Raw genomic sequence first — 136,199 nt, 5'->3', positions numbered from 1 at the left:
AACAAAAAAAAACTTGTCTTACAAAAACAGGTAGCTAGCCCCGGCGGGGAAGGGGGTAGGGGTGGGGGGCTGTAGTTTACCGATATGAATTTTCAAAATATTAGTTAAAATGTTATTTTGATTACTGAGTTTCGGGCGCCTCCTTACATTTTGCATGGGCAGTCTCGTCCTGCCTCCGCGGTTCTCGGCCCTCCCTCTCCAGGAGCCAGAGGGGAGGTTACTACAAGCTTCTCCCTTGCAGCCGCAGAAGAGGAATTATTACAGAGAATTCAGGCCACCAAGGATGTCTGTCCAGACGGCCCCCTGCGACTTGCTCCACCTGCATCCGCGCGACCCCCTCACTGTCCTCCTGCGACGGGGCACACCTGGCCAGCGCGCCCCAACCTGCTCGGAGCCATCTGCCAGGAGGCACGCAGCTCCCCGCCCTCCCCACTGGGGTCTGCCCCGGCTTCCTGCAGACCCTTGGGGAGGGGCCCTCTCCTGGCTCCGGCCGCGTCCCGCCCGACGGCCAATGAGAGGGCGACATGCAAATGAGCAGGTGCAGTGGCGGCCGGCCCCCTCCGGGCTGCCGCCGCTCGGGGGCTGTTAGAGACTCGCTGGGCGGCCGCGGTGCAGACGCGCGGGCTCCGAGCTGCGAGCTCCGGTCTCCGGCCATGGCCCCCGCTCCGCCCCCCGCCGCCTCCTTCTCGCCCGCCGAGGTCCAGCGGCGCCTGGCGGCCGGCGCGTGCTGGGTCCGCTGCGGGGCCCGCCTCTACGACCTCACCAGCTTCGTGCGGCACCACCCGGGGGGCGAGCAGCTGCTGCGCGCGCGGGCCGGCCAGGATGTGACCGCCGACCTGGACGGGCCGCCGCACCGGCACTCGGCCAACGCGCGCCTCTGGCTGGAGCAGTACTACGTGGGCGAGCTGTGTGGGGACCCACAGGTACAGCCGGGCCCCGGGTCACCCCTGCACGCATGCACCCGCCCACTCCTCCCCCAACCCCCCGACCCCCGAGCAAACTCGGTTCACCTGTCCTCCAGGGAGAACGCAGGATGACAGCCTCCGCCCTCCTCTGCGCTCCCCTCTCTTCTCTCCAGGTAACAGGTCATCACCCCCCTCCCTGTCGGGCCAGTTTGCCCTCCCTCCCTGGACTGCCCCCTGACCCTCCTGCATCCGCTAATTCTCCCATCTCCTGAGTTACCCCCTCCTTCCTGCTTGTTGCGTCTGCAGCCTCTGCCGTCTGACAACTTGGATCACCGTTTCTGGCTCCAGCCCCTCACATGCTCTGACTTCCCTCGGCTTCCCTTACCAGCCTCTCCCTCCTTGCAACTGCTTCCCATTTCTGTGCAGGTGACAGCTCCAAGTACGTCTCACCTGTCCTCCCCTCCCCACCCCGTCCCTTTTTGTCCTTAACTAGTGTGAATTTGCTGGTGCAGCCCCAGCCTTGCACTAGAGCTTCCCTGGGTGGGCAGACAGGACCAGGTGGTGTCTTGCTGGCATGTGTCCTTCAGTATCTTCATCCCTTGTCCTGAACACTGGCGTGGGTGTCTGGGAGAATGAAGGGCTAAGCCAGTTTCTCCGGGAGAAGGGATCAGGCTTTGAGTGCAGGCTGTGTGCTAAGCTGGCAGGTATTTAAGCTTCCAACTGACCCTTGGGTAGGTTTGTTATCCCCATATTAGGATGTGGAAACTGAGTCTCAGAGAGGCTCTGTAATTTGTCCAATTTCAAAACACCAATTAGTGGAAAAACCAAGTGTCCCTGGCTCCAAAATCAATGCTGTCTCCATCCCGAGGGACCACAGACAGGGGAGATGGCCCCCCACATAGGCTCCAGGTAGGCCCAGTCCGGAGGCAAACTGACCCCTGGCCTTGCCCAGGCCTGGTTGGAGGATGACAGTGGGGCCATCACGCTTAGATATGAATAGATGCTGCCCTCTTCTGGCACCTGCTTTCAAGGTGGATCCAGGTGGATCTGTGGATGAAAGGATTCACCTCTCACTGCTCCAGGTGGCTCCTCATTGGGCTGTCTTGCCTAATTCTTCAATCATTTATTCTGACTTACATTCGGTTACTCATGGTCCCTTTCTTCATGGAGCTGACAAATGGAGAGGGGGGACATTGAACTACATAGTGTTGTCAGAGTATGAATCTGGGGTACCCTCCCCAGGTTGGGGGGTGTGATTCAAGGAGAGCTTTCTTGAGAAACTGACATTTACACTGAATGCTAAATGATGGATAGGATTCAGCCAGGTGAAGTGTGCTGGGAAGAACCTTCCAGACAGAGGGAACAGAATGTGTGAAGACCCTGAAGGGAAGGGCATGGTACAGTCAAGGGACATAAGTAAACTCATTGTGACCAGAGTCTGGTGCAAGGAGACAGATGTGGGGCAAAGCCAGAGATCAGCCATGCAGCCATGGTCAGGATTTGGAACTTGATTCTAAGAACAGCTGGAAGCAGGGAAGGGATTTAAGCAGGGGTGGGCATGGTCAGATTTGCATCTCTGGAAGAGAACCCTGGCTGCAGGGCAGAGAAGCAATGGAGGGAGGAAAAGTGGATGTGATGGGTCCAAACGGGAGGCTATAGCATGGTGCAGGCAGGAGGGAGCAGTGACCTGCACCAGGATGCTGGTGCCAAGGAGAGGAGAGGAATTTGAGCGATTTCACAGGTAGAATGTCTGGGCTTGTATGGCAGAGGCTCCATGCCGAAGGAGCAAAAGTTAGCCATAGTTGCAAGCAAAATTGTAAGTAAGGAGATTGGAACCAGAATTCTAGAGGCTGCCTGGCTTGTAGTGGCTCATGGGACCCATCCTACATTGTAGCTGTGTCCTATAGCCTGGACCCTTAGGGTGTGGCTTCTCCACCCTGCTCCAGCCTGGGTATCCCTCCTGGTCGGCTGTCCTAGGTGGCCGTACCTCCCTCCTCTGCTAACCGCCAAGCCCTACGGTTTGGTTTTGGTTTTGCTCTGCTTTACTTTGTTTTGCTTTGTTTTGCCTTACCCAACCCTCAGTGAGGACACACAGAGAATACAGAGACCAAATATGCTTCATACTCCGTCACCCACCAGTTACCCCAAAAGTCCCAGTGTGGCCGTGTCGCAGGCTTCCATATATCTGGGCCCCTATCCGAGGATGTGGAAAGAACAAAAAACTGACAACACCATACAAACATGTGCCCCAAACCTGACCGATGACCACACTCACCAAACACTCCAGTTGCTTACTGGCTTCTGTCTGCAGCTTTCTACTCTTCTGGGAGCATATGTAGTTGTCTTTAAATTGGGGGAGAGGGGTGGCCAGAAGCAAAATCTGGGATTGGGTATCCTTTTAGAGAGAAGCCGCCTTCTTATGGGCTGAGTGGAGACCAGTCACTTTCTGCTCTTCTCTCTAGCTAAGCCCCTCTAGTGGCCTCCGAGCTGTCCTTGTTCACTTCCCTCTGCTCCTCCTGCTGAGGTCAGCGCCTGGCTCCGGTAGTGGGAGGAGCAGGAGGCACTGATGGGCATTGAGGGGAAGTGCTCTGTTGCTTGGGGCTCATTTCCGAATGGCTCCCCTCCCAGGGGCCCTTCTGTCCTGGCTTAGTGCTTGGATGTGAGCATTCAGGAGCTGAGCTGTGAGACTTCCAGGGAGAAGGCCTGGCCCCATTTGTGTCCCCTGTCCCCCACTTTGCTGCACCCCCTCTGTATACACACACACACATTCATTCACACCATGGCACACACACAAAACAAGTCAAACTCGTTTGAGCCAACATACTGTGGGAATGACAAGATCTGCTGTGGCCGTGGCCGTGGCCATGGCTGTAGCCTTGGACGGGGAAACCAAGCTGCCCACCCTGAGTGAGTGAAACAGCGATGGCTGAGCAGGGAAGCCAGACCCTCCTCTCACCCGTGGTCCTCAGGGGCCGGTGGGGTCAAGCTCCTCACTCGAAGAGTGTTAGTGAGGCATGAAGTCAATTTATTGAGCTGTAACCAGCATTAAAAAAAAAAAAAAAGATGGTAGATGATGACTGATTAACAGTGCAAGTATAAAAAAGTTCTCTAATGAACAGAACAAATGTATAACACTATTACAAGGAATTAATATTAGGGTGATTTATGAGGGGAAATGTACCTTTTGCAAACTATGGACTATAGTAAACAGTAAGATTTTAATATTCTTTCATCCACAGTGACAAATGTGCCACACCAATGTTAGGGGTCAATAATAGAGGGGGATAGGGGTATGGAATGTTTTTGGGTTTTTTGTTTGTTTTTGTTTTGAGTAATGAAAATGTTCTAAAATTGTGGTGATGAATGCACAACTATATGATGATACCGTGAGCCATTTGGATGGATTGTCTAGTGTGTGGCTATATTTCAATAAAACTTATGAGCGAGAGAGAGGGAGAGAGAGGAAGGGGGAAGGGGGAAGGGAGAAGATGGGGTCCCGCAAGGAAGGTGCTGGCTCTGCTGCCGCCTCTACCACCACCACGGGCTCAGCCGGGAGAGGCCAGGCAAAGGCAGCTCTGGAGATGGGGCTGTGAAGCAAGTACAGATCAGTGGCCTGGTGCTATTAAAAATAGTCAAACATTATCAAGAAGAAGCACAAGGAAATGAAGTTGTCCAAGTTGTGCTTTTCGGCCTGCTTGTAGAAGATCAACTTGAAATTACTAACTGCTTTCCTTCCGGCACACAGAGGATGATGCTGACTTAGATGAGGTTCAGTATCAGGTGGAAGTGATGCAGAGCCTTTGCCATGTGGACACTGTCCTCCACGTGGGCTGGTGCCCTCCACATACCGTAGCTCCTTTGTCACCTGGGTGCTCCGGATTCTCAGTTACCAGCATGCCGTTGAAGGAGCTGTTCTCATTTATGATCCCATAGAAACTGCCCAAGGGTCTCTCTCACTGAAGGCATACAGACTGGCTCCTAAACTGATGAAAGTTTGTAAAGAGAAGGATTTTCCTCCTGGAGCATTGAAAAAGGCAAATATCACTTCTGAGCATGTTTGAAGAAGTGACACTCATAATTTAAAATTCACATCCAATCAGTGTCCTAGTGGAGAGCTTGAGAAGTCAGCCGTAGCAGCTGAACAGGAATTGCTGGGTCTCACCAGCAGCAAGCACTTGGGGAAGAATCTGCAGCTGCTCATGGGCAGAGTGGATGAACTGAGCCAGGATATGGTTAAACCATAACCCACACAGGGGGACACTACTACAAAGCGGCAGGAACATCAGTTTCAGCAGCATCACCAGCAGAACGTGCAGCGCTGGCATGGAGCAGAGCCCTTGCTCCCTGAGGAGGATCTGCCCAAGCTCCCCAAACCATCTAGCCCCCTGCTGGGAGGGACTCACTGCTCTACCAGGCCAGGTCGATGTTTACAGCCGAACACCAGGAGTTCATAGCCCCAACCTCGGCAACCTCGTCGTGGCCCAGGCTCTTCAGGAAGACAGCTGAGAGAGGGGGGTTTCCGAACAAGGAGCTAACACGTGCTCTTGAGATCCCTTGAGAGCACAGGGGATCCCTTTAATGTCAGTGCCACCTTTGGCTATAACGTTGTCTTTCTAGTCAAAAATAAAGTAAAATAAGATTAAAAAGAAAGAAGGGGAGAGAGAGGGAGGGAGGGAAGGAGGAAGGAAGGGAAGGAAGTACTTGGGTCTAAATCTGCTTCCAAGATCACAGATACTGTGCTTCCCAGACTCAGGTCATCATGTATCATTGTCACAGTTTTTACCAAATTATATTTAATTTTTATCTTTCAATAGACTCACTTTTTATTTTACCATTTGCTCACCCTAGGTGATCATACCTGCAAAATCACAGGTATGGCGGGTACTTTAAAATAAATATAAAACTATTAAAATGAGAAATGCTGATTTTTATCAGCCACCCTGCTCCCCAGCAGCAGAGCATGGCCACACTCTGGGATCCTGTGCGCAGGGCTTCATAACTTTGGTACCCTGTGGATCATCTTCTGGATTGATGAAATAGATGAAATTGTGTGTTAAAAAAAAAAGTGGGAAGGTGTGTTTTTCTGGTGAGAGAGCTACAGGATTTCATCACAAGCCTACAGGGGTACTCCCCCTCCCCAATTGTGCCACCAAGAGGATAATAATTGTCAGAGGGTGGCTCGGACTACCCCCACCTGGCACACACAGACCTGGAGAGGGCATCGCGGCAAACATCTGTCCATTCCAGCTGGAAGAAAGCCCTCTGAGAAGACCATAGGAAGGCAGGCGACCAGCCCTGGGGTAACCCCGATGTCTGATGGGAGCGTCTCTGAGCACCATGTCCCAATTCCACAGGGTGCATGTGTCTCTCTGCGTGGCTTGGACATCTCCAGATTCTGCCACATGTGGTCCTGCCAGGCTTTGGGGACTAGTCACTCAGAGCTTCAGGGCCGGAGTAATTAAATGGGGGATGGGCAATGGGGAGAAGCTCTAAGTGCAGAAAGCCTTGGGGTTCCTATCCCTCCCCAGTTTCTGGGACACCATGAGCATAGCCAATCGGGAAAGCTGGTCTGAGCTGGAACTCAGATGAAAACTGATGCTTAGGGAACTTGCCAAACTGCCCCCACTGTGAAGTGGAGTGGAGGTGAGGTCTTCTTGTCCTGCAAGAGTTTTCCCCAGTGAGGCCGCCCGGCCAGTCAGCAGTCAGAATCCCTCACTGCCTGCCAGGGACTTCCAAGCCCTGTCCCTCTGTGGTGCCGGCTGTCTTACCTGAGGGGCTACCAGGTCCCTGTAGTTTCATGACCACGCAGCACTCCCAGAGTGTTCCCTGGACTCACCCCAAAATTCAGAGAATGAAGGGGCTTCAAGACCCAGAACTGGGGGAAGGTCAGAAATTAGGGTTCTTGGGGGAAATAAAAAGGAACAAAAGGGAATCCCATAACTACATGAAACTAAAACCGTCTTTGGAAATATTCCCAGGAAATAACCCAAGCTGACCCACAGGCCGCATCCATCCATCTTTCCTTATTTTTTTTCTTATAACACACACTCATCATTGCTCATAAATGTGGTCCTCATTTATTTAGACAGATAGGTGATAAGCTCGCTGTGCTCCCTTTAGCCTGCTCCTGTCAGACTCCAGCGCCCACCGCTCCTGAGGCAGCCCTGCACCTCGCTGAGCCTGGTGATCAGTTCACACCTCCATCTTACCTGACCCGGCAGCAGCTCTTGACACAGTTGATCCATCCCTCTTCCTTGTTACCCTCTCTTCCCTTGGCTTCTGGGTACCACGCTGCTTTGGTTTTCCACCACATCAGTTTCCTATGGCTGCTGTAACACTTTACCATAAACTCAGTGAATTAAAGCCACACAAGTTATTCTCTTACAGTTTTGGAGGTGAGATGTCTAAAATGGGTTGGCAGGGAAACGTTCCTTTTCGGAGGCTCTAGAGGAAAATCCATTTCCTTGCGTTTTCCAGCTTCTAGAGACCGCCCGTCTTCCTTGGCTCGTGGCCGCCAGTGAACAATTGCATGACTCAGGCCTCTGCTTCTGTCCTCACAGCTTCTTCCCTGACCCTGATCTCCCGGCTCCCTCTTATAAAACCCTTGTGATTCTGTTGGACCCACCCAGATCATCCAGGATGGCCTCCCGCCTCAAGGTCCTCACCGCAGTCACATCTGCAAAGTCCCTCTTGCCACGTAAGGTCACATGTTCACAGGGTTTGGGGTTGGAATGTAGATATCTTTGAGGGGTCATTAGACCACCGACCACACCAGCTCTACCCCTGGGCCTCCCTTCTCAGTCACCACTGCTGGTTCTTTTCTCTTCTCACTTCACAGAAAATTGCACAAACCTTAAAGCCTGAGAAACCAGCTCAGTGATTTTTTTACGTAGGTAAACAACTCCTTTGCACCATCCAGCGCAAGATGTAGAACACTTCCAGGGGGCAGCCGTTCCCAGAGTGACCACTCTTCTGACTTCTACTGCAGGAGGACAGTCTTGCCTGTCTCTGAACTTCTGAGAAATGAAATTAATACACTTTGTGTAGTTTCTTTCACTCAATTCTATGTCTGGGAGATTATCCATATTTTCCTTACTCTTAACAGCAACTGTCTCCATTGCCTACTCTTCCTAGAGAAGCCACAGGCAGTTGAAGGGAAAAAGTGCCAAGGGCTTGGACAGGGCATGTGCTGATCCTCAAGTGCCTACTTTGTCTTCCTTTCGAGACATCTCCCCATCACCCTACCCTAGTTTGGGCAGAGCCCCATTGTCTCATGGGCAGGTATCCCTCTGCTGATGCCTCTTGCACCCTGCTGCCTGTGAACCTTCCTACCACACTTGGATATGTTACAGCAGTGCTGTGAAGTCTTCAGTGGCTCCCCATTGCCTCATCTTTTTAGTCCTGCTCAAATGCTATTTCTTCTACAGTGCTGTTTCTTACCTCCCCAACTAGAACTTTTTTCTCCCTTTTCTCAGACTCTCATAGCATTTTACCTATTTGACAGCATTCATAGCTTTCTTCCTTCTTTAATGTATTTTTCCGTATGTGTCTTATGTTCTCTACTGAACTGTAAACTCTGTGAGGACTACAGCTGTCTGATTCCCTTTGGTTCCTCTCGGACACACTAGCACATAGGCACATGCTAATGGGAACTAATAAATGTCTGAATCATGAAATACTGAACTGCTTGCTAAACTGAGATGTGCACATAATTGAAGAGAGTCTGGGAATATTAGCACATGCAAGGTACTTCCAGAATTAGAATGTGGAAAAAAAAAATCTCTTTAGTGTTTCTTCTTTGTTAACTGAAAGTGTTGGGAGTTTATGGGAAGATGTGGGGCTGTTAAGTGAATCACTTACTTCTGCCTTTGCCCTTGGTTTGGGCAGCCAGAGAGCAGTGGCACAGCACCCTCCATAGCTTACATCCCTCTCCACAGGCCCTTACCAGTGTGAGGAGTGAAGTTTGCTAAAAAAAACACCAAGCGAGAGCCCTGGTTGCTCAAAGGGCTGTGGCCAGTCCCCATGTGGCCCTAAGCACCTGGATGACAAGCAGAAGCATGGCCCACGCTGCGGAATTTCCAGTCCTGTTTTCTCTTCCCTGTGTCTTTTTACGCAGGTTTCTCTGAAGCATGTTTTCCTGAAACAGCTGCTCTCATCCTTCTCTAACTGCTGCTCTTCTAAGGCAAGCAGAAGACTCTCCCCACTGAGTCATGCCTCCCCACCCCGCCATTATGAGCTCGGTCATAATAGTAAAATTAAGTACAACAAGCTTTATGCTAGCAACATAGTGAAATTTATAACTGAGAACCATAACCTCATACTTGGTATTTTTATATTGTGAAGCATTGCCCCCCAAATAATTATCCAAATGCTCTGTTTTCTTACCTTGGTAGCATATTGCAAGGTATTTAAATACCAATACCATGAAAGCAAATTTGGAGGGATTTGCTTTACTATATTTGAACTACAATGCATGTTAAAAAAAAGTTGTAAAGTCCTGTTCTAGGAAAACTACTAGACAGAAATTCCACTGATGCCAATACACGAGACTACATGCTTAAAGCAGACCATACAGTCTACAGCAAATGTAGTTGATAATTACCAAAGCAAATTCAGTGTGCTTTCTTCTTTAAAGGCGAGAGTAGCATTCCAGTTCTCAGCATGCCCATCACCCACTAGGGCCCCGTGAATGTTACTTAGCATTGCACGGCACCCACATTGCTTACTGGAAAACAGGAGCAGAGTCTTTAGGATCTCTAATAGTGGCTAGTTTGTGTTTATGAATTCCGAATGTTAATAACCTATTAGTTGCTGGTATGTAGCCCATAGTCTTGTATAATAATGAGCGTCTATGAAACGGAGCTTCGTTTGCCCATAAAGAGCAGAGAAAGGCCCCAAACTTTTAAGTCAGTTCAAGTTCCACACTCTGAGACTTCCTCTCCTGGAGGAAAAGGCAGCTTCTCCATTGGGCTGAGTAGTTAGAGCTTCCGTGATCCCACCTTGTCCCCAGCCAGGGAAAAAGCCAGATCAACTTGACCTAGTGGGAGGTTCTCATGCCACATGTCCTGGCTTATGCCAGTTGGAGGCAGGGGGGAGTGTAAAAAATTCCATCATTCCTTGGACCGAAGTAGAATGAATGGTCCTTGTATCCTAGGATAATCAGTTGCTTAAAGTGAATCTACTGAAATAAAGACAATATTTCATGGTAAATGGGCCTGGGTCAGTGGGGAGGGGGACCTTGATTATCTTTAAAAAAGAAATTAAAAAGTTTTTCAAGTTTATTTTAACCCCAAGCAAAATTAGGACTGTAGTTATGTGCTGATTCTTAAACTGAACAGTTAGTGAATTAAATAGTGTTCTATTTTTGTGCTCCTGTGGCATTTCTGACAAATTGTATGAAAGCACAGTGCAATGTTCTCAGCTTCACAATGGACGTTCACAGCATGATCACAAACCGGGTCGTTTGTCAAGAGAATTTAGGGGCTCAGGCTCTCTCTAAGTCTGTGGCTAAGCTGGCCACTCTCTCTTGAAGGGCCACGTCCTTTGTCGAGCGCCTTTCTTTCAGGGTTAACCGTCCTGATTTTGCCAGATCCTCATTTGGCAATGGCGTTGTGAGCCACACAGTTCTCATCACTTTCATGAATGTCATGAAATTTTCTATACTTTACAAGATTTTCAATTTCTCTTGCAGTGGGATTGCCTTTTGTTACCTTTTATATTGTCAGATGACATCAGCCTCCAATGTTCAAGGAGAGAATCCTTTGGGTGGGCTGGAAGTATTGGGGGGAAGAGGTGGTCAGTGTTTGAGCAGAGACTAAATTTAGAAGTGATCAGTTGATATGAATTTTTCCAATGTTAGGGTGATTTTTGCTGCTCTTTGCAACTTGAATCTTCAGGGACTCAGATGAAGTACACTTGGTTAATAGGGACCCCTGGGCCCCCATGGAACTAATGGTAACATACCTTACATTTTTGTAGTGATTTGCATTTTTCATGGTACTTTCCCATAGATTTCTATTTGAACCTTAAAGTAGGTGGGGCAGATGTCGGTTCTCCCATTTCACAGAGGAGGGACCGGTAACCCAGAGAGGTCCTAGAATTGCTTCCCGGCGCTCATGAACTCCCTCTGCCTGCTGGGATGGCGTGTGGCGATGTGTGTACGTGAGTTGCTTTCCTTCCCTGGCCACGTGACTCATTACCTGCATTCTCAGTTACTGATTAATTGGCAGGTCAAATACTCCAGCCTCCTGGCAGCTCCCCTTCCATGGGGTGAGGGGCTGAAGGTGAAAGTATGAGTCAAGCTGATGTTTTGGCTTGAAAATTCGGCTCATCCAAAGTCACACTTAGTTTGCTGCAGCTCTCTTTATTTGGACATTTTTTGTTATCCAGCCCAGAGAAGTCCTTCCTTTACGGGCAACAGGACCAGGGAAACACCCCAAATCTTTGGGGAACCTAAAATAATAATAGCCTGTGACCCCCAGAATGCTCCCTAAGGGGCCTGATGTTCTGGGGAGAATGCCTGACTTGTTTGACCTATGCTGCGGCGGAGGGGTAAGGGGTATCCAGGGGAGTGGACCATTCTGTCTCTTTGATTAAATGTGGAAGGGGGTGGCCAGGCAGGAAGGTGGTCAGTGGCTAAGCTAAGGTTCCTTTCCCCTTAGCCTGCACATCTCTCAGGTGAGGCCTTTCCAGAAAACCCATCATGGGGAAGCAATGCCCAGGGCTTCACCGCAGCCCTGGCAGACCCGGTCCAGAAGGGGGCGCCTTGAAGGGGGTGTCACTGATAGCCGCCAAGATGGAAGCCTTGTCTGGGTAAGATAGAGCATCCTTGGGTGCCAGGGCCCTGGTTTTCTGCCCACAGTCATGCCAAGCTCCAGGCCAGCAGCCAGTCTTCCAGGAAAGCCTGGTGGTGGCACCTAAGAAGCACTATCCAAGACTGTGGCTACCTCGGGAATGCCCATCCTAGAAGGGGCGAGCTTCCAAGGGGAAGGAAAGGGCTTTTCAAAACCCCTGCTATCTAATGTTTTCCTCCATTAAAGACCATCATTTCAGTACATGCTGCTGACATATTTGACCTTGTCATTTAAGTACATGCTGGTGACACATTTGAACAGGTTTTAGACCAGAGTGTGCTCTTTAGCAGGGAGGGAAAAAAAGGAGTAGGGATCCCTTGCTTCTTCCTCCATCACACTCGTCCACCAAGGTCCTTCCCCAGCACCCTGGGTGCAGTTGGAGCTGGTCTCAGCCAGTGCATTGATGTTGCTCCCCCATAGCCTGGAAAATCACATCTCAGTGGTCAGGCTATCCCCGTGGCGGCTGCCGGTCTGGCGTGGGGCTTAGGGGGAGAGGCATCTTGAATGAGACACATTTAGAGAGATTGAAGATGATACAGAAATTCCCCCACAGAAATAAATGAATCCAGGGGTTCCAAGTGTTCTGTCAGACCCTGTGCCAGGAAAATGTGCAAAGAGAGTCCCCAGTGTCAGGGGCCAAGAGCTGGGTCAAGGGGGAGCCTGCAGAGGTGGGGGGCGGGGAGAGGGGCCTGGCCTGCAAGGATGAGGGACCACGGAGAGGCAGGGGCTTCAGCGCACAGCAGGGGGCTACCTGGCTTTGAGCCTTGCCTGTGGCCTTCAGGTGGGCTACCCTGCAGGAGGTACCTTCTGAACCGGCAGGGAAGGAACTTGATCCTGGGCCATTTCAAGTCTACCACGTCCCAGAAACTTTCATTTTATTTGATGTTAATATTTATTAAAGGCATTCCATTAGAGATGGATATCAAAGGTTTATCACATTCAACAATATCCTCTTTGTCAAGGGGAAGGAGAGCACAGTTCATTAATGTTGGACTGTTGACTTCTCTCCCCTTTTCTCTATCATGATAGCTACATATGAGTTTGGTTTATGAAAATTTACATAGCACAGAAGTATGTACAAAAGATAATTTGAGTGTCTTGCCCATCCCAGCAGCCCTGTAAACACTATCAACAATTTCTGCTGTAGCCTCACACATGCGTATTATTCCCTTTTATCTTCCACAGAAAGCCATCACATGGTACACACTGCTTGTCAACTGGCAGCTTTTTAACTTAATGACATATTTTGTACTTCTTTCATATCAGCAATAGAGGTTTACTTTCTTCTTTTTAACAACTGTCCCTATTGATGTTTTTGCCCACTATATTTTTACTAAAATAAAAATCCTTATATAACCATTTTGCATACACGTACAAATATATTTTAAAATAGAGTCCTAGATTTGGAATTTCTGGATTAAAATAATGTGCATTAATGTGTTTTGATGGAGATTGCCAATTTGCCCTCTAAAAAATTAGGTTGTTCCATTTAAACTCCCTTCAAAGCATTTAAGTTAAAAAAAAAAATAGCAGGTAAGAATTCCTGTTTCTGCACATCCTCACCAAAGCTGTGTTTCATCAGTATTTTTAATCCTTGCCAATATAAGAAAAAATTGTTCCCTGTATAAATTTTATTTATTGAAGGGAGGTTGAGTGTTTTCTCATGTTTCTAAACTATTTGCACCTTTTTGTTAAAAATGCCTGTTCATGTACTTGCCCATCTTCCTATTGGATAGTTGGTCTTTTTTCTTATTGCTTTATAATCACTCCTTACATATAAAGGATATAAGCTTATTTTCCAACATAGATATTGCTGTTTTTCCTCCAGTTCTCATTTGTCTTTGGACTTGATGTTTTTTTTTCTCCACACAAAACCTTCAAATTTTTCCTATGGTAAAAGATATCAAATTTTATCATTCTTAGGGAGACCTGCCCTACTCAAAGATTTTATATGTCAAAACAAAAATATTTTAGTATCCTACCAATCATTTCATGGTTTCACTTTTTTACACTTAAGGAACAAGGTAGGGATTTGAGCTTCATATTTTTCCAAATGACTCACCAGTTGTCCCAACACATTTATGGAATAATCTGTCTTTTCCCACTGATTTAAAATACCACCTTCAGCACATATTGATTATCCACAAATATACATATACATATATGTGACCCATTCGTGTTTACCCCTCCTTCTGTTCCATTCCAGCCAAGATTCTGCTCCCACCTGCTCACTAGAGGAAGCAAAGGTCCTGGGGTTGCTCTGGGCCCTGGGGTCGTGTGGCTGGAGCAGGCAGGAAGCCATGGCAGGGAAGCCCACCCACGGGCCCCTGACAGCAAGCCTATTGGGGGGGATCCCAAAGTGGGTGACCCCGAGTCATGGCAGGTCACAATTTAAGCCAGGGAATGCAGGGAAGGGGGTAGAGGGTCTGCAAACAGCCTTGCAGCTGGAACTCAGGTATTTGGGCGGGTCCTGTGTATCCTTCCTGCTTTCTTTCTTGGCAGCCTCTGGTCAGAGGAGGAGGTGCCTGCAGGGCAAGTTCTGTGTGTGTGTGCAAGCGCCACTGTAGGCTAGGAGAGCAGAGAAGCAGCCATTGGCTGACAGGGAACCTGGCACCTGTTTTGGAAACCCCTGTAATTCTCGAATTCTTGTCCCTCCGGCCAAGGGAACTAGCTGCCTACCCTCCCTACACATACCACCCCCCATTCCTTTCATCAGAAGCACATGAGGAACTCACTAAAAACAGATTCCTGGGGCTCTCTGGGGTGATGGAAATGTTCTACATCTTGATTTGGACATTGGCTGCAAGGAAATGTATGTTTATCAAAATGTATCAAACTATATGCTTAAGATCTCTGCCTTTTTGTTGTAAGAAAATTATACCCATTTTTTTTTTAAAAATGAGGCAAATAAATTTAACACGGATTTAGTTATCACTCCTAAGAATATGACTGCATGAGTGCAATGGTTAGATGTTGCTGTACACAAGCCTTTTTTTAAAGATCATTTTTAAAAAGAAACAGTGAAATGTGAATGGTAGGAGCCAGGGGATACAGGTGCTCACGGGGAGATTCTTCCAGGTGTGTTGTGTGATTGAAATTTGTCATAACAGAATGTTGGAAATCACTCACAGATATGCTCTTATGCTGTGAGTGGAAAGACGAAACAAAATAGTGGCGTGCAAATGGGTTCTTGTGGCAAGGGATCGCGTGTCCACTGATATTATTAAACAGCTGCTGAAACTCAGACAACTTAGATGGAAGTTAGTAGGGTGTATCCTGGAGAATGGTTGATCATTGATGTTGAAAACTCATGAAAAGTTTGAGCTTTCACTTGAGTGGGGAAAAAAAGTAACTCAAAGAAATAATTAACATAAGACATAAAAATTTTTTATTTTAATTTTTAAAACCCTTGGGCTACTCCCCAAACCGGCAAGACCCCAGATACCTGAATTTTTAACAAGTACCCCATGTGACTCAGTAGCAGCATTAAATGGAGATGGAAAAATGGAGGCCTTGAAAATGGCTCAGTGGGCAGATCTCTTGGGGTTGTTAGACAGTCAGCGTCCATAGGCTTCCAGCTTGGAGCCTGGCACAGAGCAGTTGTGCAGTGGATATTGGACAGGAAGGCCACTTGTGGCCCGCTGTGGTGAGGAAGGAGCAAGGGATCTAGAGTCCAAAGACCTGAGTTCTAGCCCTGGCTCTGGGCCTTATTGGCTCTTGACTTTGAGCTAGTCGTTTAACTTCTCTGGGCCTTGATGTCCCCATTGCCTGCATCCGCAGCAGGATTGTGTGTACTACAATGAGATTGAATGAGATCTGTGTAACAGAACATGTCTATTAAAACCAAAACAGTGTGATTATGAAGCCCTCAGCTCCAGCTTCTGTTAAGGAACCATTCCTGATAGGTGGTGACAGTGGCAACCACAGCTTCTGATAGGTGCTCAGGGAAGGCTTCTTGAGGAGCTGGCATTTGATGGAGGAAAGGGAGCTATCCTAAGAAGATCTGGGTAGAAAACATTCTGAGGTGCAAGGGCCCGGAGGTGTGACAGGACGTGGAAACATCATGAATCCAAAAGGAGACTCTGGTGAAGTTGGGCAGGTGAAGTGGAGACATAAGCAGGGGCCCTGCCTCAGCAGGTTTGTGGGTCATTGTAAAGGATTTGGGTTTTATTCTGAGAGCAGTGGGGAGCCACTAGGGTTTTAAGCACAGGATTGGCAAAGTCACTGTATATTTTATCAGAGCATTCTGGCTGCCACGTGGAGGGTGGATTGAAGGGGGTCAAGAATGGAAGCAGACAGAGAACTCAGAAGCCATTGAAGTTGTCCAGTTAACAGAGGAAGGTGGCCTGGACTGGGTATCCATGAGGATGGAGAGAAATAGATGGAATTTGGAAGTGTCTTGGAGGTAGAATCACTAGAACTTGCTGATGGATTTGATGCTGAGAGAGAAGAAATGGAGGGAGATGCTGAGGATGATGCCAAGGTTTTGGCCTGAACAACTGAGTGGTGTGGTTTATGGAAATGATGAATACCGGGGTGGGGGTGGGGGGCACAGGTTTGGGGTGGAGGGATCTACGTTCCACTGGGGTCACATTAGATTTGAGATGACAAGGAAACACTCAAGTGGAGATTTCAAATAGGTAGTTGAATTTATGAGTTATGAGCTGTGCTGTCCAGTATGGTAGTCACTAGCCTCATGTAGCTATTCACATTTAAATTAATTAAAATAAATTAAAAAATTCAATTCCTCATTCACACTAGCCCTATTTAAGATGTACAATAGACACAATGGCTAGTGTCTACCATATTGAATGGCACAGATATAGACATGTCCTTCACTGCGGAAAATTCTGTTGGGCAGTGCTGGTCTAGAGCTGTGGTCCAGAGCTGCAGGGTGTTTCTCTCTGGGATAATGGTATCCTATTCTGGAGATCTGGTCCAGGAAGCTGATGTCCCTGCTTCATTTACCAATGGCTCCTTCTTGTCTGCTCGGCTTGCCCATACTGAACCATGTACTCTGTGAAGTCCTTCATCTATGGCCATGTCAGGCAGGCCGTGGCTACCCAGAAGGACAACTTGACATGAGGTTGTTCAAGGACATCATCCCCTGGGGCTGAAACACCATAATGGTGAAGAATGTAAAACATGGTGTTTAATGTGCATAAACCATAGGGTGTAGTCTATAGCTCACCAGGAGACACTGGTTCTAGGGCTCACTGTGTGGAGTTTTCTGGTTTAAGAAATGTGCAGTGGGTTTGGTAGTTATCAGGTTAAATGAGAGTGTAGAGCAGCAGTGGAAAAGAGGACATAGGCTTAGAGTCCACTGATGAAGACATCACAAGAAAAGAAGGCTACACCAATATCCCTTATGAATATGCATGCAAAAATAGTCACCAAACCCAATCCAATAGCATATTAAAAGGATCATACACCATAACAAAGTGGGATTTTTCCCAGGAATGCAAGGGGGGTTCAACACAAGAAAAGCAATGAATATAATACACCACATTAATAGACTGAAGGGAAAAAAGATAATATGTTCATCTCAATGCAGAAAAGGCATTTGACAAAATCCAACATCCTTTTATGATACAAAACACTCAGAAAACTAGGAGTAGAAGGGAACTTCCTCAACATGAAAAAAAGCATTTGTAAAAAGCTTACAACTAAGCTCATACTCAGTGGGGAAAGACTGAAAGCTTTCCCTCTAAGACCAAGAAAAAGATAAGGACACATTATTCAACATTGTATTGAAAGTGTTAGCCAAAGCAATTAGGCAAGAAAAATAAGTTAAACAGCTTAGAGTCCAGCAGACTTGTGTTCCATAACTAACCATGCCACCCAAGACAAGTCAGCTTAAATATCCTCGGCTATAAATGGGAAGAGACTGAATGGTTGGGCAGGGGGAGAGAAAAATTGTTTTAATCGGTAAAAAGAAAAAGTAGGTGTGAAACAGGTTATTTTGTTGTTGTTTTGATTTGTTTACCAAGCAGTTCAGTGGCTTTTATTGCTTTCCCTAATATAATCATTTACCACTATGTAAATAATGGAGAAAACGCTTATTTTTCTTAAATTATTAGATTATAAAAGACAATTTGAAGAATATTGTTTCTCAAATCATGATGTATAAAATTATTTGTTAATTGATGGTCTTGTTTCTCCTTTAGAAAATAGCAAAATATAGTATTTTGCAAAAAATTCTTACAGACTGGAGAGTTACATAATAGATCTGAAATTCATTTCATTACAGAAGTTGGTCAGTGAGGAAATAATACATTTTATGTGTATTTAATTATATATATTACATATAATAAAGTAAATATATTTTAATCCATTTTCCTAGTGGATAACACATCCATGAGCCTACCTGAGGTGACTTGAGGGCTTAGACTTTTAGTTCAAGACTGAAATCTCTTATCTAAAGGGTAAATTTCCTGTAGGCTGCTGATTCTGTTGATCAGAATTGAAACTCGGGTGCCATCCATCCTACCTCTGCAACTCCAGGCAGGATTCAGGGCCAAGGGGTGAATCACAGAGAGCCCCCCTTGTTGACCCTGACCAAGCCCAGGTCAAGCCCCCAACTCCCCCTGCTCAAGAAGGGGATTTACTCTTTGGGCATCTCCAGGTCCCCAGATAAGGCATTCATTGAGGGAAAAAAAAAAAAAAAAAACCCTGGTGCATTCCCTGAAGAGCAGCCCTGCTCCGAGGTCAGAGGCTGGAGAGGGGAGGAGCCGCGTGGTTGCAGATGGTCCAGTTGGATGCCGGGGTGCACGGCAGGACATGATAGAGAATCAAATTCTTGGTCCTCTGAGATTTGTGGAGACATCCTAAGAAGTTTGGGGTGATAATTTAATATCTTCTAACCCCTGGCCCCCTTTTCTGGTATGCTGGCCTGCCCACCTGGGCCTGCTTCTGCTGCTGGTGACAGGGCTGCTGACCGTGTCATCAGAGGGGCTCCTTCCCTGAGCAGACACAAGGCCTGGTCCACGGTGGACTGAACGCAAGGCCACAGGGCCGGCACAGTCTTCTCGTGCGTCTCTTCGCAGCTGCTCAACGGGGAAATGATGACATCTCAGCATACGTTGCCCACTATTTTCCCTTTTCTTTTCTTTTCTACAGTGGCCTGCAAAGCTATCACTTTGCAATGACCGCGGGGAGGGCGAAGGTGTGGGCATGCCTTTGAGGTCCCCTGGCGGTCACTCACCAGGTTTAGCTCCCTTGTCTATGGGGCCTCGCCCCCTCAGAGGGGGGGCCTGGCATCTGATTAGGAGCTAGCAATGCATCTCTTTTAGCCAAAAGTTTCTTGCTCCGGAAACAAGCAGCTGGGAGGAGGCTGCTGCCTGGGGACCATCCTGTGGACCACTCAGTGGCAGGGTGGGGCTCAGGCACAGCCCCACACCCCCCCCATCTTCCTACCCAGGCCAGCCACTTCCTACCCACCCCAAGGCCGCGTGCCACCCAGGTGTGCCGAGACACCCCGAGCCCCCATCTTCCTCTGGGCCCCCCTAGGGTGGGGACAGCTGGACGCAGGGTCTGGGGCACCCTCTCATTTCAGAAAAAGGGTTTTCAGGCCAAAGGCTGTGGGATAAAAGGCCATCTGTCTGTCCCTCAGTGCCCAGCCCCGGCGGTCCCAAACAACGATCCTTTATACCACCCCCTGCCCCCGGTGGCCCCCACCAGGCCGCACACTGCTTCCTTTCACACCACTCTATGGTGGACTTGTTTGTGGAGCAGAGTGCAGCTTTCTGTTGTTCTTCTCTTTTCTCCCCGTCATGCACCTTCCAAGCAAACCCAGTCTAGGGACACCGGGGTCTGGGGTGCTGGAGGAGGGCTTGGGGCTAAGGCAGAGGCTACAGCCCAGGGCTGGGAGTGCCCCCTCAGTGAGCCCTTCTAGAGGGGAGAGGGGAGGGTGGCCCTGGAGGTAGATTCCTATCTGGCTGTGCCAGCACTTGCTTAAGAGGCTCTTGAATGAGTGACATAGTCCCTCGGTGCCTCAGTTTCCCCATCTGTGAAGCAGCACTTTTGAGGCTGAGTGGATACCAGTGAGAAGCTGGGTGCACAGGTCTGCAGTAAGGGCGCATGCAATGGGGGTGGTGGGGCTGTCCCAGGAGCCACATGGTGGGGGGCAGTGGGGGGTGCAGAATATGTCAAGCTTGGCCCTCAGTTTGCATGAAGGGGGGCTGTGGCTTGCTTGATTCCCTGCACAGCCTGCCTCCCACACACAGCCTTTCCATGTGGGGAGAACTGGAGAGTAGCTGCTCAGGCCCCAAAGAAGGGGGAAGCACCCCCACCCCCCATCCCTGCACCGGCTGCTAGATCAGAAACAGTGGGCTAGGGTGGGTTTACTCAAATGCCTTTCTGTGGGCCGCACCAGACATGCTGTGTTGGCTGAGACCCTGGCTGGACCTGGCTTCAGCCCGCGCCACCTCTGCTCCTCCCAGGCACAGGGTGAGATGGCAGCTCTGGTCTCCATATCGTCTTGGCCACCTCCTCAGCTGGTTGAGTTCTATGGCCCTGTCTTGACCCCAGGGGACACTGTTCAGGCCTCTACATGGGGAGGGGGCCCCAGAGATAACATCTCTGATGCATGGCCTGGGTTTCTCCCTTGATCCCTTTGCCCTCACAGATTTTGTCTCCTTTTGCCCTGCCACAGGGGAGGAGAAAGACTGAAAATCAGCGTCCACCTCCCGCTTCTGATCCCCCGCCCTGCATCCTCTTGAGGCCAGCCCCCAGAGCCCTGACTCAGGGAGGAGGAGGAGGCCAGGGCTCATCCTTCGTTGAGCCTGGCTGGGGCTCTGGCTCCCCCAGTGCCAGTCTGTCACCAACCCTGCCCAGCACCTTGGTGCGGCTGACCCCACAGGCCTGCCCCCAGGGGGTGCCTCTGGGCCCCCTGCCCAGCTTCCCTGTCCTGGACTTTGTTGGGGAGAACAGAATCGCTGCTCTGGCCCTGGCCCTGCCCGTCCCGGGGCTCCTCTGAGGCTCCACGTGAGGCAGGAGGCCAGGGGCTGGGTTTGTGTTCGGACATGTCGATTTGGCCCGCAGCATTTTTTGGTTGTTTTCAATTGACTCAGATTTTATACTCTGGAAACTTCACATAAAAATCTAGTTTTCCAGCTTTCAAAAAAAAATCCTCACATGACCTAGGCCTCTGCGGAGGGCTGTCCCCGTATATGGGCATAATCCCTCTTGCTCACCGCAGTCTCCCCCTTTCCCTGTTGCCTTGGCCAGTGAGTCCTGCCCTTGTGTTTCCTTTGGCCCTGCACCAACATCTCTAGCAAAAGAGTGCCTCATGGCTTAAGAAAAATTAGGGCAAACTTTTTTCTTTGTGGAAGTGGAGAATATTCCTACCTGTTTAATATATAAACAAAATGGGTCTGTATTATGAGACCACATTCCACCTGCTTCACTCAGGGAGGCCGCGTGCCTGGCCTCCGGGGACAAAGCCGTAACTCCCAGTGCCTTTGCCAGAGAAAAACAACTTCTTCTTCTGGCACAAAGGTCCCTGTGTCACCCAGCAAGTTGGTCCTAGAGCCTGGTGTGAGACCATGTCCCCTGGTCTAGAACAGAGTCTGGAGGGTCTGGAAGTAGACGGCTGGTCTGGCTACTTTCCCTGAGGGCTGCTTCCCCAGTGGGTGTGTCAGGGGAACTGGCTGGGAACTCCAGGGAGCTGGCAGGGAGCAAGTCCCAGGCCCTGTCTGAGTTTCCAGAGGTGGGAGGTATTGGACTCTGTGTGAAAGAGGTAGTGGGGAAGGGAGCCCACAAGAAGAGGCAGTGTTGGTCCACGGGGCCATCTCCATGAGAGGAGAGTGTGGGCTGACCTGAGAGGAACTAACACTTCACAATCTGCCAGGAATTGGCATTGAGCTGGGAGAAGGAGCTGGTGCTGCTGTCTCGCTGACTTCTCGCCCATGCAGCCTCAGACTGTGGCTGGGGGCATCTAAGGAGATTAAAATGCCCTCCTCACCTGCCACCATATTGCTTAGCGTGTTGGGTGGCTCTGGCAGTGTGGGTGGTCTCCTGGGTAGAGCACACCAGCCATTCCTTGTGCTTGACCTTCTCTCTCCAAGTAGACGCTGGCTGTGGAAGGTATCGAGGCAACTCCGTTCCTGCCTGTCCCTGCCACACTCTGGTGGCTGCTCCAGTTCTGGGCCTGCAGATCTGAAACAGGCCTCCCGTGTACTCATTAATGTGGTCGTTGGACAAGTATTGGGGCCAGGCAGCAGGGGCTCAGCAGTCAGGGAGGTAAGCAGGGTCTCTACCCTCACAGGGCCCATGTCCCAGCCTGGGAGACAGTCAACAAGCAAACATGAGGTGAGCAAGGTGCTTTCAGCTCTGAGGACCACCTTGCAGATTCACACCAGGCCTCTCCCCTCATGGCCATGGGCCTGCCCACAAAAGGGCTGCTGACAGGATCGCCTACCTGCCCTCCCCAGGAGGGGCCAGGATGCAGGGCTCAGTCTTCAATACCATTCTTATTGCCCTCGGACAGTCTTGTGTACCCCAAGTGGGCTCTCTGAGAAAGCTGTCACTCAACCCAGGTGTGTTGGCCTCACTTGTTGATACTTGGGCTGATGGATCTTGTGAAAGCCAATGTAAGTCTGACTATCTGACTACCAGATTACTCATTCCCCTTACCAAATACTGAATTTACTCAATCCAAAGCCCTCCCCCAGAACAACCTACATATACTTGAAAAGAGCACGCGGATTCTTCACGTTAGCTGCCTTTTGGATTTTAAACCTTCCTTTGGCTGGCGTCCAGGAAAAGGAGAGTCTTTTAAATAATGCATTATGGAAGTTTCAAAGAAACTTACTTTTTTTAAAAGTCTTTTAAAGTTTGGGTTGCACCCTAGTTCCAAGGAATGACCTTTAAGTGACTTCTGATTCATGGAAGGCGTTTGCCTGTGGAATTCAAAGGTGAGCCTGGCTCACCTGTAAGATAAAGGTGGAGCATGGAAGTCTGGAAAATGTGACCCAGATCAGCATGTGAGGTGCAGCAGCTCTAGCAGGACTCAGTTCCTGGACCCCCAGTCCCTGAGGTTCAGATGGAGGAAGCCTCCGGAGGGGGAACGAGAGACCCTTTTCGGGAAAGTCTTTGTCTTCTCTGCCTGTGGAGAAGGTTCTCAGACCTTCTGAAATCACAGAAAGAGTCTCAGGAAAACAGTCAATGAAAGGTGCTCGGGGCAGGGGGGGGTCATCTGTCACCCTGACGCTGCCCTTTACTTATGGGGTCTATTTTGAAATATTAGCACCCATTTTTTTATTATTATTAAATTCAGTTTTATTGAAATACATTCACACACCATACAATCATCCATGGTATACAATCCACTGTCCACAGTATGATAACATAGTTATGCATTCATCACCACAATCTGTCTCTGAACATTTTCCTTACATCAGAAAGAACCAGAACAAGAATAAAAAATAAAAGTGAAAAAAGAACACCCAAATCATCCCCCCATCCCACCCCATTTGTCCTTTAGTTTTTATCCCCATTTTTCTACTCATCCATACACTAGATAAAGGGGGTGTGATCCACAAGGTCTTCACAATCACACTGTGACCCCTTGTAATCTACATTATTATATAATTGTCTTCAGGAGTCCAGACTGCTGGGCTGGAGCTTGGCAGCCCCAGGCATTCACTTCTAGCTATTCCAATACATTAAAGGCTAAGAGGTGTTATCTATATAGTGTTAGCACCTATTTTTATGGGGGTTTCTGCTACTGGAGAGGGGGATGCAGAGCTTGTCTGCCTGTCCTTGGACTCTCCTGTCCTTGTTGGGGGTAAGTAAATTCTGGTGGTAAGAACCCAGGCTTCTGCCAGGGAGGGGTGTGGCCCTAAGGAGGTCACCAGACAGTGCCTTGCTGGTATGGTCACTCCTGGGATTTGTCTGTCACTTGTGACCTTACTCCCTGGGGCTCTGGAGTGTCAGCAGACAAACCATGTAATTACCCACACGTTTCATCAGATGGCCGCATAAATACCCACGTGTGTGGTCAGCAAACTGCATGTGAAAACAAGAGGCAGGAAAGTTAAAACCCAACTAAGGCAGAGTGTTGCATGGCAAGTATGACTTCACAAAAGTTTGAAAAAGAAGAGATTGTTTCTTGCTAGAATGGTTAGGGAAGAAGAGAATATTCCAGAGGCCAACTGCTGGATTCAAGCCCTGGCTCTACTGCTCAGTAGCTCTTGCCTTGGTTCCCTCATCTGTCAAATGGGAATAATGATCGTGCCTATTTCATCTGGCTGTTAGGAAGATTAAAGGACTGGGCACAGAGTAGACATTCATGAAATATTAACTGCTGTCATCATCCTGGACAGGGTGACATTTGAGCAGGAAAATGCGAGACATGTTAAAAAATGGCAAGTTTTCCCTTTTGGCTAGTGGGAAAAAATAGGGCTAATCCAAGGGCATAACAGGAGCGGAGTTGGGAATATAGGGAAAAAGACTTGAACTACAGGGAAGTCTAGAATAATCTGACTGGCAGAGGGTGACTGTGTTTTCACTTTTAGGAATGTTGCATCAAAGGGTTTGCAAGCAGGACTTTCAGGTGAGGCTGTGATGTGGGCAGTGGGAAACTCCTGGGGCAAGGAGTGAGGCAAGCATCAGAGAGAGATGTTTGTGAGTCTTCTGAGATGATGCTTGGGGCATCAGATGCTCAGACATATGTGTCGGTTAATAAATGAATGAAAGCAGTGGATGTGGAAGAGAGCTCCATGGGAGGGAAGTGGTAGGGGGCCTTAGGGATACTTCACAGAGCCCACCAGCCCCTAACAAGGAGGCTGACATGGAATCAGGGGGTGCCCTTCTATACCCCCTTTCCCACTGTCTGCTGCCCTCCCATCCATCTCCCCATCTTTTGTGGCCCTCCAGGGAGCAGGTCTGCAGGTCCAAATCACCTCCTGGACCACACCAGCTCTCCAACGATACCAGCAACTGTGGTCCATGAAAACAGCTTCAGGCAGCCATAAGCTAAGTGGATGAGCCACGTAGGGTGGCAGCCAAAAGAGCCCATGGGAGCTCAGTTACCGTGATCAAAGTAGGATGTTCCATAGGAGGGAGGTGGAGCCCTGCTGTGTTCCGCACCGGGCCTACCACACCTGCCTTGTGAGAGTAACATGGACCAACCAGAATGCTCAGGGGGCCCTACTGTGTCCCGAGAGGGTTCTGGGGCAAAGCAGACTTAGCAGGAGGTGGGAGTATTGGCTGTCCTCAAATATCTCTCAGTCTGTCAGGGGTGCAGTCCTAGCGGGGCAGAACCAGGAGTGGTGCCTGGAAGCCTGGAGGCACCGACTGAGCAGAAGGCCTGGAGTTACCAGAACGCAGCCCAGCAACGTTGGACATAAGCTGGTTGGATGAGGCTTCGGCTCCAGGGCCCCGAGGCAGTGAGGCAGAGGCCCCGTCTCAGGCTCCCAGAAGTTGTTGAAGTTGATGTTTCCAAAATGGACCTCTGTCTGCCACTCAGGGATTTCTGAAAAGTGAAGCACAGTCAAAAACTTTAAATGATAATATGCAGGATAATCTACCCTGCTTTGGGTGACTGTTTTGCTGAGAAAACAAAGAGCGTGGTGACTGGGGATACTTGGCGGTGTTTTGAGGGCAAAACAGAACTAGAAGGACCAGGTTATCAAACTACTACATAAGAAAAGGGAACTAGGTTTCTCTTGGGTGTTTAGGGGGCTTCTCTCTCTGATGTGCTACAAAATCCCCTCGTCCTTGTCCTCAAGGGAGCATCAGAGTTGTTTTTTCATCTTAAATTCAGGTATCAGCATGGTGACACAGGCTAAAAATACCGAGATTCACGGACTAAGAGAGAGCCACCAAAGCTGGCTTTTATTTGGGTTGCGTGTGGTTTCTCCCACAAAATACCAACGTGGTCAGTGTCATCATCAGGTTCTCTCGGGTTCATTTGAAAGCAAAAGATGTAAAAGTTTTGGCAACAGAAACCCCAACTGCTGCTCAAATAGCCCCTTTCCACTACCCAGCTTCCGAGGACACCCCCCCCCGCCATTCGCAGGGGCTCAGCAGGCAAGCCCCACCGGCCAGTGCTCTCCCCACGCTCCCGACCGAGAAGCATGAGTTTGACTTTCACGCGGCCTTCTCCCTCGGGCCACACCCCGTGTGACATCAGCACCGGCGAGGCTGTGTGATTTTCCCAAGCACATTCCATTTCCTTCTCGCTTTGCCCTTTGCCAGTTCGCTTTAACCTTGTGGCCCCCTTCTGCCAGCGCCGCCCCCCATGCAGCTGCCAACCCAGGCGTGGGGTGGCGGGACGGGCAGTCTCGCTGTTCCCTGCTTAGCTTAGTGCTTGTGGGCACGTGGAGCGGCAGCCCCAGCCTGTGACCCGCAGGCTCTGTTGAATCAGCCAGGGAGGGGGCGGCAGGGCAGTGCTCGGGCGTGGTACGGTGTGCACCGCCAGCTGCCCAGTGCCACCCTGTGACTGCCTGTGCCCAACGCCTGCCCAGGACCCGGAGTGGGGCCCACATCATTCCCACTCACAGCTCTCCTTTCCCTAGAGGCTTTCAGCCAACGTATTCCCCCTCCTGGATCGTTCTGCCCCTTTGATTTTGGCAGGTTTATTTTTTATAAGGGAGAAGAAAAGTGCACAACATAATACCACCCACACGGGTGTCCATCTGTCTTCAAAAGCACTCAGTGTCCTTGGTTTCCGTCTGCCCTGCCGCACCCGCTGGGCTCCTGCCGCTCGCTGCTCCCTTGTTCTGGGGTGCTTGGGGGCTTGGTTCTCTTCCCCCTCCATGGGAGCGACCACCTTCTCTTCTCTTCTCTTCCTAGAGTTGTGTGGAGAATGGGGCTGTAGCTGCTGCAGAAACTCAGAAGACAGACCCTGCGATGGAACCAAGGTTCGAAGAGGTGGATTGGGAGAAGGTACTGGCATGGACGGAGCGGGTCGAGGTCGCAGCTCCCGGGGCGGGGAGAGGGGCTGTGCAGCCAAAGGCCACAGGGTTGGTAATGGGAGCCCAGGGAGGACAAGGCAGGGCCAGCAGGTAGCCACACCTCACAAACATGACCAGGGACAGCAAAGCCAGGCAGGAGGTTGCAGTGGGTGCATTGTGGTGGAAAGCTGGGGAAAGCTGCACAGGGTGAGGTCTCTGCACAGGACCAGGCCCCAAACACCCCTGGAGAAGAAGAGGCCTTCCCTGCAGCTGGGAAGGGGTGATGACAGGGCAAGCAGACCCAGCTGCACCCAGCTTGGCCAGTGCACAAGGCAGAGTTGCCCCAGACACCAGCAATCTGCTGGAAGAGTCTCTGGCTGGCCCGGGTGTGGGAGCCTGCTGAGGCCAGAGGGGAGAGGGCTGGAGGCATCCACGGGGTTTGGGGAAAGCTGGAGGTGTCTGAGGGCCCTCCTACAAACCTCTCTTGGTGTTTAGAGGCCAGCATCTTGCATAAAGCAGACTCCATTTGTTAATTTGGAGAGGCCTCAAGGAGCTGAGAGGTCACAGATCAACACAGAGCCACTTGGTGGGGAAAGAGGGAAAGGCAGCATTGCCTGGGTGCAAGGCTTGGGTGCCATTTCCAAAGGCCACATTGCATTTCCTCTTGCAGCAGATGCAAAGTGTGTCTGTCCGTAAGTTCCCTAATCTCTGGGCCCTCTGCTGGGCCTGGGTGGGGCTCCGGGGACACAGAGATGATGGGACAGTACCCTGCCCTCAGGGAGCTCACAACCAATGGGAAGGACAGGTGTGTAAACATGGTGGTAACATAGTAAGATGCAGGCAATCCATACAAGGAACAGAAGCAACCCAGAGGAGACATAGGGACCCCACAGAGCTGACTGTTCACTGGGTCCCTTTGGCCAAGGCTCCTGAGGCCCTGGCCCCAGGAACTTGGAGATGGCACCTGTCACACAGCGATGGCCAGTGCCTTTGGGTGAACCCATCAGCCCAAAGCCATCTTTGGGTGCCCGAGTTGATCATCTGGGCAGTGACTCTGTACTCCACCCTCTTTGGGGAAAGCTGTACAGGGGGAGGTCTCTGCATAGGGCCAGGCCCCAAACACCCCTTTGGGGAGGCTATGCCGCCTCCACCCATCAGCTGTCTGGCTCCATCTTTCAACCCCAGCTGGCAGCCAGAGGAAATTAAGGTGACGTCTGGGGCCCAGGTAATCAAAAGGAAAATAGAAACCAGGGAGAGGCAGGGTTTGCCCAGGCCATGGAGTGCACCTCCCATGCTTGTGGGACCCGGTTTCCTGGCCTTGACTCCTGGGCTGGGCTGGGCTGGGCCACAGGTGCTCATTAACCATCAGGCTGGGCATGGGTGACATCCAGGCCAGTTTCTGAGACTGGGGAGTCTTGTCCAAATGGCAGACTTCTCTTGAAGCCTTTGGGGACTTGGCCTGCTCTGCACATGGGCAGGAAGGAAGGGGAGCCAGCTGGCTTGAGTGGGACAGGACCTCGCCTGGAAAAGGAGGAGCTGTGGAGGGAGAGGAGGGGAGTTGGGAAATAGAGAGGGGACCAGAGAGTGGGCTGGGGCATGCCCCTTGCTCCAGGCTGTGCATGGGCAATGAGTTGTCCTAGAAGGAAGGGCTGAGAAGGGGTCCTTGGGGGGCCAGCATCTATAGGCTTTGCTTAGGGGTTAAGGGTTGCAAAGAAAATACCCTAAAGAGACAGCTGGACAGGGCTGGACACATACGGGGCAGCCACTGGGGTGGAGTGGCCAGGAAAGCACCGTCCTGGAGGGGCGGGGGCTGTCGCTTGAGCTGGCTGGGGGCGCGCGGCCCAGCATTGCCTGCCCTGCTCCGGGAAGACCTCGTCACTGCTCCCCACCTGCAGATTCACGGCGGCCCATCCCTGGGGAGGATCAGGGCCCAGGAAGCTCAGGTCACCCCGGCCAGTCCACCAGGATGCCTGTGCTACCCGCGGAGGAGAGGCTCGGTGCTCCCTTGCCCCCGGGCATCCAGCCAGGGGCTTACCTCCCATCTCTTTCATTCTCTCCCACAAACACGTTCTCTCCCACTCCCTCCTTCCCTGTGTCCCTGGCTGAGCAAGGGGACAAAGGCTGGCCATGAAGGGGAGTGGACACCGAGTTGGCGGGGCATCCCCACCCTGCTGGGGTGGATGTGAGGTCTGCCTTGGCGCTCCCCCAGCCGCCCTGAGAAGCACTGGGAGCTGAGCTTCCCAGGAAGGGTGAATCAGGCTGTGCTTTTCTTTCTTCTTCTTTTAATTTCCAAAACGTCCTACTCCTGTGTCACCTTCAGGGCAGGTGGTGCAGCGGGGAGGGCCCACATCCCCTGATCTGATCCTGCCACATGCCCTGGTCTGACGTCAGCCCTGCAGTGGGAAGGCTGCTCCCCTGTGTCCATGTCAGCCCCAGCCCTGGGGCGCTTGCGGGGCCCTGTGGGCCTGGACCTGGAGGAGCTGTGGAGGGGGGCCGAGAGGGCTCCCCAGGACAGAGGGACTTGCCATCCTGCTCTGCATTGCGGCTAAGCCCCTCTGGGTACAGCTGAGGAAGGGGGTCTTGGGCTCCCCTGGCCCAGCCTCCCCAGCCCTGGAAGCTGGGCAGAGAGCGGGGCATTCTGGAAAGAGGGAGGGGAGACTGGGCTGGGGGTGCCAGGGCCAAAAGTCGATGGGAGAGGGTGCTGGATACCTGCCCTGCCTAGGGTCAGGCGGGGCCCCCACCGTCCGCTCTGCAGGGAATTCTCTGGAACAGTTTCTAATCATCCCTTCTGTCACCTGGCCAGGCAGAATCCAGGCTTCCCTGTGGGACCACAGGCCACGTTATGGCTTCTCATCCTACACATCTCTTCCTATTTTCTGGAACCTGAGCCCACCTGGGGCTCACCCAGTGTGGGTAGCCAGAGCTACTCCCTGCTTCTGCTTTGGGCTCACCTGTCCCGTTGGTCCTGTGACTTCTTCTAGTCATTTCTCTTGTCCTTCCCTGTGGGTTTTCCCCTCCCACTTCGGAGCCGGCCTCCCTGCCCGGATCCGGATCCACCACCGGATCCCCCAGATCTCCCTGGCAACAGAGATCCCCCGGGCAGCAGAGTCACGTTCTAGTAATTCATGGTTCTTTCATTGAGCTCTTACCATGCGCCAGACACTCTGCCAAGCCTTCAAACATCTTGACTGTTAACTGATTTAATCCTTCTAACAAGGGGATAAAGATCATAATTAACCTAACTTAGGAAGAGGGTGGAAGTCTCTTGCCAAAGCCACCCGGTCCGTTAGCCCGCTAGTGCGTCCCCTCCCTGTCCCCTCCGCGTGTCCTGGAGCAACTGGTGGGGTGGGGGGCTGGGTGGGGGGACAGGCGGCCTCTCCACAGCCCCCCGGCCTTGCCCCGACCCAGGGGGCCACCCCGCTGCCGCTCCAGGGCCACTCGCTGGCCACCAGCCCCTCAGGAGTCAGGGTGAGTGGCCAGGCAAATGGAGCAGCGGGGGCTCCTCTCCCAACTCCTGCTCCCCACCTCCACCCCGACAGCAGGGGCTGCAGCACGGGGGGTCTGGGCCTGGGGAAGGGCTTGGTGCTGCCCACACCTTCTTTTCCCTTTGGAGACCCTTGGGTGGGCTGCTTTGGAGACCCTGAGGACTCAGGGAAAGAGCCCCTGGGTCAGAGCAGAGGGCCGTTGGCCACCCTGCCTGGGGAAGGACCTGCTGGGCTGCCGAGGGGCTGGCTGGGCCCAGAGATGTGGCCTCCTGCGTCACCTCCCACATCACCTCCAGGGTCACTTCCCGGCTCACTTCCTGGATCAGCAGCCCAGCCTTGCCGCTCCCCTCGAGCCCCTTCCACCTGAGGGATCGCGGGGACCTCCCGGGACTGTCCTGGCAGGGCCCGGGGCTCCTGGCCCCCCTTCAGAAACAGCTGTGCACATGCTCAGAGTCCCCCAGGGCAGAGGGCAGGGGTCAGGGGGTTAAGGAGACGCCCCCGGGGGCCACAGACAGTTGTCAGGAGGGTCTGCGTCAGGAGTGCTGCAGGTGAAAGGTGCGCCCGCCTGGCTTAGGGACAGGGCAGGGCAGCCCTGTGGCCCCTGCTCCCCATTTGCTCTCCCTGGGCCCTCCCGGGGCTGCCCGAGGACCCCCCAGCTGCCCGGTCTCCTGGTCTCCACAGTCCACCCCTGTGGACCTGAGCCTGTCCGGCGGAGCCCCAGTTAGCCTGCCCAGGAGCCTGGGGACCCTGCTTCACTGCCCCAGTGCCCACCGTGCCAGCCGCCCCTGCTGGGTCCTGGCGGCCTTGGGGCTGGGGGATCTGTGGCCCCGGGGACCCCCTCGGCTGAGAGCCCTCCTCTGAGGTGCAGCTTGGGCTCTGGGGCCAAAGGGCTTGGGTCCAGCGCCCACCAGCAGCGCATCCAACCCAGTGACTGCCCACCGTGTCCTCGTCTGTCAAAGGAGGTGGTAGGAGGTCCTAACTCCCAGAATTAAGGCTGACAAAGAAAAGTGGACCTGCAAACCAAGCCCAAGCCCGATTCTTGGATACAGTGGGCAGATTCTTGTCCCCACCCCCTCCCTGCCAACCCTGCTGGTTGGGAGCCCGTCCTCCAGCCTCCTGGCTCAGAAAGCCGCCCTGGAGCTGTGAGCTCCAGGGTTTGGGTGGACATTTCTTTAAACAATTGCCTGAGCTCATGGCCATGGTGGTGGGAGGTGGTGCTGGCACCGGGCAGCTGGCCCCTCTCCTCACATTTGCCCCATCTGGGAGAAGCAGATTCTGAGCTTCCCACCCATGGGCTGGGGCTGCCCCTGGGAATGTTCTGTTCCACTTAGTGGGGGGGGGGGGGGGCGGAGGAAGCCCCCTCCTCACCCTGGCACATGCCCTCCGCCCACCCCCTGGGCAGCAGGCTGGCTTTTCCCCCTGCTGGGGCCCTGCTGGCAGCTGCATTCCTGGCATAGTGAACGAGAGGCCCCCTCCCCCCTGTTGGGGTGGGAGCAGAGCTGGCTGGGGAGGGGGCAGGAGGGCAGGCCTGGCTGAGGAGGATGTGGAGGGCAGAGCTGGCTGGGGAGGGGGCAGGGCAGCAAGGGCACTGGCTGGAGATGGTGCTTTGGCGCAGCTCACCCCGACCTGTGCCTGCTTCCTGGGCCCCGCCTGTTGCTTAGGGTCTTTGCATTCACCAGAGGAACCCCCTCCAACAAGCCCAACTCAGAGCAGGTACATCCTCACCTTTGTCCACACAGCCTGGCTTTAGCTGGTAACCCTGAGTGAATCACTTACCCTTGCTGAGCCTCAGGTTCCATGGCCCTAAAAGAAGGATTGAATGAGTTCTTGTGAGGGAGCTGTGAAAGCCCCCAGATGCTGGGAACCAGATGTGTGGTGGGAGCCTCTTCCTCTCCGCTTCCCCCTGACCCAGCCTCCCTGTGTCCCCCAAGCCTCGGGGAAGAAAGGAGTGAGAAAGGGCCAGGACCAGGCTGGCTCTGGAGGAAAAGACCTTTGTGTGGGACAGTTGGGGGGCACGGGGGCCTCTGCAAAGTGGAGTATCTCAGCCTCGTCCCACCTCGTTGGATCCCCAGGATGGACCTCCTGCCATCCTCCCCTCTCAAAACCAGTACCCAGCCAGCTGCCCTGCCACAAAGGCTCAGCAGGTACCTGTCAGCACCCACAAGACTTTCTTCTTCAGTGATCGGGACTGAAAGGGACCCCTGAAAGGACCCCCAGCACACAGGGGGTCGAGCCCACAGGGCGAGTGTCCCAGCACTCGGGAATCGCGAGGAAGTGCCACACGCTGAGGGGCAGGAGGAAGGGAGTCCCCCTTCAAGAACCAGCCAACCCCGTCCCAAGAGCCGCTCATCTGTAAACTGGGGAGGAGGCCACAAGGCCTGGGGTTGTGTCCTCACCTGGAGGGCTCACTTTACTTCCCCCGAAAGGGAGCAACTGCAAGAGCAGGACAGGGGTTCTGGTGGGAGAATGACAGGTGTCAGCCTTAGGTGACTGAGGGGGTGTCTCCACGGGGGAGGGAGAGGCCTTCTCGGGGTTCCTCCCTGGGCACTGAGGGGGGCTCCGTCACAGAGATGCCCACGGACTTGGGTTTGAGGTCCTTTAGAGCCGGAGGCAGCCTTTGGACCGACTCTAGACAGCAATATGCCGTCATACAAGTGGCAGTGTCCGCTGGTATGTCTAGGGAGTAACGGAAATCGTGCCCAAAGGGCAAAAGGGTAGTGGGAAGCCCAATGACAGACCATTGTCTGCAGGGGGCTCTGTCCCCACAAAGTTATAAATTCCTATCTCTGCCCCACCACACCTGCAACACCACCTTCGGAAATGTAGTTCCAGCTTCCCACAGTGCTCCGTCTTTTTGTTCCAGTCCCTTTACGATGGAGTGTGGGATCCAGGAGTCACAGCTGGCTGCTCACCTGGTCATTTCTTGTTGAGTCTCAAGTGAATTAAGCCTAAGATTCTTATGCTGTTTCCTACTTGCTTTATAAAATAAGATAAATTAACAGGTGAAAATTTGCCCAAACCACTGCTAGGCTGAGAAAGGGGGCTGTCTACCCTCCCACCCACCCACCCCCATGCTATAGCTGGAAACTTCGTTGGCTCGGTAGCAAAGCCTGGATTAAGCATACAAGAGGTGGCAGAGGGATATCATGTGTAACATGCAAAAATGAAACATATAAAAACCAGGGGTTTCACTCAAGGTAAATGGTGAGAAGTTAAGAATGCATGTTACCGTCCTTAGAGCCACCACTTAAAAAGGCAGAGCAAAAGAGCCTATGGAGGAAATAACATAGAATGTTTTAAAATACTTGATTTATGCAAACAAGACAAGAAAGGAAGAACAAAGGAAAGAAATAGAAAAAAAATAGCAAGATGGTAGACCTACCCCAACATTAAATGTAAATGGACTAAAGACTCCAGTTAAAAGGCAGAGATTGTGTGGATAAAAAAGCAAGACCCAACTACATGCTGTCTGCAAGAGATGTACTTCAAATGTAAAGACATAGACAGGGTGAAAGAAAAAGGATGGAAAAAGATATACCATGCAAACGCTAAGCATAAGGATGTCTGTGTGGCTCTGTTCATATCACACAAAGCAGACATCAGGACAAGAAGTGTTATCAGGGAGCAAGATGGCCATTTCACAATGATAAAGGGTGAATTCATCAAGAAGACATAACTGGGTAATCTTGGGCAAGTCTCTTAGCCTCAGTTTCTTTATCTGCAAAATGAGGAGAATAATAGTAGCTACCTATAGGGGACAGTGAGAATCAAATGATTTAATACACGTTAAAGGGTTTAGAACCGTGCTTGGCACATGACAAATGCTCCAGGTTAGCCCCTCGATGTTATTGCAGTTGGGACAGAACCTCAAGCTCTCACCATGACCCTGATCCTGACCTTTCTGAGGTGGGGTTCTGCAGGCTGCTGTGAGATAAGGTGTAAACACAGGCCACTAGCTGGTTCCTGCAGTTCTTTTCCCTGGTGAGAGAGGAGACGGGCACGCCTGTGCCTGTTTAGAGACCTGAAGCAGAGGGATCAAGGGAATGAGATAGCAGAATCCCTTTGCTCCTAGACTCCTACATACCCAAGGGATGAGGCCAAGGACGCATGGGGACTGGGGCCAAGAAGGAAGCAGCTACCAGGCCGGTTTGGGTTGATCGGCTGATTTAGCTGGTGCTGGGTCGGATGGCTCCGGTCTCACCTGGGTCGCTTTCCAACCTGAGAAGCAGGAAGTAACACCCCACCACAGGAAAGCACCAGCACCTGGGACCTGCCAAGTTTACCTGGCAGGAACCACAACCATCTTTGGGCCTTTCCTCCAGCCGCAAGCACAAAGAGAGAATGTCCAGTGACCTTCCCTGCTTGCCCTGGGACCCCTACCCCTACTCCAAGGCTGTGATAGTGGAGCTGGCTTTGCAGGGCTGGGAGCACATGAAGGCCAGTGCTGAGGTGACCTGCGGGGGCCGAGCTGGCTTGGGCACGGAGGCCTGTGGAAGGAGAGACTCCAGCCAGGACCACAGGAAGGCAGGTTTCCAGAATCACTGTTGGCTCTTTCTCCCAGCTCGAGTGTCCTTCCTCCATCTCTTGCTCACATCCTTTCCTGTCACTTCCTGCCTTCCCTACCACAGTGGCCTCCTCATCTTGCCCCCTTGCATCAGAGATTTGCTGAGCATCCACTGTGTACCTCTTGTCTTCCCTCTAGTGTGTGTGGTGGGTGGAGGCACATCCGGCTTGCAGACAGAAAACTGAGGGCCTCTGAGGTGAAGCCAGACAGGATCTGCTAGCTGACCAGTGGCAGAGCCCGGCACTGAGGGTGGGCTCCCTGCTGCAAGTTCATTGTGCTTTACCCGATTTTCTGTTATGGATCCAGATTAACTGTTTTCAATACACTGGCTGGTCAGAAATCTTCAAAGACTCCCCACTGGCTAAAGCGGAAGCTTACAGACTTTTTTGATCTTGCATCCCTATAAGTAAAGCTTTTAAACACACTCTCCATTATCTGTATGTTTTAATTATCTATAAAATGTTTGCAAGTAGTAATGTACTCCTCTATTATGCACATAGGAAAACATTCAAAAAATAGTTTAAAGATGAGATAAATGTGTGGCATAAAAGAAAAAGAGTCTCTAGTATTTTTCCCATCCTCTGGAGATCGGGCTGGAAGTACCCCTGGGGTACACACACATCCCCACCTAGCAGAGGAGTGGCCTGGAGGATGAAGTGCCAACTCCTGCACCCAGTGTGCTGGGACCTAAGGCCCTCAGCAGCGCTCCCCCCCGCTGCCCGGCTGAACAGTGCCACGATAACAAATGGGCCACAGCCATTCTCGGGCCTGTTCCCACCTCCCTACCTTCTCCTCCCCCTTGCCACCTCCTCCATGTTATATGGGCTCCAACCCAAACCCCAAGTCCTCAGCAAAGCCTTTCTGCCCTGCCCCACCCTGGCAACTGTACCCATCATTCAGGCTAAGCCTGCTGTGCATCCACACTAAAACATCTTGCTTGGCATGTCTCATTTCATGCAGGTGCCATTATTATTATAAATGGGCTCAGAGCTGGGAAACAGAGGCTCAGAGTGGTCGAGAAATGTGCCCAATGTAACACAGTAAGCAGCAAAGCAGCACAGCCAAGATTTGTACCCAGGCCTGACTCCAGAGACTGAACTTAGAATAAGACCTAAGCTATGTGAAGCAAAGATGGACTCTCACATTCCTGTTTATTTTTCTCAGCACCTAGCCTAGAAGTGTATGCCTGTGAAATAGTAAGCAAGTTGTTGAATGAATGATTGTTTAAATGGATGAATGAATGAACTATTCAGGCCAACCCCAAGCAGAAAGCTGTAGTTGTGGGGAAAGAGCCCACTTCATTCCTGGTACAGAATGCACAGCCCCTATACCTGAAGAGTCCTGGGAGAGACTTTAAGCTTCAGATGTAGCTGAATCTGGATGCTCAGGTGTCCTCACCAGGCCTCGGTGTCCCTCCAGCTCTGGGCTTGGCCTTCCCAATGCTGGCAGTGTCATCAGGCAGGCTCTGCCGACAGCTCAGGCTCCTTCCCTGCCGGATTAGCAGCTCCAGCAGGAAGACAGGGTATCCTGTTGGCTCGGGTCACGGGTCCATCCTGGATCCTGTCATTGTGGCCAGGGGTCTGGGACAAGCAGCCTGGCCAGCTCTGGGTCACTGAATTGGGAGGGGGACAGCCCTACACAAACCACATGGGCCGAGGAGAAAGGGGTTGAGATGCTGTAACCAGGAGATGGGAGCATGGGTATGGGCAGGTGTGAATATCAAGTGTCCACTTGAGTCTTGTCTCCTGCAGGACCTGGTGGACTGGCAGAAGCCCCTCTTGTGGCAGGTGGGCCACCTGGAAGAGAAGTATGATGAGTGGGTCCACCAGCCTGTGGCCAGACCCATTCGCCTCTTCCACTCAGACTTCGTCGAGGCCCTCTCCAAGACTGTCTGGTGAGCCCTGCTCTTTGCCCATGATGGACTGTCCTTCTCTCCTGATGGCAGCAGCCAGATGTGGAAGGAGAAGGGGCAGTCAGGTCCCTTCCCAGAGTCCAGGGCTGTGCCATAAGCCCTTGGGGAGGGTGGAACATGCCTTAGGCCCAATCCATTCCTGGGCATGGTTTTGTCCACTGAGTGGATACCAACCCAACATGCAGCCAGAAACCACCGCGAATGCCACCTGCATTTATTCCAGACTCCTGTCAGGGTTTTCCAGCCACTAATTCCTTGGGAACAATTTTACCTGCAATTAGCTCCCCAGCCACAAGAGGTCAGTGTCCATCAAAAGTCAGTAGCCAGAGGGAGACAGTTCCTTTCTGCCAATAACTCATCTCAGTGGCCTAGGGACTCACAGCCTCTCTCCTCCTTTCTCCCACCCCGCCCCGCCATCCCCGACATCAGAGTCACTTTGACCCCAGCTCTCTGTATGCTTTCTGCCTGTGCTTTTGAGGTCATCTTGTCCCCACCTTGAGCCAAGAGGTGTGTTCTAGCTAGAACTCATGAGCCTCCACGCGTGCCTCTCTCACCCCAACGCCCCCTCCCCTCCACCCCCTGCAGGTACAGTGTCCCCCTCATCTGGATGCCCCTGCTGCTGTACCTCAGCTGGTCCTACTACCAAACCCTCACCCAGGGCAACGTCCGGCTGTTCGCATCCTTCACCACAGGTAACACCAGGTCCCTTCCTGACGTGCTCCCGCAGATCCTGGAGGCCAGAGCCCTCAGTGCTCACCCTGGTCCTGAGTTTCTGGGAACACCTATCACAAAAAAAAAATGTTAATGAGGCCTCGCTGTAGAAAGAGTCTTCCAAAAACTAATATTGTCAGGGCCCCCAAAACGGATACAAAACCTGCAACCCGTCAGCAGAAATTAAGTGAAAATATTTCATCAGGTGGCACAGCAATAAAGAAGGGGCGGCTCTCTCACTGAGACTAACATCGGAAAATGCATGACCTGGGACTCTCTGTTAAGAAACTGAACGGGATCCTCCATCAGGTGGCCCAGCTGAGGGTGGGCTCTGAACATAGCACAGGTGAGCAGAGCACCTGGGAGAGAAAGGCTCCGGAGTGTCCTGCAGGGTTTCCAAGGCCAAGACCTGTGCAGCGGAAACCTTGGCGGGAATGCCAGCCCCACCTCAGCCTGCGAGCGTGTCCCACCGCAGGCCCTGCACTTCCTGGGGACTGTCTCGTTTTACCTCCCAGCAGCCCACGAGAAAGATGCTGACAGGATCCCCTTTTAGAGATGAGGAAGTGGAGTCTCCGAGAGGTCACGCAAGTGACTCAGGGTCACAGACAAGGATGTGGATACCAGGTGTCCCCCAGCTTCTAGCTGGGGGGCAGGAGGCAGAGAGACGGTCAGCATATTGGACGGAGTCTGTCAGGGTGGCTACAAGGTTTGGGTGTGGCCTCTTCTGCCAGCCTGTCCCCACAAGCTCACAGCCTGCTGTGGGCCTCAGGTGCATGTTACCTGCCCAGGTGGCCTGTCCATCCTGGCCCAGCCTGCCTCAGGGAGATGCTGGTCCATGGTGGGTGGCTCAGACGGAGGGCAAGGTTGAGGGGAGGGCAGGAGAGGCAGGGCCATGGGGTGGGGGTAGCCTGCGTCTGCTGCCCACTCCTCGCCTTGCTGACTGGGAGGCCTTGAGGTCTCTGCTCAGCCTTCTGAGCCCCAGTCTCCACCAGCTGCAGGCTCCATTTCCCCACACTCGGGGCCACTGACCCAGGAGATGGGGGGAGAACAAGCTGCGGGGAGTTCCCCTGATGCTGGTCACCGAGGGTTAACGTGTGCATCCTGTGAGCCTCAGTTACCCTTTTCTGCCCACGCTGAATAGCTCAGGCACAGCACAGGGCTTGTGCTTGAAGCCTGCTGGCTGAATCACCCACTGTCTGCCCGCGGTCCCCTAACAATCGCCGTCAGTGGCAGGGCCGCCGGGGCTGGCGGGTGGAGGGGGAAGGGGACGCTGAAGCTTTGGCCCAGGTCCCTCTGCCGGGTTCCTCCAGAGATGCCACTCGGTACCAGCTCCAGCCAGATGGGCAGATGGGTGATGCTGGGGTGAGGGGGTGGGCAGAGACTTGACCTATGGGAGGGGACTTTCTTGAGTGGCAGGGAGGAGGGCTCAGCCAGAGCCACAGGCTGCTGCTGCGAGCTGAAATGTGCCTGTCGAATAAAAAGCCCAGAGTAGAGGGTTCGTAAGCCTCTGGCCACAAGGCCATTATGGTGGCAGGAGAGATGAGTCTCCACGTGTCCCCTTACTCCACCCACCCCCACCCCCCAGCTCCTCGGGCAAGACATAAATGCCAGGCAGAGGAAAGAAGAGCCTGCAGAGCCAGGGCACCCTCAGTGCAGCTGCTTCCAAAGGATGCACTGCAGTAAATAAATGCAGCGGGTTGGGGTGCCAAGAAGCAGTGGACGCTGAACAAGAAACAAGTTCAAGTTAAATCCCTAGATTCATGCATGACAGTACTTTGAAAAGCAGAGGTTTCTGCAAATTCAGAATGGCTCCCAGAACCATTCCCAAGAAGTTTAGGGTGAGGGCCAAGCCAGAGCCACGGCTGAGCAGCAGATTGTGTTGTGAGAGCCCTGGCAAAGGTCAAGACCAAAGCCTGTGGTCAGGCAGTGCCCCCGGGTGTCCAGCCCTTTCCCTGCCGGCAGGAGAGCTAAGGGGCAAGGCAGGGCACCTGAAGCTCTGGGCAGGGAGCCAGGAAACTCCTCCCTCGACCCAGGACCCTCAGGAGCTCTGCAAGGAGAACCGAGAGAAGGTGGGCAAAAGTGGGACTGCTGGTTGGAGCTTAGACAGATATATTTTGACTCATTCTATTTAAAAACTATGTAGCTACTTATTATAGATCAGGAGTCAAGAGGGTTCTTCATTACCTCCATCCTGACAACAGCCCCTCAAGATGGGCAGGATTTTGATGGTCATGAAAACTATAACACGTGGGTGATGCAGAGATGGAATTTGAATCCAGATCTGCGAATCAAAGCCTGTGGTTTGAAGGACCCCAGGGGTGTTGAGGCTCCTTTGGAGGCGGGTCCCCTTGCCAACCAGAGTCGCCTGCCAAGGCCTGATGGCCACTTGCAGTCAAAGTGGGAGCATCAGGGAAAGGTGCTGGAGAGGCTGTTTGGGAGGTGTCAGAGCTTGACCTCTAGGAAGGGGCCATAGGAGTGGGAGCAGGCCCCACTGGCGAGAGGTGTCAGACCAGCTTACTACCCCATTAGAGTGAGAAGGACTCTTTGGGGATTGAATCTTTTTTGTTTCATTGTGGTAACATATACATAACATTCAATTTTCCAGGTTTACCATTTTTAAGTACAATTCAGTGGCACTAATTACATTCACAATGATGTGCTACCATCACCAACTTCCATTATTAAAATGTTTTCATCACCCCATACACTTTACCCTTCAAGCAATAACTCCCCAGTTCTCCTCCCCAACCTCCGGTCACCTCTGATCTATTTCTGTCTCCATGAATTCGCTTACTCTGGATATTCCATTTAAGTGGACTCATATGATATTTGTCCTTTTGTGTCCGGCTTATTTCAGTTAGCATAATGTTTTCAAGGCTCATGTTGTAGCAGGCCTCAGAACATCATTCTTTTTTAGGGCTGACTGGTATTCCACGGTGTGGATAGACCACATTTTGTTCATCTGTTTATCTGTCAGTGGACACTTGGGTTGTTTCCACCTTTTAGCTATTGTAAATAAAGTGACTATGGATGGGAATTGAATCTTTGCTGCATCATATGCTAGTTACCAGGTGAGGTTTGAAAAATCTTTTCATCGCATGGAGATTTGTTTGGGACTATTTGAAAGAATGGGGCTTGGCCTAGACTCTGGCCCCAAGAGTTGAAAGGTCACTTCCCCTCCCCACCTTCCTGGGCTTTGGCCCTTCCCCCACAGTCCCCTGTGGTCAGCTGTCCTGGGGCTGCCACAGGAGCCAGATGGCTCGAGCCCTTCCCAAGTGCTTCCCTCAACGGAGCCGGAAGCTACCTCCCCTGGGCCTGGTTCTGTCCTTAGGATGGTGTGATCAAGTCTCATCTCAGCACGGGCTTTTGGAGAGGCTTTCATTTGCCTGTGTAGTCTCCCAGCGGGTCTTTGAGCACCTACTGTGTTGAGCACCAGAGATATAAAATGAAACACCTGGATTCTGCCCATGAAACACTTAGAACCTAATGGAGGACGAACGAGTAACCGGGTGAGGTGGAGGCCAGAGCAGGAGCCTCTAACCCAGCTGGGAGAGGCGAAGGGCATCGGCAGAGGCTTCTCAGAGGAGATACGTGGGCTGAATCTCCAAGGATAAGGAAGGGAGGGAAGGGAATTCCAATGAAGGACACATGAGCAAAAGTATGGAGATGGGGAACCGAGAACATGGGACCTTTAAGAAGCCACAGTGGTTTGGTTTAGCCCCAGGGCAAGGTGATGGGGAGATGAGGCCGGGAAGTGGTTGGCAGGGCCAGGCTGGGAGGGACCTTGAATGCCGTGGTGTGGGGTTTGGACTTTGCTCGAAGGTAATAAGGAACCGTGGAAGGCAGGGAGTTGGGTTGGGAAGCGGCTGCCATCATCTAGGCAAGAGGTGATGAGGTAGTGGAGATTAAGGGAAGTGAAGGAGGTAGACGTGATGGGGCTTGGGGACCAATTGGATTTGGGGAGAGGGATAAATAGAGCATGACCCCTTGGGTAACTGAGTGAATGTCACTGGCCCTCATGGAGGAAAGGAACTCAAGAGGAGCATTCTGGAATGATAGCAGTGGACAGGAGGAAAGAGGAAGATGATTGTCTTCATTTGGGAGCTGGTAGGTGTGAGGGGCCATGAGGAGATGTTGGTAGATGTGAGGGGCAATGAGTAGCAAGTCACTGTCCATGGCTGGGTTGGAGTTTAGATCTGGGAGTTGTCAGCATGTGGGGTGTGGTTAGTCAGGGATGGAGCAGAGAGGGTGGTAAGAGTGGAGGGTCAAGTCTTCAACCTGAGGACAGAGCCAGAGTGTTCCATGATGGAGCCCAGAAAGGGGTGTCCAGAGAAGACACAAAAGGACAGGGACTGGAGTGTGTGTTCTGCCCTTATTAGTCCCAGATCCTTTGAGAATCTGAAAAGCTGTAGACTCTCTCCCCAGAAAAATGCATGAAAGATTCATAATTTGGTATGTAATTTCAGCAGGTTCACAGACAGCCTGCAAACCAAATTAGGACCCTTTTGGCATTCATGAACCTCCGACCAAGAAGCTCTGTAATTGTCAGATTCAAGAAGACAGGGGTTGCCAATGTTACATGCTGCAGCCACGTAAGAGATGGACTGAAATAATACTTGGATTTGGCAAGAAATTCAATATGAATGCCTTTGCAGTCCTGGGGGATTGGGACAGAAGACAGACCTCAGGGGCTAGAGGAGCAAATGGGAAGGGCAAAGTAGAGACCCAAGTCTGGGCTATTGTCTCAGTAAGATCGACTATGAAGAGACTGAGTCCACAAGAGGAAAGCCTAGCCTCTGTTGTGAAGATGAGCAGAGAAGCCAATGGAGAAGGAGAGGTTGAAAATGCTCAGAGGGGTCAGCTGGGATGGAGGGACCTTGGGAAGAGGTGGGCCAAGGGCTCTGCACTGCCTAGCAGGATGAGCCTGGCAAGTAACATGACTTGTCTGTGCCTCCTCATCCTCAGCCATCAGGTATGGGCAATGCCAGTGCCTCTCTGGAAAGGATGAAGTAACTCACTGGAGGTTTGAAGCTGTGTGTTCCCATACCGGTGGGTGTGGCTCCATTGTGAGTAAGACCTTCTAATGAGACAACTTCAGTTAAGGTGTGACCCACCTCATTCTGAATGAGTCTTAATCCTGTTAGTGGAGTTCTTTGTAAGAGAATGAAATTCAGACAGAGAGAGAGAAAGCCATGGAAGCAAGAAGCTGAAATCAGCAGAACCCAGAAGAGAAGGGAGAGACCAGCAGATGCCATGCCAAGAATTGCCGGCAGCCAGTCTTCGGGAAGATAGCTTCGCCTTCATGATGCCTTGATTGGGACATTTTCCTGGCCTCAAACTGTAAGCAAATAAATTCCCCAGTATTTAAGCCAACCCACTTCATGGTGTCTGCTTTGAGCAGCCTAGGAAACTTAAACACCCACCTAAAGCACTTGAACAGTGCCTAGGATGCAAGTCCCATATTATTCCAATCTCTCACCTGGGTACATACCTCTTCCCTGCAGGGCAGGAAGGAAGTACCAGGATGGGGACAGAATCACGTGTGGTTGAAGGTGGAAGGGAGGCTGTGAATGGAAAAGTTCTATGAAGTAGGAGGCCCTGGTAGAAGGTCAAGGAGAGGGGATGGAGGAGAGTGGGGAGTATTTGAAAGAGCCCCTGAGGGCAGATGGGAAGGAGCTGAATCTGGGGACATAAAGGGATCACCATGCAGTGTTTTGGGTCCAGCTGAGGTTGAAGAGCAGACCCATGGCTACACAACTGTCCCACTGTGCTCAGCAGCTTGGATCTGAGGGTGGAGAGGTAGGTCCTTGGACCCATCCAGGGTTGGGGGTTCATGGGGCAGGTGAGGGAGGTGGAGTAATGGTCCAAACAGAATGGCTGGCTTTGGAAAACAGTCTGGCAATTCCTCAAAAGGTTAAACACAGAGCTGCCATATGACTCAGCAATTCCGCTCCTAGGTATCTACCCAAGAGAAATGGAAACATGTTCACACAAACACTGGCACATGTATGTTCATTGCATTAGTCACAAAAGTCACCAAAATGGAAACCACCCATATGGCCACCAACTGATGAATGGAGAAATAAAACATGGTCTTTCCATACAATGACTATTATTATTCTGCCATAAAAATATATATATGCTACATGTGTGAACCTTGAAAACATTATGCTAAGTGAAAGAATCTCATCACAAAAGACCCACATATGTTGTGATTCCATTTATACAAAATGTCCAGAATAAGCAAATCTGTAGAGACAGAAAGTGGAGTAAAGGTTTTCTACAGCTGGGGTGGGGAGAGGGGGGAGATTGGAAGGAAGTGGAAAGTGACTGCTAACAGGTACAGGATGCCATTTGGGGGTGATGAAAATGTTCCAAAATTGACTGTGGTGATGGTTGTGCAACTCCGTGAATACACGGAAAGCCTTTAAATTGTACATTTTAAATAGATGACTTGTATGGTATGTGACTTACATTTCCATAAAGCTGTTACTAGAAAGAGAGAATGCCTGAGGCCAGGGCTTGTAGGGAAAGAGTAAAGGTCAGAGGGCAAGGAGAGAGAAGCAGAAAACTCCCCAGGAAGTCACAGAAAGAATCAAGAGCAAGAAAGGAGAGCCGGTAGGACGGTCGGCACACTGTCATCAAAGGGTTGGACTGGAAACCTTACACCTCTGGTTGTCTCCCCAGACTCATCGTCCCCAGTGTTGTCAGATCTTCCTCCTATACCGTGATTTCAGGTCTGATCAGCTGAGATTTCTGTCCTTGGGTTTCCCTGCCCTTCCTGCCCCACAGCCCCTGGCTGTTACCATCTTCACCAAGGACCCGCCGGCTCTCCTGGCTTAGTCCCCTCCCATCCGGCCCCCTCCCAGCAGGGATCCGCGCCCCCTGCCACCCCCTCACCCCCCCCAAGGAAAATAGCAGATCTTCGGCCAGGAGCCCCTCATTCTCTGAGGGCGCCCTCCTGAATCCAGCGCAGGGCCTGTCCCCAAAGCTGCTGGACCGAGCCGGGAGCTCCCGGGGGCCCGCGGCCCGCCCTGACCGCGCCCCCGTCGCCGCCCGCAGAGTACTCGGTGGCGGTGCCCGAGTCCGTGTTCCCGGGGCTCTTCGCGCTCGGGATGTTCCTCTGGAGCCTGACCGAGTACTTCCTCCACCGCTTCCTCTTCCACATGAAGCCCCCGAGCAACAGCTATTACCTCATCACGCTGCACTTCCTCATGCACGGCCAGCACCACAAGGTGAGCGCACCTGCCTGGGAGTCCGCTCCTGGGGGGGAGGGGGGAGCGGGGAGCCCGGGCCCGGGGTGCTGCCCAGCGCGTGACGGGGTCAGGTATCCTCACCTGAACCAGGTGCGGACAGGGGGAGCGTGTGTGCGTTTATGCCGTCGTTACTCATACCGGGCCTGCTGCAAGTACATGTCATGCATCCTCACAACAGCTCATTCATCCATCCATCCATCCATTCATTCATTCGTAGAGTGCTTACTGTGGGCCTGGCACTGGTCTAGACACGACTGAACCAAATGGACAAAAATTCCTGCCTTCGTGGAGCTTCCCTCTGCGGGAGGCGTTATGTTCACCCCCATTCCACAGAGCAGGAAACAGGCTTGAGGAAATTAGGGAACTTGCCCCAGGTCACACCTTAGACTCCAGAGCCTGTGCTTTTGACCACCCACTACCCTGGGGCCCTTCAGGGTCTACGAGGAAGCGCATGCACCCCTGGCAGCGTCTCTGTCCCTGCATCGGGGGACCCTCCTCCTGTCCCAGGGCATCCCCCAGCAAGCCCCTGGGCTCTGGGCTTTCCCTCACATTTTCTCCCTCCTCCATACTGAGTCCTTCTCCCCCAAGATTCTGTTCTCTGCTGTGGGTAAATCAGAGAAAATGTGGCAGAAATATTTTTGGGACACAAGTGTTCATGTGCAAAAAAAGAAAAAAATTCCTTATGTTGCTGATACTGATCTTAGATTTTTCCTTGGGTTCCTGCAGGCATTTAATCTAGTCTGTCTGAATGAGCTGAGGCAAGTCCAGGGTTTTAGAAGCTGGTTCGGGGTTTTTCTGACTAGTCAGGCATGTCACCCTCCCTGCTCTCCCTGGAGTTGGTCTGTGTCCTTGGGCCCTTCATAGGAGCAGAGCATTGGGGTGGATGCTCAACCCTGGGCCCATTGTCATGTAGGACCCTCTAGGAGGTACCACATCATGCCCAGGCCTGGTCAGTGTCATCCCTCCAGGGAATGTCCAGCTCCCTGTGGCCTCTGCTCTCCAGGTGTGCTGCATCTGCCGCCGTGTGCCTTGTCCCACCTGTCACACCTTTCCCCCCACTGCCCCCATCAAATAATTTTCCCATCCTTCTCAAGGGACTAAAGAACCTTCTGGAAGCCTGCTTGGGTCACCCTGAGGTCCCCAGAATCACAGGGGGCTGCGTCAGTGTTCCTCTACCCAGACACTTCCAGCCAATGTGTCTAGTCACCTGCGGCCATACCATGGGGACCTCGGCTTGCTGATGGGTTGCCCTCCCTGACAACCCTGGCCTCTGCCTAGGTGCCCAGAAACTCCCTCTGGCTGGGGGGTGGTATTTGGGGGTGGGACTCCAGAGCCAAGGGGGCCTCTTGAGCAGAGGCAGGGCTCTGAGCCTGGGGACAGCTGGTGCATCTGGTTCCCCGTCACATCCAACCCCCGGGGCCTGGGCAGGTCCCATTCTCGCCTGAAAATGGGGAGCAGGTTGCCGGCCTCCCTGCTGTGGCTGGGCCGCGCCACCCCTCCTCGGCGGTGCCCACAGGTCCCCGGCCCAGGGCCACCTCCTGACCTGCAGGCCTCCCTCCGCAGGCGCCCTTCGATGACTCCCGCCTGGTGGTGCCCCCGGTGCCCGCTTCTATCATGGTTGCCTTCTTCTACGTGTTCTTACGCCTCATCCTGCCAGAGGCCGTGGGGGGCACCGTGTTTGCCGGGGGCCTCCTGGGGTACGTCCTCTACGACATGACGCATTACTACCTGCACTTCGGCTCCCCACACAAGGGCTCCTACCTGTGCAACATGAAGACGCATCACATCAAGCATCACTTCTCCCATCAGAAGGCAGGTGAGCACTGGCCCGCAGGGGACGCCTCGTTTGTTCATTTAGGGATTTGACGGTGACCACTGAGCTTCCTGCTCTGGGTACTGGGAACACACAGACAGACAGGGAGGTCTGGGGCTCCCCTTCTATCCTTGCTGGCGCAGGGGGTTGTGCAGAGACAAGCGAGGCAGTCAATATGTGACAAAGATCATTTCAGACAGTGACAAGTGCCACACAGAAAACAAAGCAAGGTGATATTGGAGGAGCTATATAACAGGTGGGAGAGGGGTCCAGCTCTGCCCAATAAAATAGACTGCGAGCCACATATGTGATTTTAAATTTTCTAGTAGCCACATTAAAAAGTAAAAGTAAATAGTAATATTTTAATAATATGTTTTTGTTTAACCCAGTATTTCTAGAATAGTGTCATTTCAACATGTAATCAATATAAAAAAAATTGTTAACAGGATATGTCAGATTCTTTTTCTGGTACTAAGTCTTCAAAACCCGGTGTGTATTTTGCACTTGCATATGTCAATTTGGACACTAAAATGTCACTGAAAAAAAATGTCACTGGAGATACGTGGCGTATATTTAGATTTTATAAAATTTACAGTTTGCTAAAACAAATAGCATATAATGGGTAGACTTAACAACAGGAATTTATTGGCTCACGGTTTCAGGGGCTGGAAGGCTGAATTCCTCCTGGGGCCGGTGTTAACTGGCTGGCCGGCAAACTTTGGGGTTCCTTGGCTTTTCTGTCCCATGGCAGGGCACATGGCGGCGTCTTCTCCTTCCTCTCCTGGGTTCCATTGACTTCCAGCTTTGCTCCTCCCTATGGCTTCTCTTTCTGGGTCCAATTTCCTTGGCTTACAGGGACTTCAGCATTTGGTCTGGGTATCTTAACTCATAGCATCCTCACTTCAAAGGCTCTATTTACAAATGGGGTCACACCACAGTTCCAGAGATCTAAACATGACCTTTTGTGGGGGACACAACAGTCAAAAAAGTAGATTCACAGATGGAAGTTTCTCCAAATGTGCTAGAAGTTTCCCAATAACTGAATTGAGTATGTTTTTCTTGGGGGGTGGGGGTGGGAGGGAGGTTTGTTTGTTTTTTCCCACATTCTTCAATTACCGTCTTTATTTGTACTAAGGTGATATATTTGAATTTTCGAATCTTTACTTTTGTTTTTTACTTTGTAACAAGTTTAGAAACATATACGTTTTTCCACTGACATTTAACTTAATTAAAATTAAATACAATTAAGACTTTAGTTTCCCCATGGCAGTGGCCACATTTCCAGTGCTCAGTAGCCACACGTGACTAGTGTTCACCCTATTAGACAGCAGAGCTCTAAAGAAGATGGTCTAAGAAGATTGTCACTGCAGAGGTGTCCCTCACGCCCAAACACGAATGAAGAGAAGGCCCAGATGCAGGTGTCTGGAAAGGAGCCACCGGTGCACAGGCCTGAGGCAGGAAGGAGGTTGACATCCTCAGGGAGGAGCAAGAGGGAAGAAGAGGCAGGCAGGGCCAGGCCACCCGGGGCTTCAGACCAGATAAGGAATTTGGGTTTAGTCAAAGTGCATCCTGGGGAGGCCAGACCCGCCTTCCACCAGCAGGATGGATGTGGGAATCTTCCCCGCGTGCCAGCCACCCCGGTCCCTCCCTGCTCCTCCAACAGCACCTCACGGGCAATGCATTTGTCTCCTCTAGGGTTTGGCATCAGCACTAAATTATGGGATCACATCTTCCACACCCTCATCCCGGAGGAACCCCACCTGAAGACACAGTGACAACTCCCAGCCCCTCCGTCCTGCTCTCAGCGCAGCCCCAGCACCCGGCTCACCCCCATCCCCTCCCACCCTTGCTAAGGAGGTTTGCTTGGCCACCCCGGGTCTGCCCTGGCAGTGTCCTGCCCTGGGACGTTGTAGGGGGTGCTGGGGAGACCTCGAGGCAGGACTGCCCTCCCGACCCACCTCAGGAACTGGCTCTTCCCTGGCTTCCCCATCTCATCCCTGCCAGAGCCTTGGCCCACAGGCTGCAGGGCCCAGCCAGCTGCCGTCCCAAGGGGAGTGAAGGAAACTGACCCCTGTAGCCAGGCCTGGGTCCCACCCGGGTCTCAAGCACCTTGGACTCCCCAGACGCCACCCCAGGTGCTCCCAGTAGGGAGCAGGGTGTGCAGGGCCGGTGGACCCCATCTTCCCCTCCCACCCAGTAGCCCTTCTGGGGAGGCCTCTGCTGCCCCAGCTGTCTCCAGAGGATAGGAGGGGACTGAGGTAGATGAAGGGCTCTTACATGAAGAGTCAGCACCAAGCTGCTTACTACCCCTGCTGCCCACCACAAATGCCAGCAGGACAGCCAGATGCTTCGGCTGTAGCTCCCCCAGCACCTGCCTGTGCAGACAGGCCAGGGGTGCTGGGCGACAGCCTCAAGGCTAGCAGGGGCCCTGGGTCCCTTTCTGTAGGAGTCACCAGCTGCTCCAGCCTTTTTCTCTTTCGGGGACTGAAACCCCCCCACAAGGGGGCTGAAGGGGCTCCACAGGTGGGCATTCCACCCCCTCCCTGGCCATCCTCGATCCTCAGCCTCCAACTAGCACGGAGAGCCCCTGCCCCCTCACTCAGGCCTTCCTGCCAGGAAGGAGCTGAATGTGGTGCCTTATTGCCTCCCCGCCCCCTTTGCTTTCCCTGCTCCCCTCCTCCTGCAGACCCAGCAGGTGAGATTCCTGCCCCTTCATCCCCATAACTAAAACCTGCACTGCTCCTAGGAGGATCTGATTCATAAACGATATAAATACCCTCAGTCTGGCCCAGACCTAGAAGCTGGTCAGACTGCCCTTTCTAACCCTATATGTTGCTCTTATGTTTTTTTAAAAAAAAAAAGCACTTTTGTCATATCTTTGTTCCCTTCTTACTCCCAAACAGTTACTACTTGAAATTTTTTAAAAATCTCAATGAGTGTAAAGGTTAAAGAGAAGCAGTTTGACCGATCCTATGATTTGTAATGTTTACCGTGGAGCTATTTAAAGATTTTGGAATAAATATACAAAACTACATTTGTGAAATAAAGATGTAATAAATTGTCTATTTTGAAAAATAAAACATTGAAAAGAAACCAACACAGATTAGTTGCTGCTTGTTGATTATTGACTCATTAGATCCCATCATGACTTGAGACAGGGTGGGGGGAATGGGGGTGGGGATGGGGTTGGAGGGGGTGGGGGGTGGGGGCAGGGAGGGCAGCCCCAGGGGGTGGGGGATGGGGGTATGTGTTTTCGTCACTGACATCCTGCAGAATTGCTGGGCTATGGTGATAAGAATGACCACTCTACTCAGTTTTATTTTCTCATTATTGTTTTATTACTGTTTTTAAATTCTCTGCAGACAGCCCCCCCCCCACCTTACTGCCTGCACCTGGGGGGGCTGCTCCCACCAACCACCTTGATACATCACTGAGGAGGTGCCTTTTCTGGATTTTATCTGTCCCAACTACAAGTCCAGGTGACTCTCCTAAACAAAAAGGGAAGGCTCTAGCAACAAATGCCCATAGTGGGGACTAGAAGTCAAGATAGGCTCATTTTAGGTGAAGGTGAAGCGTCTCAGCATTTCTCAGTCACCACATCAGAACCACCTGGGGAACCTGTCAAGCTGTAGACTGAAGTCCTCGCTGTCAGGGTCTAATTCAGCAGGTCTGGTGGGGGTGGGCTCTGGCTGCTAAGGCTGAAGACGCTCTGGCCACGGGGGTCCCCACCCTCACCCACTGCTGCCTCCCCCTGCTCCAGCACCCATGCAGGTACGTGGCTCTCTCCCTGCAGCTCCCAGTCTGAACGTAAGTGGCACCTCTCTGAGCCACCCAGCACCCAAGGCCCTGGAATCTATTACTGGAATATGAGTCATCCCAGCAGCTGAAATCACAGTCTCCTTCTACCTGATGGTGGTGGAAGTGGGATCCCAGAGCTTCCCACCCAGAAAAAGGGAAAACACAGAAGAGGGGCACAGGAAGACAGAAACAAGTTCTAAAGATGCAAGCCGGCCAGAGAAAAGACTGAGAAGAACAAGTTTCAAAAAAAAAAAATTTTTAATCTTAAAAAAAAAAAATTTTTTAATCTTAAAAAAAAATATTTAAGAAGAGTAAAACAAAACTAGTAAGAAAGGCCAAAATATTAGTGAATTGACAATGTGGTAATGGGAAGACTTGAAATAGAAAAAGAAAAAATCCCACAAAACCAAATCAGTCAGTTAATGAAAGCGAAAGCTTTTGCAGTTAGTCCAATTACTGAGCATTTCCCCCAGAGCTCCCTGCTGTGTCGGCTGCAACTTTGCAGTGGGGATCTCACAACACCATCTTACAGGGGAGACAATGATGATTTCATTTTCACCAAAGAGCCAGGGGGACCTTACCTTCGAGCCAGATGTCACTCATCCTGCCAGCTGCATCAGGAGTCACCTGGTGGAAATGCAGAATCGATATTATCAAGTGCAGGAGGCCTTAGCAAGAGTCAAAGATCACGTGTTAAAGCAAGCGCGACAGGGGGCATTTTCAAAACACCCGCATGTCTAGCATGAGAAATGATAGGGGAAGCCTGGGACTGACTACATGTGATTGTGTTTGTGCCTTTAGTGGAAACAGACACCCACACACAAATCAAGAAAGTTGAAAGTTTGCTCAGATGAAGGGCCATTTAAATTCTGATTAGTGTAAAAAATAATGATAAATGCAGGTCAAGCAAGCCCCGGCGATGCCAGCAAGTTGCCGCACTTGACCCTCCAGCAAGGGCCCAGCTGCCCTGCCTTAGCCATCCTATTTCTGGCATTTTGCTTCTGCTCCCAAGCACACTGCCTTTGGCATTTCCTGGCTGACCTGAAGAACTGCCCTTTTAATTCTGCTCCACTCCTGCATTAGCTCTGGCCTCCGATCTCTGCTCTAGAACTTCGTACAATTTCTTTATTGTGCCCAGAGTAATGCCCAGCTTATAACAGGGCCCAATAAACATTAGTCTGGTCTCCAGATCTCTGGCCAGTGGCTTATTTGGTCTTTGCCTCCCAGCCTGTTCCCTGGCCTCTGCTGCCCTCTGGTGGCAGCATAAGGCCCTGCCCCACTCTGCCCTCTGACTGGAAAGCAGAGCCTGTGATTTTAAAATTCCAACACTCTTCCTTCTGGACTTACTGTTTTCTTTCTTCTTCTTCCTTTTTTTTTGTCTCATTTATCATCTTTGATAAGCTGGAGCTATGTATTTGAACTTTTAAAGGCTAACCTTCTACAAAGCTGTAAATTTTCACTGCAGCTTTTTTTGCAGGGAGATGCTTAAATTTATCTCAATGGATATGCTTTACCTATAAAGGATGCTACAGATGGATGTGAAAATTTGGAAAATGCCAGGACTTTCCCCTTCACCCCATCCCAGACTCTTTATAATCTGAAGCAGAAAACAGAAGAAACAAAGGAAAAAAAAACTCTTGTTTGGGCAAAAGCATAAAGGTGAGACCCTATCTTCATTTAGGTCCCCTAGAGGTCATGGGTGAGGGTTTCCCTTGGGGGTGTCAACTCCTCCTTACTTATGGGTTATGCTTGCGTGCAAATCAAGCAGACTCTGTGGCTTTGGCAAAGGTCCTGGAGCAAAAGCAGAAAGACGGAGGAACATACTTTGTACCTGAAGTGGGATGCTGTCAGTACAAGTTGAGTGTAAGCCTGCTAGGAACTATCCACTAGCACTGGGGCTGGAATCAGAGCTGAGACAGTTCACACAGAGCCATCTACCCCAACCCAGGGGGGCGGAGGGGGCCTAACAGGAGCACCAGATGTGTCTGCTACAGACTCCAAATGGCTATACCCACAATGTAGGAGTGAACCTCCTCCATGGGGCCCTGCAAGTAAAACTGCCAACACGGAGGGAGAAAAAGATTTGTTTGAGTACATAGAACCACAAGCATAGCCCTCATGATTCGTCACAGGACATTAACGCAGTTCCCAGGATTGCTGTGAAATGTAGTTTATTTGACCAAGAATGAAGCAAAAGAATTAAGAGAACCAGAAATATGATGTAGCTGGGGCTTCCCACTTAACAGCTATTTATCTTATCTTCCCAGCAAAGAATTTTCTATTTCCCTAAGCATCCCACACAGAGATATTGGCATGGAGGGGACACCCCTGAAAGCCCCGGCTGGGTTTTGCCAATTATCCCCAGGGATTTGTGTTAGCTTTGTTTACTGGTGTATCCCCAGCACCTAGAATAGTGCCTGAAACAGAGCAGACACACGACAAGAGATTGATCAAAATGTATTGAGTCAAGGATCTAAGATGGCAGCATAGAGAGGAGTGGAAGCTAAGTAGTCCCTCTGAAACAACTTAAAAAAAACAGAAACAACTAGTAAATAATCCGGAATAACTGCAGGGGGACAAATGTGACCATCCACTCATCATACATCAACCTGAATTGGGAGGAATGCCCGAGATCACAGCATAAAATCTGTAAGTAAGAACTGCGGATCCAAATCGGGAGACCCCCTCCCCCACAGCCCGAGCTACAAAGCCTCGTGGTGCCAGAGAGAAGCTTTCTCCCAGCAAGCGAATATAGCTCAGCTGAGCTCCAACTGGGGTTTTAATTAGCAAGTGTGAACTGCTCACTACAAGGTACAAATCCCCAACAAGCAGACAGAGGCTTTGGGTGACGACTGACCTTGGAGAGCTGGAGGGTCACCTCAGACTAGCTCTGTTTCTTTTTTGACTCAGTGGAGAAAGCCTCAGCCATTTTCAGTTCCTAGTGCTGTGACCCAGACAAGGGTATAACACAGGCAGAGAGAGACATTGAAATGCTAATAACCTCCCCTTAGTGTGTCTATCTTCTCTAAGAGGAAAGGGGTGGGGCCCAGCTCTACTACCGGCCTTTCATTCAGAACTTGAGGAAAAAGAGCCACACCTCCATACACCAGTCAAGAATCATGGGCTAACAGGCGCCACCTGCTGGGCAGAAAAGCACAGTGACCGGAGGCATCAGAGGGTGTACCAATTTTCTAAGACACACCCTCAGGGAAACTGGATACTGAATAGTTCTTCCTTCTGGGACTCGAGCCCATTCTGGTCTGGGGAGGCCTGATTGGGGTAACCAAGGAAACCATGCCTAGACAACAGAAAACTACAACCTACACCAAGAAAAATGAGGTTATGGCCTGGTCAGGGGAACAAACTTGCACTTCAACTGTGATGCAGGAATTGAAACAACTAATAATAAGTCCATTCAAAAAGTTTAGGGAAGATATGGCAAAAGAGATGAACCGTATAATGAAAACACAGGACGTACATAAGGTAGAAATTGAAAGTTCAAAAAACCAACTGGTGGAATCTATGGAAATGAAAGGCACAACACAAGAGATGAAAGACACTCTGGAAACATACAACAGGAGATCTCAAGAGGCAGAAGAAAACACTTAGGAACTGGAGAAAAAGGCACCTGAAAGCCTATACACAAAAGAACTGATAGAGAAAAGAATGGAAAAATATGAGCAACATCTCCGGGAACTTAAAGACAACATGAAAAGCAAGAATTTACGTGTCATTGGTGTCCCAGAAGGAGAAGAGAAGGGAAAAGGGGCAGAAGCAATAATAGAGGAAATAATCAATGAAAATTTCCCATCTCTTAAGAAAGACATAAAATTACGGATCCAAGAAGCGCAGCGTACCCCAAACAGAATAGATCTGAATAGGCCTCCGCCAAGACACTTAATAATCAGATTATCAAACATCAAAGATAAAGAGAGAAACCTGAAAGCAGCAAGAGAGAAATGATCTATCACATACAAAGGAAGCTTGATAAGATTATGTGTGGATTTCTCAATAGAAACCATGGAGGCAAGAAGGAAGTGGGGTGATATATTTAAGATACTGAAAGAGAAAAACCACCAACTGAATCCTATATCTGGCAAAACTATCCTTCAGATATGAGGGAAAGCTTAAAATATTCTCTGACAAAAAGACAATGACCGAGTTTGTGAACAAGAAACCTGCTTTACAGGAAACACTAAAGGGAGCACTGCAGACAGAAAGGAAAAGACAGGAGTGAGCGGTTTGGAAAACAATTTTGGGAGATAGTAGCACCGGAATGTAAGTACACTGAACAAAGATGACTGTGAGCATGGTTGAAAGAGGAAGGCTGGGATCATGTGGGACACCAGAACAAAAGACGAACGATAAAGACTGGGACTGTGTAACTCAGGGAAACCTAGGATGCTCAACAATTGTAATAAAAGGTACAAATATGTTTTTACATGAGGCAGAACAAATGAATGTCAACATTGCAAGATGTTAAAAATAGGGTGGGATTGGGGGGAAAATACAATCAATGCAAACTAGAAGCTAGAATTAGCAGAAACATTGTATTATGCTTCCTTTAATGTAACAAAAGCAGTATACCAAAGCTAAATGCATATGGAGGGGGGTAGTAGGGGAAGGGTATGAGACTCCTGGCATTGGTGATGTTATCTGACTCTTTATTTTACGTTAGGTTAATGCTATCTTTCCTTTTGTCATCTTCTAGCTATCAAGTTTTTTTGTTTGTTTTTCTCTTTCTCTTGCCTTTTTCTTTTGCTTCTCTGTCTTCTTTGACTCTACCTCTGTCTTTGTGGAAGAAATGTCCTTATATAGAGAGTGGCGATGATGCTCAATACATATAAATACGTGACTATACGGGGAACCAATGATTGTTTACTTAGGATGGAATGTATAGTGTTTGAACAAAACCATCTTAAAAGAAATGGGTTGACGAAGAAAACTTGAGAGCACTATATTGAGTGAAATAAGACAGACACATAAAGGCAAATATTGCAGGGTCCCACTGATATGAACTAATTATAATATGTAAACTCATAGACATAAAATATAAGTTACCAGGATATAGAATGAGGCTAAAGAATGGGGAGCAGTTGCTTATTATGAGCAGAATGTTCAACTAGGGTGAACTTAAATATTTGGAAATGGACAGGGGTGATGGTAACATGTAATGAAAATAACTAACAGTGCTAAAAGGTGTGTGAAGGTGGTGGAAAGGGTAAGCTCAGAGTCACGCATGTCACCAGAAGGAAAGTTGGAGGTTAAAAGATGGGAATGTATAAACCAGTGAATCTTGTGGTGGACAATGTCCATGATTAACTATACAAATATTAGAATTGTCTCTCACGAACTAGAACAAATGTATGTCACTATAACTAGAGGTTAATAATAGAGAGGCATACAGGGAAAAATATATACGTATTGCAAATTATATACTATAGTTAGTAGTATTTTAACATTCTTTCATCAACAGTAACAAATGTACTATACCAAAACTATGAATCAATAATGAGGGGGGGTACGGTTTGGTTGGGGATATGGAGGATATGAGTTTCCTTTTTTTTGTCTTTGTTTCTTTTCTGGAGTAGTGAAAATGTTCTAAAAATTGAAAAAAAAATAATTGTGTTCATGGATGCACAGCTGTATGGGTGCCGTGGGCAACTGATTGTACACTTTTGATCTTTGGATAGTTGTATGGTATCTGAACAATCCCAATTGAGAAAAAAAAAAAAAGAGGAAATTTTGGGTTGAATATGTATCACTAGAATAAAAAAAAATTTTTTTTAAGCCATAGGACTGCACAACACAAACAGTAAACCCTAATGTAAGCTATGGACTATAGTTAGTACAATTATAATGTTCTTTCATCACTTGTAACAAAGTTACCACACTAATGAAAGTGTTAATAAAGGGAAAATTGTGTGTTTAAGCGGAGGGGGGGGTATATAGGAACTCTTGTTTTCTGCGTGATTTTTCTGAAACCTACAACTTCCCTTATTAAAATATAATTACAAACAAAACAAAACTCACACACACACCATGGCTCACATCCCAAGAGAAAACGGTGCCGTGATTTCAGAGGAGGAAGTGATTGTTTTCCCACAGTACGCCTGTCTCATCCCTCCCATCCCCGCCCCCCAATTCTGAGGGCAGAGACGCAAACTCAAGCGCTTTCTTTCTAGTTCTCATAGTTTCCGCTCAGAGCACAAACCTTCCCATACTGTGTCCTGGTTATGATAGTTGGGGAGGGCAAGGTCTCAGAACCGGGATCTTACTCAGCGGCACCCAGAGCCTGACAACGGTGAGCGACAGTTAGCGGGTGGATCCGGGGAGAGCCGAGGGGGTGTGGGAACCGCGGGACGAAGGAAGGGGCCTGGGCCTTGGCTCCGAGCTGCCTGCGCGTCCTGGGGAGCCTGGGCCTTGGCTCCGAGCTGCCTGCGCGTCCTGGGGAGCCTGGGCCCCGGAGCCTGGCGGTTGGCAACAGGAGCGAAAGCCCCGAGGCGGCGGCGACAGCTTCCCGGGCGGGCCGCGGGGCGCGGGGCGGAGACAGCCGTCCGACGAGCGGGTTCGGGAGGCGCGGGCAGAGACGCGCCGCGGCGCCGCGGTGCCGGCCCGGGTTTCACCTCGGGAGGAAGCGGGACCGCAGTGCGGCCGTGGGCCACGTGTCGAGTCCCGCGGGGGCGGCGAGGGAAGGCGGCGCAGGGGCTCGGGATTTCCCGGGGGGCTGGCGTCGGGGCAGCTCGCGGTCTTCGAGGGAAGCCGGAGGAGGGTCTTGCGGCGACTGTGCACAGCGCACGCTGGACGCCCTCGGGAGGGACGGGGGTGAGTCTGGGGGGTCGCCCCGGGGCGCGCGCGGGACCCTGGCGGGGGCGGCGCATCCCCCGGCAGCGATGGGAGAACCGGGTTGGAGCGGGTGAGCCACAGCCGGGTTTCCTGGAACTCGGGCCCACATTGGTTTCGTTTCCTGCGCCCGGATGGTGAAGTCGCTGCCCCCAGGCTCCCATCTGCCAAAGCCAGGGAGGGGCAGGGGCCTTGGGAGCGCCGCGCAGAAATTGTCCAGGCTTCCCTAGACGGTCAGGAGCTCCGGGTCGTCGGTGGGGAAATTTCCAAGACAGACGACCCCAGTGCTTAACGAATCGTGCCTTTCTCTTTCTCTGGGGACCATTTTTATTCACAAGGAGAGTAATCTGCTGTAACCCTCTCATCAGAAAAGGGGTGCTTGATATCCTTTTATTCTTTCCTTTTTTTTTTTTTGGAGGGGTCGTGGCATTAGAGTTCTTTATGGGTTTTATATTGTTGCCACCATTTTAAGATTTTTTAACTTTTCAAATAAGTAACTTTTTTCTCATTGTTACACTACAAGTAACGTGAATCTATTTATAAGATGTTAGCAGTTTTACACTTTTATGAATAGCACTGCAATGAACAGCTTAGTATACTTCTAGCTACACACATACAGCTTTTCCATAGCATGAAATCCTAGAAATTCAAATTGCTGAGTCTAAGTATTGTATGTATGTATTTATATTCCTTTCATCCCTTGGGCAGCTTTGTCTTATACTCAATTCCCTCATGTGCTTTTAAATTGCCTATTCTGGTACCAAACCCAAAACAATTTTAGTTATTGCTGTTTTTAGTACATTTTAATATCTTATAGGGTAAGTCCCCTTATTTTAATTTCTAAATATTCTGATTATCCATACTAATTTCCTTTTTTAAAATGAGCTTTAGCATCATTCAGTTTTAGTCCCCAAATACACCATTGGGGGTTTTACTAGAACTGCATTAAAACAGGTTTATATTAGGGAAGGCTTGCCAAGTTTGTAATTTTTAATCTTCCCGGACAGAAATACAACATTCCTCTCCATTTCTTCAAGCTTTCTTTTGTGTAACTTTCTTCATACCACTCCAGCACTTTTCCTGTAAAATTTATTCCTATGTATTTTTAAACTTTTGTTGTTTTTATGGGTGGGATATTTATCTTTTCCAATGAGTTATTGCTGAGATGTTGCTTTTTGATGAGGCTGGTAATAAAATCCTCTAGATCATGTCCTGGAGTTAGGAAGCTGAAACACACAGTGTTGCTTGAGTAACACTTTCACGTCTTCTTCTGTCTCGAGTGGACCCAAGAAAGGTGGAAAACCCTTTGCCCTTAACAGTTCCCAAGAGATGACCTTGAGGCAGCTGGGAGGAGCTGAGTGGCCTGAGAGCCATGGAATCTTCCAGGAAGTGCCTGGGAGTGCCCGTTACTTGTTACCTCCCCGGTGAGATGAATATAACTCGAAGGCAGAAAAACGAAGGCGTTTCACTCAGTCGTTTATTTGGTTTCGCTTCTGCCTGGGCCTTCCTCATGCTTTAAAGCCAGGTTTTGGCTCCAGGCCCATTACCTTCTCTAAGCTGCTACAAGATCAGTAAAATATGATCATACTTGCCCTACTTATTCCATTGAGCTATTGAGAAGATTAAATTTGTTTAAAAGTACTTTAAAACTATTTCCATGGCCTATTTGAATGCAACTTCTCTGAACCTCAGTGTCTTCATCTGTAAAATGGAATATGACCTCGGTGAGCTTGTGGACTGAAAGCACTTAGCATGTCATAGGTGAACAGAGAGGCTTGTCATCAACACTCTCATCATTCGTTACTGAACTCAATCACCTTTAGTTGCCCAGAACAGAAAACATGATTCAAACTGGCTTAAGCAATTGGGAAGTTTATTGGTTCCTGAAACCTCTGTTTGAGGGATGGGGTAGGCCTTCAGGTTCAGTTCAAACCAGTGGCTCAGTGTTGACATCAAGGATTGAGAGTCTTTCCTTCTTCCCGTTCTGCTATCCTCAGATCAGCCTTACTCCAAGGTTTTAGGATTGGGCCTCTCTGCTGTCTCACTCCCAGTTAGAGGAGAGAGAGAGAGAGAGAGAGAGCGAGAGATGTTGAGAGTGAGAAGCTGGCTTCCTGGGCTCTCTGACAGGAGGAGACAGGAACCTCCTCAGCAGACATTCCCCTCCATACAAATTAACTCAGGTGCTCTTTTTTTTTAAGGAGATGATTTTATTTATAGTATTGCAATAGAGAGAATGTTCATTTTGTGAAAGAAAGGAAAAGGGCCTGGGGTTTTGTAGAGGCAGGTAAACAAGGGACATCATCTGTCAGTCTAATAGGATCCTTTTTTTAAAACTTTTTATTTTGAAATACTTTCAAATTTAAAGGACAGTTAAAAAAAAATACAAACCCCATACAGTAAACTCCGACATACCCCTATCCCCAGATACCCCGACCCACTAATTATAATCTTTTGTAACATTTTCCATATCATTTTATCGATCTATGTATCAATCCATTTTCTGAACACTTGAGTGTAGGTTGTACACACCATGCTCCTTGGGCACTTAATACTGCCATGTCCAGTTCATAAGAACAAAGATATTCACTTATGTAACTACCTTAAATGTTTATCAAGTTCAAGAAATTTAACATTGATATAAAGCATACAGTCTATATTCACATTTTTTCCATCTGTCCCATTAATGTCCTTTTGAGCCTTTTCCCCTCTCTTGATAGATCCTATCCAGGATCACATACTGCATTTAATTGTAATTGTCATTGTCTCTTCAGTTGCTCTTTCTTTCTTTCTTTTTTAATTGTGAGAACATGTATACAACATAACCTTTCCCATCTCAACACTCCCAAGCATACTTTGATGATGATGCAGTACCCTCACCATCTTCCATCACTAAAACTGTCCCATCTCCCCAGATAGAAACCCTACACATATTAAGCACTAACTCCCCATCCCCCCTGCCCCTCACCCCTGGCAACCTGCACTCTACTTTCTGTCTCAAGGAGCTTGTATATTTTCTGATATTTTCTTTATAATTACCATGGGGCTTCATGGGCCCATTTTTAAACCAGTCACTGTGACAGACTGTTAGGAAATCTCTGATGGCTTAGATCAGGGTTTTCTCACCCTCTGCACTATTGACATTTGGGGCTGGATAATTCATTGTGGCAGGAGCTCTCCTGTGTGTTGTAGGATGTTTAGCAGCATCTCTGACCTCTGTCCACTCGATGCCAGTGACACCCTCCTCCTTATTGTGGCAACTAAAAATATCTCCTGACTGACGGATGTCCCCTGGGTGGACAAAATGACCCCCCATGGCGAGCAGCTGATTTAGACTAATCACTACTCATAATCCTATGAAACCAAGGATGGGGCCAGCTTCCCACAATCACATTGCTGAATCAGGGAGGAGCAGATGGCTACTGAAAATCAGGGTAGTATAGGAAGTAGGGAACTGAGTCACTGTCCACCACGATTCTCTGGGCCTCAGAAATCTCCAAATCTTTAATGCAAATGTCCCTCAGAGAACCAACAGTTATAAAACTGTATCTTATTGATGCACAGGGCAAGGGGGAGGGTAGGACAAATTTACAGCTCACTGTAAACATAACTTAGAGGTCTGGGGGTGAGAACTAGGGAGGCCAGGAGGTCCAGGCATTTGGGAAAGAGAAAAGAAAATTTGAGACTGGCAAAAACTGTCTGCTTCTGTTGTCATCCTGAATGTCCTTGGCTGGCTGTGGCCAAGTTTGCAAACCGGGGTTCATGGGCAATATCCAGTTGGCAGACATGTTTCATTTGACCCACACAATATTGGACTGCAGTTTTTAAAACACTTTTTGACACAGTTGCAATATTTAAAATCAAGGGATTTAACATAAAAACCCCTGTTTCTGGCTGCTCTTGAAAAACTTGAAGATCTTCTACCACTGGGACCATTATCTTGGCGACTGGCTGGGTAACCCCTGCCTTGTGCACATACACTCTTTTTATCTTATAGGACTATAGAAACAAAGTGGACTGATATTTGTTCTCTTGCCTGAATCAAAAAATGGGGAAATGAAAGGTAGACTATGAGGTCCACATGCTTCAAGGAAAATGGGAGGAAGCATATTTCTTTGTGGCAGGAAAGATTATTCCTGACTCGGCTCACTACTCTCATTTGAGTTACCTGCCTGGTACCTGTTCTTTGGATGTATTTGTTAGAGTAAGCTAAACCAACGTAACAAGTAGACCCCAGACTGTCAAGGCTCAAACACATAGAAGTTTATTCCTCACTCACGTAATACTGCATGGCAAATATTCCAGGTCTGTGGGTAGCTCTCCTCCAAGCAATGATTCAGGGACCCAGGATCCTTCCATGATCCTGTGCATCCTGGCAGCAGAAGGGAAAGAGTGTGTAGAAGAGACTAGCCTGTCTCAGCCCAAAGCAGCACTAATTACTTCCTCGCACACCCCATTGGTGAGAACTAGTCACATGGCTATGTAGTCACATGGCTATATCAAGCTGCCAGGGCATGCTGGGAGATATAGTCCTGACTGGGCTGACACTTCCTGCCTCCATTTCTTTTCTTCTGGAAAGGCAGAACAGATTTTGGTGGACAAGTCACGTCTGCCTTACATCAAAATGCTGGGGAGACCTCTGCAGGCATTTAAATCACAGTCACACTTGATGCTCCCTTAGCTGAGTAGTAAATGTGCAGGAGACTCTGGGACTTAAACAAATTCCATCAGTTTCTTCCAGGCATGAATAACTTGGGGCAGATCATCTCCTTGGGCCAGTTTGTCTACAAACAATGTGAAGAGATGAAATACTGCCGGAAACAGTGTCAGCGCCTGGGGAACAGGGTCTCCAGCCTCCTGCAGCCACTGCAGTTGCTCCAGGCCCAGGGAGAGAAGAACCTGCCCACTGAGCTGACCACCACTCTGCACCGTTTTCAGGCTGCCCTGGAGGAAGCTAAGGCACAGATAGAAAAGTACAGCAGTAAATCCAGTATCGAGAAATTTCTAACCGTGGGACATAGCAAAATACTCTTCAGTGCAGTGAACAAGAGTCTGAGAGATGTCTCGGACGAGCTCTCGCTGCTGCTTCAGGCTGAGCAATGGACGCTTATTTCAAACATCATCCCTCAAACCTCCTGGCAGCAGGAGGATCAGCAGGACGCAGAGGAAGACAAGCGGGTCTTTGAAAATCTGCAAAGACGTGAGTTTCTTTTCTTGGGGAGGGGCAGATGGGGACATTTGCATCTCACTTTGAGTCACCCAAAGAACAGAAATGATGAAGAGGTGTGAGCAGCTTTTTATACATGTGGCTCAAAATTCCTAACATCCATGGGCCAGATGTAGTGGGGGCAGGTGAAACTGGGTGAACCAGGGATTAAGATGATGCTGGTGAGTCTCCTTTGCCTCTCCATTCTCTCTTTGACATGATACGTGGAATTCTAGAAGCTCATTCCTTCAAGCCTTAGTTTTCCCAGACCTTCAGATAAGATGTAAATTGTTCAGAGGAAGAATTAAATAATTAATGGAGCAAATATGAATTGAGCATCTGCTGTCTGTCAGGCGCTGTTCTAAGTGTTGAGGTGATAGCACAGAGCAAAATAGACAAGATCTCTGCCCTCATGGAACATAAAGTCTGCTGATAGAGGAAATCACTTTATCTAAGGTCAGGGAAAACCACAAAGCAGAGCAATCAGATGGAAAGTGACAATGAGTGCAGAGAGAGTGGTCAGAGAAAGCCCTTCCCAGGCTGACATTTGAATGGACACCTAGAATGATGAGAAGGAGCTAGTTGCAGGAAGATGGAGGGAAGAAAGCATTCCAAGCAGAAAAAAATAGCAAGTGCAAAGGCCCTGGGATAGAAATAATGATGACGTGCAAGGAACAGCCAGAAGGCCAGAGTGGCTTCAGTATAGTGGGCATGGTTGAAAAAATGGTACCAGATGAAAATGGAAAAGTAGGCCAGAAATACGGAAGCCAGGTTATGTGTGCCTTTTAGGCATGGAAAGAAATTCCATTTTATTCTATAAGCCAGAGAAAGCCAGTGAAGAGAGATCCTTAAACATGGCCACGTTGTGATTTGATCTGCCTTAAAAGAAAATCACTCTGACTGTCATGTGGCAAATAGACTAAAGGATGTATTAGTTGATTATTGTTGCACTAACGCTGTACAACAAAGCACCCCCAAACTTAGAGGCTTGAAACAGCAGTCTTTATTTCTCATGCTCACAGGTCTGGAAATCAGTGAAGGTTCCCCTGATCTCAGGTGGGTTTGGCTGGGCTTGGCTCCAGGCCCAATTTGGGTCTGCTCTATGTGTCTCATTTTGGAGCCCAGGTTGCAGACACACTGAGTGCCTGGGGAGTGTTCTCATGGCAGCACTGCAGGAAGCTGCGCCCAACGATGCTGGCATGTTCCAAGCTGTGCCACATCCTCTATCATCCCATTGACCAAGGCAAGTCATGTGGCCAAATCCAACACAAAGGGACAGGGAAGGACACTACAAAGCTATAGCAAGGGTGTGGGTGTAAAATCCTACTAAAAGGGAGTGAAGAATTGGGACTCATAAGTCAACCTACCCCATGGGGCAAGAATGGAAGGGCAAGCCCAGATAGGAGACCGCTTTAGGGGCTAACAAGAGATGATAGTGACTTGAACTAGGGTGGCACTGGTGGAATTAGTTAGTCTTACTGGAGGGCAAGTCTCTAGGAGGATGAGACATGAGCGGGGTTGGAGTTGGGGAATAGGAGTGGAGCCAATGGCCACCAAAAGAGGAAGGAGAGGGGAAGGATGGACACAAATGTGGTCTCTTCACAGTTTTGCAGATCCTGGTGATGGGAAACCCAAACCTTCTCTCGTATAAGGATTGTTGGTGTGAGAGAGAAGTGAGGAAAGGATGAGCCTTCTGGGTGCTTGAGCCCAGAGAACTATTCTGCTGCCTTGGTGGGTAGGGTGGTCTATCCACAATTGGGTCAGCAGGAGGCACCCAAACAGGACAGTTGAGACCTGTTGGAGACCTAAGGGTAAAATGGATCCTTTTCTGGGATGATGGGAAATGAGGCATCTGTAATCCCCGAAGTGAGCACCCAAGCCAAGAGAAAGAATCAGGAATTGAGTGGGGCTGGGAGTGGGAGCGGTACAGAGAGGTACAGAGAGGGGCCCAGCTGCTGGCCCAATAAGGCAGGATTGGGCTCATTGTCCATCTCCTGATGGGGTGGGATGTATGTTCATTCATCAACCTGGAGGACAGGATTTACTTTCTGCTCTTGCTTTAAAAATTTTTAAAACATTTTTTATTAGGTAATACATTCATATAGTACAGAATTCAAAAGGGACCAAAGGGACTCATCCTTGACTTCAAAGCCCTGGTTTCCCTTTCAAAGCACAACCTCTCTTACCAATTTCTTGAGTAGCGTTCCAGAGATTTAAGTATATTTTGCCATTGTTACACAATCAGAAGCATACTAAACACACGTTTCTGCTTCTTGCTTTTCTCATTAAATAATCTTGAATTTTGTTCCCTGTGAATATCCAGAGTTGTCCTGTATTCTGTTCTATACATGGACTATAATATATGTAAGCAGCTCCCTTTTGAATGGCATTTAAGCTATGTCCAATTTTTCATATCACAAATCATACTGCAATGGGCCTCTTTGTATATATTTGAGGGTATCTTCAAGACACACTCCTAGAAGTGGAATTAGTGGGTCTAATTACTGGGTCAAAAAGAATGAGCATTTTAAATTTTGATAGAGATTGCCAGACTACCCTACCCCAAGGTCATTCAAATGTCACTCCGACCAACAATATAGGTCTGTTTCTTCTAACTTTTTCCATTAGAGACTCCCAGTTTTCACACTGAAGGGCCCATGTCCCAAGAACCCCCCAGTCCTGTGCAAATTGGGTTGGTTGGTCTCCCTAAATAGTGAGTTATCAATTTCTAAAAATATTGCTGAATATATAAATCAGGATAAGTTAGATTATGCTATGGTTAAAAAAAGAAGCATGAGAAAGCTCAGCACCTTAAAGAAACAAAAGTTTCTCTCTCATTTAGACCAAGTCCAGGAGACGGTCTGAGGCAGCCATCCTCCTGTGTGGCTCAGCCTTCCAGGATGCTTTCCACGTTGACACAAATTTGCCTGACTCCCAAAGCATCCGGGTTGGAATGTTGAGCAGAGTCAATTAAATGCTTCCACTGGGAAGTGGCACACATCTCTTTCATGTCATTTCCTGGCCAAAGCAAGTCACATGGCCATCCTTGAAGACATTTCCTGTGTGCTTGATAGGAAACTGGATATTGGCAAGCAGCAGTAATTCCTACCATAGTGAATAGGAGAGGTAAAAAATGGTATTTCCATGTGGTTTTGATTTGCATTTCTATTTTTCTAGTATTTGTTGCCCTTTTCCCTGCAGAAAATGACATTATGGAAGCTTCATTGAGGACATTGGAGAATGATGTGAAAGAAATCAAGGAAACGTTGATGCAATGTAAGTTATGTGTCCTGCTGCTTCTGACTGCCCTGAACTAGAGATCATCTCTGTACTAAGAAATTCTGTGCTCCCCCCCCCATCTATGTTCTGTCCTGGGTGGCTGAAACAGACCAGGGGTTTGGGGATGCATTTATGGCTAACCCAGGCTTCCACCAATGGAGTAGCATTAGAAGGAGGCTTCTTGATCAGCAAGATATCTTCTGACACCTGTCAAAGTGCTAAAAACTTTCTCCTATGAATAGAATCGAAGCTTCAATTCACTTGCTGAATTTCCAGGATGAAATTCAAATCAAAATTAAGTGCTCATTCATTCATTCATTCAACAAACTGTGTCTGCTTTGTGCCAGGGTCTGTCCACGGCTGGCAATAAGATGCAGAGAAGGACCCTGCCTCCAGGGGGCTCTTGGCCTTAGCGTAATGGAAGGAAGAGGAAAGATAGACATGTGAATACATAACAGCATCACAGCCGAGACGTTACTGAGCTTGAACTGGGTATCTAACCATTAGACCGAAAATGACTACAAGAGACAAGATCCCAGATGCTCAGGTGCCAAGTTGGGTGGCCAGAGGAGTAGGGAGAGGAGTAGGGAGAACTCCAAGGTAAAAGAGAGGGGCGGAATGAAGGATAAGGCTGTAGGGAAAGGAAGTTCATGACTCATTTCTGTCAACTTTCCAGCGGTGTCTCTACCAGTCACTCAGAGGCGCTGGAACCCTCCCCACAGTTGATCCATTGGATGTTCCAGCCAGAACCAGCTTTGGCTTGTGGTGTAGACATCCCCACAGACAGGCCACTAAGAAACTCTTCCCTTAGGATGCCTTCCTCAGTTCATTGACCCTTTATTCCCTTTTCTCTGGGGGCTGAGGTCAGACTTTCAGAAACCCCGGAAGGAGATCCTACAAGAGCAAATCAGGGAGATTAAGAAGGAGGAGATTTCAGGGTCCTCATGGATCCCACTAAGGAAAACTAAATTCAGCACACTTTATAAAGGAGAATACCACAGATCTCCAGTGACCATAAAAGTGTTCAACAACCCCCAGACCAGCATTGGGTAAGTCATTTTGGATCATTCTCTCATATGTATCATTTCATTTATTCCCTACACCTCCCCAAGGAGAGAGGCCTTTTGTCTCCATTTTCAAATGGGGAAACCTGGGCCCCAAAAGATGAAATGCCTTGCCCTCTGCTAGTAAAGCACAGAGTGCAGATTTCAAGGCACATCTTCCAAACCTCAATTCCAGAGAGTTCTGCCTTTTTTTCCATGTATTTTGTGTATTTTAAAAATTTATTTATTTTCATTCCAGTTTCTCAGTCCCCATCCCCTGCATAGATAATAATGTCTAGTGTATTTAATGTATCTTTTTGTTTGTTTGTGTTCTTGCAAAATGTATCTTATGTGTGCATGCATTTTTCATTTTCGTAAATAGTGCTTTGTTATAAAAAGTGCCGATGGTCACTTTTTTTTTTTTACCTTTTCTTACTTTTTTCACTCAGTGTCATGTTCCATGATGCTACAGTATGTAGTTCTGTCCTTCTAACTGCTGTCCATGGTCTAGATCCACATTTTGCCCATTTTTCCAGTGATGGAGCCTAGTGTGCTTCCAATTTTCCACCACCAAAAATAATGCCGCCATAATTATCCCTTTATGGACCTGAGCTATATCCCCAGGCCTGGAGAAATGATGGGCTATAGAGTATGCATACATTAAATTTGATTAGGTACTGTCAGGGGGCTTTCCAAATGGCTGTACATGCCTACACTCCCCCCAGCAATGCATGAGTGTGTCGATAATTAAGCATCTCTGTCAGACTTTGGGATTAACCAGCTTCCTAATTTTGATGTAATCAAATCCAGCAAAATGTTGCCTTATTATTTGCCTTATCATTTGTGGTACTCTGGTTTTTGTTTAAAAAGCCCTTCCCCACCTCTAGATCTCTCAAAGGTATTGTATATTGTCTTCTATTAACTTTACAGTTTTATTTTTTCACATTTAGGTTTGAATCCATCTGGAATCCACCTTTATATGTGATGTCTTGTAGAGTCTAGATGTATTTTTTGCCATATAACAAGTCAATTTTCTGTACACCCACTTTTTTTTTAAATATTCATTTTATTGAGATATATTCACATACCACACTGTCATACAAAACAAATCATACATTCAGTTGTTCACAGTACCATTACATAGTTGTACATTCATCACCAAAATCAATCCCTGACACCTTCATTACTGCACCCACAAAAATAACAAGAATAATAATTAAAGTGAAAAAGAGCAATTAAAGTAAAAAAGAACACTGGGTGCCTTTGTCTGTTTGTTTCCTTCCCCTGTTTTTCTACTCATCCATCCGTGAACTAGACAAATGGGAGTGTGGTCCTTATGGCTTTCCCAATCCCATTGTCAGCCCTCATAAGCTACATTTTTATACAATTGTCTTCGAGATTCATGGGTTCTGGGTTGTAGTTTGATAGTTTCAGGTATCCACCACCAGCTACCCCAATTCATTAGAACCTAAAAAGGGTTGTCTATATTGTGCGTAAGAGTGCCCACCAGAGTGACCTCTCAGCTCCTTTTGGAATCTCTCTGCCACTGAAGTTTATTTCATTTCCAGTCACATCGCCCTTTTGGTCAAGAAGATGTTCTCCATCCCACCTGTCTGATCTGTTCCATTTGTCTGTCTTTGCATCAAGAACACACTTTTTATTACTGTGACTTTATATTGAGTCTCAATATCTGGTAGGGCAACTCTCTCCTCCTTACTCTTCTTTTTCAGGTTGATTTCACTAATAAATATTGGACAAAGTTTTATCACTTCCTTCTATATACATGTTGAGATTTTTTTGGATTATGTTTTTTAACAACTTTATCATTATAATTTACTATATTGTACATAAAATTCACCCATTCAAAGGGTACAATTCAATGGTTTTTAATATATTTACACAGTTGTGGAACCATAATCTAATTTTAGAACATTTTCACTGTCCGAAATCAAACTCCCCATGTCCATTAGCAGTAAAACCCCATTCATCATCATCACCACCACCTGCAGCCCCAGGAAACCACCAATCTACTTTCTGTCTTATAGATTTGCCTATTCTGTGCAATTAATAGAAATGAAATCATACCATATGTGGCTTTTTGTGACTGGTTTCTTTTTCTGAGCATGGTGTTTTCAAGGTTCATCCATGTTGTAAGCCATTATCATTACTTCATCTCCTTTTCTGGTTGAATAACACTCCATTATTTGGATCTACCACATTTTATGTAACCATTTATCAGTTGATGCGCATTTGGGTTGTTTCCACTTTGGGGCTATTATAAATAATGCTGCTGCAAACACCCATGTACAGGTTTTTGTGTGGACATATGTCCATTTGTCTTGAGGAGTTAACTAGGAGTAGAATTGCTGGATCATGTAGTAATTCTTTGTTTAACTCTCTGAGAAACTGCCAGACTGTTTTCCAAAGTGGCTGCACCGTTCTACCTGCCCAATATAGGAAGGTTTCAATTGGTCCACATCCTTACCAACACTTTTTGATAATAGCAAGTCTAGAGGGTGCAAAGTAGTATCTCATTGTGATTTTGATTTGCATTTCCCTAGAGACTAAAAGTGCTCACTGAGCATTAGAACATCTTCTTCAGAGAAAGAGATATAGAAATCTTTTGCCCATTTTAAATTGAGCTATTGTCTTTTTTTAATTGGTTTGTAAGTGTTTTTTATATATTCTGGATACAAGTCTCTTATCAGATCTATAATTTAAAGATATTTCCCCCAGTCTTTGGGTTGTCTTCACTTCCTTGATAGTGTCCAAGGATGCACAAAAGCTTTTAATTTTGATGAAGTTCACCTTACCAATCTTCTCCTTTAGTGCTTGTGCTTTTCATGTAGTATCTCAGAAATCATTACTTAACCCCAAATCACAAGGATTTACTCCCTTGTCTTCTTCTAAAAGTTTTATAGTTTTGGCTCTTAATTTTAAATCCGTGAGGCATTTTGAGTTCATTTTTGTATATGGTATGAGATAGGGGTGCAAATTCATTTTTTTACACATGACTATCCAATTGTTCCAGTGCCATTTGTTGATAAGATTATTCTTTCCCCATTAATTCTTGGCCCCTTTGTTGAAAATCAGTTGACTATAAATTTAAGGGTTTAATTCTGGAATCTCGATTCTCTTCCCTTGATCTCAAATCCTATTTTCCTCTTGTTTGGTAATTTTTTTCAGGGTTGGTTTTGGAGGAAGGAGTCAGCTGCCCATGCTGGTTTGCCATCTTGATGGGAGTCAGGTTCTCTCCTCTTCACTGTTTCACGCCATCTGTGCTCCCACCACCATGTGGGGCTGATGCTGGGGGCATTGAGAGGCTGCCTTCCTGGCCCTCAGAGTGTCTTTCCTAAACAAAGTTCAGACGATTTGGGGGCTTCTTCCTGAATTAACTGGCCTCCATTTTCCCAGATTGTTCCCCATAACGAAAGGCTTGAGTTGCCCACTCTGCCACATATATATATATATACACACATATATATATATACACACATATATATGTATGTATATATATATGCCACATATATATATATATACACACACTCTGCCAAGGGAAGGCACAAGTGGCCCACCTCACTGGACAGCCCTGTGCCTCAGGATCTGTGGGTGGAAGGGCAAAGGTCCAAGGAGCAGGGCTTGCTTCTTTCACCCATCATGGGGTTTGGTGAGAAGCTTCTCTCACTGTCTCCCCAAGTTCTGGGGAGCATGTTCAGGAGCAGAGAAAGTGCCAAGTGAGGTCAGGAGACTTGGTTAGGCTCTGGACCCAGCCCGATGATCTGACAGATCTTGGGCAAGTTCCCTTATGTCTCTGAGACTCATACTCAGAGAGAATGAGCAGGTCGGATAGGGTCAGTGGATCCCATGATCTCCTGTGATAATTCACCTGCCCACACCCCTGAGGGCCCATGTTTTAGAAAGGGTTGTCATAAAATTTCACTTAAGTAATATTTGATTTCCTTGTAGTTGTTCGTCAAGAAAACAAACAACAGCCTATCAGATCATCTGCCAAATGACATTACAGCCTAAAACGATAATAAAAACTTGACATTTTAGTTGCCTAGCAAAGCCATGTAGGTCATAAAAATACAATTCTATTAGGCTGTTTGAAATATGGAAAACAAGTCAGCAAGCTCTGTTACTTTCTTCACAAACCCTTAGGGACTAACTCAGTGACTCTTACCCTCTCTGCTCCTCAAGCACCTGTGAGGGGTTCCATGTCTGCCATCAGCCCAGCACCTATTCTCACTCCAGGGGATGCTGATGTTACCCCCAGCACCACTGCACGCATTCACAGAGGGCCACTATACTCAGTGTTCTCTAAGGGACCTTCCGGTTCTCAAATTCTCATTTCCCCTTTCACTTCCTTAGATTAGTAAGGGATACCTTCAAAAATGAGATCAGAACCATGAAGAAATTTGATTCTCCCAACATCCTGCGTATATTTGGGATTTGCATTGATGAAACAGGTAAGGGATGCTTCTGGGGTTGGTGCTTTTATGGTCTTGAATAGACCTTCTGTGTTGTAATGTGTTGTCTTCTTTAAGAGCAGATGAAAGGGTGGAGTCTACAAAGTGTTATTAGTATCGACATTATGTTTTTTTTTGCATCCTGAGATGCAAATTCCCCTCCTCTTTCAGGAAAGCCAGTCTTGCAGCTGGGCTTCAGCTCTAGGGTTAGGTTGCCCCAAAGCAGCCACATCTCCTGCCATTCCACTGGGCCGAGGACGGAAAAACTAAATTAGCCTGCCCTGCTACCAAGGACCTTGTGTGTTAGGTTCTTTTTTATCTTAACTTTTTAACGTGGCTGCATTTTCTCTCATGGTCTCTCCTGCTGAAGTTACGTTTTGCTGCTCTTGCCTACAAGGAGGACAGAGCAACTCCTATCTTAATCCCTCTGGAGTTTCTCTGCAGCTTCGGACCAACCTGATTTTGGAGCGTGAAGTCCAAATCTAAAGGCAAATGTTCACTGATGTTTGTTTTCCTGGGTGGGGTGATGGACTCACCCTTTGCGTGTTGGTTCAACCATCTCAGGCCTGTGACCCGAGACCTCAGCTTCTTGTCTGAGCTCCCCTGACCAGCCCCTGCCGTCTGTGTGTCATGTACTCCTTCCTTGCATATTTACCAAGCCCCTCCTTGTGAGCACCATGTGAGCAAAGAGACACATGTCTCTTGGGGCTTTCAGTTGTGTGGAAGAGACATTACTCAAATAACTACCCAACCAAATGTAGAATTATGACATGGCAAATACCCTGAAGAAGAGGGATGGGAACTCTGGGTAGGGGTGGGGGGGATGGGCTCACGGCAGAGCTGAGCCAAGTCTATCTCTGTAGAGAGAGGGGCCACGGTGGGTCATGGGTAGTAGGAGCTCTGAGCAGGGCTGGATTTTCACAGCATCTGGCTCTTCTCCGTCAGAGTCTCTGCCTCAGTTCTGCATCGTCATGGAACACTGTGAGCTGGGGACCCTGCGGGAACTGCTGGACAAGAAGCAGAACCTCTCCTATGGTGTGCGCATTGTCCTGGCCCTGGAGGCAGCCACGGGCTTATACAGGTACGAGATGGGGCAAAAGGGCACCGAGAGGGACTGGGTGAGTCTGTCTACCCCACTGACCATCCCAGAGATGAGAGAACAGGCTGGAGGCCCCAGTTGGTCTCCCCTTCCACACATTGTTTTACCGTTTACTCTGATGATAGCACCTTAGATAGGAGGGGAATGAAGCTTAACCCTGTGAGCAGGAGCTCACAGAACTGGGGGTTGAATTTAATGTCCAGGCTGCCCTTGGGGAGGTGAACAGGACTCATTCCTAGGGTTGCCAGATTTAGCAAATAAAAATATGAGAAGCCCAGTTAAATTTGAATTCCAGATTAGCAATGAATAATTTTGGGGTATAAGTATGTCTCAAATATTACATGGGACATACTTATGCTAAATTTCAGATAAACAGTTTTGTAGTATAAGTCCCAGGCAGGTCCCAAGCAATTTGGGGACATATTTATATTAGAAATTATTCATTGGGTGTCCTGTATTTTATCTGGCAATTCTACCTACTCTCACATGCAGAATCTACATTTCTTTTAGCCCAAAGATCCCCCAAGGGTCACAGATCATAGACCACCTTCATGTTTTTTACCTTATCCACAGTACCGCCAGTATTATTTACTGAATCCTTTTCTTTAAATTGACTCATGTTTTTTTAACCTAAAAAAGTAAAAGTAAAGGAAACTTTCTATTATTACCATAAATTGAAAATCACTATCACTTGCCACAAATAGGTGGCCGTAAATGACAGCCAAACCATGTTATTAAATTCTAGCTGGATAATGCTGCCTGCTAAAAGGTCTGTGCTGCAGACCCACATTCTCTTTAACAGGGGGGATATGAACAGGTGTAGAGAGATGCTCAAGACAGTCAATACCAAACTGAGACTTTCTTCTTGATTTAATCAAAAACATTGGAAATAAATTGAAAGGAGAACAATTTTCTCACTGTGTAATCTTGCATGTCACTGCAGCCTGTACTTTTGGAAATATTTCCTCAGTTACTTACTTGGAATCATAAAGTTTATTTCTTCTCGACTCCCCTCAACAAGTGGATTTTATGAGAAGTAATTTTGGGTGCTGTTTATGTTGGGCCCAGATGGCCTTTGATCCCTTTTTACCAGCTCTGAATACCCCACCCCACCCCCTGCACGTTTTGCTGCTGACAGCTCACAGCTGCAGTTTTCTGAGGGCTGTTGGACACTGGACCCCTCGCCCTTAGAGAGAGCTGAAAATGCCCAGGAGTTTTGTAGCTTCCTCCCCAACTTGTCCCACCCCCACAGGGTGCAAACCCATTCATGGGCTGGTGTGAGAACAAAAGGCCACGTCGTCAGCCTCACGCCAGCAAACCCTGAGGTGTAATTAATTACACTCGGGTTCCGTTTGGGATCAGGCTGAGGCTGGGACTTCACTGGAAAGCATCACGGCTTGACTTCTTCTCCTTCCCTATTGTGCCTTCCCCATTCCCTAGCCAGTTTCTCCTGGGAGCATTTTCTTAACAAACTCCTTGTACCCAAGTCCTGGGCTCGTGGTCTGCTTCTGGAGAACCCAACCCAACCCAAGGGGCTCCATGCCTGTGACTTGGTGGGACCCCAGCCTCACATTCTGTTTCAGCCGGAAGGGTCCTAGGCCTGGTCCAGGCATCCAGCCGTGCCTGTGACAGTTTGGTTGGTCAGCGGTTCCCAGGCAGAGCCCCACTGTTCTAGTTTGCTAATGCTGCTGGAATGCAAAACACCAGAGATGGATTGGCTTTTATAAAAGGGTGTTTATTTGGTTACACAGTTACGGTCTTAAGGCCATAAAATGTCCAAGGTAACACATCAGCAATTGGGTACCTTCACTGGAGGATGGCCAATGGTGTCCGGAAAACCTCTGTTAACTGGGAAGGCACGTGGCTGGCATCTGCTCCAAGTTCTGGTTTCAAAATGGCTTTCTCCCAGGACGCTCCTCTCTAGGCTGCAGTTCCTCAAAAATGTCACTGTTAGTTGCACTTAGGGTATTTGTCCTCTCTCAGCTTCTCTGGAGCAAGAGTCTGCTTTCAACAGCCGTCTTCAAACTGTCTCTCATCTGCAGCTGCTCTGTGTTCTTCAAAGTGTCCCTCTTGGCTGTAGCTCCTCTTCAAAACGTCACTCACAGCTGCACTGAATTCCCTCTGCCCGTCAGCTCATTTATATGGCTCCACTGATCAAGGTCCACCCTAAATGGGTGGCGCCATGCCTCCATGGAAATATCCAATCAGAGTCATGACCCACAGCTGGGTGGGGCGCATCTCCAAAGAAACACTCAAAGAAATCTAATCAAAACTGATAACGTCTGCCCACACAAGATTACATCAAAGATAATGGTGTTTGGGGGACACAATACATTCAAACTGGCACACCCACAGAGGCATCTTCGTCCTTCCCCACCTGAAGGGACCCCTTGGGGCAGATCACATGCTCCAGCTTCACAAGGGCTGTTGGCCCTTGTAGGATGGACACTTCTGGTTGCATCTCAGCTCTGCACACCATTGTGAGATCTCACCTCTTCCTCCCATATTCCCCCATCTGTGGCTCTGACCAGCCTCATTTCTGGTAGTGACTGTCAAGCCCCTAAGACAGTCTGCCTAAGGGCCATTCCTGCTCTCTGTCTTTGTTCACGTCAGGTTGCACCATTCAGAAGTACCCGAACTCCACAGAAACATCACCAGCACTAGCTTCCTGGTAACTGAAGGCTACCATGTGAAGGTGAGCCAGGCCTCCCAGGGGCTCCTTGGACCAAACCAGTATGAAGACTGGGAGAGGGACCCAAGTGGACCAGAAAGGCTGTGCCTGCCTGTTTCTCTGCCTTAATTTTAGAATTGTGCTCAACTCTTCCCCCTGCCTGTAGAGCTTTCTGTGTGCCCACCACAGGGCATGCTCAATCCTTGCCTCCTGTTCGGGGTCTCACCTTCCCTTGTTGCTCACTTAGTAGGGATGGGCTAAAAGTCCTTTCCCCTTAGATGCCTGGACTGCATGTCTGTGTCTCTACAAGACACACCAGGGAATCTTCGTAGGTCCAACCAAACTTTCAGACTCACGGGACTGCCTTAGGCTGCACTTGGCATTCTGTCCATTAGAAGGATATTCAGGAAACAGCCGGCCAGCAGGGCAGCACCAGGCACTTCTCCCCAGGGGGAGCCCTCACAGCTGTCTGCACAGGGGTCCAGGAGATATTCTCTTTGCTCTATGCCATCCCCTGGTGGGAGAGAAAGAGAACCCCATCATCTGGGTGGGGGGCCATCCTAGCTTCGAACCCTCCTCACCCACAGGAGCCAATATCTCTTATAACAACTCTGGAGGTGTAGCTTCCAGTGACCCTGCAAGGGACATGCCAGTTACAAGAGTCACTGCAAAGCACAGCATCCCTATCAAGTATTCACAGTCCCCCTACATCTCCCCTCCCTGTCCAGAAGCAATTTACCTACCAGTGGTCACTTTTATCATCAGTCACGTTACTTAGGAACATTGGTGACAGCCAATCTGTATCAGGTTTCCAGGGGAATAGAAACAAAAAGTTAACTGAAGGTCAGATTATGATATGGAAAAGGAAAGAGTTTTAATACCATGCCCACAGTTCCCAAATGCTGAAAGAATATTTTGCCATCCATAGCTGGTTCTCTTTCTTCCAGCCTTATGAGTGTCAGGGACAGCCCTCAATAACAGAAGAGAGGTCTTTTCTGCTTTGCAATGCCTTTCCCCTTGTCTGTGTGATACAGGTGCTCCTAAAGTGCTCTGCCTGCTCCCCTGCCCTGGCCCTCATCCCACCTGACGGTAAAGAGTCCTACTGAACCTTTCAGCCCTGGTGACTAGCTTGGTGCTTGATGTCAGACAATGTCAGCACTTGGTTAACATGTGAATGAATGAATGAGGAATGAGCCACCCAAGTGTTTTATCCTCTTCCTGACCTTGACCCTAGCTGGGTGTCTGGCTGAGTTTGAGCTGGCAGCCTTCTGCACACCGGTGGCCCTAATGACAGTGTGCTTTGAGTGAGGCTAGCATTCACCCCCATTACGTGTTCTATAGCTCCTTTAAGAACATGGCATTGGCTATGCATGGTCAGAGCAAATTACAGGGTGGTGGAGTTGTACATACGTACTACAATTAAAAGTTTAAAAAAAAATGCAGAGGTGCAAGCTGGCCACTCTATGGGGTCTGGTAGAACAGAGGGGGCCCCACGTCGTTTTTTCATCTGCTTCCAAGGAAAAGCAAGCCCTGTGTTGGCTCTGAGCACCCCGTCCACCGTCACTAAGTGGAGTTAAGTCTTCAGCTGGGAAGCCCTGTATCCATCACCATCATACTAGCAATGACTAGTCTTACAACTTACAAAGTCTTACAGTTGTTTATAACCATTATCTCTAGTAATTCTTGTTGCCATCATCCCTATTTGATAGAGAAGAAACCTCTTTGTGTTTCTCTTGGTCATTTGCTGTAATAAGTCAGACCCATAATGCCAGTCAGCAGAGCAGCCGTACAGACAGAAGACACCCATGGAAATAAATTCCTAAGGTAGAGGACCATTCTCTGACAACCTCCCCACTACCCTCAGCCCCGAAAGCTCTTTCGGTTTCTTTCTGTCTCTAAGTCACCTCTCTATCTAGCTTGCAGGATTTGAGTTGAGCAAAACGCAGACTTCTATCAGTAGAGAATTTAAGGAAAAAGAAGCAGAGAGAGTCAATTCTACAGCCTATGTCTCACCTCAGAGACTGAAAAATGTGTATAATAAATATGACATAAAAGCTGAAATATACAGGTACGTTCATGTTCTTATGCAGATTCTAACTCACGTGAGGAGGACTTGAAAGCCCAAAGCAAACTCCACCTCTTAACTCTGCTGAACGGAATTGGGTGATAGTTGGAAAATTCACTGAGTTTTATGGAAATGGCAAGAGGGGTGTGGGGCAAGGGAGACTTGGATGGTTGTTCAGTTCTTGGTTTTCTTTTAGCTTTGGAATCGTCCTCTGGGAAATCACCACTGGGAAGATACCGTTTGAAGGTGATGAGGGTGAAGCCTGGGTCAGATGGCGCCGGCTGGGGTTGGTCCCCTTCCAACAGATTAGAAAATCCCCATCAGCGCTGTCCCGAGAGCTTTGTCCTCTGCTATCAGCACTGTCTGGGCTAGCTGGTGGAATCCTTGGACGCTCTTCCATTTTTTCAGTCCTGAAAGTCCCTAGATCTGATGCCAGCCAGCACCATCCAGAGAGACGTACAAGTGCCAAAGCAGGTTTTTAAGCCTCCCATCCTGTTGTTTCCATGCCAGGCTGTGATTCTAAGAAGATCTATAAGCTGGCGGGTTTGGAACAACAGCAAGAGCCACTGGGTGAAGACTGCCCGCCAGTGCTGCAGGAGATCATTGATGAGTGCCGGGCCTATGAGCCCTCGCAGCGGCCCTCCATGGACGGTAGGGTTCTTTCTAGTCCTTCCACTGTCCAGCTCCAAAGAGCATGAGCCATACACACTATTTCACATCCCTGAAAGATTCCCCTTTTACAAGCTCTAAGCAGTGGCTTACAACAGGGGGTGAGTTTCCCTGTTCTAAGGGCAGTGCTTAGTCCAGACTGGCTTGGATGGGCAGATTACTTTTCTCAAGCCTGGTTTCTTCTTCTCCTCCTTCTCCTTCCCCTCACTCCCTCCTCTCCTCCTCCTCCTCCTCCTCCTCCTCCTCTTTCTCTCTGTCTCTCCCCCCACCCCCATCTCTCTGTCTCTCTTATTTTCCTTTTTTTTTTTCAATATCCTCAGGATAAATTCCTCAGTTGAAACTTTAATCTCACTAGGTAATAAGCTGCTTCCTCATGGCTTCCTTGCATCATTTCCCTCCCTGGAGGAAGAGGGAGCTCCCTCATTCTAGATTCAAGTCTCCCAGGCTTTCCACAAGACACCAGACAGGAGAGAGAGTGGTTCACATGCAGTGCCCCTGGATTGGGGAACAGTTTCCACCAAAGTTGCTGTAGACTTCAGAGACACCAAATTATTGTTTTCCTTATTTTGATTGTGATATGCATCACTCTACAATAGTGTGTAAAATATATATGTGCCGTTAGAAAATTCATAATAAAGGAATATCACACATCCATCTACCCCTTGTAAAAAGATGGAACATTGCCACTAATTCAGAAGTCACCTGTGAGTCCCCTTGCTTTTTTTTTTTAATTTTTAATGCACTTTTTGATTGTGAACTTTAACATATATACATAACAGTGACAACTTTCAAAGTACGATTCAACAAGTAATTAGTAAATTTCAAAGAATGTCTTGGGTCATAATTCCACAACTTCAGTTATTTCCATTATTGTAAAATATAACATACATACAGAAAGGCATTAACTTTCAATGCACAGCTCAACAAGCAGTTATATAGGTAATTTCAAAAGTTGTTATGGGTTACAGTTCCACAGTTTCAGTTCTTTCCTTATAATGCTATATAGGGTATATACAGAAAGGTGAAGACTTTCAAAGCACAATTCAACGAGTAGCTTTAGAGCAAATTTCAAAGAATGTTACAGGTTACAGTTCCACCATGTCATTTACCTCCTTCCAGCTATTCCAATGCCCCAGCATCAAAAAATGTATATACATTTATATAAAGTTTCAGTATTCATAGACCTTTGTTAAATCTTACCTTGTTTATTGCTACCTCTTCCTCTCAATCTCTTTCTCCATCTTCAGGAGTATTTAGGAAGTGAGCACCCTAACTTGTTCATATCGAAAGGGGGTGTTGACAGTATGGGGAAGGGGGCTGCATCTGATTGTTGTTCTTAAAGAGGCTGTTGCCTCTGGGTTTTAGGACCTCTCTGGCATAGGTGCACTCCAGTGGACTTAAGTTTCCGAGAGAAAACCTAGTGAGCAAATCTCCCATAGAATCTCAGGTAGGGACCCAGGTATTTGGGGGCTACCCTTGGCAAGGGCATGGCCTACTATGGCCATTTGGAATGTCTAGCTGGAGGTTGCATGAGCGAAACCTCCAGGAAGGCCTCTCAACTCTATTTGGGATCTCTCAGCCACTGTAACCTCAGTTTATTACCTTTCTTTTTACCTCCCTTTTGGTCAGGTAGGCATTTTCAATCACTCACTGCCAGAGACAGGCTCATTCTTGGGAGTCATGTCCCACATCATCAGGGAGATTAATTCCCCTGGGAGTCATGTCCCTCATGTGGGGGAAGTTAATGAATGTATTTGCTGAATTGGGTTTAGAAAGAGAAAGGCCACATCTGAGCAACAAAAGAGGTTCCCTGGCAGTGCCTCTTAGGCATAATTATAAGATGGCTCAGCCTCCTATTTACAACCCTGAGTTTCACAGGAGCAAGCCTCAAGTCGAGGGCCTGATTTATTAAGTAGTGGGTTCTTAATGAATTTAACTTAATATATATTCTATCCCAAGATAAACAGTCCGTTTCTTACATTATCTTCACTTAGTTGTACAATCATCACTCTCAACTTTGAACAGTTATCATAACAATAGATTCCAGAGGTCAGTCCCTTGCTTTTTACATTCCTCTCCCTTCTCTCAGAAACAGCCCCTAACCTTTGTATTAAAAAGTTATTTTTAGTTTTGCCACATATGTATACTGTATTATTTGATTCTCTATGTATGGGGAATTTATAGAAATGATACCATATTATATCCTACCATGACTTCACTTGCTCAGCATTATGATTGGAAATTCACCCATGTTGATGTGGTAGTTTTCAGCCCATTCATTTTCACTGCTGCATAATGGTCTGTTAGATAGACCTGCACCTTATTTATCCATTCCTCTCTGGATGGACATTTTAGTTGTTCCAGTACTTAGCTCCTAGGGACCATGTTCCTTCAAACATTCTCGTATGCATCTACTGAGGCATATGTGTAACAGGTTCCCAAGTTACAGACCTGGCTGTGGAGCAGTCTGACTACCGAAAGATGAAATGCCTTGAGAGAGGAACCAAAGCAACAGGTGTCCAGCTTTTTGAGGTAGTTCCCAAATGGAAACTTGCTACTTGCAGAGGTCTGTGGCTCAAGGACTGTTCTTCAAGGCCCTCTCACAGGTGGTCCATTGGGAAGCACTCTAACAGAGTCCTGAGAGAACTACACCTCCTTCTCCTCCCTCCACTCCCATCCTTATTTTCTTGGGGGTGGGGGGTAGATTAAAATTGTGGTCTAGCTTCTAACTGAAACTTCCTCTTTGCTACTGCAAAGCAGAAGAGTAGAGTCAATAGTGCTTCCTGACAAGGTTTTCCTCTTCTTTAAACTCTCCTTTGTCTTCTTCCTCCTTCTTCCAGGCTCCCTTCCAATCCAGGGCCCTCCTGGTATTAGAGAATCTAATACCAGAGACTAAGTCACACTAAGATGTGAGCTTACCGTCTGATAGGGTTTTTGTGTTTTAAAAGTTGGCCAAGTGAAAGGAGAACTTCGTAACACAAAGGCCTGAATGCACATGGTGGAATTCTGGGCACCAGTTGGACCAATCGGGGATACAGTTTCTACACAATAAGAATTTCTCTGTGCTTCTAGCTTGGTCATCAGCTCCCTGCCCTTGTCTAACTTTCTGTTGATACTTTCACAGAAATCGTAATGAAACTGTCTGCCTTCGCTAAGTCGTGTGTTGAAACCTAAACCAGGGAGTCCTTGGGCAAGAAGCTGGAAGAGGCACTTGTAGTTCATCCCTCTCTTGTATGCTTTGGTGTCAAGTTACTTGTGGGTTCGGAGAGGCAGCATTTCTCTGTTAGAAATAGAATATAATTCCAGCCATATATGGCATATCCCACTCCAAATGAGACTTTCATAAATTCATCTCTGGGTGGTAAATGCATAATTATGTGATTATACTAGTAGCTATTGATTGTTTACTTAGGATGGATTGTATGCTGTGTGAATAAAACTGTTTAAAAAAATACATCTCTGATAATAACTGTGATAGATGACTTGCAAAAATATATCTCTTTCTGTGTCCTTACCTCATGGCTGTGTGACTTGGTAGCTCCTCCCATCATCAGGTGGAGTCTGTTTCCCCATCCTTTGCATCTGGGCTGGCCTGATGACTTGCTTTGGCCGGCAGAATGTGGAAGAAGGGATGATGTGACACTTCAAAGTTCCAAGCCTAAGCTTCAAGAAGCCATATAAACTTCCACTCCCTCTCTTGGAATCCTGCCCCACCACGAACAAGTTAGGCTAGTGTGCTGGAGATGAGAGGCCATCCCCCCATCCCACCCCATTCTTCACTTAGTCCCTGTCCCCACTTTTCCACTCATTCGTCCACACACTGGACAAAAGGGAGTGTGAGCCACAAGGTCCCCGCAACCTCAAAGTCACACAGCGCAAGCTACACAACTATACCATCTTCTTCAAGAATCAAGGCCACTAGGCCACAGCTCAACAGCTCCAGGCACTTCCCTCTAGCCATTCCAATACACTTAAAACTAAAAAGGGATATCTATATGGTGCACAAGAATACCCTGCAGAGTGACCTCTCGACTCCACCTGAAGCCTCTCAGCCACCGAAACTCCATTCCACTTCATTTTGCTTCCCCCTTTTGGTCGAGAAGATCCCCACAATCCTACGATGCTGGGTCCAGGCGCATCACTGGGAGTCACATCCCACGCCGCCAGGGAGATTCAAACCCGCAACAGTGATGTCCCATGCAGGGAGGAGGGCAGCAGGTCCACCCGCGGAGTGGGCCCAGAGAGAGAGGCCACAGCCAAGCAACAAAAGAGGTTCTCTGGGGGAGACTTCCAGGCACAACCATAAGTAGGCCTAGCCTCCTCCCTGCAGCAACAAGCCTCACAAGGACCATCCCCAAGATTGAGGGCCCGGCCCACCCAGTTGGCAGTCCTCAATGCTCACAAGAACACCAGTAATAACCCAGGTGGGGAAGTTTAATATTTCTGCACCTATCCCCATTTCCCAGGGGGTGACCTGCAAATGCATTTCTATTCTCTGCAAACTACCCTGGGATGTATCAGGATTTCACACCAACCCACACAAACCCACCAGATCCCACTTTTTATTCAAAGTTCCATGCAATTATGGTGTCTCAACAAACCAACCGCACGACATAAATTATTCAATATGCTACAGAAAATATAGATCCTGCACCAAATAAACATCTCTCCCCTTGGTCCTACATAGAAGCCGAAGCTTTAATACACAGTCAATATCGTCCTTTACCCCCCAGTCTGATCCGCCCCAGTTCCAACCAGAACTGCTTCATTCATAGCTCTAATTGAAGTCTGAATATTCAGCCTTTTTAACAGTTGCTGTACAGATAATTTTTAAAAAAAACATTTTGCCCAGAGCCTTTAGTTATCTGCTAGAGGGTTGTCTAAAGACCATATCTGGCCATTCTTGGAAGTATAACCCCCAAATTTTGTATTTGTGATTTTATATTCTTTAAGCAGGTCCTGCAAACTTGCATCTGTTCCTGTCCACGAGGCTACTTCCTGGAAGCCTCATGCTGTATTGAGGAGAGCAGCCTTTTTAATGATGACGGCATTGAATAAATTCCCAGCACATGCCAATAGTAGCCTGTATATATATCAATTCCCATAGCCTTCCAAAGGGTTGATGCAGAGGGATGCTTAGTTAACATCGCTCTGGTTGCCAATATTTAGTAGAGGAGATCCTCTCCCCCACCCCCTTCCACCTGTTTTTAGCCCCTGCAACATTAGATGCACTTCAAACAGGGAGAGCTCTTCATTTTGGTCCAGCTCCCTCCTTTTGTCATGCAGAAAATGAGACCCCCAAATGGTCAGCACCTTATGTAAAGTATTAGTGGTGGTTGGAGGGCACCAGAACCCAGATTTCTGAAGTCCTATTCAGTTGCACTATCTGGGACACTACCACGCTTATCACAGCACTTACGTTACTCTATTTTTCATTATGGTAATTTATGGACTATAACACCATTTCTCAAATTCTTTGTCTGAGGTCGTCAGGTCTCAGCTCCAAAGTCAGCACTACAGAGAGTCCTTTCTTAAATCTCTCTGTTGAAAGCAGCTCTCCTGGACACTTTTCCTTTCATATTCATCTGTTTCACTGCTTTTACGATGCTTCCTCTCTGAAATAACTTTGTTTATTCTTCATTATAGATTTATGATCTACCTCCCTGTGGTAGAATCTAAGTTCTGTTAGATCAAGAGTCTTCTTTGCTTATATTCCAGTATCCACACATGGATACCAGAGCCAAGTTCATAGTAATTGTTGAATCAATATTTGTTGAATGAATTAGGGTACTCCTAATGGTAGAGGAAAATTAATGACTTTCCCCAGTGCCTGGGGACATGGCCTGGCCTACCATAAGCATAAACTTTCCTTGGCACCTTTTGTTTTACATTGACAATTCTTTTCAAATTTTGTATTTTTAATTATACATTCAGTTCCATAAAAGTAGGTATTATCATGTAGCAGAGAAGAACCCATTTGTCATGTCTTTTGGTGGACAAAAAAAAAAAAAAAAAGCCATCCATCCTGTTCTGTCCATTCACAATGGAATATTATTCAGCCATAAAAGGAATGAAGTTCTGATACATGTGGGACCACCTTGAAGACATCAAGTTGAGTGAAATAAGCCAGACAGAAAAGGACAAATATTGTATGATATTGCTGATATGAAATAATTTGAATAAGCAAATTCATAGACTCAGAAACTAGTTCCGAGGTTACCAGAGACCAGCACCAGGGTAGGGAATGGGGAGTTTCTGCTTAATTGGTACAGAATTTCTATTTGGGGTGATGAAATAGTTTTGGTAAAGAGTTGTGGTTATAGCAGCACAACATTGTGAACTTAATTAACAGTACTGAATTATATATTTTAATGTGGTTAAAAGGGAAACTTTTAGGTTGTATATATGTTACTAGAATAAAAATTAAAAAACAAAACCATAGGACTGTACAACACAAACAGTAAACCCTCATGTAAACTATGAACTATAGTTAGTACAATTATAACATTCTTTCATCACTTGTAACAATGGTACCACACTAATACAAAGTATTAATAATAGGGGGTGGTGTATGGGAACTCTGAATTTCCTACATGAGTTTTCTGTAACTTTTCTAATAACTATATTTTAAAAATCAAATTTTGGATTATCTATGATTTTCAATTATTCATGTTCTCCTCAGCTACCATTACACTGAAAATTGGCAACTGAGTAAATAAAATTCTGGCAATGCATAAAACCGTTTAGGTCTTTAGGTCTTTCTCCTAAAAGTGAGATTTTTCTTCCTTTCAGCAAAAATGCTTGAAAAATGTTAAGTGGTGTAACCTTTTCTTAGTAGCAGGCAATTTATTGAAGTGGTTTGGAGTTGACGAGAACACGGAAACAAATTCTCTTCCAAGATCTCTTCAACCCCACGAGAGGATATTTATAAACCGATTGTCTCATGCCTCTTACAGAATCTGGAATTCTGGGGGCAATATTTCGAAATTACTCAAGAGCCAAAGTTTTAACATTTTCATCCGTATTCCGAAACAAAACCGGGAGTCTTTCTCTTGTAACTTCCTCCCGCCAGAAAGTTCAAGAAAACAGAGGCAAAAATCTTTGTCCACTCCTCTTATCGCGGGCTGAGCGCGACGTGACGGTCATAGATTCCCACCAATTGTACGAGGTTTCCTCGTGCGTGGTACCGCCTAATCGGCCTACGAAGAGCCAGCCAATGAGAGCGACGCTGTTTCCGCAGCGAGGACCTATGGAAGAAGAAGAGAGGGTATTGGTCACCAGCTGGTGGGTGCTGTCCAATAGGAGCAGGCCACGCCCGCGGCTCAGGCGGGGAGATTCGGCTGATTTGGAAGTGGCCGTTACTTCCCCGGCCGTCCGGGTTCTACGAAAGCAACGGCTGCTACTGCGCTGGGCTTGCGGGCTTTACCGCGTCCTTCCGGCTTCAGGTGAGGAGGGCGCTTGCCCCTCCCCGGGCCTTGAGCCTTTAGCTCCGGGATAACTTACTCGGGCTGGGTCCCTGCCTGCGAGGCCCAGGGACCCCTCCTCCACGAGGTGGGCTGCGGGCGGGCGCGGAACCCGGCGGCCTGAGGAGGTTCGGCTCCTCTGGGCAGGCCCAGCGATCGACCTGAGGCTCCCGAATCCCCGCCCTTTTGGAGTTGTTGGGGACGCACCGCAAGCGGGGGAGGTGTTGAGGGCGAGAACTTCGGGACTCCAGTTCCCCTCATCCGGGCCTCTTGACTATTCATTTGCAAATAATCGCACTCATGTTGAGCGTCCATTACTTGCACCACTTTCAAGAAACTAAGGAACTTAATTTTTAATTTTATCTGGTTTTACTCTCTGACGCAACTCTGTGCCGTGCTTTTACCGATGAACAAGATGAGCAGAAGGGTTAGGAAACCCACCTAAGGTCCCACAGGTAGTGACTGCAGTATTCGAACCTAAGTCTCTGACTCCCCGCTGCTGCCTCTTAACCTTGTTAATTGAGGAGCGCCATCCCGGCCTGTTGGGGGCATTGTTTCAAATCAGAGTGACAGAGCAATTGGGAGCTTAACATTTTAAGCCTCATCTTTAATGGCATACATAAAAAACAGCATTTGTGTGGCATGCTGAGATACAAGGCTTGGTGGACCCAAAGTTTTGCTCTAGGCACCCCTGGTTACCTCAAGGGCTGGGGGGATCGGTATCTCCCCACTTAGGTTGGGAAGCTTAGCTCCGGAACGGCCTGTTCAACAGAACTCTCTGCAGTGATGGAATGTTCTGTTATCTTCAGAACTTTGCGATGATGGAAATGTTCTATGTCTGCGCCGTTCAGTACGGTAGCCAGTAGTCACACGTAGCTGTTGAGTTACTTAAATGTGGCTAGTGCGATTGAGGAACTTAATTTTTAGTTTTATCTAATTTAAATAGCCGCATGTGACTAGTGACTACGGTAGTGGACGGATTCTGCTCCCTTTGGTCCTTCCCCCATCCCACCCCGCTTTGTTTTCAGGAAGGTTGATTTGTTTAATGTCCCTAGGGTACATCTAGAAGTAGCTTGGACCACTTGCCTTAGGTTTCTGAGGCCATAGTTGTACCCTAGAAACAGGTCATAAACAGTATTAAAGGCATGAGCTTAACAATATTTCTAAAGAGTAGTGAATAATTTATTAGTGAGGTTTGGAAGAGTGTAATTCTTTTCTTGGATAGTACGTTAAAATTGATAGCTTCTGTAGGGCTGTAACTCTACAGAAGTTTTATTGATAAAGCACCTGGTGTGTTCTTAGGTTTTTGGTTTGGGTTGTTTTTTTTTTTTTCTGTTTCTTTTTTTGAGGAGTGTAGTGGTTATTTCAGTAGATACTTTGCATCTGCTCTGTACTTGATGCTAGGGAGGAGACCTCTGTACTTGATGCTAGGGAGGGGACAGTGGTGAATCAGGCTTGAACTCTGCTCTCTGCCTTTCTGGTCTAATCAGAACCGGTTGTTCTCTAGGCATATGATGGGAGTAATTTCATTTTTTAATATTTAATGATACTGAATAGTATAGAGAGTAATAAAAGAATACATGTGCACTCACCACCCAGATCTAACAAATGTTAGATTTTGATATAGTTGCTTCCAAACTTTTTTTTTTTACAGAAGTAAAAAAATTATATAGTTGAAGCTGAGCATATACCCCATATCTTTTTCTGAATTTGGTGTCTATCATGCCCATGTGTGTTTTATACTACTGCCATCTATTTACAAACCTAGATAGTGTGATTTTGCATGTTTTTTTAAAATGTATATTATCATGATTACATATATAACATAAGTTTTGCCAGTTTATCCATTTTTAAGTGTACAGTTCAGTGGCATTAATTACATTCACAGTGTTACGGTACCATCACCACCAACTATTACCAAAACTTTTTTATTACCCCAAACAAAAACTCTGTACCCATTAAACAATAACTCTCCATTTCCCCCACCCACCAACCCCAGGTAACCTCTGATTAATTTGTCTCTATGAATTTACTTACTCTAGATATTTTATATTCTAAATATTTCATATTTGTCCTTTTGTGTCTGGCTTACTGCACTTAGCAAATGTTCTCAGGGTTCACCCATGATGTAGCATGTATCAACTTCACTCCTTTATATGGCTGAATGTTCTGTTTTATGGATATACCACATTTTGTTTATCCTTTCATCTGTTGATGGACGCTTGGGCTGTTTCCACCTTCTGGCTCTTGTGAAGAATGTTGCCGTGAACATTGGCTATTGTGAACAATGCTGCTGCGAACATCTGAGTCCTGTTTTCAGTTCTTTGGTGGTATATACTTGGGAGTGGAGTTGCTGTTTAGACTTTGACTTATCCTCTTATTTTCACTACCGTGCCACCCTCCATCCTGGAGTCTTAAACCTGTCTGGTTCAAACTTGCAGTTTTCTACATCATAGGGAGGAGGGTGTTTTCTTTTCTTTTCTTTTCTTTTTTTTTTTTTGCGTGGGAGGCATGTTAACTACTTTTGTAGGCTTTCAACCAACCCTCTTTTCAGCTCCATCTTTCAACACTGCTTCTGTGGTACCTGTTTTCTACAAACCCCATGGTAGAATCAATTTACTTCTCAATAGCACACCTTCCCTCCTCTTTGCAGGCACTTGGATTTCATTTTTTCAGCTGTACTAATTAATTATTCTCATCAGCCCCCTTTATGACCACCCAAATTGCTTTGCTTTTCTCATATCCTGTTTGCTTTATCCTTGTATTTCTTCTTCTTCTTTTTTTTTTAAGGCTTTTTTTTCCTCTCTTACCTTCAAGGTTTTCAGAAATGACTGGAGAGAAAGATACCTGTTCTTTACCATGTTTACTGAAATTCCCTCAATTTACTCCACCTACTCCATCTGGCCTCTAACCCCATCACGTCAGAGAAACTGTTCTATCATAATCAAGAAAAAGTTATCGAAAAAGTTATCGCCTCCAAATTGCTTAATCTAATGGCCATTCTGTTACTCAGTAGCAGTTGACACACTTATATTCTCTTCTAAGATTCCACATTCCCTTCCATAATTGCATATTCCTAGGTTTCTTCTTACCTCACTATCCCCACCTGAGTCCTCCTTATTGGCATCTCTCTCTGAGAGTTGTTATTTTCATGTTACTGTCTCTGGTTTCAGTGCTAGGTCCTCTTTTCTTCTATCTACATTCCTTCTTCTTAGGTGGCTTAATCCACTTCCACAATTTTTTTAAGTAGCAGAATTATGCTGAGGATTCTTAAAGCCATGTACATCTTTCCACTTCTGTTACTGCTCTTTCTCAAGCCTCTGTGACCATCAGTCTGAACTCTCACAGCCTCTTAACTGGTCACCTTGCTTGTACTCTTGTTCTCTTACAGTCCACTCTTGACATAGAAGAAGCTTCTTATCAAGACCCATGAGGCCTTTTGTGATTGTGTGCTGCCTTTCCAGTCTCATCTCATACTGTCCACTCTTCTTCACTGTACTTGTTACACTGATCCACCTCAGTTTCTCAAATGCACTAAACTTGTGTTCACCAGGAACCTGTGCACTCATTTCTTCCATCTGTAACTCTTCCCTGGCTCTTGAATGGCCTGGTTCTTTTAACCCTTTCAGGTTTCATCTCAGTTTTCACTCTTTCAGAGAGGCCTTCACTATCATCTAAAGTGGTGTTCTTTGCCCCCCACCCCCAAAATCAAACTATCATAATCTATAATTTTCTCATTAAATTGTTGGTTTATTGGCTTTCTCCTGCTTGCTAGAATGTAAACTCGGTTACACAGGGTCTTGTTTGTCTGACTTTGCCTCTGTGGGGTATCTAGCTACGTAACAAGTACTTAATAAACGTTTGTTAAATAGACTAATGTAATAGAATTAAAGATAGGAAGCAAAAGTAATAAAAGGGATGGGGTAAATAAAGGTTGTTCAGCTTCTTTAGAGAAATTGAATTTCCATTTTAAGTTTTTAATTGAGTTAATTTTACAAATGTAAAGGTGACTTTTCTTGATTTATCCTTTGTACCTTTTAGATAAACATGAAAGATGAATATTACTTACTAAGATTAAATACAGCTTCATATGGTATATTTGCTTTTGGCAAATGTCCATATTTGGGTCAAACAGAATTGCAAGGAATCTGGGCAATCACTTTGAGATCTAATAGTTCAACCCCTTTATTTTAAAGATGTCTCCATTTTAAAAACGCCTATTATGGTCACATGACTTCATGTTTTCAAAGGTTTAACTGGAATACTGTTTATAAATACTTGTTATGGAGAAAAAATCCATTATTGTCAAAATTCTTCAGACTTAAAATAAGTAACTAAAGTCTTCTCTTTAAGCTTCTCACTTTCGCTAAGAATTATCCTAAATAGAAATTCTGAAAGATTAGATATCATTATATCAGCTACATGTTGTGCTTTATTTTACTAATACTTTTTCAAATATTGCTTCCTCAGTGATGTCTCATGAAGCAATGGAATATAATCTTCAGGAGCAGACTGATCATCATGCTGCAGAACAGCCTGCTTCTGCTGAAGTGGTCAGCAGCCACGTGGCACCGCTCCCGCTCCAGCCTGCTCCCCAGGTGTCCATTGACCTGACAGAGGAAGTGGAGCTTTCTAGAGAGGAGAGTGGAGAGAACCACAATCCAGGAACTTCAGAGGGGGATAGGCAGGAATCTGATGCTAACCCCACTGTCCACGTGTCTTCACTGAATTCAATGAACAACTTTATCACTGGGCTGCAGAGGCTTCATGGCATGCTGGAATTCCTGAGGCCTCCACCTTCAGACCACAACGTGGGGCCTGTAAGAGCAAGGAGGAGACAGGGGTCTACTTCACGCAGGACGAGGCCCAGAGGGTCTCAGAGGACGGACAATGCCAGGTAAATGTAAATTTATATATATAAATTGTGGGATTAATGCATCTTAGTTTCAGGTCATAGTCCCAGTATTGCCAAGATCAGTGAAGACGGTGACCTTTGACAAGCCAGGTAACCTTCCTGAACCCCCATTTCTGCATAAAGCAGATGAAAATAAAAAGTTCTTACTTTGTTTACTTAACAGAGTTATTGCAGGGATAAGGTACACTAATGTGCTTTGAAAACTAGGAAGGCAGACATTTTGGAGGAGGTGGTTTGTTGGTACTAGTTTCTGTAGAGGTTGCCTCTTAAGATCATGTGCATCTTGTACACCAAAAGGTATTTCTTAGCTTGCAGTTCACCACTCTCACCAAAGATCCATTGTTCACTGGTATTCCACTTGATGATGCTATAGATTCCTGAAGATGAGTGGTCTGGATTTAGAGAAGCCTTATATGATAATTTGCATAATTTAGAGTTTATGTGACTAAATAATTGGGAAACATTCTAGCCCTCCTACCCTGAGATTGTGTTGCAGAATGGAAAATAAAATTTCATGGTCTTTGGTTTGAACTTGCCTCTTTCTTCATTGCCTTTATACATTTTTTTTTATTGTGACATCTCATACATAACATAAAATTTGTCATTTTAACCATTTTTAAGTATACAATTCAATGGCATTAATTGCATTCACAGTTTTGTGTTACCATTATCAACTTCCATTACTAAAACATTTTCATCACCCCAAACGGAAACTCTTTACCTTTTAGGCAGTAACTCCCCATTCTCCTTCCCTGCAATCCCTGGTAACCTCTACTCTACTTTATCTCTATGAATTTGCTTATTCTAGGTTTTGCATATAAGTGGAATCATAAAATATTTGTACTTTTGTGTCTGGTTTATTTCACTTAGCAAAATGTATTCAAGATTCATCCATGTTGTAACATTTCTCAGAACTTCATTCCTTTTTATGAAGGAGTATATTCCATCATATGGATATATTTATATATTTATTCATTCATCTGTGGATGGACACTTGGATTGTTTCCACCTTTTGGCTACTGTGAATAATGCTTCTATGAATACTGGTGTATAATTATATTTGAGTCTCTGTTGTCACTTTTTTGGGATAGATGCCTAAGAGTGGAATTGTGGAATCATATAGTGATTCTATGTTTAACTTTCTGCGGAACCACCAGCTGTTTTCCATAAAGTCCATATCATTTTACAGTCCCACCAACAATGTACAAGGATTCCTGTTCTCTAAGTTTTCTCTAACTCTTTGTTATTTCTGTTTTTTGTTTGTTTGTTTGTTTGTTTTAACAGTAGCCATCCTAGCAGGTATGAAGTGCTATTTCATATTCATTTTGGTTTTCATTTCTCTGATGGCTAATGATGTTACACATCTTTTTACGTGCTTATTGGCCATTGTGTATCTTTGGAGAGATGTCTTGTCAAGTCTTTTCTCATTTTTTAATTGGATTGTTTGACTTTTTGTTGTTGAGTTGTATTCTGGTTATTAAATTCTTAAGTTATGTGACTTGCAACTGTTTTCTCCCATTCTGTAGGCTGTCTTTTCACTTTTTTGTTAATGTTTTGTGATACACGAAGTTTTTAATATTGATGAAGTTCCAATTTATCCATGTTTTGCTTTTGATATCATATCTACATTCATTTCCTAATACAAGGTGCTAAAGATTTTCCCTTATTTTTGCTTCTAAATATTGTGGGTTTTGATCCATTTTGAGTTAATTTTTTTACATTGTGTGAGATAGTGGTCTGATTTCATTCTTTTCCTTGTGGATATCCAGTTTTCCTAGCACAATTTGTTGAAGAGGCTATCTTCCTTGTTGAGTGAACTTGACACCTTGTTGAAAGTCATTTGGCCATGGGTGTGTGAGTTTATTTCCATTGGTCTATTTGTTGAACTTGCCTCTTGAAGGACTTGGCTGACAAGTGTTGACAGAGTTTGGGGGAAGAATAACAATTGTCTATGCCCTGTTTGCTTTTTAACTTCTCCCTGTTTCATTTAAAATACCTTATTTCACATTTGGCCTTCTAAATGTTTTCAAAATGTTAAAGATATGGAATTCAAATCCTTCATTTTATAGGGAGAGGAAACATGGGCCCTGAAAGAGCATTTTGTTCAGGCTTTCATAGCCACAGCCCAGAGGCGGTAGAACTGGTATTGGAACCTGTATTTTACTCGTTTTATTGCCAGGGAGGTAGAGGAAGCTTCACTTATATCCATTTGTTTTCTAACACTATGAAACGGGGATGACTTTTTTTTTACCCCCCTCCCCCCCTTTTTTCTAACCTCTTTTAACAGCTCTGAGAGGTAGCTAGGCCATCCATTATCCATATTTTACAAAGGAGGGAGCTGATGGTATAACTTGTGATTTGACCAAGGTAACTTGGGAATTGGGATAGTGTCTTTTGATTGTGCATTCAGCATCCTTTTCCATGCATCCTGCTGATTACTATGGCAGGCGTTACAAGTATTGGGGCTCCAGTGTATATAGGGCCTAGTCACTTTTGGATATCTTTAGTCAAGGATGATCTGTGCCTAGCTCTGTATTGACAAGAGGTTTGCAAATGTGCATTACTCTGTTATGTTAAGGTGCCATTCCCTCAGATTATGGAGGCAAAGTATGATTTCATACACTTGTGTCATAGGTGAAGGTACCTTGTGCCATTTGAGGACCTTTCTGTGGTTGGGAGTTGAGAGTGTTGTGTTCAGAGCCTGGCTGACCGTCAAGAGACCTCTGGCAGTAGTCCTTAGCCTTGCCTGTTCGTATAGTAACTCCTGTCAGGGGGCCTCAAGAGTTGATTGCTCTTGGTCAGGGATGTGCTGCCTTTTGTTAACCATCTCATAGGAGGGTACTATTTATAAACCAAATGCCACTTTACAGAGGAAAATAGAACAGCCACAGGAACCAAATTCTGTAATGCTCAACATGATTCTCCCTGAAAGTATTTACACACAGAAGCCAATATCTAATCTGAAAATTGCTTCATGTTCTTAGACTCTGTGCTCAGGGCCTAGATTATAGAATTCAGATTTGTGACAGTATTGGTCAAGCTAATTACTTGTATGTCCAGTATGTATTTTAGGAATAGACCTAAAAGGTCAGGAACTGTGCTGTTCAATGAAAAGAGCATGAATGCTGGAGCCATTTGCATGTGATACTGAAACTTCTTTTCCTGAATATTCGTGTTGTAAGCAAATTCTGTATTAAATTCATACAAAAATATGAGCTTTGCCAAGACTGATTGCTTATAACTTCTGAATTTCTTAATTGAGAAGGATTTCTTAGTATGGTGCTTGGAAGTTACTCACCTGACAGACTATCCCTGGACCAAGTGTTGAAAGCCTGTGCCAAAGTAAATGGTTTTTGCTTAAGAGTTGGCCAATAAGTCAAAATTGGAGAAAGCTGAGTTGTAAACAGTTCCTCCCAATGGGTTTATCAGCCATGGTCACAAACTCCTTTTCTGATTCTTCTTTTGAGGCTGTTTGATGATGTCATCCAGGATCATCATTCATTCATCAGACACTTATAACTGTCAACTATGTGAGAGAGTGAACTTTGCCCTGAAGAAGCATAGTGAACAGGACAGATCAGGGTGCCTGTTCTCTTAAAGCCTGTGGAGTCTAGGAGCAGAGAGGGTGAGCAAGGGCCAAGAACTTACTAGCATTTAATTTAGAGATGATAAATGCAAAGGAGTCCGGTGCTGGGAGAATATCCTAGGCTCCAAGACTGCACTCCCAAAGAGAAATCCTAATATTGCCTCTCTTTGCTCTTCACAGTTCCCCTCTCCATGTTCCCACCTGAGCTTGGAAATGCTTATATTGCTACTCAGAAGCAAAATTAATAAGTGATTTTGTAAAAATAGACACTTTTTACTTGCTTTTTATGCAGTAATACAAAAATCATTTATATTTCTATATGCAACTACAAGTAATAAAGAAATGAAGTTAAGAAATCAGTTCCATTTATCATAGCATCTGAAAGAATAAAATATGTAGGAATAAGTTTAACAAAAGATGTGTAAGTTTGTATTCTGAGAACTATAAAACATTGTTGAAAGAAATTAAAGAAGACCTAAATAAATGGAAACACATTGTTCTAGTTTGCTAATGCCACCAGGATGCAAAGTACCAGAAACGGATTGGCTTTTATAAAAGGGGGTTTATTTGGTCACACAGTTACAGTGTTAAGGCCATAAAGTATCCAAGGTAACACATCAACAATTGGGTACCTTCACTGGAGGATGGTCAATGGTATCTGGAAAGCCTCTGTTAGCTAGGAAGGCATGTGGCTGGCGTCTACTCCAGAGTTCTGTTTTCAAAATGGCTTTCTTCCAGGACATTCCTCCCTAGGTTTCAGCTCCTCAAAAATGCCATTCTTAGTTGTTCTTGGGGCATTTGTCCTCTCTTAGCTTCTCCGGAGCAAAAGTCTGCTTTCAAAGACCATCTCCAAAATGTCTCTGTAAGCTGAAGCTCCTCTCTCAGCTCCTGTGCGTTCTTCAAAGTGTCCCCCTTGGCTGTAGCAAGCTCACTTCTTCTGTCTGAGTTGTATAGTGCTCTGTTAAACTAATCAAGGCCCAACCTGAATGGGTGAGGCCACACCTCCATGAAAATTATCCAATCAAAGTTATCACCTACAGTGGGGTTGGTCATCTCTCCACGGAAACAATCACAGAATTACAATATAAACAACACTAATTCGTCTGCCCACACAAGACTGCATCAAAGATAATGGTGTTTGGGGGGACATAATGCATTCAAACTGGTACACACATCCTGTGTTCATGGATTGGAAGACTTACTATTAAGATGGCAGCACTAACCAAAGCGATCTATAGATTTTCTGTCAAAATTCCAGCTGCCTTAAAATGTTAAAAGCATTTTGGGTATCTGGGTTGGGAGTATGTTGGAGTTCTTTGTGTGGGTTTGGTACTATTTTTGTAATTGCTCTATACGTTTGAAATTATTTCAAAATAACAAGTTTTTAAAAATTCCCAGAACAAAGTTGGAGGACTCACTTCCCAATTTCAAAACTTAATGAAAGCTACAGTAATCAGGACTATGGAACTAGCATTAAGGATAGACATAATAGATAATAGAATAGAATTGAGAGTTCAGAAATACACCCTCACATTATGGTCATTTGTTTTTTGACAAGGATTTAAAAACAATTCAATGGAGAAAGAAGAGTCTTTTCAGCAAATCCTGCTGACAAGTGGATATCCATATGCCAAAGAATTAATTTGGACCTCATGCCAAATATAGAAGTTAACTTAATGTGAATCAAAGGCCTAAGTGAAAGAGCTAAAACTATGAAATTCTTAGAAGAAAACACAGGGATAAATCTTTATGACCCTTTAATTAGGCAGTGGTTTCATAGATATGACACTAAAAGCTCAAGCAACAAAAGAAAAAAATAGATAAACAGGACTTCATCAAAATTTAGAACTTTTTTGCTTCAAAAGACACTATCAATTCTTAGAGGAGGAAGCTCCAGGAATCAGTCCCTCTGTCAAAACAACTATTGAACCGTAGGAACTGTCTGAATCAACTATTTTGAAACTCTGCAGTCTGGAGGAGCAGTGGCTGTGGAAGAGCGGTAGGAAGAGGCTGGTAAACTGCAGTAAATACTGACACCTGTATACTGAGGTTGAGGCTGGTCACACCTCTGGCTGCCCAGGTTGTTGCTCAGTTCACCCACAGGGATGAAAGCTGCCTTGTTGCTGCTGCTTTGAAAGCCCAAGACATACCTGAAAATGGTTATGGATGGCTTCTAGATGATGATATTGATTTGCTCCCCAGGAAATACTGTTTTACTGGGTTTTCTGTCACATTGTATCCCCATCAACCATGCCCTGTTGATGACCTGGACCCCAGCCCTGAGCCCCTGTGTGTGGTTTGCAGTCAAGCCCACACCCCTGAGGGAAACCACTTCTACACCTATACAGAGGATGTGGATGGTGACCGCATATGCCACATCTGCATTCAAGCTTTGCTGGACCCTCCAGACACGCCCTGTGGGCATAACCTACTGCATACTCTGCCTTACCAACTTCCTGGTGGAGAAAGACTTCTGTCCCATGGGTCCTAAGCTTGTAGTGCTGTAGCATTGCAAGAAGTCCAGCATCCTGGTCAACAAGCTCATCAACAAGCTCATGGTGACCTGCCCTTTCAAGGACCTCTGCACTGAGATGTTGCAGCACTGTGATCTTGAGCATCACTTTAAAACGAGCTGTAATGGTGCTTCCCACTACGGCCTGACCAAAGACAGGAAGGGCACTCACAAGATGGCTGAATTGATGACCGCGCGAGTCTTACAGCAACGACACTCCCCAGAGGTTTCTGCAACTGCCACCATCTCCCTAGTGTCGGATGAGCCAGGCCTAGACAACCCTGCCTACGTGTCCATGGTGGAGGACGGTCAGCCAGCAAACCCATTGGATCCTGGCCAGAGCAATCAAACTAGCACATGACCCTTTGAGCTATCCACTATGAGAAGCAGATCTTTTTTTTTTTTCAATTTAGTTTTACTGAGATATATTCACATATCGTACAATCATCTGTGGTGTACAACAAACTTTTCACAGAACCATCATATAGTTGTGCATTCATCACCACAATCTATTTTTTTTGAACATTTTCCTTATACCAGAAAAAGTAAAAATAAGAATAAAAAAAAAAGTAAAAATAAGAATAAAAAATAAAAGTAAAAAAGAACACCCAAACCATCCCCCCCACCCTATTTTTCTTTTAGTTTTTGTCCACATTTTTCTACTCATCCATTCATACCCTGGATGAAGGGAGTGCGATCCGCAAGGTTTTCACAATCACACAGTCACCCCTTGTAAGCTACACTGTTATACAATCATTTTCAAGAGTCAAGGAAACTGGGTTGCAGTTTGATAGTTTCAGGTATTTTCTTCTAGCTATTCTAGTACATTAAATCCTAAAAAGTGTTATCTATATAGTGTGTAAGAGTGCCCACCCAAGTGACCTCTTGACTCCATTTGAAGTCTCTCAGCCACTTAAACTTTATTTCGTTTCATTTCACATCCCCCTTTTGGTCAAGATGCTCTCAATCCCACAATGCGGGGTCTAGATTCGTCCCTGGGGGTCATATCCCACATTGCCAGGGAGTTTTCTACCCCTGGGAGTCAGGTCCCACATAGTGGGGAGGGCAGTGAGTTCACCTACCGAGTTGGGTTAGCTGGAGAGAGAGGGTCACATCTGAGCAACAAAGAGGTACTCAGGGGGAGACTCTTAGGCACAATTATAAGCAGGTTTCACCTCTCCTTTGCGGTAATGAGCTCCATAAGGGCAAGCCCCAAGATAGAGGGCTTGGCATACCAAAACGCCAGTCCTCAATATTCATGAGAGCATCAGCAACAATCCAGGTAAGGAAGTCAACACTTCCACATTTTCCCCCGGCGCCTCGGGTATATATTTTTAGTCTCTGCCCAAATTATTTTGGGATATGTCCCTGTTTCACACTAACCTGTACAAACCTACCAGGTCTCACTTCCTATTAAAAGTTCCATGTAATTATGGTATTTGAACATACTGTCTGAGTTAAATTGTTTAGGAAATGTAGCTCCTGCACCAAACAAACATCTCTTCCCTTGGTCTCACGTGGAAGGTGAAATTTTAAAACGCAGTATCATCCTTTACTCTTTGGCCCGATTTGCCCTAGTCCTAACTAGATTGTTTCATTGATATCTCTAATTGAAGTCTGGGCTCTTTTTAACCTTTTTAACAGTTGCTGTATGCGCTAATACTGACATTCATATCTGCCGAGCTCTAGCTCTTGAGTTTCAGGTGTCACACAGATACCCAAAGTTCCAGGGATCGATCAGGTTATACACAAAGGGATCAAGAAACAGATCTTTTTAAAAACTAAATCAAGCTTTGAGTGTTCTTTGCAGGACAAAGAGTGGAATGCAATTGCCAATAAGGTGGACCAGGAAAGGGAAAATTCTGAAAATACCATTGCCCTTGAAGTCTTTCTAAGTTTGTATCACCTGATTCCAGATGGTGAAATTACCAGCATCACTATCGAGTGGATCCCAATGAAAGTCTCTCCATTAGGCTTGTGGGAGGCAGTGAAATGCCTCTGGTCCATATCATTATCCAACACATTTATCGTGATAGGGTGATTGCCAGAGACAGCTGGCTACTGCTGGGAGACAGTACTTTAAAGGTCAACGACATGGACATCAGCAAGGCAACTCACACCTATGCCCTCTATCTCCTGTGGCAACCCTGCCTGATGCTGCTGCTGACTATGCTGAGAGAAGAGTTCCAGAGCAGTTAACAGTGGTCTGGCACTGGATATCTGTGGACTCTGGGATGCAAGCTTCCATGTGATTCTCAACAAAAGCAGCCTTGATGAGCAGCTTGGAATAAAGCTGGTACACAAGTAGGAAGGAATAAAGTCCTGAAGCATGCAACAACTTGGATGAACCTTGAAACAGTATGTTAAATGAAATAAGTCAGTCACAAAAGGACAAATATTTTGTGATCTCACTGATACGAACTAACTATAATATGTAAACTCATAGACATAAAATATAGAATATTGGTTAGCAGGATATAGAATGAGGCTAAAGGAGTGGTTGCTTAATATGTGCAGGGTGGTTAACTAGGTGGAACTTAAACATTTGGAAATGGACAGATGTGACAGTAGTACGTTACTGTGCTGAATGGTGTGCAAGTGTGGTGGAAAGGGGAAGTTTAGAGTCACCAGAAGGAAAGTTGGCGGTTACAACATGGGAATGTATAACACAGTGAATCTTGTGGTGCACATTGTCCATGATTAACTGTACAAATATAAAAAAATTCTTTCATGAACGAGAGACAGTTGTATGACACTCTTATAAGGAGTTAATAGTAGAGGGGTATATGGGAAAAAAATGTACCTATGGCAAACTATGGACTATAGTTAACTAGTAATACTTTAATAGTCTTTTCGTCAACAGTAACAAATGTGCCACACCAGTACTAGGGGTCAGTAATATGGGGGGATAAGGAGTATGGGGGTATTAGGGTTTTATTTTCTCTTATTTCTTTTTTTTTGGAGTACTGAAATGTTCTAAATTTGATCGTGGGACTTGTATTAGTTAGGGTTCTGTAGGGAAACAGAACCAACAGGAGATATCGGTAAATGCGAGTTTTTATAAAAGTCTCACACAACCTTGTGGATGCACGAGTCCAAATTCTGTAGAGCAGGATGCATGAGTCCGAATTCTGTAGGGCAGGATGCACAGGTCCAAATTCTGGAGGGCAGGATGCACAAGTGCAAATTCTGTAGGGCAGGCAGTGAGCTGGCGACTCCAATGAAGGTCTTCGATGAACTCCCCAGGAGAGGCTGGCTGATTGAAGAGGAGGTGAACGTTCTCTCTTCCCTTAAAAGTTTTCAACTGATTGTTGATTAGATCCAGCTGATTGAATTCTCACATTGTGGGAGGCATGCCCTTCATTGATGTAATCAGCCACAGATGCAATCAGCCACAGATGCAGTCAATTGACTGATGATTTAATAAACCAGCCTTCTAGTTTATTAACCAACCACAAATAATATACTTGCAGTAATGGTTAGGCCAGTGCTTGCTTGACCAGACATCTGGGCAATATCACCTGGCCAAGTTGACACACGAACCTAACCATCATAGGGCTGTATGCACAACTATGTGATGATATTGTGAGCTAATGATTGTATACTTCAGATGGTTTCTATGCTGTGTGAGTATTTCTCAATTAAATTGCATTAAAGAACAAAACAAAACAAAAATGGTGCCCAAGACGGATGGGCCTAGGGAGTTCATTTTCAATGTGCTGGATGGTAGCATGGCAGAATGACATGGTCAGCTGGAGGAGAATGATCACGTGTTAGCCATCAATGTACATGAACTTCCATTCTGCAGCCCAAAGCGTGCAGGTCATCTGATACAGGCTAGTGAAAGGCATGTTCAACTCATCATGTCTTACCAAGTTCAACAGCAGAGCCTGACATCTTTCAGAAAGCAGGGTGGAACAACAACAGCAGCCAGTCTGCAGGGCCTGGGTAGAGGAGCAACAAGCTCCTCCATCTTGTGGTCACTTGTCATGTGAAGGTGATGTGTCCAGAAAGATTCCGGTGAGTCCCTTGGCTTGATGGTTGCCGGGGGAGCATCCCATAGGGAATGGGATTTGCCTATCTATGTCATGAGGGTTGAGCCTGGAGGAGTCGTAAAGAAAGATGGAAGAATAGAAACAGGTGACGTTTTGTTGAGTGTTGAATGGCATTGAATTAACAGGTCAGACAGATCTAGGTGATTGCATTATCGTAAAACGTGTCTTCTCTGGTTCTCAAAGCTTTTGAAGTCATCCAAGAAGACTATAGCAGCCCAGTAGGCCTGGACTCCAACCACAACACTGCCCCACTCCGCGGCTAGTCCCCGTCCTGGGTCATGTGGCTGGAATTACCACAGTACTTGTGTAACTGTAAAGATGTTATTTTACAAAGAAACATAGCTGGAAATCTGAGCTTCTGCCTTTTAAGAGGTTATGAAGAATACAATGGGAACAAACTTTTTTTTTTTTTTTTTTTTTGAATCAAATCTATTGATGTAGGGACACCTGCATATACAATGACGGAAGAATTAGATGTGATGTTCTTCTTACTGTAAATGGCAGAAGGACATCAAGAATGATACATGCTTACTTGGCAAGGGTGCTGAAAAAACTTGAAGAATTACTCCACTATTGCTTCTTGACCTGGCACTTTTTTATAGAATCGGTGATAAGGTCATAGAAAACCAGGAAATCAGAGATCAGCTAATTAAGTTGAAACTTTATTTATCTTACCAATTTTTATATTTAAAGGATGTATTGTAAAAAATGTAAAATTCAGTGTCAGGAAAAATATGATTGCATGAAAGCGAATTACACCTTCAGAAAAAAATAACTAAAAAAATGAAAACTACTAATAGTTTCTATTCGGTGTGGAAGATTTCTTATTACTACACAACTTTTAAGTTTATGTTTTTCTATTCAGTAAAAAGTCCTTAAACACCTGAAATGGTTTGTATGCCCCACTGAATTCAAATCATACAATTAATAAACTTGGTATATGCTAACATCTGCAAAGGGCACATTATGGGCATTTAAAAAGTGATTTAAAGCCAGAGGATTTTAAAAGTGCATTACTGACAGAAGATGGCGGCATTGAGAGGAGTGGAAGTTAGTTAGTTCCCCTGGAACAACTAATAAGCAACCATGAACAACTAGTAAATAATTTAGAATAACTGGTGGGGGACAACTGTGACTGTCTACACATTATATACCAACCTGGATTGAGAGGAATGCCTGAGAGCGCAGCATAAAATCTGTAAGTAAAAACTGCAGACCCAAGCCAGGAGCCCCCTCCCCCGCACAGCAGCTGGAACTGCAAAACCTTGCTGTAGTAGAAAGCAGCACTCTGTGAACAATCAAATATACCTCAGTCCAGCTCTAACTGGGGTTTTAATTAACAAATGTGGACTGCACAATACAAGCTACAAATACCGAACAAGCAGACAGAGGCTTTTAGTGACAGCTGACCTTAAAGAGACAGAAGACTTCTCTGTCCCGGGAGGGGGAGCCCAGAGGACCAGGTGCTATCTCTGGCCAATAGGTGAAACTGGGGGGGGGCCATGGACAGGCCCTGAAAGGGGGCTTTCCATCCATTTTTCTCTCTTTCATCCTGAGCAGCTCAGTGGAGAAAGCCTCAGCCATTTTCAGTTTCCAGAGCTCTGACCCAGACAAGGGTGGAGATAGCAGAGTCAGAAAGGCAAAGAACCTATTTAAACGCAGATGATAACTCCGTAGGGGGTGTATCTTCCCTAAGAGGAAGGAGGTGGTGCCCAGCTCTACTCCCTGTCTTCCTTTCACAACCAAACCCAAGAGTCTGGGGGAAAACAGCCAAAACAGAAACTAAGGGGGCCACACCTCCTTACACCAGTCAGGAGCGACAGGCTGACAGGCACCACCTGCTGGGCAGGTTAGGAAAAGCACAGCAGCTTTGAGGCCTCACAAGGTCTGTCAGTCTTCTAAGACACACCCTTAGGGAATACTGAGTGTTGCCCCCTTCTGAGACCTGAGCCTGTTCTGGCCTGGGAAAACCTGATTGGGGTAACCAAGGAAATCAGATGCCTAGACAACAGAAAACTACAACCTGTACTAAGAAAAACAAAGTTATGGCCCAGTCAAAGGAAGAAAATTGCACTTCAACTGAGATACAGGAATTGAAACAGCTAATACTAAATCAGTTCAAAGAGTTTAGGGAAGATATGGCAAAAGAGATGAAACATATAATGGAAATACTAAGCATACATAAGGTAGAAATCAAAAGTTTGAAAAAACTACTGGCAGAATCTATCGAAATGAAAGGCACAACACAAGAGATGAAAGACATGGAGACATACAACAGCATATCTCAAGAGACAGAATAAAACACTCAGGAACTGGAGAACAAGACACCTGAAATCCTACACACAAAAGAACAGATAGGGAAAAGAATGCAAAAATAGGAGCAGCGTCTCAGGGAGTTGAATGACAACATGAAACTTGTCATGGGTGTCCCAGAAAGAGAAGAGAAGGGAAAAGGGGCAGAAGCAATAATAGAGGAAATAATCAATGAAAATTTCCCATCTCTTATGAAAGACGTAAAATTACAGATCCAAGAAGTGCAGCATACCCCAAACAGAATAAATCTAAATAGGTCTACACTAAGACACTTAATAATCAGATTATCAAACACCAAAGACAAAGAGAATCCTGAAAGAGGCAAGAGAAAAGCAATCCATCACATACAAGGGAAGTTTGATAAGATTATGTATGGATTTCTCAGTAGAAACCATGGAGGCAAGAAGGAAGTGGGGTGATATATTTAAGATACTGAAAGAGGAAAACTGCCAACCAAGAATCGTATATCCAGCAAAGCTGTCCTTCAAATATGAGGGAGAGCTCAAGGTATTTTCTGACAGACAATGAGAGACTTTGTGAACAAGATACCCACCCTACAGGAAATACTAAAGGGAGCGCTACAGAGTGATAGGAGAAGACAGGAGTGCGTGGTTTAGAACACAATTTTGGGAGATGGTAGCACAGCAATGTAAGTACACTGAACAAAGATAACTATGAATACAGTTGAGAGAGGAAGGTTGGAGACACCAGAAGAAAGGAGGAAAGGTAAAGACTGGGACTGTGTAACTTGGTGAAATCTAGAGTGTTCAGCAATTGTGATAAAATCTACAAATATGTTCTTTTACGAGGGAGAACAAGCAAATGTCAACCTTGCAAGGTGTTAAAAATGGGGAGGCATTGGGGGAGGGATGCAATCAGCATAAACTAGAGACTGTAACAGAATCATTGTATTATGCTTCCTTTAATGTAACAAAGGCAATACACCAAGGTAAATGCAGATAAGAGGGGAGATAGGGGAGGCATCTTAGACACTTGACATTGATGGTGTTGTCTGACTCTTTAATCTACTTTGATTTAAGGTTATTTTTCCTTTTGCTGCTTCCTAGCTGTCATTTTTTTTTTCCCCTCTTTGCCTCTCTACCTTCTTTGACTCTCCCTCCTGCCTTGTGAAAGAAATGCAGATGCCCTTATATAGATAGTGGTGAAGGTGGTGAACACATAAATATATGACCATACAGAGAACCATTGATTATTTACTTAGGATGGAATGTATGGTGTGTGAACAAAACCATATTAAAAAAAAAAAATGGGTTGATGACAAAACCTCGAGGGCAATATATTGAGTGTAATGAGCCAGACACATAAGGACAAATATTGCAGGGTCTCACTGATAGGAACTAATATGTAAACTCATAGATATGAAATATAAGGTACCAAGATATAGGACAAGGCTTAAGAATGGGGAGCAGTTGCTTAGTATGAGCAGAATGTTCAACTAGGATGAACTTAAATGTTTGGAAATGAACAGAGGTGTCGGTAGCAAGATGTGAGAATAACTAACAGTGCCGAATGGTGTGTGAATGAGGTGGAAAGGGGAAGCTCAGAGTCATATGTCACTAGAAGGAAAGTTAGAGATCAAAAGATGGAAATGTATAAAACTGAATCCTGTGGTGGGCAATGTCCATGATTAACTGTACAAATACTAGAAATCTCTTCCATGAACCAGAACAAATGTATGACAATACAATTAGAAGTTAATAATAGAGGAGCATATAGGGAAGAAATATATACCTATTGCAAACTATATACTACAGTTAGTAGTATTTCAACATTTTTTCATAAACAGTAACAAATGTGCTATACCAACACTATGAGTCAACAATTGAGGGGGGTTGGTTAGGGATAGGGGAGGATTCGAGTTTCCTTTTCTTTTTTTCTTTTTTCATCTTTCACTTTATTTATTGTCTGGAGTAATGAAAAGGTTCTAAAAATTGAATAAAAATTAAGTGTGGTGATGGATGCACAGCTGTATGAGGGTACCAGGGTCAACTGATTGTACACTTTGGCTCTTTGGATAATTGTATGGTATCTGAACCATCCCAATAAAAACTAAAAAGGAAAAAAAAGATAATAATAAGATGGGAAGCAATGATGGCTGAGGCCAGACTTCCTGTTATATCCCTACAGGCCTTGGTCTGGGTAGCTGTGGCAGTAAAATCCCATAAGGCCTTATTTACTCAACAAGGCCAACCCCCTGTTATCAGCAGACAAATTGCTGACTTGGGTCCTTTAAGAGATACTGACCTATGGCCAAATGCCAGTGAAGTAGGCTTAACTCAGCCATAGCAGAAGGGTCAAGCACCAGAGTGGGCTAATCTAGCTATGACTGAATGGAGAAGAGAATTTCCAGGCCAACCAGCATCTGCTATTCCTGCTTCAACTTTGAAAGGCAGCCTTTAAGGATGTGGAGTTGAGTTGGCATGACTGGAATTATCTTCAAATTACTGTGGGTTATTCTTGTGATGATGCTCCGTTGTATGATAATTCTGTTATGTTTCTGCATACCTAGAACGAGAGCCCCATTGGATGCTTACTTTCAAGTGAGCAGGACCCAGCCTCCCTTGCCAACTGCCTCTGACTATTCGCGCGCCAGGAATCTTGTCTCAGAAGAGTTGCAGGTATCAGATAGCTCTGAATCTGACAATGACAGCCCTGCAGAGTATGAAGAGGTTGTCCAGGCACAGGAACCTGGGGCAGTCATTCTGGAAGGTGAGTCTTTTGTCTAGGTTTGGATTCACAAGTCTAAGGTCCAGAAAGCTTACAGAGCTTTCCCTGGCCATAATTATATCAAGAGGATTTCTTCTGACTCACAGTTTAATGTGATTTGTGACCCAGTGAGTTAATTGCTTTGTAATGGCATTTTATAATCCCTTTCAGTTTCTTAGATATTTAAGAAAAAAGTAGATTCTTATTTAAATTTTGTAAATTTAGTACCCTCTGTAGGATGCCACTTATGCAAGTGGAACTTTATTTTGCAGTAGGCGGACAGAGATCCCTACAGCGGATATTTTTCCTATGTTAAAAACCACAGGTTGAGAGAATGAGTTGGAAGGAGAGAAAATGGGGTTCACGGATTACAGTAGTTATAGCCAAGCTCCATCGCAGCAGAGCTGCAGTGCTTTTACCTTCCAGCCCACTCAAGGATATGCACAGACCACCCAGGCACGTGGGCAACAAAGTTATGGGACCTTTGGACAGCCCGCTGATGTCAGCTATACCCAGGCTCAGACCACTGTGACCTATGGGCAGACTGCCTATGTGTCTTCTTATGGACAGCCTCCTACTGGCTATGCTACTCCAACTGCGTCCTAGGCTTACAGCCAGACTGTCCAGGAGTATGGCACTGGTGCTTGTGATACCACCACTGCTACAGTTGCTACCACCCAGGCCTCCTTTGCAGCTCAGTCCGCATACAGCACTCAGCCTGCCTACCCAACCTATAGGCAGCAGCCAGCAGACACTGCAACTGTAAGACCGAAGGATGATAGCAAGCCTGCTGAGACTAGTCAACCTTAGTCTAGCACAGGAGGTTACAGCCCATCCTAGGATATGGACAGATAAATACAGTTATACTCAGGTACCTGGGAGCTTCCCCTTGAAGTCAGTCACTACATCTCCATCCTATCCTCCTACCAGCTATTCCTCTCAACAGCTGACTAGTTATGATGAGAGCAGTTACTGTCAGCAAAACACCTATGGGCAGCTGAGCAGCTATGGATAGCAGAGTAGCTATGGTCAACAGAGCAACTGTGAACAGCAGCTTCCCGCTAGTTATTTCCCCCAGACTGGATCCTATAGCCAGGCTCCAAGTCATTATAACCGATAGAGCAGCAGCTACAGGCAGCAGAGTTAATTCTGACAGGATCACCCCAGGAGCATGAGTGTTATGGGCAGGAGTCTGGAGGATTTTCCAGACCAAAAGAGAACTGGAGCATGAGTGACCCTGACAACTGGGGCAGGAGAAGAGGGAGATTTGATCATGGAGGCACAAGAAAAGGTAGGTGGAAAGGAGGATATGGTGGAATGGGTGCTTGAAAGCAAGTAGCTTCAATAAGCCTGGTGGACCCATGGATTAAGAACCAGATCTTGATCTAGGCCTGCCTGTAGATCCAGATGAAGATACTACAATTTATGTGCAAGGATTAAATGACAGTGTGACTCTAGATGACCTGTCAGGCTTCTTTAAGCAGTGTGGGGTTATGAAGGTGAATGAGAGACCTGGGCAACGCATGATCAACATCTGCCTGTACAGGGAAACAGGAAAGCCCAAAGGCAATGCCACTGTGTCATGTGAAGACCCACAGACAGCCAAGACTGCCATGGAGTGGTTTGATGGGAAAGATTTTCAAGGGAGCAAACTTAAAGTCTTTTCTTGCACAGAAGAAGCCTCCAGTGAACATGCAGTGAACACCCATGAGGGCAAAGGGATGCCACCCCCACTCTGTGGAGGTGTAGGGGGACCAGGAGGTCCTGGGGGACCAGTGGGTCTCATGGGAGGTCGTGGAGGAAACAGTGGAAGCTTCCCCTTAAAAGGGCCCCAGGATTTTTGAGGGAACCCATCTAGAGGAGGAAATGTCCAGAACCAAGCTAGAGACCAGCAGTGCCTCAGGTCTAGGATGTGGAAATCAGAACTTCACCTAGAGGACAGAATTTAACCAGTGTAAGGCCCCTAAGTCTGAAGACTTCTTCCCGCCACTCCTTCCACCCCCAGGCGGTGACTGTGGCAGAGGCAGCTCTGACAGCATGCAGGGAGGGAGAGGTGATCTTATGGACCACAGTGGTCCTGGTGGATGTTCAGAGGTGGCCTTGGTGGAGACAGAGGTAGCTTCCAGGGCGGCCAGGGCATGGACTGGGGTGACTTCGGTGGAGGAAGACAAGGTGGCCCTAGGTGGCCTCCTAGATCTCCGATGGAACAGATGGAGAGAAGAGGTGGCCATGGAGGGAGGATCTGGAAAAACGGACAAAGGCAAGCACCTTAGGAATGCAGAGACCAGCCCTACTAGAGCTGCAGTGACTTCCAGATTTGTTTTTTAAGCCAGAAAATGTTTTACATTCATGATTTCATATTTCTAATGTTGGCCACAACAGTATGATTATTCCTTGTCTTCTGTACTTCAGTATTTTCCACCATTTGTGAAGAAACATTTAAACAAGTTAAATGGTTAAAAAAAAAAACCAAAACACTGATAACCCCAGCTTGTGGTCTTTCATAACCTTTCTCACTAAAAGGAACTTAGGGATTCTTGGAAAAATGGCAAAGTCTAATAGAGTTATGTCATTAGGCACAGGAGCCACGTTGAAAGGGCCTTTAGCAGCCTAAGATGGCACAATTTGAACACCATAAAAGAATATTGAATGCAATGGATTGAAGCAATCAAATAGATGAAAATCTATAAGTTCATAATGACATATGTTTTAAAAATCTCATTTATTGCTGTCAGAAGTTGCTGGAGTCTCAACTTCATTACTCTGGAAAGTTGTAAATAAAGGGAAAGAATCAAGTATTTATCTTGCTTTTGCTGTGTGAACTGCATTCAGGATAACCAAATAATTAATGTAGGAGGTGTTTTTTTGTAGTAGAAAAATTCTAGCTAATAATTATAGCAGGAAGGATAGAAAAGATCACCATTTTGCAACTCCTATTGAAATAATGTATCTAGGCAAAGATCATAAGTGGATCCTAAGGCCATTAGGTGAAAGGTTGATGGGATTCTTTTTAATGGAAGGACCAGATTGACACCACCTGAACCCATTGATTGATCTCAACTTCTCAAATATTGGGCCTACCAGACCTTATATCCCTCTTGATGTGCTGCAATCAGATATACACACACCACCTAGGAAGTACTGTTGCCACCAGAAAAAAAAAAAAGAACGAACCTGAATCTATTTAAGACCCCTAGATCTTTTTGTTTGTTTGTTTAAACAATGGGAATTTATTTGGTAATGGTTTTGAGGCTAAGAGAAAGTCCAAATCAAGGCGTCATCTTGGCAATGCTTTCTTCCTGAAGACTGGTGTTCAGGGGCTGGCTGCCAGTGATCCTGGGTCCTAAGCTTGTCACACGGCAAGGCACATGGAGGCGTCTTACGACCTCTCCCTTCTCCATTGGTTTTAGCTTCTGGCTGCTCCTTCTGTTGCTTTCCTTGTGTCTGAATCTCATTCTGCTTATAAAGGACTCCAGTAACAGGATTAAGACCCATGCTGATTGGGCTGGGCAACATCTTAACTAGTATTAGAGAAATATGTGAATGAATTCTTTTAAAACCCAGGAGTAGGGAGTATTTTGAAATCTAGAAACAATTTTAAAAACTACATTGCTTATCAGCCTTTGGCTAAGTCAAGTGTAATAAAAGAAAACTACCTAATTTTTTTTTTTTTTAAATTTTTGTATGGCAGTAAACCATAAATATTGAGTGATTCCACTTACAGACAGAGTGGTTTAGGGCTGCAAGTGCAAACGGTAAGTAATTGTAAATGGGCATGAGGGATTTTGGGGGTTTAAAATAGGATTGTGATGATGGTTGTACAACTCTGTAAATATACTAAAATCACTGAACTGTACACTAAAACCCGGTGAATTTTATGGTGTATAAATTAGATTCAGTATAACTGAAATAAGCAAATAAGCATAAGCAAAGTTAAAAAAAAAAGTGTGACTATAAAGGAAAAAATTTGTAAACTCAGGACTAAATTAAAATTTAGAATTTATGTTCATTGAAAGACATTAAGAGAGTTTAATGAAATGGCAACACACAGTCTAAAAAAGACATTGACAATACATGTATGTGAAAAATTCCTTTTATCTAGGATATATAAATAACTTCTCCTACAATCTAATAGAAAAAGGGACGAAAGGTTTGAAAAGTGCTCCCAAAAGAGAATATCCAAATGGCAATCAGTATATTTTTAAAAGGTTTCATGAATCATCGGGGAAGTGCAGTTGAAAACCACATTGCAGAATCAATAGGTACTCACCAAAATGGTTAAAGTTAAAAAGACTGAGGGAATATATAGCAAACAGAACTCTCATACACTCCTGATAGGAGTGTAAATTGGTACAAACATTTTGGAATAATATTTTTTAAAATTCAATAGATGTATAACCTAGGACCCAGCACATCTACTTCTAGGTGTTATATCTAGCACTATTTGTAATAGCAAAAAACAAAACTACCCAATAATCCATCAGTGGTAGAATGCTTAAATAATTGTAGTATAGTCACACAGTGAAATACTATACAGCAGTGAGAATGAATGAACTACAATTAATATGGAAGAATCTTACATAAAGTAGAGCAAAAGTAGCAGACAAAAAAGAGTAAATAACTTGAGATTCCATTTATATGAAGTACAAAAGAAAAAAAGAAAGAGGAGCACATTTGAAGAGTCTTCCACTAGCCTATGATTAGGCTATTCAAGTGTGAAAAAGAAAAATGACTAAAAATTAAAAAGTGCTTCCTTGATCATTAGCAGAGGTTGTGAATGGTTGCTGAGGAGCCCGCTAATGGTGGGATTGGGATGACATCGCCTGAACCCATTAGGCAGCCTCTTGATGTGCTGCCATCAGAAATACACACACAACCTGGGGAATATTCTTGCTGCTCTGCTCCTCCTCTCACAAAACTGAACTGGAATTTGCACAAACCTCTAGATCTAATTACTAGGAAAGTAGAAGATAGAGGAACAAATTAAACAATACCGCTAGGAAGCAGTCAGCCAAATCCAGGATATAAGACTTCCCACCAGGACAAATAATCAGATAACCAGATTTTTTTAACAAATCGATGACCAGGAGGAAAAAAAAGAATGAGGAAGAATTGGTATAGAATGAAAAAGATGTAAGAGACAGGAACAGTCAAGCTCATTGTGGAGAATGTTTGAATCCTGATTGGAGGAAACCCACTTAAAAAAAAAAAAAAACACCTTTGAAACAATTGGGAGATTTTGAATATGAACTGTGTGTCATCTGGGTATTAGAATGATAATAAAGGATTATTGTTAGTTTTGTTAACTATAATAATGATACAGTGTTTATATTTTAAAAATCAGTGTTGCTTAAGTTTCACAAGTGAAACATTTTTAGGGTATTGTTATTAAATATTCCAACAAAAAGAAAACTATAGGAATGGGGGCTTAGAAACATGATTGGCAAAATGTTGATTATTTTTAAAATTGGGGCCTGGGACTTGTGAATTAATATACTTTTCTGTCTACTTTTATGTATGTTTGAAAATAATCAAAATAAGTAAAAAAAAACACATTCACTGATGCTACTTGGGAAAATTATCTGTTTTGCAGCAACATTACTGTTAGAAATAAAAAGTTGTAGTGAGTCAGGCTTTTTCCTAGTAGCCTGTGATAACTGACTTATGTCTTTTGTATAATTACCTGTCCTGTAGTTTCTGAGAACGACTCAGCAGAGCCACCAGGAGGTAGCTCAGCAGAGCAAGAAGTTACATGTATCGATGGAGGAGAGATCCTCCCCAAGCAGGTAACATAAGTAGCTTTTAAAGGAAAGGTTTGGATTTTCATTTTAAAATGGGGATTGTATGCCAAGATGGAAAGGTTGTAGGCGTTGTAGGCAGGAGATCCAGATGTGGATCTTACCCAGTTACGCTTACTTGTGTGACTCTTTCCTCCTCTGCTTAAAAAAAAAAAAGTGAGGGAAGAGTGAGGGTGACTTGTCATTTGAAATAGTAGGTAGGAATGCTCTTTATAAACTATCAGGTAGAATATGATTATGTAATAAACAGTTTTTTAAGATAGCACCTGTTCACCCTTTTCCTTAATATAGCAGTTTTTTACTGTGCCAATTTTGAAACATCATTTATCTATTTTTTGCATGTTTCTATATGGTCTTATGGTCTCCAGGTGTTTATTTTTTTCTTCTAGAAAAATTTTATGCCCATATAAATCTATTTTTAAAAATTTTCTTTTTTTTAAATGTATACAAAAGAAAATATATTATACTTTGTTCTGAGCCTTGCTCTTTTTCCCCCACTTATTACATCTTGGAGGATTTTCTGTTTTCAGTACAAAGAGTTGAATCTTGTTCTGGTTAAGAGCTGCATAGTGTTCCATCATGTGAATAAATTTTCAGTTAATATTTTCATTATACACTGTGGTTGTTTCCTTTTTATTGCTGCTGTTCCTGTTACAAATCATGTTGCACTAAACATCCTTTTATAATTGTGTGGGCAAATATTTATGACTACATCTATGGGGTATATTTCTAGCAAAGAGATGGTTATGTCAAAATATATATGTATTTCTATTTTTGATAGATAAAGCCAAATTGCTCTCCATAAAATTTGTGCCAATTTATAATTGCAGCAACAGTATATAAGCATTTCCCTTTCTCCCTCGCCCTCAACAGTACTTGGTGTCATCAGACATCAATTTGTACCAGTCTAACAGATGAAAACATGGACTCTTTAATTTGCATTTCTTAAATTATAAGTGAATGCTTATTGACCATTTGTATTAGTTTTCTGTAAGCTGACTGTTTATATCATTTCTTTGTTTTCTAGGTGTTTTCTTTTTTTCCTCATTGATTCACATGAACTAAATATTTTGTAGCTACTTGAATTGATAATGAACCTAACTTTGAATGTATAACTAACCTACCATTCCCTGTTGTTGGTTATGTGGGTAGTTGCCAGTTTTGCTTTAGTTTTTTGTTTGTTTTTTTAAAAGTGTTTGTACAGATAGCGCTTTTCTTAAGTGAAGAAAAATATATCCAAGAATTTCATAACATCAAAAAGTAGGATTATTTTCATGGTCGTTATTACATTTTGCCAGAATACCTTCCAGGAAGAATGACAAGTGATTCATAGCTGCTGCAGTTTTTATGCAGCTTTTCAATTGACTTTGTATTATTTTATGTGCTTTTGTTAATTTAATAGGGTTACATATCCTCTTCTAGACTGATTTTGCATTTTCTCTAATTTGAATGTTTTCTGGTTTCTATCTAGCAGTCTCCCCAAAAGTCCAACCCTCTTCTGTCTTCTGCTTCTGTGGATGAGGAAGAAGGGGACACTTGCACAATATGTTTGGAACAATGGACCAATGTTGGGGACCACCGACTCTCAGCATTACGCTGTGGGCACCTCTTTGGATATAAATGCATTTCTAAATGGCTCAAAGGACAGGCACGAAAATGTCCTCAGGTAAGGACCATGGATAAGGACTGTGCATTGAACAGTCAACATGTTAAGTCAGGAAGCAGAAGGATTTCTAGAACCACACTAATTGTGTTCCCTTGGGTTCTTTAGTGCAACAAGAAAGCCAAGCACAGTGATATTGTTGTCCTCTATGCCCGAACCCTAAAAGCTTTGGACACTAGTGAACAGGAACGCATGAAAAGGTAGGTGATGAGAGTCTATATAAATGGAAGATACCCTTTTGATTCCTTAAGGCAGTCCTGAGAATAAAAGGTAGAAATCACTGACAGAGTGGTTCTAAGGCGTGATTTGGGATCTCTGGGGATTATTGGTAGTATGTCCCACACTGATTTACAGTGCATGTTCTGGTCATCTTCTGAAGGAGATCTGCATGGTTTGCTCTCCATACAGTGTTTAAAATAAAGACCTGGCACAGATCTTTTGCATGTATGCGTCTCATATCCCTTAGCTGCACCCCCACCCCCCACAGCAGCACTCTGTAGAAGATTCAAGAGCGAAGCTTTGTACATACAGTGCAATGCAAGAAGTTACCAGGATTTTGAAAGTCCATGAAGGGTTGCTAATACCACTACCTAAAATATGCTTTAAGAATATGAAAGAGTAAAAATACTCACTGTATGGGTCATCTTACAGGTTATGGTGAGAATGTACACAGGCAACGTCACATAGATCTTTTGGCCGTATGTTTCAAAAGCTTTTAAATCCTTTGCCCTAGTCATTCTACTATAAGTGTTTATTCCAAAGAAATTATTAAGGATTTGTGCAAAGATTTATTTATGAGAGTTTCCATTTAGTATTGTTAATCCAAGCCAGGAAATTCATTGGTTGAGTAAACTGGTGTATCCATGTGATGGAATACTGTGCATTCATTAAAACTAATGATGTAAAAGAATGGTGTTATGTTAAAGCACATTAATAGACAGTGTGATTATGTTTGTATGAACTGGAAGAAGAAACACTACAAGTAGTCATTGAGGAGTGGGATCACTGCAGGTGATTTAAATTTTCTGCTTATTTGCTTTTTCTCATTTGACTCCAACACTTATTTGTAGTATTTTAAAATGGCAGATGAATGGAGAGGGAAACTGTTGGAAAAGGAAATACATAGATGTGATTGTCAGTGAGTAGTTATATTAAAAAATAATTCACTGATGACATTCCTGTAATCAATCAAAATTGATCCTTAGGCTCCTTTGAAAAAGTGAAAATTTTCAACATGCTGATAAATACAGAAACTAATAAAATAAGTAGTATCATAAAATATTTGTCCTTTTATGTCTAGCTTATTTCAGTCAGCATAATGTTTTCAGGATTCATGTTGGAGGATGTATCAGAATTTCCTTCCTTTTATGGCTGAATAATATTCCATTTTATGGATATACCATATTTTGTTTATCCATTCCTCTGTTGGTGGACACTTGAGTTGTTTCCACCTTTTGGCTATTGTGAAAAATGCCGTTGTGAACATTGTTTCTGTTTTCAATTTCTCTTGGGTACATGCCTAAGAGTGGAATTACTAGGCCATATAATAATTCTGGTTAACTTTTTTAGGAACTGGACCTTTTTAAATGAAATAAATCATTACAGATACAGGAGATACTTCCTTATAAACTAGTTTTCTTTAATTCCATTTCTTTCCCCAGATGTAATCACTTTCATAAATTAGGTGTTCTCATTCCCAAGAATGGCTGTATATTTGACTAGCTATATATGTATCCATAAATCATATATAGTACGGTTTAAGAATTTAAATTTATGCAAATGTTTTGCTGGATTATAATTTTCCTTCTGTGGCTTGCACTTTTGCTTAATATTATATTTGGGGGATATATCCACATTGATAAATGTAGCTCTACTTCATTCATTTCCATTTCTGTATAAAATATTTAGTTCTATAATTAATCAGAATTGGTTTATGTATCGATGGACATTTAGGAGGTTTCCAGTTTTTGTTAATATAAGCCGTGCTACAGAGAAATGGGTAAGAATTTCTTTAGGTCTATAAATAGAATTGCTTTATTATAAGGTATGTATAATTTCATCTTTATTAGATATTGTCAGATGCTCTTTCCAGTGGCTGATCCCATGTATATTCCTGCCACCAGCAGTGTAAGAGATTTCTCTTTTTTCCATATCCTTATCTACTTGGTATTATCAGATTTAATAATTATTGCTGGTCTCGTGGGGTGAGGCAGTATTTCACTTTAATTTGCATTTCCTCAATTACTAGTAAGGTTGAACATATTTGTCCATGAATTGTGTTTATAGCCTTTGCTCATTTATATTGAGTTGTTTATTTTTTACTGATTTATAGGAGTTCTTTATGTTTTCTTTATACTAATGTTGTTGATTGTGTGTTTTGGTATATATCTCCTTCCAGTTTGTGACTTGTCTCTTTAACTTGTTTATGGTATCTTTTGTTAAACACAAATTTTTAATTTTAATGCACTCGAATATATCAGCCTCTTGTTTTCTGCTTTTTCTTGTCTTAAGAAATTTAGTATTTAAAATAAATTCTCCCTCGTTCTTCAAAATTGTCTGTGCTGTTTTTGGCCCTTTGTTCTTCCATATTAATTTTAAAATTAGTTTAAGCTCCATGAAAACCCATTGGGATTTGGATTGAAATTTATAGAGTAACTTGAGAAGTGTTGTCTTCACAATTGAGTGTTGAATTTTAGTCATGAAAATTATATAATATCCTTCAATTTGTTCACTGTTTTCTTTGAATAATTTTGTACTTTTCTTCATAAAGGTCTTGCACATCGTTTAACTTTTCCCAGTTGCTGTTGTAAGAATTGCTGTTGTGAGTGTATTTTTTGTGTGTGATAGATTTACTAATCAGATACTGGTGTACCGGGAATGATAGTCATCTTATTTTCTCATTCTTGATTTTAGCAACTTGGCTGAATGGATTCTTTTAAACTTTCCATGAAGATAAATATGGGCAGCTTTATTCCTTTCTAGTTTTCATATCTTTTATTTCTTTATTCTGTCTTATGGGAATGGAAATCTGTCTTTGCATTTCATATTCTGAAGCTGTTTTTAGATGCATATAGATTTTCATGTATCTTTTTGCTGAATGTGTCCTTTTATTATTGTTTCTCTGTATGCCTATTCATGAGTTTTACTTTAATTCTAATTGGTCTGTCTTTGGGTTAGCATTTTCCTAGTATATCCTTTGTATCTTTTTAATTTCAACTTGTTTTTTGTGATATTTGTAATATCTGATGAACAGCAGACAGCTCAGTTACTGTTATTATTCAATCCAACAGATAACCTTGACCTTTTGGTATGTTGTTAATTGGCCTGAGCTTTAAACAGTGAACTTAGCTCTGTTCCCTTATTGTGCATATAGCATTTTAGTACCCATTCCCCAGTAGGAGTCAGACCCTTAGCTGTCACTGCGTCCTTTAACACCAAACCCCAGTCGGCTGGTAACTTCAGCCTTGCATGCTACTTTCTGTAGTGTTTCTGGACTTGAGAGATTTTTTTCTTTTTGTATGTTATCCCCTATCCTGATAGTTTACAAGCAAAGCAGATGTATTGCAGTGTGAACTTACTGTGCTATCTTGATGGGAAGTCTTTTGTAGGCTTCCTAATCCCCACCTGTTGCTTGCTTTCCCCCTCTAGTTCCTTGCTGAAGGAGCAGATGCTAAGAAAGCAGGCCGAGTTAGAATCTGCACAGTGCCGACTCCAACTTCAGGTCCTCACTGATGAGTGCACTAAGCTTCATAGTCGTGTCCATGTAAGTTTGCCTTTTCTAATCCAAAGAACTTCTGGAATAGGAATTCAAGAAATCTAAATATTACTTAGGATCATCTCAGATACAAATAGAACTTGTTAAGGTTTTCAGGAAGTTAACATGGTCAACTCTTTATTTAACTTCTAACTAGGGCTTTTGCCAGAACCTTGCACACTTTATGATGAATTTTATTGCAATCTAAATTTTAGAAAAAGTTAAATAGGCAGCTGATAATTCTGAACTTGCTTAAGTTCACCTTCTGGATCTACCAGTAAAATGAGGATTTTAGACGGAACAACCATTAAGGACTTTTCAACCCTAATATTACATGATCCTGTGCTCCTTTAATTTCGGTTGCTTGTCGAAATACTGTGAAAACTATGGCAGTTCTCTAAGATTTATTTTCATACTTCAATATGTTCATATAATGGATAATGAATTTCTTTGGATCAGATCAAGAAATTTTGCTTGATGGAAATATCAAACAAAAAAAGCTTTTCTTTCTACGAAATCTTTTTTATTGTAGGAATTACAAAAACTTATTGTGCAGCATCAGGATCAAATTCTGCAGCAACCGAAGAACTCCCAGACACATTTACTAGGCTGCCTGCCCTCCAGCCAGGGCCAGCACAAGTACCATTTCCAGAAGTCCTTCACAGTGTCTCATACAGGGAATTGCCGAATCATGTCCTACTGTGATGCTCTGAGCTGCCTGGTGATGTCACAGCCTTCTCCGCAAGCCTCTTTGATTCCAGGTAAACAGTCCAGAACCTCAGCTTTTAGGTTCATTATTCAACTTCATTTCCCTCCTTTCTATTTTTGAAGGATCCAGGCCTCAGTAGTGGGTGAATACTGACGGCAGCCCATCAAATCACTTTTCCCTCACCAGTTCCCCAGTTGCAGATACCCTAGGTTGCTGCAAAGGTGTCTTTGGTGTCTGTTGACTTCATTTTGTAAATTTATTCACCAAGAGGGTGGAAATATTGATACCCATAGTAAAGTGGGAGAAGATGAGGAACTTGGAAGTGTGGGTTATTTGTATAGCCCAAAGAGAAGGGCATTACTCCCTGTATGTTCCAATAAACTTACAGATTCATCTAGACTGGAAAAATTTGATGAAATACTACACCAAGGGCTAATTCAAGTTGAAACAAGATTTAATACTTATTTTCCGTAGTGACAAAATTGATAGATATTAAGTAAAAAATTAGAGGGGTACTTTGATTATTTTAATACTATACTAATTTTTTCTTTTAACATTCTTTGTGGTTTTTAGTTTACTTTTAGGTTGTCTTAAGCTTAAAAACCAGATCTCCCCACGTACCCAATTGAATCATTCCTGAATGTTGCAAATATTTGTTTCTGCTGTGTTCAGCATGTAATTTCTGCCAATTGACAGGTTCCTTTGCTTCAGCCTGATTTCCTCTCTTTCCACACCTACAAATTCCATTCAAAGATTTTACAACTATGTCCCCAAAACTTAGTTATATATAAGGTTCGGAGTGGAATCCCTCGATAGCATTTATTTCTCTATTCACTGATACTAGCTGTGAATTGATAGGCTATGAGGAAGCTCCACTTGATGGGAAGTTAAACAGGATTGTTGATAGAGAATGTGCCTATACCTCATCCAAATTTTAATAAAAAGATTTGTCATCAAATAAAACCTTCCCCACAAATTGGAAAAATACAGTTTCTCCTTTCATTGTTCCCCATATTTGGTATATTCTATTCCTTTTCCCTTTTTCTTTTTTTTAAATTTTTCTTTTTATTTTAGTTGTACTACTTTTTTTAAATTCAATTTTATTGAGATACATTAACATACTATACAGTCATCCGAAGTGTACAGTCAGTTCACAGTACCATTATATACTTGTGCATTCATGACCACAATTAATTGTTGAACATTTTTATTACCACAAAAAGAAAAGAATAAGAATAAAAAATAAAGTAAAAAAGAACACCCAAAATATCCCATAATCCCCATCCCTCCCTGTTATTCATTTACTTTTTTCCCTCATTTTTCTATTCATCTGTCCATACACTGGGTAAAGGTAGTGGGAGCCATAGGGTTTTCACAATCACATGGTTGCACAGTATAAGCTATATATTATACAGTCGTCTTCAAGAATCAAGGCTACTGGGTTGCAGTTCAGCAGTTTCAGGTATTTCCTTCTAGCTATTCCAATACACTAAAATCTAAAAAACGATATCTATATAATGCATAAAAATAACCTCCAGAATGACCTCTCAACTCTATTTGAAATCTCTCAGCCACTGAAACTTTATTTTGTTTCATTCGTCTTCCCCCTTTTGGTCCCTGTCTGCTCCTTTGCATATAGGATTTCAAATGTCTTGTCCTCTGGTTCAGTAATCCTTTCTTCTGCCTCTCAGAGTCTGCTATTGTATAATTGTTTTTCATCTCTTCTGTTGGGCCTTTCATTCCCATAAGGTCTGCCATTTGTTTTTTTGCAAGCTTACGGATTCTTCTTTATGGTCGTCAGTGTCTTCTTTATATCCTTCAGCTCGTTGATGTAACTTAGGAGAGTTTGAACATCTTTAATTAGTAGTTTCAATTCCTGTATCTCTGTTAAAGTGTTTGTTCATTTGGCTGGTCCATGTTTTCGTGTTTTCTAGTATGGCTTACTATTTTTAGCTGTCTAGGCATCTGATTTTTCTTGATTAGTTTATTCTGGGGCTTGTTTTCACTCATTTATGTAGAGTTTTCTTGTTGGTTGGCTTTGTCCTCTGTCTGTTCTTTGGTGTTCAGTTCAACTTATTCTAGACCTCTAACATAGTTTCTGTTTTTAATTGATCCAAATTTTTCAGCTCTTGTTTTTCTGGTTCTTGTCCTGCCTCTATGTAACAGTTTTTGTGAGAGGGTCTCCCCAGATATGATCGACCCCAATCAGATTTTCCCAGACCAGACAGGCCCAAGTCTCAGGAGGACTTTGTATTCAGTATCAAGTTTCCTTGAGAATGAGACCCTGCAGGTTATCAGACCGCCTGCAAAGCCTCTAGACTCTGTGCTTTTCCTATCCTATCCAGCAGGTGGGGCTTGTCAGCCTGCAGCTCCCCACCAGGGTAAAGAGGTATGGCCTTTAATTCTCCGTAGGCCGTCTCTGCCAGGGGCGTGGCTGACTCAAGTTGTTTTTGTTATCCCGCTTCTGGGGTCTGAGTTCTCTGAATAAGGGCCACCACTTGAGCTGGGCTCCAGCCCCGCTTGTCTTGGGGAAGTTATGTCCTTTAGGGTGTTAACTCCTCCACTAGACTTATTTCTTTGTCACTCAGACCTATCTTAGCTCTGCTCTTGCCTAGGTCCAGCTGCCAATTGCAGATATCTGAGGCTTTCTGTAATGAGCTACTTAGAATAGTTATTTAAAAAGAAAAAGAAATCTCTTTTCAAGGCCTTTCCCCAGCCCCCAAGATTTGTCAGTTCTACTATAGACTATTTGAGAATACCCCCTTTAGGCTATTATCTCTTTCACCTAAATAGTTACTCTCAGACAACTTTAATATTTCCCTTGCCTAGGGCAGTGCTGAAGCAGGAGCTCTGATGGGCTATTGAAAAGTAAAAAAATAGTCAGAGAGAAAGAAAAGAAAAGAAGAAAAAAAAACGCTTTTCGGATCCAGACCCCAGCTCCCCAGGTTTGGAAGTAAGAGCTGGAGTTGGTACCCATTTCTCTGTGCCCTCTTTTCTTGGAGCCCATCCTTTTCCAGTATTCTGAAAACCTCTAACTCCAAAGGTCTGTGGTATTTTGTTGTTGTCAGCCCCACCTCCTCTCTGCCAGACTCCTCCCATTTCCCTTCGTGCTTGCTCTTGGTTTATCTGTGCTTGGAGCTTTTATTCGGCAGTCCAAATTTGTTAATTCTGCAATTGGGAACTGGTTGAGCCCCCCCTCCTTGCTCCCAGCACAGATTATTTCTTTTTCCCTTGGGGAACCAGCTCCAAGAGAGTCTGTCGTGCCCGTGGAGGAGGGGCGCCAGCCCCCTGGCCAGGGAAACTTATAGTTCCTGGCTGTGATCTCAGCCATTCCACCCATTCCATGCTGGTGTACAATGCATGCCAGTCACAGAAATCCCCCAAACCACTGCTCCCATTAAGTTCCTGGTTATTTACCAGCTGCCCTGGAGGAGTAACTAAATTCCACACCTCACCACTCTGCCGTCTTGCCCCGCCCTGCCACCCAGTGTCTTCTTTATATCCGTCATCTTTTGTCATATTTTCTTTCAACTTGTTGATTTGATTTAGAAGATTTGTTTGAACATCTTTAATTATTTGTTTCAACTCCCGAATCTCAGTTGAGGTGTTAGTCTGTTCCTTTGACCAGGGCATATCGTTGTGTTTCCTGGTGTGGCTCGTGATTTTTTGTTACATAGGCACCTGATTTTCTTTTATTAGTTTGTTCCGGAGGTTGGTTTCTCTCTTTTGCCTAGGGTTTTCTTGTTGGTTGTTATTCATCTCTCTTTTCTTTGTTTCTCTCACTGACCAGTTGTCAGATTGGCTCTGCCCCCAGTTTTCCCCCCAAAATCAGGCACCCACTGTGGTCTGCCACAGGGATGGGAGATAGGCTCTGGGCACCCCAGCAAGTTCACTGTGTGTGGTAATACAAATCTGCTAGCTTCCAGTGGTGCTGTGTTTTCTGCTGGCCACCGGGGTTGGGTTTATTTTAGAGCCCTGCTTTAACAGTTGGGTCTTCTATGTTTCTCAGCCAAATCAGGGCCAGCTTTCCGTACAGGGCGTGTAGACGAGTTGTGGTCCTAAGAAATGGTCTGTAGCATCTTTTTAAGTGTTTTGATTTCCTTGTATCTTCGGACTGTCCAGCAGATGGCGCTGTTCAGTAACTTAATCGTCCTCAGAAGCTGCTTTGCCTCCGAACACGGGCTGCGTCTACCCTGGTGAGCCGAAACTGCCGGACAAAATCTTGCTCAATATGGGGGCTCCACCTATGGCAAAGTACTCCCTCAGCTGACCCAGTACTCCAGCCATCCCCAAGGCAAGGAAATGGCTACCAGCTGCTGCTTCCCTCAAGGGTGGGGGAAGGGCTTTCAGACCCATGGCTGGAAACACAGTTTCTGTCCATGTTTTCACAGTCTCTGGCCATGTTTTCCCAGTTTCTGTGTCCCTCACTGACCTGGACCTTGAAATGTCCTCGCCTGTCCCCTGGGTCTTCTGATGGTCAGGGTATGTCTCACTGCTGTGAGATTTTATAGTCTGTGTCCATGGTGGGAGGTTTTCCGTCTGCTGATTCTGTGCCTTTCCCACACTGAGACCGAGTGAGGGGGAGGGGTGGTGACCAGCTGGTCTGGGACAGAAGATTCCTACCTGATATTTTTTTCTTTCTTCAATTTAGCATTTGCAGGGTCCTTCTCCAGTCTATATCCTCCTCCGTGTTTCAAACTATTCAGCATTGTCCTTTCTTTCATTGAATCTCTGGAGAGAAGTTTTCAGTAGCTTTTTACATCCCCATGTTGATGATGTCACCCCTGTTCCTTTTCTCTTAATGTATCTATTCTAGTCTACTCAGCTAGCTTGCTTGATAGCTGGCTGGTGCTGATTTGTCCTCATTGCCCTTGATTAACTAGGCAGGTATTCATGTTCCCCTGTAGCTTTAAAGTTTGTAGTCTCTCTGTATCTTTGTCTCTCCTAATTCTGTTTCAGGAGAAAATGTCATAAACTGTCTCCCACTTAGTTCCCTGTAGAAGCAGAAGTATGATTCAAGGCTACCTCGAATCTTGGATTTGACAAATTCTGTTTTTGTATAACTCAGATAAATATACATACATAGTAAAAATAAATCTATCATTAAGAGAACAGAGTAACAAATTTAAAAAAGACAAGTTTTTGTTGTTTTCCCCCTTCCAGGAATATTATGCATTGATTGCGATATTTGAAATGTCATCTGTTTCATTCCATTTTGGACAGATATAGCAAATCATGACTACCTAAGAGAACAATTACTTATCTCTACTCTATTGTACACTGTTCTTCAGCATCTGGAGTGCCTGTGGTTTGGGTGGAATGTGTGTGTGTGTGTGCTCTCTTGCTCACTCTGTCTTGCTTTTTCCGTTTTTTAATGGCTTTATGGAGGTATAACACATTGCACATATTTAAAATACACAATTGATGGTGTTTTTTTAATACAGTTTTATTAAGATATATTCACATACCCTACAGTCATCCACAGTGTACAGTCAGCTGTTCACAGTACCATCATATGGCATTCATTCATCACCAAAATCAACTTTTGAACATTTTCCTTACTCCCAAAAAAGTAAAAATAAAGGTAAAAAGAATACCCAAAACGTTCCATCCCCCCATCCCACCCTATTTTTCATTTAGTTTTTGTTCCCATTTTTCTACTCATCTGTCCATACACTGGACAAAGGGAGTGTGAGCCACAGGGTTTTCACAATCACACAGTCACACCATATAAGCTACGTAGTTATGCAGTCATCTTCAAGAATCAAGGCTACTAGGTTGCAGTTCGACAGTTTTAGGTATTTCCTTCTAGCCATTCCAGTACACTAAAAATGAAAAGGGATATCTATATAGCACATAAGAATGTGCTCCAGTGACCTCTCAACTCCATTTGAAATCTCTCAGCCACTGAAACTTTACTTTGTTTCATTTCACTTCCCCATTTTGGTCAAGAAGATTTTCTCAATCCCGCAATGCCATTCCTGGCTCCTCCCCAGGAGTCATGTCCCACATTGCCAGGGAGATTTATACCCCTGGGAGCCAAGTCCCATGTAGCAGGGAGGGCACCTGCCACATGGGCTTAGAGAAAGGGGGTGGGGGGGCCACATGAAATCAACAGAGGTTTTCTGGGGGAGACTTAGGTACAATTATTGGTAGGCTCAGCCTCTCCTTTGCAGCAACAAGCTTCACAAGGGCATGCCCCAAGATCGAGGGCTCATCCTACCAAACTGTCAATCCTCAGTGTTTGTGAGAACACCAGTAATAACCCAGGAGGAGAAGTCCAACATTTCCGCATTCTTCCCCAGTTCCCTAGGGGTCCCTGCAAATATATCCTCGTTCTCTGCCCATATTACTTTGGGTGCTATCAGAATTTCACACTGAACTGTACAAACCTAACAGATCTCATTTCCTATTCAAAGTTCCATGTAATTATGGTGTTTGAATAAACTGTCCTGGTTTGCTAATGCTGCAGAATGCAAAACACCAGAGATGGGTTGGCTTTTATAAAAAGGGGGTTTATTTCGCTACACAGTTGCAGTCTTAAGGCCACAAAGCATCCAAGGTAACACCTCAGCAATCGGGTACCTTCACCGGAGAATAGCCAATGGCATCTGGAAAACCTCTGTTAGCTAGGAAGGCAGCTGGCGTCTGCTCCAAAGCTCCGGCCTCAAAACGGCTTTCTCCCAGGACGTTCCTCTCTAGCAAGCTTGCTCCTCTTCAAAACATCACTCTCAGCTGCACTCCCTCAGTTCCCTCTCTCTGAGTCAGCTCATTTATATAGCTCCACTGATCAAGGCCCACCCCGAATGGGCAGGGCCACGCCTCCATGGGAACATCTCATTGAAATCATCACCCACAGCTGGGTGGGGCACACTCCAAGCAAATCCAACCATCAGCAAAACGTCTGCCCCACACAAGACCACAAAGATAATGGCATTTGGGGTACACAATACACTCAAACCGGCACACTGACCATACAAGTTAAATTAGTATGCTGCAGAAAATATAGATCCTGCATCAAATAAACATCTCCTCCTTTGGTCTCACACAGAAGTTGAAGTTTTAAAACATAGTCAGTATTGTCCTTTACCCTTTGGCCTGACTAGATCTGCTTCATTCATATCTCTAACTGAAGTATGAACTCTTTTTCAGCTTTTTTAACAGTTGCGGTATGAGGTAATACTGACATTCATAGCTGCCAAGCTCTAGCTCTTGAGTTTCGGGTATCACAGAAATACCCAAAATTCCAGAGACCAACCAGTTTATACCCAAAGAGCTCAGCATCTCAGAATTTAGAGATAACCATTACAACTCAGGAATAGATGTGACTGCTGTTAAGAGCTTACAGTATAGGGACCATGGCAATAAGCATTCCCATGATAACCTGTGCTCTAAGAGTCAAGTCTCAGAGTTTACACATTATAGTTAGTCCATATCAGTGAGGCATTATAATGTTTATCTTCCTGTTTATGGTGTACTTCACTCAAAATGCTGTCTTCAAGTTCCATTCATCTAGTTACCTGTCTCACAGCTTCATTCCTTCTTGCTCAATATTCTGTTGTATGTATACACCACAGTTCACCATTCCATTCATCCATCAATGTACTCCTTGGCCACCTCCATCCATTGGAAATCGTGAATACTGCCACCATAAACATCACTGTGCAAATGTGCCTATCTGGAGGACAGTGTGGTTATTCCCAAGAAGCTAAGTATATGGGTGCCATAAGGTCCTGCAACCTCATTATGGGATATATAGTTGGAAGATCTGAAAGTAGGGACACGAATGGGCAATTAATGAGTTTTAACATATGTGTACACCCCTGAAACAATCAGCACTATCAAGATAATGAACATATCTATCACACTAGAAGTTTTCTCATGCCCTTTTGTAATTCCTTCCTTTAGTCCCTCCCCACAACTGTCTTCCATCCCCAGGCAATTACTGATGTGCCTCCTTTGATGATAGGTTTGTTTCCTTTTTTCCTAGGATTTTAATAAATGGAATCACAGTATTACCCCCCTCCCCCCCTTTTTTTTGGACTGGCATCTTAGCATATTTTTTTTGAGATTTATCCATATTGTTATATATATCAATAGTTCATTCCTTTTAACTGCTGAGAAGTAGGCCATTATCAATATATGGGGGGGTTGTATATTCAGTCACCTATTGATAAGACATTTTGAATGTACTTTTTTTTTTTAATTCAATCTTATTGAGGTATATTCACATACCATACAATCATCCAAAGTGTACAATTAAATGTTCACAGTACTATCATATAGTTGTGCATTCATCACGCCAGTCTATTTTCGAATATTTTCCTGTACCAGAAAAAGTGGAAATGAGAATAAAAAATAAAAATGAAGAACACCCAAAACACCCCCTGCACCCTATTTTTTCATTTAGTTTTATGTCCCCATTTTTCTACTCATTCATCCATACACTGGACAAGGGGAGTGTGATCCATAAGGCTTTCACAATCACACTGTCACCTCTTATAAGCTACATTGCTATACAGTCATCTTCAAGAGTCAAGTCTACTGGGTTGCAGTTTGATAGTTTCAGTATTTACTTCTAGCTATTCCAATGCATTAAAACCTAAAAAGGGCCGTCTATAGGGTTATCTGTGTCTATAAAAAAGGGTTATATATATAATTTAAAATAAATTATAACTTGGAAATTTTTAGTTTCTTTGTTTGGCCATCTATTTCCCAGGGACTTAGATGCTAAGAAAGATGAACAAGGGAGCTACATGAAAAGGTAGTTTGAGTCCCCTAAATTGACTTTCAGTGATCTGTTTCACACTCTTTTGTCTTTGGTAGGCTTTGGCGTAAGGATGCTGAGTACTGCCAACATGAAAAGCAGTCAGTACATTCCAATGCATAGCAAACAGATACGTGGACTGGCTTTTAGCAGTCGTTCCAAAGGCTTGCTGCTCTCTGCTTCCCTGGACAACACTATTAAACTAACCAGGTGAGGGCTTTGGGAAGGACGGTGGGACCAGGCTGCATGGTATTGAGCAGTGTTAGGATCTGTCAGTCTGATGGTCTTAGCTGGTTTTTTTTGGTCTGAGGTATTCTCTTCTGAGATTCAGATCTGTTCAGTTTAAAATGTATTGCATCCTCTTAAAAGTGAACACAGCAGGTTACAAAACAGTATGTATAAGGTTCCATTTCTTGCAGTACATATATTCCAAAATAGGACTTGAACTGTACAGAAGAGGATAACACCACAGGGGTGGTACCATAACAATCTGGAGGGAGCCTTGGTACCTGACACCCTGGAACCACCATGTCAGCTGGGGATTGCTTATTCCTGGTCTGTTACCTGGATAATTCTGTTAACAAAAATGCTTACCAGGCACTCACTGTCCTTGGGTTTCACAAACCATTTGTCTCATAGCCTCAGTTTGTTACAGCCTTTTATCTTCCACATGCTCTGCAAGTACCGTGAACTAGTTCTGAGTGTGCACCATGCTTTATCTTTTAGGAAGTAGCTCTGATCAGATGTCTGATACTTGACTTCCTGTCTAATTTCTGCTACTAAATCTGGGGAAATCCTGATAGCACTATCAGGCCTGATGAGCCTTTTGACTTTTCAGGCATACTTCAGCTTAATTTTGGCCAACATCTCAATGTAACATTATCATTATGTTTTGTATGTATGTATGTTTTATTTTCAAAGCATTGTTTAAAAATAGGAAGAAAAAAGATTAGATACCAAATTGTTACTAGTAACTACCTCTAGGTGATTGATTTATATATTTTTTCCTTATATGTATTTTCCAAATTTCAACACTGAATTTTGATTACCCACGTAGTAGGTAACTGTGGAGAAGGTAATAGAGGTCGGTTGGGGAATGCACTGTGTATATACCCCTTACCTTATCCTTTTACTTCCAGACAGCTCAAGAAGAAAATCAGTGGCCCTCAAAATGCAAATATTTTGAAATTAAAGGAGTTATCTGGGAATCCAAGTAGTATGCCTCGGAAGGGGGGAGGGGGAGACACTGTTCTTAGTAAGGATTGTTGATTATTTAAACAGTAGTCTTTTCATCTTTATCGTATAGATATTTTCTTACTACAGAGTTATAAAAGTCTCTTATAACTCCACAGCCTGGAAACAAATACTGTGGTCCATACTTATAATGCTGGACGCCCTGTGTGGAGCTGCTGCTGGTGTCTTGATGAAAGTAATTACTTCTATGCTGGACTAGTCAATGGGTCGATTCTGGTGCATGACCTGCGAAACACAAGCTGTCATATCCAGGAGTTAGTACCTCAGAAAGCCAGGTAGGGAGCCACTGATTTTTTCCTGTGGGTAGCAGTTTTCTCTTGGACTTGTTACTATATTTGTCCTCTGTGCAGAGTCTTCCATGATTGGTCAGAAATGCTCACAGAGGGGCAGTGCTCTGAGATTGGCAGACCTAGTCACACTTCAGAATCAATAGATTCTTAGAGCTTGTGTTTATGATATTTCACTTGGTGGAAAGCTCTGCTACTAAGTACAGCCAAGCTCATAGAGTCACTCATCACCCAGTATGGCAAAATGGAGTCAGTTCTGTGTTTAAAACCCAGCTCTACTATTTTTATAAACTCTGTGTCCTTAGTCATGTTTCTTGGCTTTTTGTGAGCCTCATCTAGAAAATGCAGTTAACAGAACCACATGCATGGACTTGCTTTAATAGCCACATGTCTAGCACACAGTATGAAATCAGTAAAGGGTAGACCAATAAAAGTTGTTTCCAAAACTTCTCTAATCCAGAGCTTAACTAGCTTGGTCTGAGGATACCATATTACTCCCAATCCCATTGTGGGGTTGGGAGGTTTGTAAAGGATGGGTGCAACCAGCACCACTGTGGCTCCTCAGAATGTGTTGAGTACCATTTGGGCATAATACTTTCCTCAGGACTTAAAGTTCTCAAAAGGTGAGTGGGGTCTGTGACGTGGGCCAAAATGATAAGGAACTTTGGAGAGAATTTTCCATTTCCAATGTGGATATGTATTTTAAAAAAGATATAATTATAGTAATAATTATTTACTGAAACCTAGGCTTAACACTTTAGGGTTTTCTTATGTCTATTAAATTTCCTACTCTTACTTTTTCATTGCTTTTAGCGTGATGAAAATTGGATGCAGAATATTGTGCCTATGCCCTTGTGTTTCTACAGAGAGGGTTGGTAGTTTTGTCAGATGCAGAGGGTAGTGACCCTCAGAAAGATTTTAACCTCTTCTGTAGAGGTAGGAGAATACTCAAGAGCTTTGGGTGGTGGGTAATGGGTTCTGGAGCAGTCCAAGTATCAAAATGTTAGGCATGGTTCTCTCTCTTTCCCCTTAGGTGCCCACTGGTATCCCTTTCGTACATTCCCAGAGCAGCCTCTGCTGCATTTCCATATGGTGGGGTGCTGGCTGGAACCTTGGAAAATGCTTCCTTCTGGGAATTGAAAATGGGCTTTTCTCATTGGCCTCATATGCTTCCCTTGGAGCCAGGGGGCTGCACAGACTTTCAGACGGAGAGCAGCACCCGGCACTGTCTTGTGACTTACAGGCCTGGTAAGTGTCAGGGTGTCCTAGCGGGGCTTCTTGTGGCTTGTTTTGGAGCAGATTGGCAGATGGGAGGGAAGGAGAGCTTCTGATGGCACTGTAAGTCCTTCAGTAAGCCCTCTGGTTATGTTGTAGCTCTTGCTACTTCTAATGAGAGTAGTGACTCCGAATTCCTATATGAGCCTGCTTCTCGGGTTCTCACCTGTGTGAACTGAGATAAATCTTGCTAGATCCTCTCTGGAAACGAATTAACCAGTTTAGGAGCCCCTACAGTTTAAAACAATGAATGGAATCAGGAGACCAAAGTTGCATGGCTCTCAAACCAGATTTGTGTCTTCTACCTTCCCTTCACATCATCTTAAAGAAAGGCTGAGATGCAGGCAGCCCAGTAGGGCTCAGGGTAGGGTGTTAGTTGCTTCTACATATTTGGGGCCAACAAAGGTAAATAGAGAGGAGATGGGCAGCCATTGCCCATGTGTGGGCCTACCCAGCTGTACTTCACTGCCTCCAGAACCAAGCTGGTACTCCTTACAGCTGACCATGCTTAAACTCATGGGTTCTCTTTAGCCCGAAAGGCATGTATTTAAATTTCTAATGAACTATGCTGATGGTCTGGCAAATGTTTGGTCAAAGATAGTCATTAAATTGCCCATACTTCTGCTTGTGGATAAATCTTCAAGTTTTGTTAGAGCCGGGAAGCTGTCTCAGCAGACACTTGTGACCCTACTGGTTCTTAGTCATCCCACAGTCCTCTAGCTACAAGGCTATGATTGCTGTGACTTGTGTGGAATGCTTGGGGTGGAGTCCCATTTTGTCCTCCAGCTTTTGTTTACCTCCCACCAAAACCTGAGGTATATGTTTCTGCTTCTGTGAGAGCATGCTTATACTTTATAAAAATGTGCGATTTATTACTGGGGGAAGAAAAAACTCTTTTAGTCAGAAGAAGTCTTAAGAGAGATAAATCCCCCAAGCAGAGACCTGGCAGAATAGTTATTTTACTAAAAAGGTAGCTCATTCTCAGAATTGTTTTCCTCACAGGCAAAACCTATTGTAGATGACTTGCTTATCCTAGCCTAGGGCTTCTGAATTTCATTTGTGTTGTGTTATTTCATTCTTGTTAGTATATTTGCTTTGTAGCTATTCTTGATGGTTTAATTATAGTGTGGCTTTTGCACCCAACTAGGTTGTAAGAGTATGAGGTTAATTTCTTTTGTATCATTCCCATGGGGCAACCCCTGTTTTCTCTGTCCCATAGATAAAAACCACAACACTTTACGAAGTGTGCTGATGGAGATGTCCTACAAACTGGATGGTGCTGGAGAGCCAGTCTGTTACTGCCGTCCTGTACAAACATTCCTTGGGGGACCCACTTGCAAACTACTGACCAAAAGTGCCATTTTCCAAAGCCCAGAGAATGATGGCAATATCCTGGTGTGTGCTGGGGATGAAGCATCAAATTCTGCCTTGGTGAGCCTGTTATTTTTTTAATTCATATAAAAATAGTTCTGTGTAGAATGTTGGTAGGGGAAAACTTGAACACTTTTATGCAGAAGTTTGTAAGGAAAAAAGTCAAAATTCTGTTGCTGTGTAATCCCACTTGCCTGCATATGTGTGGTGGTGTGGTTTATTTTTTACACAAGTCATACTTTATATATGGCTCTATAATTGCTTTTTTCCCCATTTAAGATGTCTTGGGCATCTTTCCATTTTAGTATCTATATTCACCTCATTCTTTTTAAGTGAGCCATAATGTTCCATGGGCCACTTTCTTTTTTTCTTTAAAAAAAAAAAAAAGAAAGTACTTTTGAAACCCATATAAAATAATTGGTTTAGACATCAGCTTCATCGATTCAGGATGAAAATAACAGATGAAAGGTTAGTGGGGAATTTTGCAGTGGAGGAATTAGCCTTTTACCTCCTGAACCCGTTGATCAATCTTAGCCTCACTGTAAGTAGGTAACCAGAGATGGTAAGCCTTTTTCATGTAATGCAATATGAAGCACACAGCGCCTCCTGTGAGAGGTCTTTGAACCTGAATCTAATCAGGTCTTAAAGCAACTCTTTCCAACAGTTGTAGTAACCACATGAGCACTTGTAATGTTAGTGTAACTGAAGAAGTTATTTTTTATTTTTATATAATATGAATAGCCACATTTGGCTAGTGTCCATGATACTGAACAGCACCTCTCTATAGTCTGGTGCTAACTTTCATTTACTGGAATTGCAGGGGATACAGGAATAAGTTAAATGACAGCACAGAAAGCAAAATCCAGAAAGTGGGAGTTCTGTGGTTCAACTTACCAAGCTTTCACAACAAGTCATTGACAGAAGAACAAAAATGGGGGGTGTCGGTTCTGCTCTGGATTAAAAGAGACTTACTGAGATTTATAACCACCAAATATAATGTGGGACATGCTTAGATCCTGATTTGAACAAAACAAATGTAAAAGGAGACTATCAGAAAAGTTTGATTATGTACTATGGAATTATTGTTCATTTTGTTGGGCATGATGACATTGAGGTATAAGAAAATGTCTTTTTTTTAGTGGTGCATACTTAACTATGTAGGAGTCAGCAAAGAAAAAAATAGGATAGATGAAGCATATGTGGTAAAAGCTTAATTGTTGAATCTGGGTGATAAGTAAATGCTGGTTCATTGTTCTATTCTGTCTACTTTTGAGACATTTTTCATAGTAAAACATTTTTAAAAAAGGGAGAAAAGCACCATTGAGAAGGTAGGTGCCATGAGGACAGGAACAGGGCTTCATCTCATTGACGCTTCTGTTCTCGGCACCTAAGAGAGTACCTAGCACGTAGGTTGAAGGAATGAATGGTAGGTTTGGTTTTCACATCCATTTACAGGTAGTCTACTCACTGGTTTCAGCACGTGAGGCCACATACGAACTATGTCAGGTGCACAGACTACCTTGTGAAAGTTAGGGCCAGCCTACTTTGCTCCCCAGGCAGTGCTCTCTGTGCAACTCAGTCAGAGTTGTCTAATGATAAAGCAAGTCTTGCAGTTTAATTGAATGACCCCTAACCTTTATCTCTGCTTGTCGTTTTTAGCTATGGGATGCTGGGAGTGGCTCCTTGCTGCAGAAACTGCAGACCAATCAGCCTGTCTTGGACATCTGCCCATTTGAGGTGAACCATCACAGCTACTTGGCTACCTTAACAGAAAAGATGGTCCATATCCATAGGTGGGAGTGACCATCATCTTGAAGCCTATCAGACATGCTGCTGGTTAAGTTAAACATTTTGCTGGCACTAGCAGCTCTGGGCAAGATCCCTCCTTATCATCTGTGGCCTAGAACTTTTGGGATCATGGTTCATTTGGATGAGTATGATTCTGTGACTCTGGGTCCCTCAGACACTACATATTGTGTCTGCTGTGTCAATCAAGAGAAAGAGTGACTTATTCCATCCAAGTCATTTCTTAGGTTAAAAGCTTCCCTGGATCTTGTTGGTTTGTGGTATCATTTCTCTGCTGGACCTTAGAGTTTCCTTCCAGCCATCATTTAGCGTAGGAGTATGTACCAAGCATTTTCTGGGAAATGTGACACCTCAACTGAGTGGTCTTATCACTTGGGCCATTTTACTTGGAAATTCTGAGTCTCAAAGGACTAACATCTTCTTGCTGCTCCTTGGTGGATGAAGATACTTCAGTTGAACACAGAGGGTACTTGAGTAGGGTTTGATTTATTTCTGATCTTGAATGCTGAAAACTTTTTATTACCTTGTTCTCTCATCCCCACAGAAGTGTATGGTAGAGCACATCTGGTGTGCTTTGTGGCATCAACATTATGTCCCTGATGTGCAGTGCTGGGATATTGGCAAGTCCATGGCTGGAGGGGCCTCATGAGCCATAAACCCTATCCTAATACTGAGTGCATTAAGTTCAACACATTTTGAGAGCTAAGGAAAGAAACAAGTTGTTTGAGCAGTGGGGAAGATTCATTTTTTCTATATAGCTTAGAATCTCAGGATTGGTTTTATTTAAGTCATGCTTTGAAGACCATTTCTTTTCTTTCCCACTAGGAAAAGGTGAGTGATATATCAAAGCTATTACTTGAGTCATCATGCGTCTTCTGCCCCAGTAACAGAGATACGGGGAAAGGGACCGAGAGATGACTTCAAAAGTGAAGCTGCCTAGACTGCTGTTGAGAACAGGACAAGGGTTTGTCTCTTCCTTTTGGAGAGAGTTCATATCTGAATAAAGCCCAAGTCCCTGGGAGTGAGGGGCTGTTCTTGAGAGTGTTCATAATTCCCAGATAAAGCCTTCCCCATGGGAAACTGATGTTTGCTTCCAAGTTTCTCTCATTTGCCTCCTTTCTTAACCTTTTCTAAAAGTGTTTCAAGTAAAGTGGTTGTTCTCAGGAAGATAGTAGCAGTTGGAGAACTTTCTGGACAATGGAGAGATGTTTGTCAGCCTCCATTCTAACCCTGGATTGTCCAATATTGAGGGCTGTGCTTTTCTCCAATAAAGGGCTCAGTTTGTATTTGTTTCCTTTTGGTGGTAGAGATTGACTGCCTAAGGCATGCATCAAAACATGCCTCGAGGTGTGGGCAGATTAATTTTCTGTCCCTGGGAAATGATGGCTGAACAATGTGATTTTAATTGTTAAAGAGATGTTATCTTTGTTTTTCTTACATAACAGTTCTGACCTGTCGATTCGTGAGCTGTTTCCAGGATGTTTCTCACCAGCAAGAGATTTTGGGGTCAATTTCCCCAGAGTTGCAAGTTCTAGTAGTACCTTTTAGTGGGCTTTTGTGTTGGACTAGCCTCCTTGAATTGCTCTCCTCCCCTTGCACATTTGAGGACATCTTTCAAAAACCTAGCTTCTGACCCTGGGGAAAAGCCCCCTTTTCTAAGAAGACATCTTTCTGATATGTTGATGATTCAGATTGATTGCCCAGGCCTGGAACTGGTGACAGAACACAATCTGAATTAAAAAGCACAACTCTTCTAACTTCAGCAGACTGTCACAGAGAGAATACAGGTGGTCAGGCTTGACTGCCTTTGTTTTAAGCTGGAATACAGTTAGGATTTGACTTTCCTGTCCCCTTGGCAGCCCCATGAGTGTGGAGCCAGAGTAGATTGCTGTGAAGTGCACTGAAATTACTGGTTATTAATTCCACTAAGTGTAGGAACCAAGGAATATATTACCAGGGAATTTGGTTGACTCCCGTCTTGCCAATCCTTGCATTCCTACAATAAATTGGATGTTTTAGAATCAAATTCATGTGACCATAATGTAACTGATTTCTCCAAGGAACCTTTCTCCTTGCAGATGAGGCTTGCATCTGTAACCCCAGATGCACCTCTGCACCTCTGCACCATCAGGTTCTCTGCTTCACCATATTTCCTCATTCCTATCTTTTAAGGTTATTTTCCATATATTTGGAGTTACGTAAACTCATATATCTTGGCAGTGTGTATATCCTTGTACCTGCTTTGAAAAGAGGACAGTGAGTTCTATGTTTTAATGTTAATATGAAAATAAAGAATTTGCCATGTGTAAGAGCTCCTGGTGTCTTGTCTATTTGACCACCAGAGTCAGGAATGTATCTACCTCTTGGAAAGGGGGTAAAATCCCAGCCCAGTAGATTTCTCCATTTCATGCAGTACTGTGTCTGAGCTATACAGAATGGCCCCTAGATCTGAAATAAATATTGTATTTAAACTGAAAGGAAGTTGAGGCATTAACCTCTGTGATGGTTAGGTTAATATGTCAACTTGGCCAGGTGATGGTGCCCAGGTGTCTGGTCAAGCAAGCACTGGCCTAACCGTTACTGCAAGAACATTTGTGTCTGGTTCATAAACCAGAAGCTGGTTTATTAAATCATCAGTCAATTGACTGCAGCTGTGACTGAGTACATCAATGAAGGGCATGTGTTCCACAGTGAGAGAAGGCAATCAGCTAGATTTAATCCAATCAGTTGAAGACTTTTAAGCGAGACAGATAGAGGACCTTCGCTTCTTTGGCTGACCAGTGAAGTGTTTCCTGAGTTCATCGGAGTTTCCAGTTTGCTGCCTGAGGAGTTCATTAGAGTTGCCAGTCTGCTGCCTGCCCTACGGAATTTGGACTTGTGCATACCCAGTTGCATGAGACACTTTTATAAATCTTACATTTGTAGATATCTCTTGTTAATTCTGTTTCCTTAGAGAACCCTAACTAATAACCTCCAAGTCTATTTTACTGTTGCTAATGGGAGGCTATGTGTTTGTCTTTATGAATCCCCCTATACTGGTCATTTGTCTATCCAGATCCAAAGATCTGGATCCTGCAGACTACATTTCCTGGACTTCCTTACCTGCTGGCTTCCATTTGGTTTCCTTGAAAGTGAGGCATTGGCAGAAGACTGAAAAATGGGAAGAAGAGAGAGGAAAGGAGTTTTTAAAAATTTATTCTCGTATTCTTTGGCAGCACTTCTAAGAGGGACAGTAGCATTGGGCTTATGTGGGCTCCTGGTTCCTGCTCCAGAAGCACAGTTTCAGCCATTTGCCTGTTTCTTTGTACCATTTGAGTTCGGAAATTTCTCTTGTCATATATCATTGTGTTCTAGGATTAGGTTGGAAATATTTTCAACTGAACAGCGAATGGAGTATACTAGATTCCAGGTGGACTGAATCCATAGGTATAAGCTTGCTGTTGTCATGGAGCTTTTGTGTGCGTGGAGAAAATGACAGAGAAAACTTCCTGGGGTCAAGTAAACTTCAAATTACTATGAGACGCAACATCAGTGTTTTCTCTTTCAGAGTACTTTTCCTCTTCTTTCCCCTCTCGGTGATTGGCTATAAGTAAAATTCTGAAAGTACATGTTTGTGTGTTATTGTCTTTTAATCAGTCAGCTTCTGTTTGGTAATAATCTTGGATGTTTCTTTATAGTTTACAAAGCCCCTTCCTTTATATTAATTCTTAAACAGTGTTTTACAGGACAAAAATCCTAATAAACAAATTAGGTGATATTTAATTAAATTTTACATTCTCTGGACTTCCCATTCCATACTTTGCACTACTGACACCTATGTAAAAGTTGGGAACCAGGGTGACAGCTTTTCATTCCTTTAATAGTTCTGTCTCCTGAACAGCCTAGGCTGATTCTTCACAAAATATTACTCTTGCATTTCGAATAAAAATAAAGCGGACAATCATGTACATTATTGTGACACTTTATACTTCTTCAAATACCCTGATTTGTCTTGGTTTCGGGGTACTGAGGCCGGGAACACCACTTTCCAGTGGAGAAAGAAGAGTCTATGACAACTGGCTAGAACCACCTAGTTCAGTGCCCATCACAAAGGACATTTGAAGAGGGGGAAAAAGTAGAGGAGTTGCTCTGGCTTGCTCAAGAAAGCAGGATGGAGGGATGGCTGGAGAAAGAGCCTGCCATTGAGATGTAATTTGAGGAGGAGTGCCATGAACCTTCACATGCCCCTATAGAGTGATACTAAATTTATCCAATTATGAACACCAAGTAAAAGAGCTCACTTAAAGGCCCAAACTAGAAATATAGTGCTGACTTTGCATAGAGGAAATGTTGCACATTGAGGGAGAAACAAAGAATGTTCAGGACATGACTTAACAGATACATGAATAGAAAAGACCTGGAGATTT

At 45.4% G+C, this 136,199-nt stretch overlaps 3 protein-coding genes and 3 pseudogenes across 9 annotated transcripts; all 6 read left to right on the top strand.

The window, feature by feature from the left end:
* The first annotated feature begins 348 nt into the window (after positions 1–348).
* On the top strand, positions 349–49,260 carry FA2H (fatty acid 2-hydroxylase). The gene is made up of 7 exons (XM_037815904.1): positions 349–923; positions 26,558–26,650; positions 36,459–36,601; positions 37,205–37,311; positions 44,393–44,565; positions 46,150–46,402; positions 48,095–49,260. Exons 1-7 carry the CDS (start codon positions 525–527, stop codon positions 48,172–48,174), a joined length of 1,248 nt encoding a protein of 415 aa, XP_037671832.1. The 5' UTR covers positions 349–524; the 3' UTR covers positions 48,175–49,260.
* Positions 4,394–5,488, top strand: LOC119518636 (annotated as a pseudogene).
* A 7,082-nt stretch (positions 49,261–56,342) lies between the features above and the next one.
* On the top strand, positions 56,343–81,000 carry MLKL (mixed lineage kinase domain like pseudokinase). 6 transcript variants are annotated; one of them, XM_037816161.1, is made up of 11 exons: positions 56,343–56,501; positions 61,769–62,237; positions 65,445–65,519; positions 66,391–66,571; positions 70,937–71,034; positions 71,980–72,115; positions 74,747–74,828; positions 76,721–76,872; positions 77,066–77,115; positions 77,380–77,520; positions 80,663–80,999. In XM_037816161.1, exons 2-11 carry the CDS (start codon positions 61,781–61,783, stop codon positions 80,710–80,712), a joined length of 1,422 nt encoding a protein of 473 aa, XP_037672089.1. In that variant the 5' UTR covers positions 56,343–56,501; positions 61,769–61,780; the 3' UTR covers positions 80,713–80,999. The 6 variants fall into 6 exon arrangements, with proteins under 6 accessions (XP_037672089.1, XP_037672091.1, XP_037672088.1 ...); XM_037816163.1 differs by lacking the exons at positions 76,721–76,872; positions 77,066–77,115 and having other exon boundaries at positions 80,663–81,000; XM_037816160.1 differs by lacking the exon at positions 80,663–80,999 and having other exon boundaries at positions 61,779–62,237; positions 77,066–77,518.
* A 3,874-nt stretch (positions 81,001–84,874) lies between these two features.
* On the top strand, positions 84,875–134,390 carry RFWD3 (ring finger and WD repeat domain 3). 2 transcript variants are annotated; one of them, XM_037816202.1, is made up of 14 exons: positions 84,875–84,983; positions 89,472–89,898; positions 104,913–105,112; positions 110,804–110,895; positions 112,379–112,573; positions 112,679–112,770; positions 116,219–116,333; positions 116,857–117,085; positions 125,860–126,010; positions 127,153–127,329; positions 128,375–128,589; positions 129,836–130,047; positions 131,647–131,724; positions 133,239–134,390. In XM_037816202.1, exons 2-14 carry the CDS (start codon positions 89,474–89,476, stop codon positions 133,242–133,244), a joined length of 2,187 nt encoding a protein of 728 aa, XP_037672130.1. In that variant the 5' UTR covers positions 84,875–84,983; positions 89,472–89,473; the 3' UTR covers positions 133,245–134,390. The 2 variants fall into 2 exon arrangements, with proteins under 2 accessions (XP_037672130.1, XP_037672129.1); XM_037816201.1 differs by having other exon boundaries at positions 131,647–134,390.
* LOC119518809 lies at positions 95,271–100,671 on the top strand (annotated as a pseudogene).
* LOC119518810 lies at positions 105,295–107,802 on the top strand (annotated as a pseudogene).
* Positions 134,391–136,199: the final 1,809 nt, after the last annotated feature.

This window comes from Choloepus didactylus, chromosome 22 (assembly GCF_015220235.1).
Source record: "Choloepus didactylus isolate mChoDid1 chromosome 22, mChoDid1.pri, whole genome shotgun sequence".
Taxonomy (NCBI): Eukaryota; Metazoa; Chordata; class Mammalia; order Pilosa; family Megalonychidae; genus Choloepus; species Choloepus didactylus.
This window is presented reverse-complemented; position numbering and strand designations above follow the sequence as displayed.

What these genes read in the sequence shown, in the direction of transcription:
- RFWD3 (XM_037816201.1), top strand. Translation starts at nt 89,474, where the DNA reads ATGTCTCATGAAGCAATGGAATATAATCTTCAGGAGCAGACTGATCAT. An exon ending in AACACTATTAAACTAACCAG is followed by an intron (nt 126,011 to 127,152) that starts GTGAGGGCTTTG and finishes ATAACTCCACAG; the next exon opens with CCTGGAAACAAATACTGTGG. An exon ending in TCTTGTGACTTACAGGCCTG is followed by an intron (nt 128,590 to 129,835) that starts GTAAGTGTCAGG and finishes TCTGTCCCATAG; the next exon opens with ATAAAAACCACAACACTTTA.
- FA2H (XM_037815904.1), top strand. Translation starts at nt 525, where the DNA reads ATGCAAATGAGCAGGTGCAGTGGCGGCCGGCCCCCTCCGGGCTGCCGC. An exon ending in TGCACGGCCAGCACCACAAG is followed by an intron (nt 44,566 to 46,149) that starts GTGAGCGCACCT and finishes CTCCCTCCGCAG; the next exon opens with GCGCCCTTCGATGACTCCCG. An exon ending in CTTCTCCCATCAGAAGGCAG is followed by an intron (nt 46,403 to 48,094) that starts GTGAGCACTGGC and finishes TGTCTCCTCTAG; the next exon opens with GGTTTGGCATCAGCACTAAA.
- MLKL (XM_037816160.1), top strand. Translation starts at nt 61,781, where the DNA reads ATGAATAACTTGGGGCAGATCATCTCCTTGGGCCAGTTTGTCTACAAA. An exon ending in AACCCCCAGACCAGCATTGG is followed by an intron (nt 66,572 to 70,936) that starts GTAAGTCATTTT and finishes TCACTTCCTTAG; the next exon opens with ATTAGTAAGGGATACCTTCA. An exon ending in GATTTGCATTGATGAAACAG is followed by an intron (nt 71,035 to 71,979) that starts GTAAGGGATGCT and finishes CTTCTCCGTCAG; the next exon opens with AGTCTCTGCCTCAGTTCTGC.